The sequence below is a fragment of the Botryllus schlosseri genome, chromosome 15 (genome assembly GCF_051294905.1).
Source record: "Botryllus schlosseri isolate E-star chromosome 15, Bs_hap1, whole genome shotgun sequence".
Lineage (NCBI taxonomy): Eukaryota > Metazoa > Chordata > Ascidiacea > Stolidobranchia > Styelidae > Botryllus > Botryllus schlosseri.
Genome location: NC_137250.1, coordinates 873,781 through 990,293, shown reverse-complemented (window position 1 = coordinate 990,293; position 116,513 = coordinate 873,781). Strand labels below are relative to the sequence as shown.

Below are 116,513 nucleotides of genomic sequence, written 5' to 3'. Positions count from 1 at the left end.
TGATTTACATTACCAGAGCTATCGGAATACAAAAGTATATGGAAGACAATTCCACGATAATAACATCAGGGTAACGCATTGCTGCAGACAGAATACGTGATCGCTCTGTCCCATCAAAATTTCCGTGGCAAAAGATTTCAGTCGAGCAACACCGAGTGAAGAGAATCTCTGACAGATTGTGTGTTGACGTGGATATTTTTCTATTTACTCATAGAGACAGATCCAACCAGTTTGTACAGCAAGGTTCGCCAACTCAATACCAGTCTCAAGGCAACATCGAGACGAAATAAGTCACACATAGTTACCACAAAAGAACTAGTATTTTATTGAAGGAATACAATTACAACAAAGAATATCGGGATCATGAATATCATTTTATTCTACAGTATGAGCTGCGTACGTTACCTGACAACAGTTTGCATAACAGTACTATCTGAAAGAGATCTCTTAATCTTGTGGGAATCCCTAAGTGGTTTTTTAAGACTCTCAGTCTAGGTAGTATTAGGCTTACCATACGTCCTCTTTTAGGAGGATTAATTTGTCCTCTTTTTTGAAAGTGTCCTCGGAGGACGCCCGTTTGTCCTCTTTTTTGAGATTTTGTCCTCTTTTTTGAAAATTTAGGCAGATTAAGAGCAAATTGAGAGTGATATGCCGTATATTAGCGCAGAAGTGAAACTCCGGCGGGTATTTCGGAGTGAAAAACGGTGAATTTAGCTCTGAGCGAAAAGATGACCTTTTTTTTTTTTTTTTTAGTCATCCACCTGGCATTTTTTAGTCATCCACCTGGCAATGTGGAGAGAAAAAGGGGTTTTTTGAGCTATGGGCGGAAAAGATGAGAATTCTACTCCGGTTTTGCAAGTTGCAAATTTCTGAAAAAGTGTCCTCTTTTTTGATTTCAGAAATATGGTAAGCCTAGGTAGTATCCGCGCCATCGCATGCAAGCCAAGATACCCCACCCGTTCATATCAGCTGATTCTGTCTCGATTAAATGCTGCTACCATCGCCGAAGCTGTTTCAGCTCGTGAGACAGGCCACCCCTGGGTTTTTCCACCCAGATCTGGGGTTTTCGAGCATCCCCTGGGTTCATCAGAGTGTTCGTCAGGTCAATTTTACGCTCGAAAATCAATTATTAGACCAGTAAGATCAAAATGTCGTGAAATGTACGTCCTTCAGTTCGAGTTCGCCATTGTCGATGGATTCAGCTGTTATTGTAACGGGAGAGTCTTGAGAGACTGTTTACATTCGATAGTTTCACTACTAAAATGAGATGCCTTGCGATGCGATGGAGCTTCATTGAATGCTGACTGTTAGGCACTTGGCTGCAATCATGTATGTCTTCATCTTTGCAAACTAAAGATTGAATGAGCATATAGGAGTCAATATTGTTAGGCCTATGCCGTTTTGGGTATGCTACATCAAGATAGGCTATCATGTCCAAATAAGTTTCATGCAGCATTAATGCCAATAAAAGAACACAGTAAATTAATATGTACCGGTACTGTGTCTGAGAAAATGAGAATACTGAAATCCATGTATTCTACATTTTGTAGCCTAATAATCAATATTCCCTCTAATTTTTGACGAGTCTGCGCACACTCACCAACTTACTGCGCAGAGCCTTGGACAACAGTGCGTAACGACAAAAAAAATGGTCCTTACTTTAGATTTTTTGTGCGCAACTTGAATTTTCTGTGCGCAGAGACCGTGTAAGCACTGCGCACGTGCGAAGCTTAGAGGGAACATTGCTAATAATCTATTATTTCCAGATCAAGTGAATTTCAGTGAAAACGTTTCAATGTCCACAAACGTAAAAACTGTTGAATATGCATAGGCTACACCGGTATAGCCATGCATCTGTTCGCGACAATAAGAAGCCAAGAACTACGTTCTTTACAGTTCCAAGCTGAACTTCTTACAAGATATTAGCATAAACTAATATTAAATCACCTTATATATACGCGGCTTCCTTACATTCCAATGGCGTGGTATTCAGAAACGCCGGCGAATAACCGTCAGGGGAGCAAAATGTGGCTGGTTCTAATCTTGGCCAGTCATACACTACTGGCGCCAGAGCGCTGGAAATCGTCTATAGCAACCTAACTATTAGAGATCTATCGACTACTCGGGACCTATCATTTGGAATGCATTGTACCACCACATATCAGTGAATTGCCTTACAATAGATTTAAAAAAAGCCCTACTTGATCACCTCTTGTCGTTACACTAACACTGTTGCCCTACCTCGCCCAGACATTGCTTCATTGATCATTTGCTACCATCGTTTAATTTTTCTTCTATTTTATTTTCTTCAACTACTGTAACCTTTTTTACAGCCAGACTGTTTAGAGTCAAGTGCACTTGTTTGATGCTGGTGTGATCAGACTAGATGACCTTCACGGTCTTATCGATCATTCCTATCTAATACCGAATACTGTGCAAGCATATTTTCTGTACCACCATCACTGCCGTGTGTCATGTATTTTGGTTGGATGAAAATAAAGACTCTCTCTCTCTCTCTCTGATTCTGAACAGCTCACAATTTTTGACGACGGATATCAATCGGATGCTTTAATTACTTCATTGGTTCAGTCTATTTTTATGGTTTCAAAACACCACCAGACTGCGATACCATGAAAGGATAGGAATATGTAGAAACGACCTGTAGCAGTCTTTTGAAATAGGACTTCAACAAAATCAATAGCCTGAAAAAATTGACCCAGTGAAAATATAATCAGAGGTGGTCAGTAACGAAGTACTTCTACTTTTTCGAAGTACTCAAGTAGTTTTCCTCTACTTCTGGTACTTACTCAAGTAGATCTGATTTTCGCTACTTCTACTTCGTAATTTTTTGTGATCTACTTACTTACTTTTCGCTATTTTCAGTTTGTCAAGTAGAAGTAGTTTAATCCTCCAATCAGGAAGATAGCCTGAGGAATTTCGGGGCTGTTTTCAAGGAGTATCAACATTTAATTTTCATAAAAGTTGGGTAAAGCCTAGGATTTTCGTCGCGCTCCGCGCTCAGTGGATACGGAGTAACCAGCGTGATTTCACGAATGTTTCGGTGAATATAATTCAGGTAGCGGGTTGGCGTGGTTTCCTTCACACCGCATTGTCGCCCTTTGCCCATATGAAACATTTCATCACAGTGTATATATGGCTCATCATAATGTTTGAAACTGATGTTTAGCAATCTAGCATTTCCCTATCATATTGTAATCTAGCAGTCCATGGCGTATCCTAATCTGGAAAAGTGGAATCCGACTTTCTCAGTTTTAGAGCTGTTTAAGCATACCACCTTTGAAACTTTCTGGACTAATGACATATGGAATGCATTTTCCGCTTTTATATAGTATTTATATTTCACTTTCAATTCCCAGTATCATATATTTTGAGTTATAATTTATATCAGTTGTTTTGTCTGGATAACATACATGTTGAAGTATAAAAGCAAGTGTAGTAATGCCTTTAATTTCTGGAAATAAAGCTACACAATATGGCATTTTTACGGTCCACCATATTTTTTATTTACGTTTACTAATCGCGCAAAGTGTTTACACCGTATTCCATACAACTTCTCCGTATTGCTCCTCGACTAAACTACAGGCCTTGTAATATGGGGAATGGCGTCATACCATGCTATTTTCTAAAACGTGCTGTTCGAGAAAACAGTGGATTAGCATCACATTTTCATATCAATACTATCATTTTCCTCCCATGATGTGGACGAATACTTATGCTATCGAAAATTGGATACCTGTTGGTATGCATCAATATGAATCAAGCTCGTCACCTATCGCATAGCTCAATTTGCACCTTTTTACAATCCATGTGAACAAATTAGCATCGTTTTCATAACTACTTACTTACTTGAGTACTTTTAAAGTCAGTAAATTCTACTTCTACTTCAAGTAGTTTTAGGTTGCTCATGGAAGAAGTACTTCTACTTGTACTTGAGTAGATTTTTTCGTCGCTACTTCTACTTCTACTTGAGTAGATTTCTTGACTACTTTGACCACCTCTGGACATAACCACAGCCAAGATGGCCGATAAAAATTCAAAAACTAGATTTTTTTCAAGTTTTAAAAATAGAGACCTTCAAAATTTTAAAACTGGACATAAGCTATATACTTAGATACCACTGCGAAATTTCGCAGCACATCGTGAAAGCATAGACGTGATATGTTTGGAGTAATTACTGTTGTACCGCGACGCCGAAACCCTTCTCATGCTTATGTAGGGTTACCATACGTCCGATTTTAAGAGGATTTGTCCTCTTTTTTTACTTTTTTGAAAAGTCCTCGGAGAACGCCCACACCCACATGTCCTCTTTTCTTGAGAATTTTGTATAAATATAGGGTAAAATTGGAGCGAGATACAGTAAATCGGCACTGAAGTAACGCCCCGGTGGCTTATTTTGGGAGCTAGACCGGAAAATTGACCTTTTTTTCCTTAGTCAACCAACGGATAATGTGAAAGATAAACTATATATCGGTAGCTGAGCCGAACAGTGGACTTTTTTTAGTCAACCGACCACGAAGTGGGAAAAATTTAGCCTTTCTTCATGATTTTCCTCCGGCTGCAATTTGAAAATTTTGAAAAAGTGTCTTCCTTTCAGATTTCCAAAATATGGCAACCCTATGCTTATGGGAATGCACTGTAATAAACACTGAACTTGATTTTTGCGAATTCGGTATAATTCTAATTATAGCCTAATTTGTAAAGAACTGTGTAGCTTGGAAAAAGCTGTGTAGCTCTAATTCTATTCTAATTTGGAAAAATGCGTAGCTCATCTGATTCTAATTCCTAATTTAATTTGGAAAGCTGAAAATTTTCTAGTTGTCCAAGTCTGGAAGCGGTTGGTCTCGAAATGAATGAGTCCCACAGGCCCGGACTAATCGCTCGTTGCACACCCCTACAATATAGTTCATCCCAACTGTCTTGGACCATGATTTCCAGAAAAATCAGTTGGACAAATCTTCATGAATTCGAACCAAAAATCGGCTGATTCTCATGATTAGTCAATATCTTTATATTCCTCTCACCAATAACAAACACAACATGTAAATTGGTATGGATTGTTAATCAAGTTACATTTTTGCGTGTCTCATCGCTTATTGGCTACAGTACTCAACCCAGTGAGCTTGGATATGTAAAAAACACAGGAATTTTTGCAATAATTTCAGATAGCTCCGGAACCGTGTCGACCCAAAATTAAACTGCTCGCGGCCAAGTTTCCTATAATTTTTCGCGAGTTTGCGCGCACTCACCAACTCACTTGGCCAACAGTGCGTATAACGGAGGGATATCTCGAGTATGCATGTATCAAAGTAAGCCAACGTAGTTTGTGTCAACAGGATTTTGTGTACCATTCAAAAATAGTACATTCAGCATTCGCCTCGATTCTTCGAATTTTCATGCCGTTGACGTCACATTTGGTGATACAATTGTTGGTATGCAATGTTGTTTCAAATTAACAACGACTTGCTGACGATTATCCCTGACGAATGCCAGTCAAAAATATTCGGGTTGATTTCAATATCAATATATATGTTCAATTAGCACATCGAAGAGTATCTTCACATGGTGTATTACAATACTACGGTGTCAGTGCAAGTATTTATTTTGTAAAACAACATACCAAAATGCGGCCAATTTCTACAAAACAAAAATCTACTGCATTGTAATCTTCCATGATTCATGCGATGCAGTCCGTTGAAAAAGCCAACAGTTCAAAGCCAGAATCTCCATCCGACCCAAGTTCTCGCCAGCAAATTGGGATCGCTTGCTAACTCAAGCAAGCAATCGACTTGATCATCAACAGACAAACCGTGGGTCTTGAATCTTTCCAATCGCGACGAACCAGACATGCCTTCAGCGGCTTTTCTGTAAGCCTCCATGTACGATGTTATGTTAGAGTTGCTGAGCAGTTGCTCTCTACAAAAATCGGGATAGGTTAAGGATGGTCACTAGGGTTGCTCAAAAATCACTTATTTCTTCGAATGTTACTGGCTATTTTATAAATTTGTTGGGTTGGCTAAATAAAAATGTTGCACAGCAAATTTGGCTCAATTATAACTAGAAGCAAAGATATAAGAGATGGAAAATTTTAATGTTAATATAAAACAGTAACTTTTGTTTAAATTGTACTGGCTAACCCATGAAATTGCTAAGTCGTCTACAAAAATGATGCAAAACAAATTCGACTCAATTCAACTCAAGCTCACTGGGCATGTTATAACTACCCAACAACGGCGTTGTGGTTTCACTCTAGTCACCATTAGGAACAAGTCTCTCTGACCTTGACACCCAATATCGAGAAGGCACAAAAGCGCACACTGAGTTCAGAGAGTTATGAAGAAATGAACGGATAAGTACTTATTTACTGAAGCGATACACCAATGCGAAACCATTATATGCGGGTTGCAGGATAAACGGAGAATATAATAGTTGCATGACGTAATATGTATGTAATATACTATTATGCATTCAGCCTTGATAATAAAGTATTCAATGAAAAACAATGGTATGGATATTGTGGCAGGGTTGTAATGACTTGAGTCCTGATTTTTCGAGTCAATTTGTTTAGGCTATTGACTCGACTGGTACTCGAGTCATTGTGCACGACTCAACAAAGTCTCGAGACTAGGACGGCCAAGAAGGATATTTCATTGTAACTTCAAAAAATAGTAAGGTCACCACATGATTGGTATTTCGTCTATCAACCTGATACTTGGGAAAATAGGGCCAGAAACTGCTAGGACAAAGGGAAATTACAATATTATGAATGCGAGCCATTCTATATCACTCGAGCAGAGGTGAAAAAGTGGTTTGAACCGGATTGAACTCAAAACTGAACAGTGACTTGGACTCTGGCTCGACCCTCTACCCACTTACTTGGACTCGATTAAGTGGTGAATTGAAAATGACTCGACTTGACTCAAGTCAAAACTATAACAATGAGATTGACTTGTGACCCTTAATCTTGTGACTTGGTTACAACCCTGTATTGTGGGCACAGCTTGGTATCATTGGACTGGTCCGGCCCGCGAGCGTTTTAAAGGTTTGAATTTGACCTGCAACTCAAGTTGAGTTCGACACCGCTGATGTTCATAGTAATTTGAAGGCACTAGTAACCAGACTAGGTGGTAAAGACGGTTTGAAATTGAAGCACATACCTTATCAGCGAGACCGGGTTGTCACCACGTAATTTCGCGTCGACCTGTCCGATTTTCTTTGTGGGATACCATCCCAGATCTGTGTCTGACACAGAGCTTTGCTTTGCGGACCGGTTGGAAAAGGTGTCTTGCTGGCGAGACAGCTTGCTAGCTTGTTTCTGCGTAAACAAAAATAGAAATTCTACTTGGTATGGTAGAGTATGTACATTTACATGGATTTAAATGCAGAGTTGCTGTTGTTATGTAAAGTAGTCTAACAACAATACAAAGCCGAAATTTTGTGATTTACAAGAAAGGATGCTGCTATTTGTCCAACTATGATACGACCAATCGAGGATTACTCTTTTCCACAGTGAAAAATAGTATCTAAACTATCATTCTCCTCATTGCTAAGGAGTGTATCACTTCACTATTGAGAAATCATCTGTCACTATTCAACTAGAATTATTAGAATTATTACTCGATTCAGATTTGAGTAATGGAATCATTGTGCTCAGTGCTAATAACAAGTAATCAATATTTTACGATGTTTCCAAGTCATTAAAATATGTTGCTATATTAATCCTACTTGCATTACGTCAGAGCAGCAGTGCGTCGACATAACTTACGATCCAATCGACGGAAGGCTCCTTTAAAAAGATATCCAACATGGTGACAATATTCTCCCTCCTCTTCCGAAGAGCGTGCAAGCAATACAGCATGGCTTGTCGTAGCGACCCTTCCGTGATAGGATGAGGAGACACGACGTTGCAGATCTGCCTCGTCAGTCGAAACGGTAACATTTCCGGCACTGGCAGCAGCTGAAAAAGGAAAGGCAGTATTCAACACAAGCGGAGAAAGTACAAGAACTTTTTTATAGTGTCAAACAACGTAGCCTTATCATAACTCGGCAAAATAGCCCCTGTATCACACCAACTGCATGGTTTCGAAAATCTCACTCATTTATAGTGTTGTCGTCATACTGCGTCAGTAAAACATATCTGCAATTTTCTGTTAAGTCACAATATGGTAGTAGGACGCAGGGATGTAACCAAGTAACAAGGTTGCCAGTCACAAGTCAATAGCACTTATTTTTAGTTTGGACTCGAGTCATTTTCAATTAATCACCGAGTCAAGTCCATGTCAGCTAGTAGAGGATAGAGTCCAAGTCATAGTATTTTGACTCGAGTCCGGGTCCAAGTCATCGCGTTCACTTTTCAGTTTTTAGTTCAAGCCGGTTCAACCCACTTTTTCCAACTCTGTTCATGTGAGTCACTCGAGCCATGTGAGTCACTCGAGCCATGTGAGTCATGTTCAAGTGCATGTCGAGTCATTTAACGCATTTGAAAAAAATGACTCGAGTCAAGTTGAGTCATCAAAAAATCTTGACTCTAGTCGAGTCATGACTCGAGTCATTACAACCGTGGTAGGGCATCTGAGAACTATATTCTGCAACTGACAGACTGGGAATACTGATCTATTTCTTATAACTTACATGTGTCCAGATGCAGCCATTCTAGTTTATGCCATGTCCAATTAGGTTTGGTTAAAAATAACTTTTTTTCTCAGGATTCCGGAGATTCGCTGATTAAATTGTTGGGTTGCCTTGAAAACGCTGAACACCAAATTTGGCTTGATTCCAACTGGTGGATGTAAACGTACAGGAGTTTGAAAGTTTTCAATGTAACAGTTGGTGACGATTACCCCTGACGAGTGTCAGCCGAGAATATTCGGGTTCATTTCAATATGAATATATACTACTCAATTGTATATCAAAGCAATTATTTTGTATACAACACACTGACCTCTGTAGCAGAACCGAACGCGTGTCCAAAATCGATGCCGATCACAGAAGCTGTTTTCTCCGATATCAAGCAATTCGACGCGTGCCTGTCTCCGATTCCCATGATCCAATGAGCAGCACACAGCGTGCCGTATTGTGAAACGAATTTCCTTCTCAGAGTAACAAATGCTTCGGGACTCCCACACAATCTCATCAACGCTTCTCTATATGAAAAAAGCGATACATTTTTGATTTAGCAAAAATATTCACATTTCACTGAAGATCCCAAGAAAGGGTTAATCTGCCTACATAAACGCTGCAAACAAATCTGGCCAGACTCCAACCTTTAGGTTATTAGATTAGGAAGTTTGAATTTGAAAAATATCATTTACGGCGGGAAATTCTATCATTTGGCTATGCCGCAAAATGTGTGAACGGGAAGTAATGCTTATTTACATGTTTCGATCTTCATCATTGCCAGAAATAGAGAGGTATTGCTATATATTTGAAATCACTTTGACACTAATTCTATTGAAAAAAGTGTAAAGTCACAGCCACATCGTGATTGTCAATTTCACCAAAGAAATATTACCAGTAGGCCAAGGTGGTTGTCTGATTAGACTATTCTAGGATGTTTCGACACCCTCCTATGTTTTCATTATATTGCAATCTAGTGGTGATGCACAATAGGACTCTTCAAAAACCACTTTTTTTCGAGAATCCAGGGATTCACTGATTAAATTGTTAGGTTACTAAAATAAAAGTGCTGCACACCAATTTCAGCTCGATTCCAACTGGTAGAAGCCAATTCGGAGTCAATTTATATCTTTGAATAAGTTGCCCGAAAGAACGATGTAAAATTTGAAAAATATTTTCAATTCAAAAACAAATAAATTTACAAATTTCAATGGGCTCTGCGTCGGTTTCTACTGGTTGCAATTGAGCCGAATTTGATGTGCAGCGTTGCAGCGCAGGTGAATCCATCCATTCGAAAAAAATTATTTTCGAACAAACCCTAATGCACAATTAAGAAGGTCTCATTAAAAAAAAGTGATCTTGACTCAGGCACAGTTCCGATATAACTCACCTCAAAGTGCACGCGGGTATCTGCGCCACAGTTTGCTGGTAATTCGCCACTGCGTCTTTATGCCTGGCTTGTTTCATCATGGTCCCGTACTGGTGCACTGGAGCACGTCGAGAGTTTCCAGATCCAGACGCGTATCTGGACAACCACGTTACGTACTTTTTGTAGGCCGATGTGAGGCATTCTTGTCTGCAAAAGACACATTTATAGTTAGCTGTTAGATTTGGCCAATTTTATGGAGAGATCTCCGATACCAGTCAAATTCTATTGTATTGGTAGAGTTGGGAAACTAAATAATTTTGAGCTTCTCCCAATTTGCTTAAAATTAGAATTATAGCTACACGGGTATTTTCTAAATTAGATTAGAGTTATAGCCTCAAAGTTTCTCCAAAATAGATTAGAATTATAAGAACATCTACACAGTTTTTTCAAATATTAGATTAGATTAGAATTATAGCTACAAAGTTTTTCAAAAATAGATTGGAATTATAAGTATAGTAAAGCAACACAGTTTTTTCAAAATTAGATTATAATTCAAATTATAGCTACGCAGTTTTTCTAAAATAGATTGGAATTATAAGTATAGCTACAGTTTTTTTGAAATAAGCTTAGAATTAAAATTACAGCTACAGCGTTATTTTTCAAATTAGATTAGAATTAGAATTACAGCTACAGTTTTTGTGAATTAGATAAAAATTAGAACTATAGCTACCCAGTATTTTCCAAATAAGATTTAATTCTAATTATAGCTACACAGATTATTCCGAATTAGATTAGAATTAGAATGACTGAGTTATCAAAAACTTGGAAATTGAATTCAATTCAGAACTAGTAAGAATTAAAACCAAAATGAAGTTTAGTTCATATCAAGTCAGATCCCATTCTCATTAACACGTGAAAGGCAAATGTGTGTGCACCAAGCTTGGCTCGTTTTGGATGATACAGCAGCAATTTCAGAAAATCCAGGAATTATATTAGAATTATCTAATTGTCCCATTGGCCATCAGCAAACTTAAAAAGCACAGAAAACAATTGTAGATGTTCTCCTATGATTTTTCTTCTCATTTTGTTAATACCATAATCATAAATTGTAGTAAAGCATCTGAAATCAGTATTGAATATCTGGCATGTCCTACTGATTTTTTCTGGTGAGTTCTTTCGTAATCATGTCCTGAATAGTGAGCGTGTCTTCGACCCATTCCACCAAACCCAGTCTACTGGTCACAGGAACTACCTGGAAATGACATGAAGCCGATTACCAAAGCATGGTTAGTGACTAAGTAGTTATGCTTTGTTGTAGTACTCAAGCAGGGAAGTAAAGTCTATCCTGGAATGAGCTATCACTTGAGTAAAATTACAAAACAGGTAGGAGATGGGAGATGATAGGGTGCCAAAACGACTTGGATTAGTCTTGTAATCAGACACCCACCTGGGCATAGAGCAGTGCTTTACAACCTTTCTCAGAGCCATCCGCACTAATATTTTTGAGAAAATTTCATCTGCACAAATCAGCCGAACTTATTACACAAAATAAGGAGAGTTGACAATTTTTTATGAAATTTCCAACAATTAGGTCATCATGGTTTCTGCTGAATATTTCCGGCATTTTCCGACCAGTTAGGCCCAATGTCATGCTCAAAAGTTGCCCACATTAGGCCATCAATTGCCTCATGAAGACAACTCTTTTTTGCGAATAATTACGGATGGGATTTCGTACTTGTACATACTTAGATGGCCATGTCTTTCTATCCGGTTTTGAAACGGGCTTTTAATTATGTAATAATAGTGCGTAAATATTAATTCAATACAGCTGGTACTAGAACAAATTATTGTAAAAGCTGAAATTGGCCGTGTGTTAGGAAGCCATTGATATTACTATCCTATCATGTTAATTTGTGATATTCCACATCATAAAAAGTAAAATATAGCCCCTATTTTTATCTGCACTGAAATTATTTTCCTCCTACCATCACACTGGTTGAAAAGCACTGCAGCAGTTGTACTGGATTTAATAAAGGATATCATAAAAAGAAGTGATGGAAATAAATGCGGTATGTCTGGTAATCTTGAAGCCTGACCAGTATTCATTCAATAGTTATTGACTGGATTTCGACTTGAATATAGACAGTAGACACTAGACATGCTCGACGACTGTCGGGTAGCCGCCTACAAAGCCAACAACACGAATGTGTTACTTGATAGGTCTCGATTTTGAGATTTCTTTCGAAGCAAGCGGGGTCGTTCTTCAATGCCATGTTAAGTGTGTTGAAAAGCTGTTGGATGCGTTGATCTTGGCGCAGGTCTTCATTGCCTGGCAACAGGAAATAGGCAATCCTTATCTACTAGTACATCAAAGGCGATTTATTACCGTGCACTACATTACATTTGTCATAAGACACACACTGGAAAGGGGTGAATATTTTGCATCATGAAATTTACGTTGCTTGAACGCAATGTCTTGATTTACCTTGTGTAGTTTTGTGAGTCATTTTCGTGTACTGAAATTATACGCTTCTAGCCACTAAGATAGTTTCGTTGTTATATTCCGTTGCATACAACATTATGTAGTAATGACATTTCTGTGAAGCAGTGATCAACGCTCAGCATTGTCACAAAGAGCAATGAAATAAGTATGGTCGAAATAATACAAAAATTATCTTTACCTTGATGTCGAACGGGCATTATATTCTTCATGGTTGCATAAAAGGTACATATTTAAACTTTTCACGTTTTTCACAGGGTTGTAACCAAGTAACAAGGTTTCGAGTCACAAGTCAATCTCACTTTTACAGTTTTGACTCGAGTACCAGTCGAGTCAATACAAAAAACGGACTCGAGTCAAGTTATGGCTTGAGTCAGTACAACCCTGGTTGTTAGTGACACCCGAATAGTTGATTTGAATCTAAGCATATTACTGCCGAGAAGAATTCACTCGCACTACAAAGTTCTCCTGTAGCATTGTCAGAAAAACCAGAAATTAGATTTGAATTACAATGAGAGCCTCGAAACATTTCACAAATTAGATAAGTATTAGATTACAGGCATTTTGGTCTAATTAATCTAATTACACAAGAATTGTGCAGTATCACAAGTCTTATCTCAAAGTCTACGGAATCGTACAATTTACAAAATCCGTGACTAACACAGATCATAGACAACTACGAATTGACGATTAACTCAATACTACCACTAACCTTTCACCATGTACGGATATCTCTTCCAATCGGAGCCCTTGATGACAATCTTCTTTGGTTGCTGTAACGAAGTCAGCACCAAGACTTTGCTCTCGAACCCGACAATTTTCGCGTGGTACGCCGGCAATGGTTTTCCAGACTCCTTATATTGTCCTGTGAAATACAGATGGAGTCAACCCACTAGCAACAACTGTGACTGTTTTCCCATAATTCACATATACCGGTATAATAATGATTAATTCCAAATTTCACGATGGCTCACATCAAAACATTCACAATTCGACTACGTTGTATGAATTTTAACCTCTATAGGGTAAATTCCTCCTGGGTTAGCAACCATGACATTGACTGAAAGCGCATCAGGTATGTGGTACATAGCCTACATGTGTGGATAACGAGAAAATTGTCTGTTTTTCAGAATTCGAACAGAATTAGAATTATAGCTACCTCATTTTTTTTCCAAATTAAATTAAAATTAGAATGACAGAATTCGCAAAAACTTGACAATTGAATTCAAATTCTGAATTAGAAAGAATACAACAAAATTAGGCCTTCTTCTTATCAAATCGAAGTTGATTCTGATCAACACAAGAATGGCAAATGTCTGTGCATGACGCTTGGCTTGTTTCGTACTATATAGTTCACCTGTAGCATTTTTAGGAAAAGCAGATTTTAGATTGAGATGAAAACGAGAGTATAAAACGTTTCATATATTACATTTGGATTTGATTATCAGCGTTTCGCTCTCATTTGTCATATGATACAGCTACAATTATCTAGTTTACAGAGTCTGCTCACCAGGTATTTCCAGGGCACTGTCATTCATAGTCGCATCAAAGTCTGCAAGCCATCGGCTATATTCTTTCAAACACGTCGGTCGCTTATCTTTAACGAATTCTTTCATCTTCTCAAGGATCGGGGCGTTACGCGAAAATTTCTTCTCGTCCAAAAGAGCCGGGCCTCCCGTCTGTCCGCCAAATGCCTTGCTGACATCGTCACGGAATTTCTGGAATCGAACAAAACTGACTGCCTGAGACTGATTGCCAGACTAGTGGTTCCAAACTGCCAGACTGCGTAATATGTTTCAAGTGCTTCAACTTCGCGGCATAACATATTCATATTGTAATGAACTGAATATTTTCGGCTGGCACTCGTCAGTGGCAATCGTCAGTAGGGCTGGGCACAAAGATTGGAGTACTCGAATCTGAATCAAGTATAATTTTTAATGATTCGAGTCGAGTAGTAAAAGACGATTTTTCGAGTACTGAAATTATACGCTCCTCGCCACTGAAAGTTAATTTATCAACGAGAATTAGAGTTTCGATACTGATTTTCACTGCTGAAGCCTTGAAACCTGATTTTTCATATTGTAGCATACGAAATATATTGCACAAAGCTAGGAACATTACTGTAAATACCACATTTCCGAAGTCATGATCATCACACAGCATTGTCACCAAGTCCTATGAAATCGGTATGGTCGAAAAAATACCAAACTATGTTTAAAGTGATGGATAACAGGCATTATATTCTTTGTGGTAGCATAAAAGGTACATATTTGAACTTTGACATATTACATTCTTTTATAACGTCATAATGACTGATACTCGATTACTCGACTCGACTCGAAGCATATTACGTGATTCAGAATCGAATCACTCAGGTACTCGATTTTGCCCAGCCCTAATCGTCAGCAACGCAGTGCTGGTGACGTCATATTTTGTGTTACGATTGTTGATATACGCTGTTTTTTTGAATTCTCTACGAGTTGCTGACGATTACCTCTGACGAGTGCCAGCCGAAAATATTCAGGTTCATTTAAATTTGAATATACTATTCTATTGTATACTATTCAAATAGGTTTTAGCTTTATTCTCAGTTGTGAAATCCAAGAGCTTGACTATTAATTAGAAAAATATTAGTAATAATAGTAAATAATGTAAAAGATAGATTACTCAGTCCTGGTTTCGACAATGTAGAAAAGGTTATATGTTTACTTGGGTATCACGAGCAATTGATTACCAACTATGACAATAGTACCAAAAATATTTTGCTAAGCAAAATCTTACCTGTGCGAATTTTCCAAAAATAGTGTTGGTCGATATGACCTGACTGGAGAACAACTCGTCGTACATATTCTGATAGCTGGTGAATAGTTTGGATTGCATATTTTTTTCGCAGTTTCTCAACGTAATCGTGGACGCGTCGTACCAACTCTGGAAATAATTGGCTAGTCAGATCGGAATTTCCGATGATACAGCCAGGCTTGCACAAACTACCAACGTAGTTAGTTACAGTCAATTAATTGCGGTTTTCTCGAGTAGTTTTAGTTCTAGTTGCGAATGTTCAAAAATGAGTAATTCTAGTTCTAGCTGTGGGATTCGAAAAATGAGTAGTGGTAGTTTTAGTTCTAGTTGTGGATTTTGAAAAGTGAGCAGTCCTAGTTCAAGTTGCGAGTTCAAAAATTAGTAGTTGTAATTCTAGTTCTGATTGTGCATTTTGAAAAGTGATTCGTTCTAGTTTAAGTTGTGCATTTGAAAAATGAGTAGTTTTACTTCTAGTTACGAGAGTTCAACAATGAGTAGTTCTAGTTGTAGTTCTAATTGCGCATTTAGATAAGTGAGTAAATCTAGTTGTAGTTGTGCATTTTGAAAAGTGAATACTTCTAGTTCTAGTTGCGAGTTTTGAAAAATGAGTAGTTCTAGTCCTAGTTGCAGTTGCGTATTTTGAAAAGTGAGTAGTTGTAGTTGTGCATTTGAAAATCCAGAGGTTTGTGCAAGTCTCGCTACAGCATGAAATAATCAGATAACTCACTTTGAAAACATGTAACGGATTTCCAAGGTGGGTGAGATTTTTTATGAAAGTATCAACGATAGGCAGCTCACCATTCAGTTCCGATAACAGTCTGTAACAAGAAATAATTAGCCAGGTACAGCCAGTAAAATTTGAAGTAAAGAGTTCCTTTTAAACAACCTTACCGTGCATTAATATCAATAAATTCAGTAGAGAGCAAAATACCTTTTCACAAACTTCTTGTTTCTCTTTCCCAAATCTGTCTTCTCAAAGTGATACTGCGACACGCTGGTCTTCAACGGGTAGACCACGGCTTGCGGATATTGCTTGCTCAGTTTTTCCACGATGCAATGAACGGCGTCGGACTCTGGCTTGTCGAGAATGGCGACCATCTGACTGATCCATTTCAAAAAGAGCCACGCCGGTACTTCCTCGGCCTGAACAAGAATGGATACGATCATCTTGCCAGCTAGGGTCACTTAAAAAGGTAGGGCCTGTGGTGTGGGAGAGTGCGGGGCCTACAGTGGGAACTGATTCTTACAGTCTTACACTTGCAAATGTTGCAAATGCCGCAAATGTTTGGCTAAATAATATATGATGCTGAACCTAACGGCATGTAACATCGATAAAACAAGTTTCTCGGGCGACCGATCACTGATGTCCCACATATTTTTGGCAAAGCATGTATTTAACAGAATTTTAGTTGTGCAAAATGAAACACCCGCGTTTTTCTCGTGCATAATGTCATTTATGGTTTGTACAAAAATGTTAAAATCAATATCAAATCTTGAAGGTAACTAATTTTGTAGCACTAGTAGAAAAGTATTCAATTATGAAGTCTGGAAATTTAGTTTTGTCCAGGAGCTGCATTCTCTTAGTAGTTAAAGGGGATGGGGGCTTTCTAAATTGCCAGACGTGTCTTGACAACTGATGCAAAACCATGAACACACCGACACAAATAGGTACAATTTCCTAAAATATATTCAGTAACCGTGATGCATGCTATATTGCCCAATTGCCGTGACAATTCCACTCATAAAAGTGTGGAATGGAAGTAGTTTTGCCAAAAAACTATTAGGTAGAAATGGAAGGAATCTAAATTCGACAACCAATCGAGGTTACACCCTTCTACGGTGTAAAATAGTGTCTAAACTATTATTTCCATTGATAAATTAACCCTTAGTATCTAGCAACGTTTAAAAAATCACCTCCCATTACTCGATTTGAATCATTGCGACAAGTAGCCTACCCGATTAGGATTGGTGTGGTCGAATAATTGTAACGTGACCAACCCTTCTGATAACCTACGCCAGGGGTCACCAACCCGGTGCCCGCGGGTACTAGATAAGTAGCCCGCGAGCCCATTCTAAAAATAGGTGGAATAGCATCATTTACCAATATTCGTCAGATTATTACCAGTGAGCTTTTGAATACATAGATTGATTGATTCAGCTGTTCTTGCTTAAAACACACTAACATGTAGGCCTAACTTACATATATAAACACTTAAAATATCTTCAATTACAATTAGTAATATATAGATGTATGCGATAGAATCACCAGAAATTCAAGATACGGCGCAGTGCCTATACAAGCGACATGACGGAATGCCGTCCACGGTCTTCTTGAAATGGTGGGGGTTCCGGTACGCTAGCTCGACGACCAGGACAATGCCAAAGTAGTAAACAATATTACTATTCGGAGTCAGATAGCCGTGAAGTACTAGCAGATTTTCAATATCTGTATACCCATTACGTATTGCATCTTTCGGCACAGCTTGTTTCTGTCACACTCAACGCAGTTTAATATACAATGTTTCTAACTTTCCGTAATCGTTGCTGCTGTACGGTATAATGAAATCTTGTCATTTCTGGATGCTGAACACTTGAAGATTGAAATTGTATCACAGCAAAATGACCCCCACCTCAGACTGCAGCAAACGTTTGGTGCATTGTTGATACGGAAAAGTACAGTGGTGTATGCGCAGCAGCTATAAAGGTTGCAAGCGTCTATGGTTCAACTCATCGTTGTATATCAGCTTTTTTCGACATGAACTTCATCAAAAACAAACACAAAACACGCTTAATTAATGCACATCTGGAGCACTCACTAGGAATTGCAATGTCAAGTTAAATACCAGAGTACAGCACACTAGTTGATATCATACAATGCCAGGCTTCCCACTGACTGCTATAGAAACAGATAACATGATGTCCAGTCCTGCCCAGTGCTATGAATATCAAAGCGGAAATTCAGTGTGGTACGGGTAAACGGCGGGAGTAGTTTAGAGTAGCCCGCCGCTTCAATCATTACGCAAAAGTAGCCCTCGGTTGCAAAAAGGTTGGTGAACCCTGACCTACGCTCTTCAACAGACAATCATTACCTTGCTCTTGAAAAATTCTTTGACGTCGGGAAATTTCTCCACCAATTTCAACAACCGCGGAAATTTGATGATCGCCTCTTCGCTGGTTTCATATTTTCCCCCGTACTGCATCGCCAGTAGATTGTACCATATCACATCTTTGGCGTAAACCGCGAGATCCTCACTTTCCATGCACTCCGGACGATCTACACAACACAATTACAATATACAACTGAATAGTAAATTCATATTGAAATGAAGCCAAATATTTTTCGGCTCACTCTCGTCAGGGGTAATCGTCGGACACTAGTACAGAATTGGAAATAACACTGTATTTGAATTTTCATGCCTGGGTCAGTACATTTCAGGTGCTCCATGCCATATACCCACCTTCTCGAAACGTCATGAAAATTGGCATGCTTACAGAGCTTTGATTTCTGATTTCAGAAATCCAAATTTCATCAAAAACGGTCGACTAGAACCGAAGGTATGATCGTCCAAAAATTGCCATTTTTGTGATCGCTCAAGCGGAAAAAATGGCAGAAATATATACATGTAACTTAAATTTGCCATAATTCGATCAAATTAAGGCTGTTGAGGGCGAAACTTTCACACTTGGTCATTTACAGCACACTTAATGCATTTTCACGTTCTTTGACACCTGGGGCTGCCTAGCTTGACCTTTGAACCCATGCTTTTATTTATAACTTTTGAAGGCACTCATGCATGACGTCAGTTTTAATTGCAGATATCTCATGACTAACAGGTGGTATCATCAAGTGTAAGATATCATTGGAAAGCTCTTGGAAAGCACTTTCAAAATCAACAATAAAATTAGTGGATATTTCATCATCACATTAACAAAAATTTGTGGTAGACAAGTGTTGAAAAAATTGTGAATTTCGAAATATCCAATATCCAGTAATATTATTGTTGAATTTGATAGTCCTTGTCAAGACCTTTCCAATGACACCTTACACTTGATGACACCACCTCTTAGCCAAAATATATTTGCAATTAAAAATGACGTCACGTGTGAGCGATTTTTGAAGACATGAACAGAATCATGGGGTTGAAGGTCAGACTATGCAACCCCAGGTGTCGAAGAAGATGACAAAGTATCAAGTATGATGTAAATGAACAAGTGTGAAAGTGTCACCCTCAATGACCCTAATTTGACCAAAATATAGCAAATTTAAATTGCATGTGTAAATTTCTGACGTTTTTTCCGTTTGAGCGAGCACAAAAACAGCAATTTTTGAACGTCCACATCTTCGGCTATACTTGACCGATTTTTATAAAATTTGTTTTTCTGATATCAGAAAGAAAAGTTTTCCAGGCTTACCCAATCTCATGAAAATCTGAGATTGTGGGGGCACATTTTAAATTTTTCTGGAGCACCTGACATAATCTTACCCGCCTGCGACATGATAGTTGGTGATGCAATTGTTTATATGCACAAAGTTCTTTTCAATTCTCTACTAATTCCTGACAATTACCCTATCTTTTTTGAATACAAATATAGTGTTCAATTGTATACCCAATTGTCCAGTCAAAGCCAATTCGGGAACTATATTTCCAACCTATTTTGGAAAAAAATGTGTAGCTATCATAAAATCATTCTAATTCTAGTCTAATTTGTAAAAACTGAAAATTTTCTAATGAACATGAACGTCTCCATGAGTATCTAGAATCACAATATTGCAAAAATCTCATAAAAACTGTAATTGCGATTGTAGTACCTCGTTTCTGGATGATACGGTCGCATAGTTTAGCAAACGTAACAAACATTTTCACAGAATTGTCGCAGACAGCATATGTTGAGTCAGATTCTCCGAGAGATTTCTTCATGATGTCATATCCAGCCATTTGGATTTTCTCTTCGATTCCACCTTGATGATATATAAATTTATTGAATATGAATCACATAAAACTGAAAAGCCTGCATTTCGATCCGTTATGACCTGAGACAGTCGCAGTAGTGATTGTTGGTAAGCGAATATAAGTAATGTCAAAAATTTCTACTCAGTTACAACTACAAGTAGATCCATAACAATCTTAGTTGTTGATCTCTGGTCTTGGGAAGATATGGCTTATTTCCTTTCAGATGATAATTGAAAAATATATGTATTTTATGAAATGTAATTTTACTTTAATCTCTGAAATATTTCTTTGCTCACATTTTAATTCTAATCTAATTTCCGGTTTTCCTGAAATGCTACGGTACAACGGTACAACGGTATCGTACGAAACGAACCAAGCTTGCTGTAGAGACATTTTCCATTTTCATGCTAAAGAACGGCTCTCTTATTTAGTTAAAAACTGTATTGCTATCATTTCAATTCTAATCTAATATGGAAAAAGTGAAAACTTTGGAAGACAGAAGATAAGATTTTGAAAACTCACTAGCATCTGAGCACTCTGCCATGCCAAACAACATTTCAACCGCAGTAGACTCAAGGTTGTTGTGCTCGAGTAAATCCATAGCGAGATGGTAGCTTCTCCCCAGTAACGAATGCACGAGATAATAGTCGGATTGTCTGGAATGGAGCACGATGGTTAACTGAATGTTTATGTAGGCCGATTATTAGCCTACATTTTTCCTACATCTTACTAAACTTGCTCTGAAAATTGATAATTTTGACATCAGGAAATTTTCTTTTGTCAAAATTTTGACATATGACCAATTCAAGTCGTTAACTTTCATGCTGGTGACGTCATATTTGGTGTCACGATTGTTGATGTACGCTGTTCTTTCCAAATCTCTAGTAGTTGCTGACGATTATCCCTGACAAATGTCAGCCTAATATATTCGGGTCCATTTCAATATGAATATGCTATTCAATTGTATATTGAAGTTCTGTACCTCTAAGAAGCTCTTCAAACCTTTAAAAAATGGGGCAAAATATTTATATTTAGAACAGATTACCTTTCCTGCAGATGGCTGCTTTGAGATGCTTTCTTGAAGCATCCGTACGATTCTGAAATGGCCCGAGCGGCCTTGCTCAAGTGACTCTGTTTTTTATTGAGCACCATGTGGTGATTGGCGAAACTCAAAGAATATTTCCCGATGCTTAGTGAATGCTTCAGTGAGGCGACGGATTCGCCGTCTGCTCCCATACTGACCGACTCTAGAATCTGCAAATAAAAACGTAGCTGCTATTTTTGCCACAAATCATTCCAGGACGCTTGTAGCAGACTTGGAAAACCAGATGATTCCAGACGCCAAATTGAGCTCATTAGAGTACTATCCCAGCGTCTAATTCTAATTCTAAGCACTGGTAATTTGAAAATGATACAGAGGAATTGTATCGTGCAAAACGAGGCTAGCTTCATGCACAATGTACAGTCTTTTGCCTTTCTGATTTGATACGAACTGAATTTGATTTTGTGTTGTATTTCTTTAGAAATTCGGCATTTATCTTGATTAGTAAGTTTTTTTTCGAAATCAATCATTTTAATGCTGATCTAATTTGGAGAATCAAAAATTTTCTAGTAGTTCAACATGCATCCCGAACAAATTTACGATTACACTTTCAATACCGGGAAGGCGTCTTCGTTCAGAAGCTTCCTGGCTTTGAAAAAACATTTTTCCTTGCAGGCTTGATCCACGCTTTTGGCGATCATGTCGATTTTCACTTCCGCTACCAGTTTGCTGGCTTCACAAGATTCGGACGATTGCGCGATTCTGCCGAAGAGTTGATCCAGAAAGTAGGACCTTAAACAAGAGAACCAACCGTTGACCACAGCATAAAATTGAATAATAGATTGATGCTGGAATAAAACCGAATATTTTCGGTTGACGCTGATCAGGGGTAATCGTCAGCAACTACTAAAGAATTGAAAAGAACACAGCTTATAACAACATACGTAACGCAAAATAATATTTCCAATTGTGTGCATGTAAACAAAGTATGCAACAGGGTTGTAACCAAGTCACAAGGTTCCGAGTCACAAGTCAATCTCACTTTAATAGTTTTGACTCGAGTCATTTTCAATTCACCACCAAGTCAAGTACCAGTCCAAGTCAGTAAGCAGAGGGTCGAGTCCGAGTCATAGTGATTTGACTCGCGTCCAAGTCCAAGCCAATCTCACTTTAATAGTTTTGACCCGAGTCATTTTCAACTCACCACCGAGTCAAGTACCAGTCCAAGTCAGCAAGCAGAGGGTCGAGTCCGAGCCATAGTGATCTGACTCGTGTCCGAGTCCAAGTCACTATGTCCACTGCTCAGTTTTCAGTCCAACTCACTTTTTTCAACTCTGCCCAAGTTATATAGAATGGCTGGCATTCAAAATAAAGTAATTTTCCACGGACTGAAGAGTTTCTGGCTCTAATTTTCAAGTATCAGGACTGATAGACGAAATACCAATCCTGTGGTAACTTTACTATTATTAAATGTGACAATGAAATGTCTTTCTTGGCCGTCCTAGTCTCGAGTCATATGACTTGGTTAGAGTCATGCACAGTGACTCGAGTACAAGTCAAGTCAATACAAAAATTGACACAAGTCAAATCGAGTCACCAAAAAATCGTGACTCGAGTCATTACAAACCTGGCATACAGAACGCCAAATTCTTTTGAAATCTCTACTCGTTGTTACTAGTTCAGGTGTATATTGAAGTTCTGTGTCTCCATCTCTTCACGGCATAAAATAACTGGTCAAGTTATAGTGCAACCAATGGTAAACAAAACGGGCCTTCGGTCCGGGTTTTCACCCTAAAAATCATACCGTACATATTTCATTTCTCACATTTTTCCTTTCGGTGGTAAGTCCTCAGACATGAAATCAAGTCATTTGAAATTTTTGTGTACGAAACCATCAAGTTTTAACCCAAGCATCTTGCATTAAATTGCGATGTCTGCGACTGAAGTTTCTCAACCATGCAAGGTCTTTATAAAGCTAAAACTTATCGACACTATTTGCAAGATATGCTGATGCGCAATTTCACAAATTGTAAGTAAAATAATACGTAAAAGATACATTTAAGATGTTTTCTATCCAACCCAGCAGCGCATGATGCACATTATATGATGTGACAAGTTATATGCCATAACTGCATGAAAAACCAAATTCAAGAGGTACTACAATACGGTATACCTCGACACTATCATATCTTCCCATTCTTCTAGAGAGCTAAAGTCGGCGTGCGGATAACGATGGCCCCATTGCCGGCAAACTTCTCTCAACGCGGACAACGAAAGTCTGCCGGAATCTAGAAAGACTTTGGTCAAATAAATTAGCGTCAGAAGGCACAGCATGTACTCACCGTTGCGCACCAGATGCAAATAATCTGAAAGATCCGTGACGCGTAAAAGTCGAGTCATGCATTTGTTCTGCTCTTTAGACTTCCATTCTCTGCCGACAAATTCTAGCGCCTTATCCACGTAGAAGAGGGATTGGCCAAAGTCTCCCTGCACAAAAAATAACTGTGACATAACTGGTTTGTGGTGCGTATTTTGATTTCATCACAGTATCTATAACATTGATATTAGTGATGAAAATATTTATATTTCACGTTTACAGTTGCTATAATATTACAGAATACTTCAAGGTAAGTTGTTTCCATTGTTACAATCATACTGGGATAACCGGATAACTCTACCGGTAGTAGTTTCATTAGACTAATTGAAGAGAAATATCGATAATATAATACTAATCACTGTAATCTATTTCAAAGAAAAAACCGGTAGATGTAATTCTAATTCTAATCTAATATAAAAAAAATATGTGGCTATAATTCTAGTTCTGATCTAATCTGAATGAAACTTGTAGCTATAATTCAAATTATAATCGAATTTGGAAAAAAAATGTGTAGCAATAATTCTAATTATAATGTAACTTGAAGAAAACTGTGTAGGTATAATGGTAATTCTAATTTAATTTGGAAAAAATTGTGTGGCTATAATTCTTATGCTAATCTAATTTGAAAAACATTATGTGGCTATAATTCTAACTCTAATCTAATTTTGAAAAAAAATTGAGTGGCTAAAATTCTAGTTCTAGTCTAATTTGAAAAAAAAAATTTAATTCTAATCTAGTAGTAAAAATGAATTTAATCAATGTGCTGTATCCAGAATCACCTTGAGAGCTTGCACGAGCGCCATTTCATAAGAAAACTGTTTTTCGACGATTCTCTTATGGACATCGCTACGATATAAGGAGTGCTCGAAAAACTGCCAAATCTCATCCGCGGCATCCACATTTCCTCGTAGCATCAGATGCGACTTGGCGTGAAGAGACGGAGATAAGAATCGCTCCTGAAAATTTCAAAATTCAACAACAGAAATTTTCAAGTGAGTCGTTCCTACGCAATCAGATAATTAAATCAATTACGCGATAGTTTGAAACATTCGGAAAAAAGCTTTTTGCACAGGCCCAATGCACTTATATGCTACATTTCAGGCGAAATGATCGATCGGTCAATAAACTAATGTATAATACTACATACTCTTTGGCAGAATTAGGATAGTGAAAATATAACTATGAATCGTTTTGAAGGCACCAGGCAATCATGTTTTACAAACCTGGTATTCCGATTTATCCCAAGTGTTATTGAGTGACCCATCGACTTGCTTTATGCAGAAATGATCAACGTCCCCCCACCTGGAAAGAAATTGATTGATTAAAATGATTGATTCTGAATTTCCGGAAAAATGTGTAACTATTCTGATTTGGAGAAACTGAAAATGTTCTAGTCCAACCCTGCGCCACACGCCTTGGCTGTCAATGGTATATCTTTCATACCGTAATGATGTCATACTAATTGATAACCTATACTCGATTCGAAGCCCATTACTCGATTTTGCGAGCTATAGTCCCGAGAGCACCGCTAACATATAATAAATGGAAAGTTCGACTAATTAGACAGGAAGCCCTTACTGCGACAGTTGTCCAAGACAATTCAGCAAACAATCTTCCCACAATGTCTTCTCCACTTCATTCGTTTCTTCGTTAACGGTTTCCGTCAGAGCCTGTGTTTGTGAAAGAGAGTAAGAACGTTGAACTGTTGGCTAAAAGTAGCTGTGATTATGGCTGTGATTAAGGATTGGCGCACAATGACGGTGCATGGCTGGCATTTACATATGTGGTAGATGGCATATATGAAAACTCAGTATCCAAAAGGTCAAAAAACAGTTTAGTGACATCATAACTACGGTTGGTCAAAATGAGCCCCGGAGTGATTAAAATTTGAATCCAGCATTCTAGTATCACTGATCATGATGTCACAACGCTATGAAAGATGTCGAAAGTTCAAATATGTACATTTTATGTGACCATGCACATTTCATTGCACTTTGTGGCAATGCTGTGGGCTAACCACGACTTCACAGATATGTCATTTCCTCAAATGTGTGTTGCTCTGTAATGCATGTTTTGTATGCAGCGATACAACCAATTGAGGTTTCAAGGCGTCAATAATTGAATACAGTTTCAAAACGCTAATTTTTCGTGACAAATTAACTATTAGTGGCAAGAATTGTATAATTTCAGCACCGTACTCAAATTTGCAAATATAAATGAGTTAGTTGAGAGTAATAGCAAAATTATTCAAGGCATGCCTGGCACAACATATACTACTAATTGTAACCATTGTTTGGGAAAATAATGTTTCAACCTTCCAAAAATTTATCTTCGCAATATGCAGTTTGAGGAGGCCTGATCTATTTCATTATATCGTTGACCCCGCATCAAAGATTATTCCCAGACCATCAAGTTAACATAAGATTTGCTGATGCGATTAGTCTGTCTTTCACATACTTTCCGATACATCTTGAGAGCTTCGGCGTGTTGTCCGTCCGACTCCAGTTGCACGACCTCGTTGATCAGATTCTTGGCGATGGAAGGCATTGAAAATATGCCGCGAAGAATATCGAATTCTTTGCTGTACAATCTTCAATACAGAATATCAAACTTGAATAAATAGGCATGGGTTATATTAAATGTCGGATGAATATCAGAAGCCAGTATCAGGCGTTCCCTGGAGGACAAGACATACACTCAACCAGGGTTGCGATGACTCGAGTCATGACTGGACTCGAATCGGACTCGAGTCTTCATTTTTCGTTGACTTGACTAGAATAAATTTTTATAATCACTTGACTTGTACTCAAGTCATTGCGCAAGACCAGACTTGTATCAACTACACACTTAGTTAGTTGGCGGTCAGCTAACTAACGGTTTTTTGAGTAGCTTTAGTTCTAGTTGTAATTGCAGATTTTAAAAATTGAGTTCTTCTGGTTCTGGTTCTGGTTGTGGATATTGAAAAGTGAGTAGATCTAATTCGGAATCAAAACATAGGCCTGCTTATTATCTCACTCTGAACAGTTTCTGGGACTATTTTTCAATTATCGGTCCTGATATAGGAGTAATCCTGGTACGAAATTTTTTGATTTGAAACAAAAAATTGTATCAACGGCCGCAAAGTCTTTCATTACTTATTATATAGATTACTTATTATATTACTTATATATATAATTGTTGTGAATCATTTTTTTTCATAAAACCTGACAATTTCATGGAGTAGCCAGTAAAATTGATTAGGTAAATTCAAAACTTTCACTTTTTCTAACAATGCTTCTATATTTTGGAATTGAGCCGAAATTGGTGTTCAGCGTTTTTTTAGACAACCTATCAATTTTATCAAGTCACCAGTAAAATTTGAAAAAAGTTATTTTTGAACACCCCTAGCGTAAGAGCTGACAGTTGCAGATATCAAATCAATTTAAGATAAGTGTGGCACGAGCCCATAAATTCGAGACAAACAGTCTTTACACTATTACCAAAGTGAATAGTCGCGACCCAAAACTAACTATTACCGTGCTAGCTCCATCCATTCGCTGATTTCCGAATCGCATAATTGCGTCGATTGTTCGCAAAATTTCGGTCGCTTCGATCTCGGCTCGCTGATTTCCTTGCTGATCATCAGTTGCTCTTCTATGATACGAATCCCTGCCAAAAAAACGCACAACTCAACTAGTAACCCAAGTAGTGGTAGTAACTCCAGAGGTTATAATCTGAGTAAATACTTCAAGTCATAGAAATGCGTTTTTGAAGGCTACATTCAAATTCAAAACACCAATTCGTTATCCAAGTGGATATGTTTTCAGGCTACTTTCACTTCTATTCGACAGATATCCATTCAAAACTACTTGGTTTGAAGGTTTCGATTTTGAAAGGTAGTTTTGAAACACGTCACACGCGACCCCTTTAGTGAATCTAGTTTTTTAAACTACTCACCTTTGTACTTTTAATGATTACATTCTACTTGTAACTGAGAAGAAGTTTACAGGGTTGCTTCACATCTACTTGAGTAGCAACACTGATTAATTTGAATTGAAATAATTTCGGTACCTAAATCGATTTGCCCGGATTTCTTTGCAGCTTGCGATATCACAGAAGCGTCCACCGTTATCAATTCCACGTTGTCCAAGATCACGGTCAGTATGCAAGCCACAAACATGGAGCTGTGCTGTTTCGAATTGGTCAGAATATTACCGAGCACGTCAGACATGTCTGCCATGAATTTCTAAAAGCAATAACATTGGAATAAAAATCTGCATCAAGTCACAAATAAACTTATCTTCAGATATAATAATAGATAATTATCAGTGAAAAAGGTATTTTGGGCTGACAGTGGTCAGGGGTAATCTTTAACAACTAGCAGAGAGTTGGAAAGAACATTGTATAGCAACAATCCCACTGCCAAATATGGATATTATGGAAAATTTTGTGATATGATTGTTGATATACAATGTTCTTTCCAATTCTCTACTAGTTGCTGACGGTTACGCCTGACGAGTGTCAGCCGAAAATATTCGGGTTCATTTCAATATGAATATATTATTCAATTGTATATTGAAGCTCTGTACCTCCTACAGTGTTTTCAAATATGTGATGGTGAAGAGACTTTTGTAGTTGTGTTGCTTTTGTGGCAATTTCTGTTTTAATCTTTGTCATAAACTTCGCGTGGACATGATATTATTCATGATGATAATATGGCAATTTGTATCAACACATAACACCATCACACGTGAGAAAAAGAAAATTAGCGCACTTCAGAGGTGTCAAATTCAACTTGGGCAGCGGGTCAGACGAGTTAAATGATTCCAAAATTTTACCTCCAATTCCATACCTTGTTTTTCACAGGAATGCTACATTATCAAACCTGTACATAATAGTATATTAAGGATCATAAAAGCTCAATTCTAGTAGCACCTTTATTCGCAAAAAAAGGAATTGGCCAATTGAAAACAGGTCTAAACTGCGAAAAACAGTGGCAGGAACGACGGCATAAGATCGTATATTACTATGTTACTATGTTAATATGAGGTTAACCCTGCGTATGAGTTTTGAGGAATACAGGAGGCCTTACTGTAAACGCGGATGCTGTAATTTGGTTCATTATTATTAAATCAACATTCAGGTTGTTGTGTTGGGTGCAATGATTCGAGAACTCAAATCTGTATTGAGGGCAATTCTAATGATTTGAGTTGAGCAGTTGTATAGGCCTATGAAGTAGGCTTCAAGCTGTAAAAGGTCAAACGATAAGTTCACCGACAGTGCAAACATCTACGATACAAACGAAATCTAACAATGCAAAATGGTGAATGATAAAAAAATAAAACGCTTAGATCCTTGCGAAAGAAAATGTAAAGCGAAGTTTGAAAGATTTGAAGTTTAAAATGATTGATCTTACCAGATTCTTTTCCTCTTTCTGTTGCCCAATAACGGCGTTCATCAAGTTTGACATGAGAGACTTCAAAAACTCAGAGCTTCGCTGTGTCAACGCCGTCAGTGGAATGATAATGTCCTGATGGGATATTTTGATGTCGGGCATTTCACCAGTGCGATACGTACGGTACAGTTGGAAATGGTGACGAGAAAATCCACCCAGAAAATCCTGCGCATAGAATAGTTGATCGATAAGAAAATACTAGTATTTTTTCAGAGTAATTGGCAACAAGTAGTAGAGAATTGAAAAGACTTTGTGTATCAAAACCTGTATCACGAAATATGACATCACAACTGTAAAAATTAGAATAATCAAGAGAACAGACAGCAGAAGCACATATGTTCTTTTCAATTCTCATCTAGTTGCTGACGATTGCACTTGACGAGTGTCAGCCGAGAATATCAAGGTTCATTTCCATATCAATATGAATATACTATTCGATTGTATGTTGAAGTTCTGTTCCTCCAAGAGTCATATTTTGCAATACGATTGTTGATAGACAATGTTCTTTCCAATTTTCTACTTGTTGCTGACGATTACCCCTGACGAGCGTCAGCCGAAAATATTTGGGTCCATTACAATATGAATATACTATTTAATAGTATATTGAAGTTCTGTACCCACAAGAAGCTCTTATTCAATGGTATGTTCAAGTTCCCTATCTTCAAGAGTGTCTTTCCTAGAGCACTTCCACCACTTACTCAAGTAGATAAGTATAAGATTACTTAGGCTATTATGTCAATGGTAGCGTATTTCTTTTATTTTCAAATACAAAACAGGATATTAAACCTCTGTGTCTGCAGACTTCTTTTTTCCTCTGTTCAAATATTCGTCTTGAGCCGCGATTTCCTTCAGAAAATGTTTCCTACGGTCTTTCACGCGGAACGTCCCTGACAATGATAAATTTCCGCTCAGCGTGGCAAGCTATTCACTAAATGGTGAGCAACTATGTATTCAAGTAGGTTTTGAATTACTTGAATTAGTTACTTGCAAGCGGTTATGATTTTAGGTTATTACCACTTCGACTAGATTTTTGAGATAAAAGCAGGCAAAAAAGACCGATTTTTTACTTACATGTAAATCACATCTTTTACTTTTACATAGGGTTGTAATGATGCGGGTCATGACATGACTTGCAATTTTTTGGTGACTCGACTTGAAACGAGTCATTTTGTAAAATAACGTAAATGACTCGACTGGAGGCAATTTACCTATTGACTCGACTTGTACTCGAGTCATCGCCCATGACTCGAACAATTCATATGACTCTAGACTAGGAAGGCCAAGACAGACACTTGATTGTAACTTCAAAGAATAGCAAAGTCACCACATGATTGCTATTTCGTGTATCAGTCCTGATACTTGGAAAACAGGCCCAGAAACAGTTGAGACTGAGGAAAACTACGTTATTATAAATAAGTACTGATAGCAGATGTTATAGACAATAATAAGATAACTCAAAACTGAACAGTGAACTTAATGACTTGAACTTGGACTCGACCCTCTACTCAATGACTTGACTTGGTGATGAATTAAAAATGACTCAACTTGAATCGAGTCAAAACTATAAAAGTGAGATTGACTTGTGACTCCGAACCTTGTGACTTCGTTACAACCCTGCTTTCACTTCTACTTATCAATTTTCACTTTTTAGGCAAAGCTAAGCCTAGAATACTTGTTTACTTCCATGAAAAACGTAACTTCAACTTCTACTTGATTATAAACGCTGACTACTTTGTAACTACTCTGCGCAGCGGTCCATCCGGCCTGATATGCAGTGTGGGGTTTTCTACTTTCATTATTTTGCCAATTACGTTTTAATTTTAGTGAAATTGGTTTCAGGGTGGATTCTGATCATTATAATTTTCAAAAAGTGTACTTGGATTTTGAATTTTGTCATTTTCCGTCTCTACATGAAAAAAATTTTGTCTGCTGTAGAGATTAACACTTTGAGCGTTAGCGGGCCACAATCTTATTCATCATGACGTTTAGGTAGAGTCTGACAGCTAGAAAAATGTCAGGTTTCCCAAATTGGATTAGAATTAAAATGAGTGAATTCCCAAAAACGTGAATCAATCCGAATTAGAAATAAATACAACGAAAACCAAATTCATTCCAATCGAATCTAGTAGGATTAATTGTCCAACACTTTGCTCTAATCAGTCAAATTCGACAACTAGAATTATCTAGTGGTCCTAGTCTGCACTTGGGTAGTGTAAGTAATTAGTTTGCTGTCAAAGACATGTGATATTTAACAAAACTGTATCGTAAATTGTCAAGCAAGTTTACCTGTCGATGCGTCACCGGCTGCATGAACTGACTCTGGACTCGATACAGAATCTCCGTACGTCTCCCCCGTCATCCAATTAAACGTACCTGAAATAGATTTGAAAAATTCATCCTCTATTAGTTTCACGAAAATCATCTAGGCGGGAGTCCGGCAACCTTGAGAACACAAAAAGCTATTTCAGTCACACTTAGCACATACAAACTAAAAATGTAGTTAGTTGATGGTCATCAAACTACCGGTCTTTTGATTAGTTCCAGTTCTAGTTGCGCAGTAAAACATGTTAGTTACTGAACGACTTGCCATTGCTAGATCAGAGTCGTCACTGCTAAAAGTGGGGTAGCAAGGGGTGGGTTTGGTGTCGAAACCCCTCCTGTTTCAAACTGGTCACTCCGTCCTTTTGAAATAGGCCTGCTTATCTATCTCCAATATTTTTAACACATCAACAATTCAGTAATTCGTATTATCACTACGGCGGTTGTGATTTTGACACGTGAAAATACTTTAAAATTTTGTCAAAATTGTAGCGTTAGGTCAAAAAATTGTCAAAATTGTTTACGAAGTCAAAAATTTTTTGAAACCTGCATTTCGTTTATATTGTAGATGTTTGCACTGTCGGTGAACTTGTCATTTGACGTTTTAAAGCTTGTAGCCTACTTTATAGGCCTACCATTGTAGGCGGCTCATTGTCTGCTCATTGTGAATCATAAACAGTCAGTGTACAGCAGTGTATGCACAACTTCGGTGTTGCCAGCCAACAACGGCTGCTGTTGAATGTTCCTTCTCCATTCATGGCAACTTACTTAGTGAGGACAGACGCTTCCTATCCGAGAATGTAGGAAAGTATCTTTCGTTGCACTACAACAAATATTAATTATTTATACCACAATGTGTGATGCAACTAATGGAATTCTTCATAGGTTCAGATTTCGTTAAAATTAAGCATTTTATGTCAAAATTTGTCACTTTTCAAGTCAAAAAGTTCTTTCAGGCCAGAATACTTTGTAAGGGCAGACAGTTCCAACCAGAAAGGAAGATAAATAGTACAATTCTAACATTATGATGGGAAAACAACTAATTTACATACATAAGGTCAATATTTTGTCAAAGTTAAGTTGTTTACGATCAAAAAATGTTAAAATTTTGATTTTTTAGGTCAAAGTCTTCTGTTTTTTAGGTAAAAAAATGTTCTAGTGCGTTCAAAATACAGAGAAGATAATAACACTCGTTTGTATGCACAAAAGCAATGCTTGCTCGTAATTTTCAGCTAAAACACAACGCCATGCTATGAATTGCGGAATTGCAAATGAGCTAAGTAATATTGGAGAGAGAACCAGCATTTCAAAAATAGACGCTTTCGGTCCCAATCCCCCCAGTGACAGGCCTATAGCTCTTCACGAATATACTCTAGCCTAAATTGTGGTAAAGTATATGGAATGGTATCGTAAATCATATTGTTACCAGCACTCGTTCCAGGAATCGCAGCCTCACGTTTAACAGAGACGCTCGGTTGCAAAGAATAATCTGTTGACAATGACGATAGCCCTTCCAGTTTTTCACGAGACGTGCTGTCAGCATCCAGGTATTGCGATAGCGATAATACCTACAATTTGAAGAGACTCGTTACAGCACACAGCTTCAATATACAATTGGATAGTATATTGATATTGAAGTAAACCTGAATATTTTTGGCTGACACTCGTCAGGGGTAATTATCAGCAACTAGAAGAGAATTGGAAACATTGTATGCCAACAATCGTATCACCGAATATGGTGGTCATATTAGTCATACAGCTGATAAAATACAATGTTCTTATCAATTCTCTACTAGTTGCTGACGATTACCCCTGATGAGTGTCAGTCGAAAATATTCGGGTTTATTTCTGTATCAATATGTTATTATATCGAATACCTAGAATAGAAATGACTCCTATTTTTGGAATACAAATTGTACTTCCGGGGCACTGCGATCAAATATGATGTGGTCTGAAATCGGAGATAAAATTGCGAAAGAATTTTTGGCGGCAATCATTCTATTCAGAGAGCCACAGCATTCGAACTGCAGCTGAAAAAGAACTTGAAAAATGCATTTTGTCAGTTAAAACTGTTTCCACAGTAGGAGCCTGGATGTCTTAACAGTTATAAAATAAAATTGCTTCATACGATTTACTCCACGTTAGAAAATCACAAATTAACTTAAAATCGACAATCGTTTTGCAAATTTAGAGGTATCGTGAGCCCCCTATTGATAACCTGTACAGTATTAAATCACTAAATGTATACAACCCTACCTCGTATTGGCCCTCCGATATGGTGTTGGGGAATATATCTTGCGTGAATTTAGGACTTCCGGAGCAAGATCTCATGAGCAGATCACAGCAGCTTGTGAGATATCCGACTTCGTCCGCGTCAGGCGAATACAAGTCTTGTAAAAGCGACAACAGCTTGCCGGCAAGAGTGTTCGCTGCGCTGCCGGCTCGGTTCACGTTTTCAGACCAGAAATTCATCACTTGAAGCCTGTCGGATGAGGAATGTCGACTCAAGAACAGAGAAAAGGTCGTCAATAACGAAGGCAGACTTGTACAAAGTACTGGATGTTCAAAATGCGCGACTAGTACTGGAAATATTCACTAGAACTCCTCACTTTTCAAAGCTCACAACTAGAACTAGAACTACTCAGTTTTAAAATTCGCAATTACAACTTGAACTACTCATTTTTCAAATCTCGTAACTTCAATTAGAATTACCAACCTATAAAAGCCTCAACTACAAATAGAACTAGATATGCCGACCATTGAAAAACCTCACCTAGAACTAGAGCTACTCACCCTTCAAACTAGAACATTTTGGAAGCACAATATACGTAGCTTTGAAAGTACATTTAGGGTTAGATAATTTTAAATTGGTTGAAAAAATAACATTTCAAAACTTTACTGGCAACACAATGCAATTGTTAAGTTGTCTAAAAATACGATGCATAACAAATGTGGCTCTAATCCAATCACTAGAAGCTAAGTTATTGCTGTTCAAAATTTTGTATTGGAAATCATAGTATTTAGGTGGGTCGTTCCATAAATTAATTAAAGAATTTGCCACCGTAAATACATCCAGACATATAATACAAAAACAAAATCTCCATTCTCCATACATTCCGTTGAAATATATGTTGCAAAAAAATCCGAAACCGTGTCGTTTAGTGTATGATTCCATATCAGTTACTAGAATTCAGCCTAAAAAATTGATCAATAATAAATTATCGATGATATTGCTTACCTCAAAGGTTCTTCAGAGTCTCCGAGACCGTGAATTAATATCAATCTTGCATTTTCAATGTTCTCCTCGGAACGTTGACTGGATTTCAACCTGCGATTCAATTCGTTATTGAAATTACTTTTGCATTTTCGAACACAAAATATCATACTTATGTTGAAATCCGAATATCTTCATCGCGATGGAGTACATCTCCTGAACAAACACAAGTTTGTGACATAAGACAGTAATTCAGATGTCAGTGAATACTGATCATTGGTCAGTCAAAGAATGAAAATGGCCACAGATTAGGTTGTTATTTATATATTCACTCGTGCTTGTGTCAGAAACCAGCTATACAGCATGTAGAGCGGCTAGGATTACCTGTCGACAACTTGAGTTGGGATGTTTCAAGATATATTGATGGATTGCAGGAAGGAAGAAATTGACGGTAGCGTTATGATGATCAGGGTTGCGACTTTGTTCCTTCACGGATTTAATCGAGACGTCCAATATCTTACTCAGAAGCTTTATACAGGACAATTGTAGAGGGTCATTGCTGTAAAATAGGAGTAGCTTTCGATTGGAAAAATATCTGTGATAGTATCTTTAAAAAGTCATATCTTCCGAATAAAAATCGCCAAGTATTACGGACATTGCGTGCAATATGAGGTCCTTCTATATTGTAGGCACATAATCTCACAACCTGATATCACGTAAGACGGACATTACCCCAATAATTCCTCGTTTTCAGTCATGCAGTGTGCGGCGGCACTCCCAGATCATACACTGCCTTGAAAATCAGCAATTTGACCTAATATTGATCATTTCACACGATATGCCATAGGAACATTACTTTAAATGTATCATTCAATCACAGGTGAGTCACAAATAGTAAAATATGAATTGAAACAAAACAATATTGCAACAAAACTCAAAGTATAACACATATATGGCCACCCCATTAAGTAAATGTCAATGACAACATATAAATTCATACCGGTGCTGTAGCATGTCTAGAAATTTTTTAGCTTTCAACTCCACAATGATCGCGTCTAAATCATTCATGCAGGCTCGGATGGTTTCGATGCACAACCTTTTCATTTCAACCGACGGAACCTACAAATCGAGGTACATGATTTGACGATAAAGCCGCAAATTCAAGCAAAGCTACCTTAGGCAAAAAATACAAGATGTCTTCCACAAATGGTTCGGCGGCTTGCGGATAATGCTTTGCGACTTTAGAGATGCAATGGAGGAAGGTGCCCATGCTTTGTGGGTTGGCTTGTGCTGACTTGGCTACGTTTCGTAGAGCAGATTTTGCCTGTGAAAAAATGTAGGTAAGGAAACTGCGCATTAGGGCTGTTCAAAAATAACATTATTGTCAACCAAAATAAAAACGCTACACACCAAATTTGGCTCGATGCCAACTAATAGATGTGAACGCAGTTTGAAAATTTTGAATTTATTACAAAATAATTGAAAAAAAATTCAAAGTTTACCGTCAAGCCCATAGAATGGTCGAGTTTTCCACAAACTAGAAAACATGTATCGCCATTTGGTGGGAATCCTGATACTGGAGTTCTGTTCTGCGATGTTTTTGCAGCCATTGCTAGCTCAGAGTCAACACTATTAACAATGAAGCAGCCAGGGGTGGGTTTTTGGGGTCAAAGAACCTTCTATTTCAAACTTGTACCGCAGTTCATGTGAAAAAACAATCCTATTCCGATAAAATGAAATTTAATGAGATGCTTCAAAATTGAATATATCAAATTGCCCTTTATTTAGTTAGTTGCAGAGTTATAAAGGTCGTTAATTCTAGTTCTGGTTCTAGTTGTACATAGTACATATTCTACATAAAAATGGCAAAAAGTCTAGGCACAATAATTCCAGCCCAGAACTTACCAGTTCATGGATCTCTCCTTCAGTTTCGCTTTGAAATTGCGCGAGATAACGTAACGTCATTCCGATAATTGATGACGAAACATCCATGATACTCTTGCTTTTATGCAGGACGAAACCAAAAATTCTAAGATGCACCATGAAAGTATATTTGATATCCGATAGCTAAAATGAATCGCACACGAGAATATATTGATGGCTATTGGAATAGAAATCGCATTGCAAGGCGATAGTCTAGATTCAACTAGGGATGGGATATTTGTCTCAATTTTTGTCATAATACAAACGCCCACAGTTATGATTGAACATTTGGTGCAAACTTGGACAATTAGATAATTCTCGTTGTCAAATTAGATCAATTATATCAAAATGCTGGCAGTCTAATTCTAATCTATCGCTCGAAGACGCCCACGACCGCCCACGCTGGAGACGCTTGATAAGGGCCCAAAACTGATATCTTGATGTTCCTTTGTTTCCTGTTTTCTTTTGCCCTTTTATTTAATTGAAAGCCGATATATATATAATCTAATCTGTCAAATGTTGCTACGATGTTATTATATTTCTAATCTAATTTCTGCTATTCCTGAAAACGCTACAGGATAACAGTATTGTGCGGAACGATCCAAGCTCGGTGCACAGATATTTGAACTCTGGGTTTAGTTTAATTCTAATTCGGTAATTCAATTCTAGTATAATTTGGAATTTTATTCTGTATTTTCAGATAAAAGGTACATATTTTAACTTAATGAGTACAATTTAGAATGCTTGAAACGGAACGACATTAGAGTTGACACCAATAATCAAATTCTCTTTCACGTAGAATAAAACGGAACAATTAAATGTGGCACCTTTTAAAATATTCCATTCTATCCACCTCGATCGAAGGGCGATACGGAGATATCCCATTCGAGAGCAGAGAAGCCAGTAAATGCTGACTGTACAGTACGTTAGAAGAATCGGTCCCCGGCCTAAAAAACATCCACAATCACAATCCGCTGACACCCAATTTAACTTGACACACACCGATTTGAATAATGGAATATGAAATCCGTGTCGACGTCTGTGATTTTTGTTTTGAGACATTTCACGGTGGCCTTGAACAATCGCAAGTTTCTCTTGAAAGCGGCCTGATTGCTGTCGGGGCAATGTTGCATCAAAACTTCCACCAACGCGCGGATGTGGATTTTTTCTTCCGCATTATCCTGCAATAGTACAAACGCGGTATGATAAACCAAACTAGGGCAATTTTATGAAAATTTACAATCAACACCCCAGGTGTCGTTTGGGGGTGAACCCATGCGATTGGGAACATATTCTAACACACAAAAAGAGCAAATTTCATTTCAATTCACATTCATGATGACTTTACATCAGTATGAAGGATGGTATAGTTCAAATATGTACCTTTTATGCTGCCACATAGAATATAATACTAGTTCTACATCACGTCAAAGAGAATTTGTTATTATTTTTCGACCATAACCCTATTTCAATGCACTTTGTGACAATGCTGTGGGACAATCATGACTTGAGATGTATATTTCCGCTAACGTGTATAGCTTTGTAATGCATGTTTCTTGTGCTGTGACACGGACCATTCGAGCTTTAAAGGCTTCAACAGTGGGAAATAGTATCAGTACTATCATTTTCCTTGATAAATTAACTCTTCGTGTCAAGGAGCGTTTCATTTCAATATTCGCAAAAATCATTTGTCATCCCTCTATCCCTCTTCCACTGTACAAGATTTACCTGTGTCAATTTCTCCTGCTTCCAGCACAGCATAGTGACTAGGGCGTCTTCCACAAACTGGTCGATTTTATGCCAATTTCCACGCTCCACTTTCATATATTGCACAACCACTTTGGTCACTGGCACCAGCAATTGTGAACCGTAGCATTCGAACACGCTGCTGCAATTTACGATCAGTTTCACAATAAAGAGTTTCACGTTCATGGGCGCATCGGACGTCATGCGTTGCACCAGTGTGCCGATCCATTTCGGTAGTGACTGAATGCTGGTGGTGCCAGGCTGGTATGCGGGAAATCCTGAATGGATAAGGTTGCTTAAGAATTATTCTTTATTAAAATTCTACCGGCAATTCGATAATGCTGACGAGTTGGCTAAAAAAACGATGTACACTCAATTTGACTCAGTTTCAACCGGCAAAAGCGAAGTTATTGGAGTACAAAATTTCGGTTTTGAAAAAATAGCATTTACATAGTTGGGAAATTCTAATCCTAGATCTACCAGCGTCAATATTATTACTGTCATTCCGCGAGGCAGATCCTTGTTTCATTTGAAAGCCTTAGAATCAACAATCATCCAATTGACCAAGCCTATTTAATGTAGACAAAAAGATTTTCGGTACAACTTACAAATTTCCCATTAGTGCGTTCGAATTCGTGTTTGTTATTGTTTAGTTTCAAATTGCTATGTTACTATAGTACCGTACAGTTCAAAGTTGGTTATTGTTGCCATTGTTACATGGCGGACTTCATGGTATGTAATTTCTGATTGTTGCGTCATACTTTGCCTTCTGGTTTTGCTTTTCATTCTGCTTAAATCCCTTTAACTCTTGAAAAGAGGCACCCGAAAAGTGTCTGAGTTGAATAAATATTTTACTGCCATGGATGTTGTATTGAAAGCTATATTCAAGTTCTGTACCACGAACCAACTATTTAAATATTATCATGTGACATCCAGCATTTTGAACAGCATAACTTTGCTTGTGCCGGTTGGAATTGATCCAAATTTGCTGAGCATCGTTCTATCATGGGCAACTTAATAACTTTATGGACGTGCTAGTGAAATTTTAGGAAATAAATGTTTTTTATCGAATAGCCAGTAAAATATGAAGAAAAAAACTCAATTTTACCAAGCCTAATGTTCAGATTTTCATATATACACTCTCCAGTAGTATTTCCATGAAATAAGATTAGAATTAATTCGAGAGAATAAAAACATTTCACAAATTAGATTAGAACTATACTGCCGGCATCAACTTCTAGTTACTCTAATGAAACATCAAGAATTCTCTAACTTCCCGAGTCTGATTTGAACATAAAATGAAATCTGTCGAACCAATGTTGTTTTCCTTCATGTAGAAAATGGCTTTCGTCAAGTTTTTCATGCATTCGTGCTCGTTCATTTTATCGTTTCGAAAATTTACGTCGATATCTGAAATGCAAATAAATTACAATGCGAGACAGATCGCTTTCAAACTAGGTCGTTCCGAACGAATTCCACCTAAAAGGGTCATTTAAAACAGTGGTAGCCGGTAATGAAATACACAAGTAAATACAAACTACTTGACAGGGTTGTAACAAGTCACAAGGCTCTGAGTCACAAATCGAGTCATTTTCAATTCAACATCGAATCAGGTCAAAGTTCAAGTCAGGGAGCAACGGATCGAGCCCGAGTCATAATGTTAAGACTAGAGTCCGAGTACAAGTGTTGACTGTTACGTATTTGGTTCGAGTTCAGTTAAACTCAATTCTGTGAAACTCTTGGGTAATATCAAAGGCTCGGACCCATATTATACTCATTTTCTCACTATCAACAGATCAATTGTTTATTCCAACAGATAAATGACAGTTTCTGGGCCTATTTTTCAATTATCGGTCCTGATATAGACTTCAACCAAGTCATAAGAGTCGTATGATTTGGTTGAGTCATGCGCAATGACTCGAGTACAAGTCAATTCGGTACACAAATTGACTCGAATAAAGTCGAGCCCACGAAGAATTGTGACTCGAGTCGAGTCATGACTCGATACCCTCAAAGCATACCCTAAAACCATGCTTTGAGATCCAATCCACTTACCAGCCGATTTGCCAGATGTTGTGTAATTGGTGGCAAGCTCGTTGAAATCAAAACGTCCGGCATCATATTTGAAACTGCTAATCGATGATAATGTGGCCTCGTAGCTTGCGTTTTCTGTCTGAAACGAGACAATACAAATTCACTAATTAAATTATTAGGTTGCCTAAATAACACCAAATTTGGCCCAAATCCAACCAGTAGAAGCAGAGCCAATTTAAATAGTTTAATTTATTACAAAATAATGGAAAAACTTTCAAATTTCTCTCTCGACCCCATGAAATTGTAAAGTTGCCCACAAGAAAGACGCGTAACCATTTTTGCTCACTTGCCACCGGTAGAAGCGAGGTTTTGCGGTTGAAAGTTTTGGATTCGCAAAAAATAGCTTGGACGGTAGGTGAATTCCTGAATTATTCATGAAAAACTTGAATAACTTCGAGTCTACGGGTTGGAATTGTGTCAAACTGCATTGTTTTTGTCGACAATTCATCAATTACATGGGGTTGACAGTAGAATTTCAAATTTTTTTTAAATTTAAATTTAATTTAATGAAAAGTCAATTGTCTCCACGTCGGCTTCTACTGGTTGGAATTGAGCCAAATTTGACGTGCGGCGATTTTTTAGGCATCCTAACAATTTAATCAGTGAATCCCCGGAATCGGGAAGAAAAGGGTGTTTTTGACCAATTCGCGTGGGGGATTATTATTTCCCAACGGGTAAAATTGAAGTCATAAATGTATGAAAGATATGGACAGTTCAAATGTGTTCCTTTTATGCGACCACAAACAATATATCACCGGTTCTACATCAAAGTTTATGCAGACAAAAACAATTACTTGATAATTTCCAAATTCCAAATTAGTTCTATATGTTCGTAAGATTTAGGTGTCGTATTAATTGTCATAGTTACTGTATTCGTAAAGCATAGCTCAAAACTTTTTTGCTGCCCTTATTACGGTTTGACATATTGGTTTTATTCAGATGGTGAATGACGTCATAGTAAACGAATTGCCGTTATAGTTATACAGCCTGTGTTTTTGCTATTAGCATCAACAATTTAAGGTATTTGCAGTTTTTTTTTCGAAATTCACAGCTAGTTTCTAGAGCCTGTCACAATCCCAGGCACAATTTGCAAGCAGACTCTAAAATATCAAGTATGCTTTAGAGCAGTAGTTCTCAACCGCCGGTCCGCGACGACTTTTCTGCCGGTCCGCGAGGTATATTAGGATTTCATACCTTAATTTCAAGATGCGAGATGTTGAAGGCTTGTCCATTGGTAAAATAAATAGAACGTCAATTTTTAAACTGTTGCAGAACTTCGTGAGGTAATGTTAGGCCCGGAAACATGTTTGATTTGACTTCGAAATGCGGTCGTGAATAGCAAAAAGGTTAGCCACCCCTGCTCTAGTATCATACTTCCAGAAAAACGGCTGCATACATTTCATTTGAGGTTGATTTCAATTTTTAAGGTCCACCGATCCGCCAGATATCTTTTAGAAATTTTACCGGTCCGCGAGGTGAAAAAGGTGGAGTACCAATGTATTAGATAGTCCGACTTGTGCGAATAATTATCGAGACGACAGATTTCGCGTCGTTGCGAGGGGCTGTTCATGCTTCCATTTGTGTGCCTTGGAGTCGACTTTTATCAAATCACACCAACCCAAATTCTGTCAACAAATGGAGTTCATGTACTACCTGAAAATAGAACAATGAACGCTCTCTCGTTTGAATTTTCATGCTGGTGACGTCATATTTAGTGATACGATTGGTGATATAGGCCTACAATGTTCTTTCCAATTCTCTACTAGTTGCTGACGATTACCCCTGACGAGTGTCAGCCGAAAATTTTCGGGTTTATTTCGATATTAATATACCATTGAATGAAATATAAATATACTATAGTTAGAGAAAATACAACATATGGTTATCGTGGTGAGATATAAGAAAAAGTGTAATCGAGTCGCTGCAGTAATTAGGATTTTGGTACACATTTTATCAATTCTTTAAATGCGTTTCTGGAGCATCTTGCGAGCCGCACAAAACGGTGTTGCGGGCTGCATGTGGCCCGCGGGCCGTAGTTTGCCCACCCCTGCTCTAGGACCATATAATTGCAAAAAACGGTTGCATACTTTACATTCGGGCTTCATTTCAATTTTCAAAGTGCTCCAGTCCGCCAGACCTTTTTTTAAATTTTACCGGTCCGCGAGTTGAAAAAGGTTGACAACCACTGCTTTGGAGCAGCGGTGTTTGACTAAAGATCTCCGGGCATCAAGGCAATAAAGTCAACTTATACCGCGGAAGCTAGGAACTAGGAATAGCAAATACCTTGATACTGTCTCCTTGTCGAGCTGATATGCCGCCGATGGATTGATCGTACGACGAATGCAAAGGAAAATAGTATTCTCTACATTCGTCCACGATATTCCCGAAAAGCAAATCCTTCTTCTTGGGGTTGTGTGAGAACAGGAAAGCTTCGAACCATTTCACTTGAGATTGCGTGCAAGTGACGGCTGCGATCAAGGCGTTGAACACGGAGCAATGGAAAAGACGCAGTTGTTCGCCGAGCAATTTTTTTTCGAGAGTCACGTCTTGGGATTTGTCTCTGAAAATAGGAGAAAGTCGCAAAACAAAGACGCAGATCATTTATTAATTGCATCGTAATTGATGTTACGGTGTTGCTGGCAGACTTGTACAACTAGATGATTCTAATTGTGTAATTAGATTAATTAGAGCGAAAAGTCGGTGATCTAATTTGCGATATGTTTCTATGCACTCATTTTAATTCTAATCCAGGGGTTCTCAAAGGGTGGGCCATGGCCCACTGGTGGGCCACAGAGCATTTTGAGGTGGGCCACAGAGCTATTTAGAATATTTCAGAATTAATGTAAGTTTAGTTATATTTTTTATGTTATTCGCTAAAAATATATTCGTATTATCTAATTATACGTAGGCTACATAGCTACAAAGCTTTCCATCCGACCCTGATTAGACGTATTAGTGGCACGTATGAAGTCAGCATGTACAAATCGATAACGTTAGGGAGAAACGGTGGCTTTTCTACTGGCTATGACAACCTACGGCTAGCAGCAACTAAAATAATTTCAAGCGTATAATAACTGGAAGATAATGCTGAAGTAACCAAGTATTCCGGTAGAGTCATATGCCGTATGCTGTTGAAAGGGGTATGCAATGAACTCGCAATGAAGTGAAATTGATGTACAGATTTACTGTACTTCGGCAGGCCGTATTATTGTAAGCTAAAATAGCCATAATTGCAAATGATTAGCAACTTCTGGCGAAGGTATACTGCACCACCTCAACGAATATGAATGGATTGAGGATTTATCGGAGCGTATTAATCTTTGAAGTCGGTTTAAAATGTCCGGCCTGGAAATCATTGTACATAATGAAAGAGTCACAGGAATTGATTGTATCATTGGATTGAATATTCTGACATCGCAACTTCAGTTGTTTTGGTACAAGACATACAAAGTACATAATGCATATTGAAAAATCTTTCTTCACTTCTCTGTAGTACCCCATCCACCAATGAATTGTTCGATACTGGCCCAGAATGATTATAATATTCCCTACAATAGTATCACCAAAGTCCCAATCAGACAGTGCGGGGATCTGACCATTGTGTTTCGCAACGCGAATGGAGCAGCGGACTAAAATAATTTACTTAGGAGTTATAGCTTATGATCTACCAGGGCCGTAACTACAGCACCCACACCCCCAATTGCGGAACTCGAAGGGGCCAATGATTATGTCGTTGGTCGTTTATTGGAGGATATTTATTCAACTTGATTTTTTTTTTCGCGCTTCGGGCGATTTCATATCCCGAGAAATTGAGATTTAAAAATCATCAGCTAGAGAAAAATGCGCATATCTGAGAGACATAGCCATATTGGCGCTGTCCATGGCCATGCATTGAACAGGATTATGACTCTAAGATATCAGGTGGGCCACAGCACATTTTTAAACCGGTAAATGGGCCACGGCCAAGAAAGGGCTGAGAACCCCTGTTCTAATCTAATTACTGTTTTCCTGAAAATTAGACACGAGAGCTGTATCGTGTGAAACGGCCTACCGCGGGGGCAGCTTTTTCATTCATTTTTCAAGATTCAGGTGATTCACTGAATAAATTGTCAGGTTACCCTAAAAAAACGCTGCACACCAAATTCGGTTCAATTCTAACAAGTATAAACCACCGGAGATCCAATTTAAATTTTTTATTTATTATGAAAAATGATTTAAAAAATTCAAATTTACTTGTCAACCCCATGAAATTGTTGAGTTGTTTTCAAAAACGATCCAAAACCAATTTAACGCAATTCCAACCCTTAGAAGCGGAGTTATTTGACTTTTTCATTCATATTTCCGGGATTACCCACTGTCGAAGCTATTTTTGAAAATCCAGCACTTTCAACAATTTCATTGGGTTGGCAGAAAAATTTGAGATTTTTTTCCAATTTCCATAATAAATTAAAAATTTCAATTAGGCTAGCTCTGCGGCGGCTTGTACTTGTTAGAATAGAACCAAATTCGGTGTGCAGCGATTTTTATGGTAGCCTGACAATTTAATCAGTGAATCACGAGAATCCGGAAAAAGGGTTATTTTTGAACAACCCGAATGTACGAACATTCGTCATTCTCGTATTTCTCAGAATCAACTCTGATATGACATGAGATGAACTCGATTTTTGTTGCATTTTTTAATTCAATTTCCAAGTGTTTCCACCAGCAAATTCTCGTATTGAATCCGTTAAATTCGATACAAACCTTAAAATGAGCGACATGAAATTCTTGAGGAATTTGGTCGATCCTTGCCCGGACTGCGACGCGGCGAAAGAATCCACCAATGGCGAAGACTCTGCAGTGAAAATTTCACGGGAGAGAGAATTAAACATGAGCTCGCAGAGATTGTACGACGAGGACTTGATCGGCAGCTTATATTTCCACGTGTCAAAAGGCACCTGAAAACGAAATATTTCTGCCAATGTCCGCGGCCTTCTCTTCACATTTAGTCTATATCTCTCCAAGCCATTGCAAGTTTGACCAAACATTTAACCTGTAAGTTGATAAAATTCATCGAATTTTTGTTCAGTTCAGTATATTAAACAGTTCACCAGATAAAAACACTACAAGATTGTTTCTGGATCAACAGAATTAAAAAAATTACTGTTTTCAACTTTTCATTAATACTATACTGATATAAAATAGGGTTGAGTAGTCTATGCGGCAGCCCGCTTACTGAAATTATGTATTTATCAGGGTTGTAATGACTCGAGTCGGACTATTTCCTAAAAATGAAGAATGACTCGACTCGAGTCAAGTTGTGTATTGACTCGACTTGTACTCGAGTCATTGCGCATGACTCGGACCAAGTCGTATGACTCGAGACTGGGTCTACCGAGACAGGCATTTCATTGTAATTTCGAAGAATAGTTAAGTTATCACACTGTTATTATTTGCTTTGATTTGTCGCAGGTAGCACATCCTTTTGCGTTGCAGGCATCAGAGATTTCGTCATGAAGATTATCTGAGGTTCTACTTGTGAAAAACAATGGCTCACTGACGATTTAATTTGTTTTTCAAACCTGTTGGACACTTTCCCAATCCAAGGAAGATGCAAATAAACAGGACATTTTCTAGGTCCAAACGGTTTAACTTTTCTGAAATCTTTGAGTTTACGATCTATGGTCATTTTAATGATATGATCAGGATAACCATTTGACTGAAAGATTGACCGAATATTCTCCAATTCAGAATCAAGTTTGACTTTACTACAAATCATCAGAGCCCTGTGTACCAGAGTTCTTATCAAATTTACTTTACGTTTTACTGGACAGAAAGAATCCCACGAAATGTATTGCCCACTGAATGTAGGCTTACGGTAAACTGATGTAACAAAATTAGCACCCGTCTTTTCCACTACAACATCAAGGAATGCCAATGAATTATTAACCTCTTTTTCCATGGTGAATTTCAGTGATGGGTGAAGACCATTCAATTTGCTCAGAAACAAATCACACTGGGATTCATTTTCAAATATGGCGAAGGTGTCATCAACATATCTTTGATACATTAATGGTCGATCAATATCTTCGAATAACCGTTTTTCGTAATACCCCACAAAAATGTTAGCCAGAATGGGACCAAGCGGCGATCCCATTGCAACACCATCGATCTGTGTATATATGGTGTTATTGAAACTGAATTCGACATCACAAGTGATCAATCGCATTAATTTAACAAAAGAAGACCTTGAGAATGGAGGAGATGGAAGGACACCACCATAGAGTTCATTGGCACAAATCTCTATAGTCTCTTGAACTGGCACGTTCGTGAATAAACTAGATATATCAAACGAACACATAGAGATTTCGGACTCATTGAGATCAACATTTCGAATGGTATCAGCAAATGTGAACGAGTCACGAATGCAGTTACCACCATAGAACAAACTCACCGGCTCAAGATATCTCGCAATCCACTTCGCGACTTTGTGATACGCTGATCCAACCATCGAAAGTATCGGACGTAAGGGTACATTCGATTTATGGGTCTTCGGAAGACCATACATACGTGGTCGAATGGAGCCAGTGGGTCTGATGTCGTCGTATTCAGCAGAAGAGATTTTTCCCGCCTTCTTGAGGGTCAATAGTAGACGCTGAATACGAGCTTCTATCTTGGAGGTGTTGTCATTGTCACACGCAGGGCCAAGGATTTCAAATTTAGACTTGTCGCCGAGAATTAAATCCATTTTAGAAATGTAGTCACACTTATTCAAAATGACTACACCAGATCCTTTATCAGGTTTGGTTATGTGAATTGACTTATTGGATTTCAGGGATCTGATGCTCCTGTAGCAATCGGACGTCATCGTGAAATCACTTCTGTCGATTGGAGTTCCACAAAAACCATGCGCTAAGCTACTTAGTTTGGCTTTAAGGGCCAGTGAGAAAATTGTGGCCCTTAAAGCCAAACTAAGTAGCTTAGCGCATGGTTTTTGTGGAACTCCAATCAAGCGTGAGGAAGTCTTTGCTGAATTTGAGGTATTACTTGGACAATTGTCACATCATCACCAGAAATTTGATGATGAAAGCAGAGCAAAAGAACACAGTGAGAAAATTGTGGCCCTTAAAGCCAAACTAAGTAGCTTAGCGCATGGTTTTTGTGGAACTCCAATCGACAGAAGTGATTTCACGATGACGTCCGATTGCTACAGGAGCATCAGATCCCTGAAATCCAATAAGTCAATTCACATAACCAAACCTGATAAAGGATCTGGTGTAGTCATTTTGAATAAGTGTGACTACATTTCTAAAATGGATTTAATTCTCGGCGACAAGTCTAAATTTGAAATCCTTGGCCCTGCGTGTGACAATGACAACACCTCCAAGATAGAAGCTCGTATTCAGCGTCTACTATTGACCCTCAAGAAGGCGGGAAAAATCTCTTCTGCTGAATACGACGACATCAGACCCACTGGCTCCATTCGACCACGTATGTATGGTCTTCCGAAGACCCATAAATCGAATGTACCCTTACGTCCGATACTTTCGATGGTTGGATCAGCGTATCACAAAGTCGCGAAGTGGATTGCGAGATATCTTGAGCCGGTGAGTTTGTTCTATGGTGGTAACTGCATTCGTGACTCGTTCACATTTGCTGATACCATTCGAAATGTTGATCTCAATGAGTCCGAAATCTCTATGTGTTCGTTTGATATATCTAGTTTATTCACGAACGTGCCAGTTCAAGAGACTATAGAGATTTGTGCCAATGAACTCTATGGTGGTGTCCTTCCATCTCCTCCATTCTCAAGGTCTTCTTTTGTTAAATTAATGCGATTGATCACTTGTGATGTCGAATTCAGTTTCAATAACACCATATATACACAGATCGATGGTGTTGCAATGGGATCGCCGCTTGGTCCCATTCTGGCTAACATTTTTGTGGGGTATTACGAAAAACGGTTATTCGAAGATATTGATCGACCATTAATGTATCAAAGATATGTTGATGACACCTTCGCCATATTTGAAAATGAATCCCAGTGTGATTTGTTTCTGAGCAAATTGAATGGTCTTCACCCATCACTGAAATTCACCATGGAAAAAGAGGTTAATAATTCATTGGCATTCCTTGATGTTGTAGTGGAAAAGACGGGTGCTAATTTTGTTACATCAGTTTACCGTAAGCCTACATTCAGTGGGCAATACATTTCGTGGGATTCTTTCTGTCCAGTAAAACGTAAAGTAAATTTGATAAGAACTCTGGTACACAGGGCTCTGATGATTTGTAGTAAAGTCAAACTTGATTCTGAATTGGAGAATATTCGGTCAATCTTTCAGTCAAATGGTTATCCTGATCATATCATTAAAATGACCATAGATCGTAAACTCAAAGATTTCAGAAAAGTTAAACCGTTTGGACCTAGAAAATGTCCTGTTTATTTGCATCTTCCTTGGATTGGGAAAGTGTCCAACAGGTTTGAAAAACAAATTAAATCGTCAGTGAGCCATTGTTTTTCACAAGTAGAACCTCAGATAATCTTCATGACGAAATCTCTGATGCCTGCAACGCAAAAGGATGTGCTACCTGCGACAAATCAAAGCAACATAATATATGAATACACGTGCCGATGTGACAGTCGGTATGTAGGTCGCACGTCTCAGCGCTTGCAGCAAAGAATTCGCCAGCATGTCCCACGGCAAATTAGAGTAAATAATGTTTCTCCAACTCCTTCATCGCAGTCTGTTGACACACTGCGTGATTATGATCAAGTTACTGCTTGTAATTCGGCTATTGGACAGCATCTCTTATCCCATCCAGAATGTGCTGATCATTACAATGACAGTCAATTTTCTATACTTGCTCGTGGCCGTTCTCTTTTTCATTTAAAGGTCCTGGAATCTACGATCATAAAGCTACGAAAGCCGATTCTCTGTCGCCAGAAGGAACGCCTCTACACTCTTGGAATATTTCATTAATGTTATATGTCGTGTTTTCGGTTATTTATAACCGAATATGTACTCGTTAACGTTTGTTGTGTACCGTTACTACCGTATCTAGCCCGTCTACTAGTTGTTTGTTTTTGTTATTATTACGTCATACAGACAAAATATTTCTTACATTTCGAATTTGATTCACCCCATCACTAACGTTCGCTACTGATGAGAGTTAGTCGAAAAGCTTTTAGCGAATAAATTAACAATATGAAGTTATTGTTTCGCGTTATTCTGAAGTTCTGTACCACAAATCACTTGTTATTATTTGGTCTATCAGTAATGGTACTGGACAATGCTACCAGGAACTGTTAAAAATGAGGAAAGGTAGTGTATTAATAATGCGAAACATTCGATATTGCCGATCAGCGTTGCAAAAAGTGGATTTCACATGGCATTAACTCATTAACTGAACAGACAACACAATGACTTGGACTCGGACTCGAGTCAAAACACTACGGCTCGGACTCCACACTCTAATCCATGACTTGGACTCGGACTTGACTCGGTGGTGAATAGAAAATGACTCGACATGACTCGACTCAAAACTATAAAAGTGAGATTGACTTGTGACTCGGAACCTAGTGACTTGGTTACAACACTCGTATTTATCAATATAGATGCTGCTACGTATCCAATCTCATGACAGCTATACTATATAATCAGGGCAATTTTTGGACATTTTTGGAACAGTCTGTCATTACGAAGTAGTTGGGCCTGAGAAAACTTTATTGACTAGGAACTGACAAATTTTACTGTGAAAAAACTTCATTCTAACTAAATCTGGACCTATGAATAATTCCAGTAGTTACATCATGCATTATGGTAGAATTACTTAAAATTTGTTGTAGTACAACTAAAGATACTTTCCTACATTTCCGGGTAGAATGTGTCTGTGCTTACTAAGTAGCTTGTCAAGAATGGAGCAAGAACGTTTAACACTGAAGTTGTGTGTACGTACACTGCTGGTGTCACAACATGTTGCTTCATTCTAACAATGGTGTCTACATCACAATTTTTCATCATGCGCTTCTTGGTTTAAGGGGGGAGACCACCCCTCGCATTGCAAAATCAGTGAAATGCCTATAAATTAAAAACTAATTGAGCTATTTATCTGAAATTTGGGCACAAGGTGTTTTAGTTGACATTCTAATTTTGACAAAAATTTGGCATTATATGGTCGACGTTGTTTTGATTTTTATCTAATTTTGTGATTTTTCCGACTAATTTCTAGGAAAAATTTTCAAATCAACATTATTCAATAAATTGGTCCCTCAATGCTCTTTAGGGATTAGATCTAGTGCACCGGCCAGTACATTTTTTAGCCCTACGAGGGAGAACATATAAAAGAAAAAAAAATTGAAAAAATTGAAAAAATGGCATTTTTTGACTTCAACGAACAATTGGGAATGGACCCCTTCCCAACACCCTGAAAAAAAAGTATTGTCTGGTTCAGCATCCCAAGATATGTCAATTTTCAAATTTTCAAGTTGAATGGATGATTTTTTCTGCCCCAAAAATGGTTACTAGTACTCATACTTACACAAAATCAAAATTTCAAGGAAAAGCCATTTTAATCTCCCAACACATAAATGTAACAGTTATACTTTGAAAACTTCAATTTTAACTTAGTTTGCACACTGAAACGCCCCAGAAGGATATGTTTTACTTCGGCATTTTCAACTTTTATGGTTTTGAAAGCGTTATCCATTGTTGCACTGATCTGAGCGAGTTGATTTCCATTCTTAGAAATCCATTTTTCTCTCATGAATTCACACGATTTTCTATGGTTGCTCCGGTAAAACGTGAGTGGCTAGAACCAAAATCCAATGCGCTGCTTGTTTCTTGCTTGTATGTGTTCTGTGTCATGTCATGCCCAATAGCATAGATTGAGACTGTGTGATATGTAAAGGTCCAATTTGTAGTCTCATAGTTTTCAATCCCACCCAGTCACCAAACCCTGTCTCTAAGTACACACGAACCACAAGCTACAAAGTAACGAGCTCTGCATATGGTTTGTTTACATCTGTTGCAACGTATCATTGATTAAACCATAGATATCACAAATAATGCTAGATCGTCATGATCAAGCCTTGGCACCAGGGTCCCGGGATATTGGTCGTTGTTGCGCGGTGAGTTGATAATTAGGGGGTGCGGTGACTGGATTGGATCGTAAAAGGTTAAATTTGACACACTTAGGCTTATCCAATCATTACACAACTTGGGCAGATGAAAAATAACATCTAATAGTACAAATATCAACAAAAAGATCTTTTTGCATTTTTTTCGTTTTCAGGGGTAGTCTCCCCCCATAAAACCAATTTCCATTGTCAGCATGACTTGCTCCAGTTACGATATTGCGGTAAGTTGAGCATAACAACATGCCAACCTTTTTGTACAACGGTAGACCGATAAATTGGGCTACAATCTGTAAAATATCAACAATAAAAGTTCGACGACAGTGCGAACATCTACATTACGAACGAACTTCAGGTTGCAAAGAAATTTTGACTTTGACTTTGAACAATTTTGACATTTTTTACCTAACGCTACAATTTTGACAAAATTTTGACTTTTTTGGACAAGAAAAATCACTCTAAATATGATACGCAATCAGAATCTCAAATCATGTACTACTCGTGAATTCCAAATATGGCGGAGTAGTTCTGGCATGCACACAACGACTCAAATATTTTCACAGGCAAACAAACCTTTTTCAAATCTTCCCCGAGAAATCCCATGATATCCCCGATATGTGCCACAAAAAATTTCTCCACGCATTGCACGCTGCATTGTGATAGCAGCGGTATCAGTACGCTGTCCGCCATTCGGCACCTGACAATAACCGGGTGTGGACCGGTGGCAAATGTCATATAGACACGGTCGTTGATCAGATACTGTACGTCTTCTGGGACACTGGAAATAAAATAATAGTATATATCAGTCTTCATCCGGAATTGAATGCTGGAAATTAAGAATGGTTGTCCAGCAGTATGATATTAATAATGATTACGGTCGGATTGTCTGCATCATATCCACCTGCAGTTAAAACGACAAAGGCGTTTGTTACATGTTATGAAACTCACCTCTGAAGACACCATTTCAATACCACGTCGAACTCATCATATAAAATATGCTTCTCTTCTCTACAGAACACAGATGCCAACACCACCATGATCTGAAACCAGAGTTGATCGGTTAGAAGATTTACAGCTTTCACAAACTCGATAACTATTATCATGAGTGAATTCACGAAAAAAATGTTAGGAAATCCCAAATTACCAAGAAAGACAACAAAGCATGAGAATGGCAAATGCATATCAACTAGCGCAGTTAAAAACAAAACTTTTTTCCAATCTTGCTCACTAGGCAATCAAATCGTCAGGTTCCCTAAAAAACGATGCACACCAAATTTGAATCCATTACAAACGGCAATCGCAAAGATTTTACAGTTTTAAAATATTCAAATTATTATAATATACTAGAGCAGCTTCTTGGAGGTACAGAACTTCAATACACAAATACACCAGCCAAGGCTGTGTCAACAAAAAGAGTCCGTGCACCATCTAAAAATAGTACATTGAACGCTTTCGTATTCGAAACTTCATGTTGGTGTCTTGATATTTTGTGATACGATTGTTTATATACAATGTTCTTTCCAATTCTCTGCTAGTTGCTGACGATTACCCCTGACGAGTGTCAGTGTCAAAATATTAGGGTTCATTTCAATATCAATATACTATTCAATTATAATATATTAAAAACCAAATTTGACTCAATTCCAACTGGTAGAGGCGAATTATTGCAGTTGGAAATTTTGGACTTGAAAAATAGCATTGACGTGAGGTAATCTCAGAATTATCAACAAAAAACTCGTATAACTTTGCTTTTACCTATTCGAATTGAGCCAAATTTGTTTTGCACCGTTTTTGTACACGACGTATCAATTTCATTGGGTTGTCAGTAAAATTTGAAATTTTTTTTGAAATAAATTGAAAATTTTAAAACCATAAAAGCTTCGCGATTACCAGGTGGAATGGATTAAAATTTGGTTCAATGCAAAGTATTTTTAGGGAACCTGACTATTTAACCCTTACGAGGTGGGGCCATATTTTGCAGAATTGACCTTCACTTTTCAAATTCTCATCGTGACCCGACCAAGACTTGAATCTGGGCCGTTCTAGTTTAAAAGTGGACGGAGTATAGCCCTCTACCGATTCCACCCTTGATCGACGCCGCATGACCTGTCTAGGGTTTTTTAATAAGTTCAAATAAACAAACTTTTTCTCCAAAAAAAACTCTCTATCCCTCAATTTTTAAGGCCTGACCCTCAGGATGGCGTCAGAGAGACAAAAGTGATGCTTCAGTGCGTAGCCACGGTTGCCTGGTTTCAAACAAGCCGTCAGCCATGTTTGTAAACCACAGTTCGTCAGATATCGAAGAATGGAATCTACATATAAAATTTACAGATGGGCGTGGTCAGTGAGTGGTCATCAAGGTCAAGTTCATGATCAAGACTGAATCGGACCCCAACCTTCAGGTTTCCATTTGCAGGCATAGTAAACCAGTTTGAACTTGATACCGTACATGTCGACTTCTGATGTTCTGGCAGATTTTCCGACAATATTTCCCATTCGGAAAATATCTGGAAATTTCAGGTGAAGAATTTTTCATTTTTTTGGCAAACTAAAATTTTTGAGTAAGGTACCACATGCATTGGAAAAGTTTCAGCTTTTCAAAAAAACGCAGTACCCGATGTCTAGGGCGTGTCAACATGGAGAAATCGGTGTCGGAGACATGCCATATAATACATGATACACCCATTTGTAAGGGTTAATCGCCCAGCAAGGAAGATTTGGAGTTGTTTTTTATCAGTACTAATGTACTTGTATCTTGGCCCGTTTTGCACTACATAGTCCTCCTGTACTGTAGCATTGTCCGGAAACCACAAATTGGGTTTGAATGAAAATGATAGCAAGGAAACATTTCACATATTAGACTAGAATTAGATAACGGCATTTCACGGAGTATAAACTGGACAATTACAATGATCCAATTGTCAAAGTATGTCAGAATCCATTCCAAGTCAGAGATTTTCTTACGAACACCAAAACAGGCACCACTCACGTCGGGAGATCCCGTTTTTTGTAAAGCCTGCAGCATTTTTCTGATCGCGGTCACGTAATCGTCGTACTTTTGCGATCCCGGTTCGAATTCGCTCGATTTCGACGGGAAATGAAGCGAACAAAATTCTTGTAAAACATCCTTGAAATTGTGCGTTGATTTTGTGTCTTCGAAACTTACAAAGCAGTGTAGGACTGATAACATCTGAACAGAAACAATAAATTAACAATTCATTTTGACCCAGATTTAACCAGATAATAGGTGCAAACCTCATTCTTGATGTATAACGGCTGCGTCTTTGAAGTCAGATTGGATGCAAAAATGTTGAATATCGTTTCTCGATTGGGATAACTGCCATCGGAAATCTGATAATATAAACCCGATATTTCATGATTTTTTACAATTTGTGTTACCAAAGACCTTGTCTCATTTTTTCCAGTGAAGTAATTGTCATTCAATAGCTTCAATAATCAGAGATGGTGAAAGGTAGTCATCGTTGATACTGAGTAAAAGTAATGGCTCAACCGAGCGAGATAGTGTAATGGTTATGCGTCCGGCTTCTCGAGCGGTAGGTCGTAGGTTCGATCCCCGGCCGGGTCATACCAAAGACTCGAAAAATGGTATCCGCAGCTATCCTGCTAGGTGCTCAGCAATCACGGATAGCATGGAGGAGAAAAAACACGGGGGCGCAGACTAGATGACCTCATGGGGCCGTATCGCAACTCCGTCGCCAAAGCATCTCGATGGTGCAGGCGAGAAAGAATATCATATCTCTCTCTCTTATACTCTATTACTTGTAGAAGCAGCGATTTTCAAGATGTATCCAAACCAGGGTTGTAACCAAGTCACAAGGTTCTGAGTCACGAGTCAATCTCACTTTGATAGTTTTGACTCGAGTCAAGTCGAGTCATTTTCAATTCACTGCCGAGGCCAAGTTAGTGAGTAGAGGGTCGGATTTGAGTCATAGTGTTTTTACTCGAGTCTGTGTCATAAGACTTAGTTACCGTAATGCAGACCCTATTTCACACAGCATTATGACAATTTCAGTCATAAATGTCACGAAAATCAAACTATTTTCTAACTGACCTCTGTGAATAATAGTCTTATTTAGTGAAAATTGCTCATGAAATACACCATGCATTGGTACCTTTGGGTGCAGAGACACGAGTTTTGAGAACAGAATCAATCCTGGAGAAACCGTATGATTATATGTTTCCCGTGAGATCAGTTCCTCCAGCAATTCCATCCAGTGCGAGAAAACGCTTTCAACAAAGTTTGACGCGTGCCGAGCTCGCGATTCCCTGAAAAGATATCTCACTTACAAACAACGTCGGTTTGGGAAATATGAAAATACTGCCGACAAAATATTTTGATAAAACTGCCTTATCCTGATTAAAGTGTAACACATTCGAAACTCCATTCACAAGAATTAATTACGGAATTGACATTGAAAACTGATCAAAAAACGGCTCGAGATAACAGATTCTCTTTCAAAAACTAAAAAAATGTGACGAGCAATCTGACACTCATATTTTAATGCACTGTAAACTAACAAAATGAGGATCATCACTTCAAAAAAAACAGTCAAAATCCTGAAGGTGCAACAGAATTTCGTTCAAAAATTGTAAAAAATGTGATGCATGATCATGCACATTTGCACAGTCTGTACAGTTTGTGAAGTTTTTGGACAAAAATCTTTTGTACTGGTTTTTATCGTATTTTAAAGCAACGGCCCTACCCAATTTTTGAACGAAAATTTGAATTTGCCAACTTACTTGACTCATTTACAAGTCTATAATTATTACCGTCATGGATTATGCTAGTAATTCATAAGTCGTTTATGAAAGTCGGAGTGCCACTCCTAAATATTAACCCCAATAACAACTGGACAGAGTAAATTCAACACAAAAGCTTCCTCAGATAAAAATATTTGACGAAAATTGAAAATGAACAAACCTGTCATCCGCCAAATAATCCAGAACATTGCTCAAAACCAAGGCGCCGGTGTCAAGTTTGCAATGTTGGGCCAGCGAGACAACACATTGCTGTGGCCGCAAACAGAATTCTTCACAGAGCTGAAATGTCAAAGACATCAAAATTAGAGTCCGACTGTTGATAGGGTCGTTGATATTATCGAGACGATTTCACATGGAAAGAAATGTTGATCTAGTTCTAGTTGCAAGTTTTGAAAAGCGAGTGCTTCTAATTGCAGTTCTAGTTACGGGTTGTGAAAACTGAGTAGTTCTGCTTTTAGTTCTAGTTGCGATATTTGAAAAGTGGTGTAGGAAAGTTATTAGTTCCTGTCCTAGTCGCACTTTTTGAAGAGTGATTAGTTCCGGTTCTAGTTCTGGTTACGAGTGTTGAAAACTGAGTAGTTCTGATTCTAGTCCTAGTTGCTAGCTTTCAAAAGTGATTAGTTCTAGTTCTAGTTTCGATTTTTCAAAACTGATTAGTTCTAGTTACAGATACGAGCTTTGAAAACTGAGTACGAGTAGTTCTAATTCTAGTTGAGAGTGTTGAAAAGGAAGTAGCTATCGCTTTTATCGGTATAAGCTACCTCTGTCTTGTATCTCGCAAAGAACAAATCGCCTTTCGTAGACACCAATCTCTCTCCGTTTTCGTTGAACACAGCGGACTTGTCAGAAATCACGTTGACCGGCTCTTTACTTTCGAATCCTACAAAAACAGAATTAATGCACTACCCAATTTTCCTGGATGAAAGTAGCTGTCTTGTTTATGTTAGTCATTAGCACTGGTTAGATTCTGAATCGAGCAATAGTATGGATGGTGTGGAAAGTTCAAATATGTGTCATTTCTGCTGCCACAAAGAACATAATGCCGTTTCTATATTACATTAAAGGTTATTTGGTATTTTTTTCAACCAAACTGAGTACACTAGTTTTAGTTCTAGTTGAGAGTTTTCAAACGTGAGTAGTTCTAGTTTTGACTTTAGTTCTAGACGCAAGATTTGAAAAGTGAATCCTTCTAGTTTCGACTTTAGAAAAGCGAGTAGTTCTAGTTCTAGTTGCTAGTTTTGAAAAGTAAGTAGTTTTAGTTCTAGTTACAATTCTAGTGTTGACTTTTGAAACATAGGTAGTCCCAGTTCTAGTTACGAGTTTTGAGAAGCGAGTAGTTCTGATTGTAGTTCTAGAGTCAACTTTTGAAAAGAGGTAGATCAAGTAGCAGTTCCAGTTGCGTAATTTGGAAAGCCAGTAGTTGGTACAAGTACTGCTACATATATTGTAGTACTACCATAACTGAATTACGCAACTGGAACTGCTGTGATGTGATGAGCAAACCTATTTTGGACGCAAGTTTCATCAAACGGAAGGCCTCTTTCTGCTGTAGCGTTTCGGTATCAGACAAGATCAATTGCGAGTCAAGATTTGTCGACAAAAACGTGGACGATACATGTTCCAGTGTAGACACGGCGATGGCACGTAGTTTTTCTTCCTACACAGAGATAGAAAGTAAATTTTGCAAAATAAAAAACACAGACTCACACATACTGTCAGTTCAGGAACCACATCTTGGCAGATCCCAGCTTCCATAAGAATCTCGTAAGCCCATAAAAGCTTGTCCGTCTCGGCACTGTTGAATCCCTCGATGCATTTCACAGGGTTGGAAAAGATTCTAAAAGCAATCAAAGTAAGCGGTGATTTACGGAAAATGAGTGCAAAAATCAATTATTGTATCTGTTGCCCGATTGATATAGGAAATACCGGCAAAACTGATAAACCCAATATATCAGGCCGATATTTAAAAGATTAAGCTTAAGGCACATTTACAAAACTTCAGAGCATTTATTTGAACAGCTTTTTGCCTACTCTCACTATATCCAAGTACCGCAGTTATGATTTAAATTACTTCTCCTACGTTTTCCTTGATGGGAAATCACTACTTGCAGTTAAAAAGAAATTTATGACATTACTAAAGTAAGGTTTAGCCTGTTTTGATTTTAAAAACTTCTACCAGGGTTGTAATGACTCGAGTCATGACTCTTTTTTGATGACTCGACTTGCCTCGAGTCATTTCGCTAAAAATGGAAAATGACTCATCTCGATCTATTTACGTATTGACTCGACTTGTACTCGAGTCAGTGCACACGACTCGCACCAAGTCATATGACTCGAAAAATTATATGACTATTCAAGTCTCGTATATCAGGACTCATAATTGCAAAACAGGCCCAGAAACGGTCTCGATCTTTTTAAAAAAACATGCTAAGGTGTGAAAAATTAGTGTATTATTAATCCGGGACTTCGATCTCATTCAAACGTTTCACAGAAGACAGTTGAACCACTTGAAATCAATACTGAACAGTGAATACTATGGCTCGGACTCAAACTAAGTCTTAACACTATGACTCGGACTCGACCCATTGCTCCCTGACTTGCACTTGACTCGGTGGTGGATTAAAAATGACTCGGCTTGACTCGAGTCAACACTATAAAAGTCAAATTGACTTGACTTGGTTACAACTATGTCTTCAATTGCTGATACCAAAATTAATTTCTTTCAATATATCGACTTGATATTATCGTTCACGCTCTATTAATATCATACTCATGGCCTTCCGAACGAGTAGAAAGACGAGAAAAACACATCCCCTTGAAATTGGACTGCTTCCATTTACGACATAACGCCGTGATTAACGTTGACAGCCTCTGCGAATATCCGTTGTCGTAATCAAGTCCGACCGAGAGTGGATCAATCAGGCAGGACGCCAACAGATTGAGAAATGAAGATGTTATCTGAAAAGATGGACATATCACATTACACATTCTGCAGGCGAACATTTACAATTTCTTAAATAGTCTTTCAGATTCAGAAGTATTCCTACAAAAATTTGATATAGCAACAAACAATAAAAGCAAACCGCTGCTCCCACTGATAATAATATAGTTAAAGACCAATTGAAATCTCAATTTGACCTAAAAATCAGTGCTGCTAAGTTACATTCAATCAAATACCGACGGCATTAAATTTGAGGGTTCATTACGGCATTCGATTTCAATCTGCACAGCGAGCTTGGCTCGTTTCGGAAGATACCGTTCTCCTGTAGGATTTTCACGAAAACCAGAAATTCGATCAGAGTTACAATCAGAGCATAGAAAGATTTCACAAATTAGATCACTGACAACTAGAATTATGTAGCTGTCCTGGGGTAATTGTCAACAATTGATAGAAAATTGGAACGAACATTGTACATCAACGATTGTATCAACGTGTATGACGTCACTGGCATGAAATTTCAAATAATTGAGGCCAACAGATGTCTTACTATTCTATTTTTAGATTATACACAAACTCGTTCTGTTGGCGCAAACAAGGATGGCACTCACATATTCTTCTCTGATATATTGCGGCTGCATCAGCAAATTCCACAATTCCAAAATCCTCACAACCAAGATAGATTTCAAGTCATTCAAAATGTCGACATCACGTTGCTGCACGTCTTCTAGAACAAGAAATATTGCGGTGAGGTAAATGACAAAATAACAAAACCGTCAAAACTATTACCTGAATTGGCCGCAAGAGCAAACGCATTGGATGCGATCACGTTGATGAAATGATCAACACATTCCAGAAGATTTGCAGTTACCCCTAGGAGAAAGGAAAAGAGTATTAGCTAAAACAATTATTATGAAGAGCTTCTTGTAAGTATACAACTTCAACATACAATTGAATAGTAGGCCTATATTGTATTGAAATAAACCTGAATATTTTCGACTGACACTCGTGACGAGTAATTGTCAGCAACTAGTAGTAAACTGGAAAGAACATTTTGCGATACGACTGTTGATATAGAATGTACTTTTCAATTTTCTACTAGTTGCTGACGAGTATCCCTAATGAGTATCAGTCGAAAATATGCGGGTTTATGTCAATATGAATATATTATTCAATAGCACAACAAAAAATCAGATTTAAGATGAAATTCGCAGAAAATATACTTCTTCTAACAGTAATAATAACATGAATTTATACAAACAAAACCTGGGCGTGAATAAAATGCAAATTTGTTAGGCTCATTGTGGCCAGACTTGGATTAACTACTGGATTTTCAAAATGCCCAACTACAACTACAACTACAACTACTCCCTTTCCAAGACTCGTAATTAGAAGCAGAACTAGAACTATTCACTCTTCAGAACTCACAACTAGAACTAGAACTCAAACTAACTAGCTTTCGAAATCCGTAACTACCTAAGACAGGGTCACCATACGTCATCTTTTAAGAGGATTTGTTCTCTTTTTCCATTTTTTGAAAGTGTCCTCAGAGGACGCCCAAATGTCCTCTTTTTTCAGAATTCTGTTTAAACGTAGGGTAAAATTCGAGTGAGATACTGTAAATTAGCACTGAAGCAACGCTCCGGCGGCTATTTCGGGAGCTTAGCCGGAAAGATGACTTTTTTTTTAGTCAACCGACCACGAAGTGGGAAAAATTTACCATTTTTTCGGGATTTTCATCCGGTATTGCAAGTCTGAGAATTTTGAAAAAGTGTCCTCTTTTCAGATTTCCAAAATATGGTAACCCGAAACTAAGAGAAACATAACTAACTAAACTAAATTGTGAATAAATTTATTTGTTTATATTTTATCAGAATTTGATCAGCATTCCACACGAGCTTCAGTACAAGTTTGAAATGGGAGGGTTTCGAACCCAAACCCTCGGCCTGACTACGCCGCTGTTAGCAGTGTTGACTTTAAGCTAGCAATGGCTTCAATACATCACACAACAACTAGAATTAGAACTACCCAATTTTCAAAATGCGCAACTAGAATTAGAACCACCCAATTTTTAAAATGCGCAACTAGAACGAGAACTGAAATTACTCTAAAAAACAGTAGTTAGTTGGCCAACAACCAACCAGATTGGTAGTTTGTACAAGTCTGATTTTGCATCAAATATCAGAAATGTAACAACAATCTATAAGGTACAATGTCAGTGTAAAATAATGCAATGGTTGAGAGAAGTGATATTACAGTGTTCAAGAGCCATGGTTACAAGATAGCGGAAATGGGAGATAACTATATCACACTCACCCTTTACCAGTTGATCAGACGTCAGAAGGTCATTTTCACATGACCAATAATAGCAGTCAAGACTAGCCATTAGCTGATCCAAACAACGTTGAGCGTAGGTCAGATCTCTCTGATTTTGTACAGCCGCAACTGATAGCTTCATAATATCACGGCTTTTGCCGTCAAACCTGGTCGAAAAAACGAATAGAACGAATAAGTCTTTTATAATCAGAGTCAGTAATAAAGATCTCGATTTAGTGTGAATGCAAATGAGTAATTCTCATCATGGACAAACAAAGCTTCAGTATACAATTGAACAATATTTTCATATGGAAATAGGCCAGAATATATTTTACCGACACTTGTTAGGGTTAATCGTTAGCAACTAGTAGAGCATTGAAAACAACATTGTATATCCAGTCTTGTCACCAAATTTGAGGTCACAGGCGTAGGATATTCGAATGATCCAGGCGAACAGATTACCCAAGCTCAGTGGAAATCGAAAGCGACTGTCTATTCTTTCATTTATGTTCTTTGGAGCCGACTTTTCATCAAAATCCTTCAACTAAAATCGTGCCAACAGATGGAGTTTGTGTGTCATGTAGAATAGGACATTGAATATCGGTTCGCCTCAATTATTCGAATTTTGTGCCTGTGGAGTAGGGCTGTTCAAAAAATAACTTTTCCTTCAGATTTCACTGGCTACTTGATAAAATTGTTAGGTTCGTTAAGAAAATGCTGCACATCAACTTTGGCTAAATTCCAAGCAGTAGAAGCGATATTCTTGCAGTAGAAAGTTATGAATTTATTTAAAAATGAAAAAATAAAATTTCGAAATTTTCCTGTAAACCGCATAAAATTGTCAGGCTGTCATTAGCGATAAAGCACGCCAAATTTGACTCAATTCCAACCAGTAGAAGCGAAGTTATTGCAGTAGAAAAATTTGGATTTGAATAAAATAGTATTTACGGTGACTAGCTCGCATCATTATTTATCATAAAATCATGTAATTAGATATTTTTTACTGCAATAACTTTGCTTCTAGTTGTTGGAATTGAGTCAAATTTGGTTTTTATGGGGTTTACAGAAAAATTTCAAAATTTTTCATTTTTTATTAATTAATGATTAATTCAAAACTTTCCACTGCAAGAATCTCGCTTCTACTGGTTGGAATTGAGCCAAAGTTGATGTGCAGCGTTTTTTTAACCAACCTAACAATTTCATCAAGTAGCCAGTAAAATCTGAAGGAAGGGTTTATTTTTGAACAGCGCTACTGTGGAGTCATATTTTGGTGATACCATTGTTGGTATACAAAGTTGTTTCAAATTCTCTACTAGTCGCAGACGATTACCGCTGAAGAGTGTCAGCCAAAAATATTCTCCCACATTTCAACAATCATATACTATTCAATTGTAAAATTCTCATCAATTCAATATCATGCTGCTTCACTAGATTTTGAGCAATGAATGAAGATTACAGAGAATAGATTTCTTCCGATCCCACAGCGTCAATGCGATTTTGCATCCATTGCGAAAACGATGTGACAGCGGGCAATAGCGACGAAAATTGGAGAGTCAGTCGCATGCATAATTCGCGGCATTCTGAAAAGTGCAGATGAGATTTTGTGAAGACGGAATCATTATTTGATGAATATTCGACTGGGAACAATGATTTTAGTGCTGAAATCTGAATCAGGTATTAAATCTAATGATTCGATTCGAGAAGTGAAAATATTGATATTACCAATGAGAATCGTAGTTTTGATGCTTTTTCTTACCATGGAAGCCTTGAAACTTCAATGGGTTGTATTGCAGCATTCAAAACAAGCTGTACAAAGCTATTTACGTTAGTGAAAATGATATTTCTATGAATTTGTGGTGAATCCACTAGCATTGTCACAACGTGAAATGAAATAGGTCGAAAAAATACAAAATTCTCTTCAATGAGATCTAGAACTGGCACTACATCCTTTGTGGTCGCATAAAAGGTACATATTGGGGCTTTCCACATATTTCATACCGTCATGACATCAAAACGACTCAAAGCCCAAAACTCATTCAGCATCAAATTACTATTTACTCGATTGCCCAGCCATAATTATAACGAATTATATTACTGAAAAGATGAATATCGATTCACATAATGCAGCCACACAATCCAAACAGGACATGCAAGTTCTCCTTGTTAAGAGTAGGCCTAGCTGCAGAAACTGGTAGCAGTCAGGGATTTTGCCAGTAAACAAATCATAATTACCTGTTTGTGAGCGTGGAAATTGTTTGAAAAGCCAATCGATGGCAGACACTAGACAAGTCGGACACCCGCTCTGGTCTGAGGCAGATAGGCGTGCCTTATTGTCGATTACTAGCATTCCTTTGTTGGAAATTACAATGTTTTCAATAAGACGAATAGCCTGCAAAACAAAGTAAAGTTCAATGAAAGGTGGCTTTTTGTTCGGTGGTGTCTATATTGAGTGAAAGCACCCGGGGTTGTAATGACTCGAGTCATGACTCGACAAGTACAAGTACGAGTCATTGTGCATGAATCGAACCAGTCATATGACTCGAGATTAGGACGGCCTAGAAAGACATTTCATTGTAACTTCGAAAAATAGTAAAGTCACCACATTATTGGTGATTCGTCTATCAGTCCTGATACTTCGAAAACAGAGCAAAAAACTGTTAGGACTAAGGAAAATTACGATATCATGAATTGAAAAAAGTGGGTTGAACTCAAAATTGAACTGTGAAAATAATGACTAGGACTCGGACTCGAGTCAAAACACTATGACTCGCACTCGACCCTCTACCAGCTGACTTGAACTGTGACTTGACTCGGTGGTGAAATGAAAATGACTCGACTTGAAGTCAAAACTATAAAATTAAAATCGACTTGCGACTCGAAACCTTGCGACTTGGTTACAACCCTGCTCAGAACCAATGAGCCATGCTTGCTCGCAAACGTTACACAGTCTATTCCCTAGATAGCCTGTGACCAGACTTTGCTATTCCAAGTAGTTTATTTTCGAGTATACCTTAAAACGAATGCTAAGTAAGGTGTTCCATTCAAAAAAGATTGTACGTTAACACTACAATTGATGACAAAAACTCAAAGAACTCCCGGGATTGATACATTGTCATAGAGATTGCACCCAGTGTACTAACCTGGATGCATGTCTTTTTTGTTCCAACCGAATCCATGTCTGCAGTAGAAAGTACAAGACTACACACAAACGCTTCCAGCATTCGGAAAATATATTTGTCTACAAGCTTTGGATTTTCACTGCAGTGCAAAGGTGATAAATTATAAGCGCTGTGTTATTTGGAAATGGGCCGAAAATTAAGTTCAGTCCATATCGAATCATAATTCATTTTCGCAAGTATGAGAAAGGCAAATGTCTGAACAGCAAGCTTGGTTCGTTTCGAACGATACAGTTCTCATGTGGTGTTTCAGGAAAACCAAAAAATAGATTAGAATTATAATGAGAGGATGGTAACATTTTAGAAATAAGATAACCAGTAGGGTTGTCCATAATTTGGAAAATCTTACAAATGCTCCGTTGTAATGTCTTATTCTATGGATTATTGATAGAAATCAACAATGGGCCAAAAAGAAGCTCGCAGGAAAGCCGTTAAGGATTTTCTGCAAAGCGTTTGAAAGTAGCTGCCTAAGAATGGGCGAGTCACCGACCACATAACGGCGAGAAGACTAGTAATCTCGAAACCACGGCTCTTGATTGGCTTATAGGCTATGCTTCAATGATCACGACAACAACAGCTTGCTGATTAGATGATCAAGGAGTCTGCTACCAGCAGCGATTCTGAAAGCGCATTGTAGGTAGGTTGACAGATAATAATTTAGGATTAATTCAGGGCATGTTGAAGTACGAAATACAAGATGAACAAACAACAGCTGATTTACTATAAGGTATAAAGCATGACAGCTTTATTGTGAAGGAAAGCGCTGTGCTACATGCCTTACTTTCATCGAGGGAAAGCAAAGTCGTGTATGCAAGTGGCAAACGAATTCCTTGTTTCAGACGGGATCCATCATCCTTGAATACAAATATATAAAGCTTAACAACGACACTATAATTTGTGTGAACTTATTGGGGTCAGGTTGTACTAAATAGTTGAAGTTTTGAATGTTCTTGGGAACGGATCATTTTAAAGATTTTCCAAATTATGGACACCCCTAGTTAGTAAACTAATGAAGGCCTGCCTCGTGCATTTTATCATTACCCCCAAAAAGGAGCACACCCGAACACCTACAACATTTCAATATCCAAGCATCCCAACACATGCCCCTACATATCATCACAATATATACCGTAATGAATATCTCCCAAAAAAAGGAAGCGTACCCAACAATCTTTTGAATTTCCTTGAATCCCACCGCCGCACCCATTCTCAGGTTGCTTTTTGGATGTTTGGCGAACGTGCATAATTTCTCAAATACTTGTTCGCAACAGTCCGCGGTAGGACTGGATTGACCGCCTTGCTTTGACATCCAGGTCAGGTACTCGGCCAGGCATCTCGCACAAAACGCTCTCAGAAATTCATCACTCTCATCCACTAATCCGCCCTTTGTGAGAAGATATATCGCAAATATTAGGCACAAATGAACTGTTGCTTGGTAAAAAATTGTAATAAAATATTATCATAGATCATGAGCTTCTCCTATTGCGGCTTCATTTTTATGCATATTTATCTGCACAATCTCAATCTCACGGTAATAAAAATGTATAGTATACTGAATGTACATTGTATACTGATGACTAGGACCATGTCATGTGACTTGGATGGCCGAGAACGACATTTCATTGTAATTTCAGAGAATAGTAAAGTTACCACACTATTGGTATTTCGTCTATTAGTACTGGTACTTGAAAATGCGATCAGAAACTGCTAAAAGTGAGGAAAATTAGTATATTATGAATATGAAGCATTCGATATCACCAAGGAAAGTTCTAAAAAGTGGGTTTAACAAGACTTTAACTCGGAACTAAATAGTGAAAACAATGACTTGGACTCTTACCCGAATCACTATCATACATACACTGGTCTTGGGACTTGGTCACGTTGGTAGATTAAAAATAACTCGACTTGACTCGAGTCAAAACTATTAAAGTGAGATTGACTTGTGACTTGGTTACAACCCTGGATGGAAGCTATGGGCATAGTGATTAGTCATAGTTCGTCTCGTACAAAAGATTTTACGAATACATTGCGAGCAGTCATGAAAAATAGCAAGTTTTGAATGATAAAATACAACTGATGAGGCCCGACCCATACAGAAAACCCTTTCATTTCTTTCAAGTTTCAAACAAACTTGAAATAACATTTAGTGTTTAGTTGCAAATCAATATATTTGTTTGTACTATAATATGGTGTGCTAAAAGAACGAGTCAAGTTGCTGAAATTCGCACTGCATATACTTAAAAAATGAAAATTCATCTTAAGACTATTGCATACCATAATAGCGTCCAAGAGCATCCTAGCCACCGCATTAGGCGTGCTTGCAAACAAATGAATGATCTGCATCACCAACGGTTCGAACAGGGACCTCGTCACCTAAAGAAAGATGTCAGCTTCATATTGGTGAAGATTAGATAACACAGCATAACCACCGACCGGTTCTGAGTCGCAGCCAGCTTTGAGAAGTTCCGGGATCAAATATTCGTAGGGTTTCATCATGGAAGGCTTGATATCGTTCATCCCCAGCTGGTAAGTTTGTCCTACGACATAAACCGCTATGGAATGTAGAACTTCGGACGCCGTCAGTTTTGTCTGCCGTTCTGAAGATTCTCTCGCAAGCACAGACACTTCGGACAGTACTTTACCTGCAAAAATTGACCAAGAACGGATAAATTTGACCTAAAACTCTCAATTAGGAATGAGCAAAATCTGGTGCACCCAGGTCATTCAATGCTGAATCAAGTATTCAAGTATCACTGATTATGAAGTGACAACAAATTTTGGTTTAAAAGAATTAGTATTTATGGTGGCAAATTCAATATTTATTTATTAGATCTACCCACCATAAATACTAGGATTGGAAATCTTGAACAGCAATATCTTCGCTTCTACTGGTTGGAATTGAGCCAAATTTGTTGGTACCGTATTAGTTTTTTCAGTTAATCTGACTATTTCATTGGGTTGCCAGTAAAATTTGAAAGAATTCTGAGTTTATTGTTATTAAATAAATGAACAGTTTCTTGAAGGTACAGAACTTCAGTATACAATTGAACAATATAATCATATTTAAATGAACCCGAATATTTTCGGCTGACACTCGTCAGGGGCTATCGTCAGCAACTAGTAGAGAATTCAAAAGAACAGCGTATATCAACAATCATAACACAAAATATGACATCACCAGCATTCGACATTCCGTGCTGGTGACGTCATATTTTGTGTTATGATTGTTGATATACGCTGTTCTTTTGAATTCTCTACTAGTTGCTGACGATTACCCCTGACGAGTGTCAGCTGAAAATATTCGGGTTCATTTCAATATGAATATACTACTCAATTATTAAATAAATCTAAGACTTTTTTCATATAAAGCAATGCTTCTGTAATTTGTAATTGAGACAAAATTGGTGTGCAACGTTTTTTGAACAGCCTTATGATCAGGATATAATACCAGCGGTACTTGAAAAATTTCAAATATTCATAAAGCCACTAATTGAAAACTTCCCGAAGTAAAACACCTACCAGGTTAAATTATAACTTCAATTTTCAATAAAGTCTATTCTACTCACCCAAAGATAAGCTCATGTCAACTCCAGGCAACGGGACTTGATACAGCAGCTGACAGTCTGAGTCGGCCTTTTCAAGTTGAGCTTTCTGTATTGCTGCGTCCTCTTTGATGACAGGCATCGAGAAGCCGCCGATGCTACCAAGAAATCTCGTAACACATTTCCGAAACTGTAACAAATTTAATACCATTTCAAACAGTTCAACCGGGCTATTGAATTAACAGATCATCATTTCAACATAGTCGTACTCATGTACTGTTACAAGGCAGTAACTTCTATAGCTTTTGACATGAATATATGTAACTTGATGTAGAAATAATGAAGAAATAATACAAATGGAAATAATGAGCAATTTGTATGACATAAATACTGGTTTGTGCAAGTTCACACAAGACGCATCAAAGTCACTAAAACAGTGGAAATTCATATATTATGTAACCTCAGTGATGGTGTTTTCGCCTGAAACAGATCTTTCGGAGAGAGCAGACTTGAATTTCTGTTGTGCGCTTCCTGAATCTATGAGCGTAAGTAAGAAAATTAATTACAAAAAAATTCATCATTTTCAAATTAGATTATAATTACAACGGAATTCGCGAAATCTTGGAAATTGAATTCAATTCCGAATGAAAAAGAAATACCACAAAATCAAGTTCACTTTATATCACATCAAGAGTTCTCATAAACACGAGAATGGCAAATGTCGGCACACAAGGCTTGGCTAGTTTTTCGGAATACTAGGGCTGTTATTCAATAGAATTGTTCGGTTTGCTAGAAAAAACTCTGCACACAAGATTTTGCTCAATTCCAATTTATCATTTTGTAAAAATAGTACTTGAGGTAGGAAATTATTTGATTGTTATTTATAGAACTGCCAATCGTAAATACTATTATTTCAAATCCGAATTTTTCAATTCCAATAACTTCGCTTCGCTTCGCTTGGAATTGAGTGAAATTTCATATAAACCGTTTTTTAGACAACTTAACAATATCATGGGCTTGCCAGTAGAATTTGTGAAAAAATAAAATTTCATAAATCTATTAGCTCCGCTTTTACCGGTTGAAAATAAGCCAAATTTAATGTGCAGTGTTATTTTACCCATGAACTAACAATTGTATCAAATAGCCAGTAAAATTTGAAGACAAAATTTATCTTTGAACCCTACGTAGGTACAGTATACATGATACAGTTCTCATGTAGCATTTTCAGGTAAACCAGAAATCAAATTCTCAAGGAAATATTTCACAAATTAAACAATAGCTGTCCAAGTCTGCCCATACCTCCCGACAGATACAAAGCAAGTTGAGACAGCACTGGTCTGAAACACGTTGGCAGCTTTGATTTATCAGAACTGGTCCACCTTTCCAATGCATCCAGGCCTGCAGTCGCCAAAGTTAATTCTCCCAGTCCTCTTTGTAAAGCCATCTGAACAGAGTGGACTACAATTTTGAATGTGCACTTACTGGTCGTCGGTTCGAAAGTTAGTTACAAAGTGCCGACACAAGGGATTTGGCGTATAGTCTTACAATAGTTTTCAGGTCACAATTGTCAGGGCCCAGGGGTAATCGTCAGCAACTAGTAGAGCCAAAGGACATAAATTCTTCCATTGGCAAATATTTGTTCGATAATCCAGTTCGCAATTATAGAGACAACAGATTACATGTTGTCGGGAGAGGCCGTTCACACTTTCATTTCCGTGCCTTGGAGTCGACTTTTATCAAAATACGCCAACCAATTCTGTGCCAACAAAGGCAGTTTGTGTACCATCTACAAATAGTACATTTAGCTTAAGCTCTCTCTTTGCCCTGATTATTAGAAATTTCATGCCTGTGATATTATATTTTGTGATGCGATTGTTTATATCCAATGTTGTTTCCAATTCTTTACTAGTTGCTGATGATTACCCCTGGCAAGTGTCAGCCGAAAATATTTGGGTTCATTTCAATATTAATATATTATTCAATTGCAGTAGAGAATTGGAAACACCATTGTATATCAGCAATCGTTTCACGAAATATGTCGTCACCGGCATAAAATTTTGAATAATCGAATCAAACAGATGTCTTTTGTAATCGAAAGTACTATGTTTTAGATTATATACAAACTCCTCTGTTGGCATCATCTTGTATAATACAAAGTGTTGCAATGAAGTTAGAGGATGGTTATCTCATGTGCCACATACTGCCTGTCCAGCGACCGACTAGCATAATCACCTGAAGCGGTTTGACCAGAGCTTCCAGATTTTCTTCAGCAATGAACTTGGGAAGAGACAAAATAAACATGAGCGCAGAGTCCACATTGTCGGCATTCGATTCGCTCAGACTGGCCACAATCTGAAAGAAAATATGGCAAGAACATCGATTAGTAGATTAAGTCTGGTATAACCTACACGCGAGGTTCTAAACGGCCAAAGATACCACAATTTTATATCCCAATTACAAAATGCTAGAGGTAGAACGCTTTCCCGTTAATTACAGAAATGAAAAAAAAACAATTGAATTGATTTCAAAATTTGGAAATTATTTTTCTGCATCGTAATAGAGAGATCACGGTCTACTCTAATACGAAGCCTACGTCAGTGACGTCACAATAGTTAAGGGTTGTACCAAGCTATTTCAAAGTAGCTTAGGACTTGTTTGAGACCAGCTCTATACAGACTTGGACAATAGATAATTCTAGTTGTCTAATTATAGTAATCACAACTCATTCAAATCTCATTTGTGAAATGTTTCTAAGCTCTAATTTTAATTTTAATCTAATTGCTGACTTTCCTGGAAATGGTACAGGAGATCTGTATAGTGCCAAAAGAGCCAAGCTTCAAAGCTATCAAAATCAAGTTTATGGTTTTTTACGGGGCTTCTTGCAGACACTTCAATAGAACTACGTAAAACACGTCTAATATCAAGAAGGCAGCATTAAATTTCTCATTAGATGCTTTTGAGTCGCATGCACTTGTCGTAATTACATTTTCGGTTGATTTTTATTCTGGAATAATATATTCAATTGCATACTGAAGTTATTTACCTCCAAAAGTCCGTTACGATTTAGATCAGGGGTCACCAACCTGGTGCCCGCGGGCCCCAGGTAGCCCGCGAGGACCAGATGAGTAGCCCGCGTGACTGCTTTAAAAATAGATCGAAAAGTAGCATTTACCAATATCAGTCTGATTATTACCAGTGAGCTTTTAAATATATAGATTGATTGATTGATTTAGCTATTCTTCTTTAAATCACACCAACACGTAACTTGCAAATTACAATACATATATACAAACACATGAAACGATGATATCAATTATCCTCAATTACAATTATGATATATACCAACATTTAATAGAAATAGAATCATAAGATATCGAAGACGTAGAATACGGCGCACTGTCCTTACAGGCGACATGACAAAATGCCATCCACGGTCTGTTTGAAATGGCGGGGGTTCCGTTATGGTTGCTCGACGTCCAGGACAATGCCGAAGTAGTAAACAACATTATTATTCAGTAGCAGATAGAGGTGAAGCACTAGCAGATTTTCCATATCTTTATGCCCGCCACGTATTGTATCTTTTGACACAGCTTGTCTCTCTTACACTCAACGCAGTTTAGTACCATATTTCCAACTTTCTGTAATCGATGCTGCTGTCAGGTATAATGAAATCTGTCATGTCTGAATGCAGCTGGAGATTGAAATTGTAAAACAGCAAAATGACGCCCGCAAGGCTGCAGCAAACTTTTGGTGCTTTGTTGACACGGAAAAGTACAGTGGTGTATGCGCAGTGCGCAGCAGCTATGAAGGTTGCAAGTGTGTTTGGTTCAACTTATCGTTGTGAATCAGCCTTCACGGACATGAACTTCATAAAAAACAAACGCAGAACACGCCTTACTAATGAACATCTGGAACACTCACTCAGAGTTGCAGTGTCAAGTTACATACCAGAGTACAGCGCACTAGTTGATAGCATGCAATGATAGGCCTTCCACTGACTGATATAGAAACAGATAACATGATGTCCAGTCTAAGGAATGACATGATTTATTTTAAGATTTGAGCAGACTCTTATTGTATAATTCATATAAACATGGTGCGAAGTAATTCCTGATTTCTTAATAAGTTTTGGTGGCTAGCTAGTTGAAATAAGATGTTTTGATTTAAAAGTTTTGTCGCAGTGTGGTTCCTGACCAGTGCTATGAATATCACAGTGCAAATTCAGTCTGGATGGGTAAACGGCGGGAGTAAATCGTAGCCCGTCGCTTCAATCAGTACCCAAAAGTAGCCCTTGGACGCAGAAAGGTTGGTGACCCCTGATTTAGATTCTTTAAAGTTTTGAATACGACACAGTACGTTTTTGTCCTCGGATGTTTTTGCAACATCTACCATGACTCATGCTATAGTATCTATACATACGAATGATCTGTGCATATGCCGCTGGTAAGGAAAGTGCAGATGTAGCCTAGTAAGACTTTCTAAGTCTTGCACCAACCCTTCCTGTTATCCCAGAGCACCAAGCCCTGGATACCAGTCTTCCCAATTAGGTCTTTGGCCTGATCCAGCCGGGGATTAAACCCACGACCTACCGATCAAGAAGCCGGACGCTTAGGCTCAACCATCACGATATCTTGAAATTTAAACGGTCCCCGAGCTTTACAAGTTGAGAACTGCTGCCTTATGTTACCTCGGGTATGTGCTTGTTGATAAGTTTGCGGCAGCGTCCCATATCGGCTAAATGTCCTCCTAAGAAGTATGGCGTCCCATCAACGTCCATGTGCGCCTCAACAGAGAGACTAAAATAATCCAGGTCAACGCATGCCTTCATTAAAACAGTCAGCAGATCATAGTTTCCAGGAGATGATTCGGAGCTGAATGATAATAGAATTCATGTTTGTTGACTGACCACAAGGGCTGGGGAATATTGAGCACAGGAGTACTTCGATACTAAATTGAGGATTATACGTCAAGTCGGCTTTTCCAGTATCTCTCATTATGCCTAGCGTAACCTACTAATCGATTCAGAATTGAATCACTCAGGCATTCAATTTTGACCAGCGCAATCACTGATCAGATTTGTAACAGAACAGTAAGCTGCCAATTGCTACTACACTTTCCAATTGCTTACCTTGATGAAGCAGTCAGTAACGTCCTGAAAATGGAATCGACCGAGTCAAAGACCGCATGCCGACAATTTTGTCGCATTTCCTTCACCACGTCGGGAAGGAATCTCTTCAAGAAGCTGGCTAGAGCTTTGTATAAGTCACTGGACGTTGCTTCTTTCAAATCAAACAATTCCAAGACGTGATGTTGACAAGCACCATCTTCAGTCTAATAAAGTAGAAAGTTGTAATATGATAGTTGGTAATATATCTGTAAATGATTGCAAGTGCATTCGACACTTGGCGGACCCCAATCCTAACCCTAACCAAGCCCTAGACTTGAATTAATTTGACCTTAACCTACCCTAACCTTAACCACGACCAGGGTTGTAACCAAGTCACAGAGCTCTGAGTCATAAGTTAATCTCATTTTCATGGTTTTGACTCGAGTCAAGTTGAGTCATTTTCAATTCACCATCGAGTCAAGTCCGAGTCCAAGTCATCGAGCAGAGGTTGGAGTCCGAGTCATGGTATTGTGACTCGAGTCCGAGTCCAACTCATAGTGTTGACTGCTCACTTTCCAGTTAAAGTCTTGTTAAACCTACTTTTACAACTCTGTTTGGTGATTATAATGGTTCGCATTTATAATATACTAATTCTCCTTACTTTTAACAGTTTCTGGTTGGATTTTCGAGTACCAGTAACAATAGGGTGGTTACTTTACTGTTCTTAGAAATTACAATGAAATGTCGGTCTTGACCGTCTGACTCTCGAGTCATATGACTTGGTTTGAGTCATGCGCAATGACTCGAGTCCAAGTCGAGTCAATACACAGACTGACTCGGTTGAGTCGAGTCGAGTCATTTCCGTATTTTGAGAAAATGACTCAAGTCGAGTCATCAGAAAATCGTGACTCGAGTCTGACTCGAGTCGAGTCATTACTCGAATCATTACAACCCTGACTATGACCTAAATATATTTTTACATACATACATATCAAGTGCTAAGTGAAGAAATTCAACATGTGGAATTCACCAATTCATGCTAACATTAAGTGAATTTAATATTACATTAATATTATTAATAACGTGGTTATATTTCTAAAGCGAAATTCATCAACTGCCCTGTAACATATATCTTTATCTGCTTTGGTAATTTCCTGCCAAACATGTTTATAGTCAAACTAGGTATAACCATATTCTATTCACATACTGATGCACACTATATTATTCATACAATTATTATATTTCATTTTGGTTATAGGTATTGAATGGAATTGATTACATGCGTATTGTGTATAATAGGATGGTTATGAAAAACTATTTTTCAAATTTTACTGGCTACTTGATAAAATTGTTAGGTCACCTAGAAAAACGCTGCACACCAATTTTGACTTAATTCCAACCAGTGGAAGTGAAGTCATTATAGTAGAAAATGTTGGGTTTATTCAATAAAAATAAATATAAAAATTTCTCAAATTTTACTGGCTACACCATATAATTTAAAGGTTGTCTGAAAAAAAAGATGCACAGCAAATTTGTCTCAATTCCAACCCGGAGAAGCGAAGTTCAGGATTTCAAATCATAGTGTTTATGGTGGGTAGAAACATAATAAATAATAAAAGAATTTGCCACCATAAATACTATTTTTTCCAAATCCCAAATCTATTATTCCAATAACTTTGCTCCCACGGGTTGAAATTGAGCAAAAATTGATGTACAGCTTTTTTTTAAGTAACTTAATATTCTATCAATTAGCCAGTAAAATTAGAAAAAAAAGTTTTTTGAACAGTCCTAGTGTATATATCTGTAATTACAATATCTAAACAGGTACTTTCCAACTCCTGAGAAAAAAATGGTACAGGAAGGAACAAATATAATGTAGTAAATATATTGTGAAGAGACCCAAGGGACAAGCTAAACAATTGATGAAAATAACTGATTCCATTGCATACATAAGCCTTGATCTTCTTCATCATTTTGTGCAGAGATTGCAAAATTTTTTCAAGAATCAATCTTCTCGTCTTAAAGTAATCGCTTTCGCCACAGGTGTCCACAAATCCCGAAGACTGAAACGGTACGATTGGTTTACGATAAAATGACCACAAAATTCACACAATCGGACACCATACCACTGAGCCTTGGCGTGTCAATAGAATTCCTTTCCAAAGACTGACAAACTTCCATTTCGCCTTGACTGTCCTAGAGTCACTGTGGATGTCCCGCAATTCATCTGCAGTCTTTTTAGAGTTTTGACTGTATCTCAGTTTGCTGAAGACATCATTAATCAATCCTTGGAAAACTGAAAAAAAAAATATAATTTGGAACACGTCCCACTGTATTAAATGAAAAGAGTAAAAGTAAGTAATCTTGCCTAGAAGGAGTACTCGAGTAATTAGTTTCCAAAAGTAGATTTGGTCTAGTCATGCATGATGCCATGACTAGGCATAATACCATGATACAAAGAATATTCAACGCAATTCTTATGACTAGAGCAAGTTTTTGTTGCACTAAAACCGCGAGAAAGTTGGACTTCATTTTAACAAAAGTTGCAGTACAAAGTTGCATCTATATATTTTTTTTAATTATTAGGGCATAAGATACCCAAAAGGGGTATAACCCAAGAGTTTAGGATTTCCAGGGTGTCTGCTTGTTCCACTTCTTTCTTCGCTATTCAATCGATCATGCATACATTTTTATGTTCTTTCCGTTTGAAACCTATACGCCAGCATTTCGCAGTCAGCTCCTGCAGAGCTGACAAATTTGGTACTTTCCCATTGCACAGACTGTCTGGCGAGACCAGAGAAAATTACATTGACCGCCGGTGTGCAGCAAGAAAGTACAATTGAATAGCAAGAAAATAATGCAATACTGGAATAATTTTCCCCAAAAAGCCAAACAGCAGAGCGATAACTCACCACTCCGCTTCTCTGCGCAATATTTGGGAAAAGTTGCGGTAAAAATTTGCATGGAAAACGGTAAAAAGTCGCGAAAAGTTGCAATATAAAATTCCCCCAAATACCTGAATCAAATTATACTACATAACTGCCAAAAAAGTTGCAACAGTTGCAAAAAAAGCCCTACATATGACGATTTCACTCATAAAATTGATTCAAGCTTATTATGAAACGACTTTCTACTATGTAACATCCCATAGATCAGACCTGGGCAAAGTGCGGCGGTGCGGCCCGCGAAGCAATTCTGTGCGGCCCGCGAAAGGTTGCTTGGAATTCATAAGATTAAACCTGCTTTTTGAATGTTGATGCGTGGACTAAAACCATAGGCTGTATCAACTAAACAGGAAATTTGTTTACTTTGAAGCCTGTTCATTAATATGGCCCGATTACGCTGCCTATACGCACCTCGCATGCTGCGTCATCCGGATTCAAAATAAAGGCAATGTGGCAAAGTGTGAATAACAATTCAATTCACAAGAAATCACTCTTTCCAAATAGTTTGGGTCAAACCTTTGTTGCCATTGTCAAATTATGCATTATACGGTACGTGTTTCAAATTGCTATGTGAGGCGTTTCCAAATCCCTAATTCGTAAAACAAGTCAATCAGTGCTCGCGATTACTATATGACTCATCATAACAATCACCCATAAAGGATGAACGGGCATGTCAAAAAGAGAAAGCTGAAAGCTGAAACTCAAAGGTTTAGAGCACTAAATATTTGTAGGCCATACTAGCTGGAACTAGGGGTAAACCCGTCCTTTTGGTTTTTGTGGAGCATGTCGCCGAGATTAAGGATTTTAATTGTGACAAAAACACGAAGCACTCGGTCAATGGAGGGTGAATTTCAGTAAAACTGCAAACTTCGCTCTCAACATCAAGGCTATTTGAGCTGCAGTCTGCTCGGAATGCAGCGACCAAGACAGCTCTGTACTATCCTGCATATACATTTCAGTGCAGTGGTTCTCGAACTGGTGAGGGGCGTGAGAGCATCTGAAGGGAAAGCCGAAATTAAGCCAATTTTTTTCGCGCTCTGCGCGAGTTAACCCCAGCTTATAGTGTAGTTATTGCTCTGTGTATTGTCCGACTTTGATATTACAGAATTTTCCCCATCAACAACCATAACCTTCCATGCTAGCAAACTATCCGTTGGGATTGCTGACATTCTGGTTTTTATTATGTTGCGATATCATGATGCGTAGGTTGGGCGCCAAATTTTTCACTATCGTATAGGGGGCGTTCGTAAACAGTTCGAGAACCACTGTTCTAGTTTGTTGATAGAAGAATGTGGATAGGGGTTTTAAGAGAGGTAAAAATGCATCATGTTTAACACTTTTCGAATGATTAAAGCAAAAAGATATTTTTTCGATTAACCGCCACTTTCTCATTACCTAACATCAGCACATTCACTGAGCAGCATTTATTAACGATGTCATTTAGATATAAAATTAAAATACGCTGGATAACATAGCTAAATATTTTCACTCGGCCCGCCAACGTGTTTTCTACTTCTCATTTGGCCCGCGGAGGAAAATAATTGCTTACCCCTGCCATAGATAGAAAGTTAGTAGGTTTACCTAAAAATCTGTTCAAGCTCAGTGAGAAAAGTAATTAGGCCTAGTTTGCTCCACAGACTGTTTGTGAGCCTCGATGACCGATAAGCCATACTGCCTGCTTCACATTCATTCTGGTAACACCTACCGAATTCGGACACAAATTTCTCCTGATAATCCGGGCTGAGAGAGAGCGACGTCACGAGAGAGACCAAAGACAGGCAGCAGTCTTTCTGATACTTGTCATGCAGCATTCGGAAACCTCCCATCGCGTGCAGGGAGAGTTGGAGCAATTGCCTGATTTCAACCATAAACACAAGATTTAGTCACTACGCAGGCTCGAAAGTCGAGGTATTTTCTTATCCACAACATGACCATCGACAATCAGGGTTACAGCTGGATATGTCAAATTTACGGCGTTTACAATTGATTTGAAGCAGTGGTTCTTGACCTTAACGCTAAACAACAAGCCCTCGGCAAACCCCAAATTTTTAGCTTAATTAGAAAAACAAAAACCACCACAATACTAACCTAACCTACTAATCTAACTACACAATGTAATGGTCTCGATAGGAGCATTATCACAAATCATATGTATGACGAGTTGAGCATATACACTGTATGTTGAGCTCTAGTAAAGCCCTAGGGCAGTGGTTCCCAACCTTTTTGTCCTAATTACCCACTGTTGATTTATTCCGATCCTTCATTCCCCACCTAAAATCTCTGCATCCATATCTACCCGTTGAAGTGCTACCTCCAATAAAATTTTGCAAGACTTTGCTTAGTAAATAGTACGTGCTATTGGTGATTGTTAAGAACCCTGGAATTGATCAGCACACACTAAAATTAACGCAGCGTTGAACTGATAACCGTATACGCACCTCCGTAATTATATGTATCTACCCCGGCGCGCAACCAACAGAAAAATAGGAGGGGTTTGAAAATTTTCCAAATGTTGCGGAGTAGCATTAATTTACATACATAAATGCCGAATAATACACGGGCCAGATAAACTTCCTGATGTTGACGAACTCATGCGTGCGATATATATACATAAGCCACCGTGAACTATATATATATATATATATATCGGCTTTCAATTAAATAAAAGGGCAAAAGAAAACAGGAAACAAATGAACATCAAGATAATCAGTTTTTGGCCCTTATTAAGCGCCTCCAGCGTGGGCGGTCGTGGCGTCTTCGAGCGATAGCCCGCGTTGCGCTAGCTCGGTCTCTATTGTTGAGCGCCATGTGGTTCTATTCCAGCCACATCTGCGCCATGGCTCCGTCGGAATGTGGTTGATGATGGCGGCGGCTGGTTGATCGTCTTGATGCCGCACTAGATGACCGATTAAGCGTAAGCGTCGTTCAGCAGCCAGCAAACGGCATGGGACTGTTTTTGTGAGTTTGCGCAGAGCATTGGTGGATATGTGCTCCGGGTGGTGGATGCCGAGTGCATAGCGGAGGAGTGCATCGTAGTTGGCGTTGAGTGTCTTAGCCAGCTTTTCTGTCAGCGTGAGTGCTTCTATTCCGTAGAGAAGAACCTGCTCGACAGTGGCACGGAAGATGCGGGTCTTGAGCTGGGTTGAGGCACTTGAATGGAAGAGGCTAAGTAGCCGTCTTGCTGCGCCCCAGGCCTTTGCTCGCCTCGCCTTGAGCGCTTTTCCAGAGTCAGCGACGTCAATACCGAGGTATACAAAACTTGTTACATACTTGAGATCGATATCTCCCAGTTGAATTGGTGTCGCGTTCTCCGGTAGAGCTGGTATGGCCAGAACCTCAGTCTTCTTAGCGTTGATCTGGAGGCCAACAAGAGCGGCGGCGGCCTCTAGCTGGTTAATGAGACGCTGTGCCGATGCGGTGTTCGGGGCAAGCAGGGCTAGGTCGTCTGCGTAGGCAAGAATACCTACGTGGATTGCCTACACTTTCGCACAATACTAAAAGAACTTGAAATAACATAAACATGTAATTTCATTTGTATGTGCTATCAATTAGCGAGTCCACGATCTCTGTTGAATACGTGTTCAGCAATATAACCTCTTATTACAACGAATCAGAATTTTTCCATCACTACGTTTCGTGACCGATGATGGTGTACAAATGAATAAAAACATTTCTGGAGATCGCGTGTGATTCTCGCTAATTGGAGGCACTGATAATATGAATCGCTGAATTGCAAATGAGCTACGGAATATTCGGCCGGCATTTCAAAACGACATTTAATAAAGGAGAATATTACTGTAAACATTTTTTCAAAAGTGAGCCTATTCCCCACCAGAAATCCCGAAATTCCCCACCAGTGGGGAATTCCCCACCGCTTGGGAACCACTGCCCTAGGGACTGGCTCAGGAAACCCCGGTTAAGATTCAATAGTGAAGGAGGGTTAGGGCATCGCAGGAGCATTCATGACCCTTACCGCCAACACTAATCTTCCGATACCCCAACCTCACCCTAATCTCTAACTTTACCTCACCCACCCAACGCAACCACAATAGTACAACCACAATTTTACAAAACCCCAACCACGCATCCCTAAACAAATTATTAATTATACGTCGCTGGAAAACGAAACAGTTTTATGTCCATTTTTGGAAATTTCAACTTTGACCATATAAGTTTGACACAAACCAGTTTTACTTTCAATTAACCTTGGAAATTCAAGTTCATATGTCCACTTCACTAAAAATTCATGCTACTTAGGAACTTGGCACCCGGTTAAATCGAAAGATCTATGTTCAAATAGTGACAGAAGAAAAAATTCAAAAATACAAAAAGTTGACATGAGCCAGTTTGGTTTTTCAGTGACGATTAAGTCCCACTGATTGGTGATGGTCATGTTGTTTGAAAACATACTGCACGAATGATTCGCTGATGATTGCTACGTCTTGATCGCTGTTATCTGGCGACGTCACGGTAGCTCCTAGAACTTCTCGCATGATGGTCGCCAGCGAAAATAAAAAGCTAGACATCTGGTTGAGTTGGTCCAATCGCACTTGAAATTGCTTTTCTCTCGCTCTAGAACAGCATAACGATTCGTTACACACGAAAACGCAAACAATCTGTGTCGCACTCAACCTGAGACAGGCTTTCGATGTTTTTGACATCATCACCATGAGCATTTTGGGAAGATATTGGTTGTCCGTGTATTTCCGGCATAGTTTCGCGAACAATCCGTAACCTTGTATGGCGATTGATATGTGCTTGCTGCTCGCCGACGTAGATTCCAGGATACTTTGAAATTCCGTCACGAAATACTGCAACAAAATTTCACGATGTTCAGTAGTGCTAACCAGAATTGGACTAATAAAAAATGATCAGTTTATCCAAATCAGATTAGAATTAGAATGATAGCTACACAGCCATTTGCAAATTAGATTAGAAATAGAACTAATGAATTGGAAATGGAGCAAAATTTCAAACCCGGAAGAACTACAACAGAAGTCAAGTTCACTTTATAACAAATCAGAGTTGACTATCAAAAGCATGGGAACGGCAAATGTCTGTACAGCAAGCTTGGCTTGTTTCGCACGATACAATTCTCCTGTAGCATTTCAGGACTACCAAAATTAGGTGTGAATTAAAATTAGAGCATGGAAACATTTCACAGTGAATCAGATTAATGGCATTTTGCTCGACCTCTTCTATTTATATATGGAATTATGCAGCTGTCCAAATCTGATGATAATAAACGGATAAACCAAGAAGCTCAAGCAAGTCCGAAAGAGATGTTTCACAATTGATAAGGATATGCTTCTATTTTTAATGCTTCGTTTTATTTCAAGGTTACTCTCTGTTACACTTGAATATTTTTCAAAGCAACATAGTACCGTATATCAAAATACCTCCACTTTGACAGTTTCTTATCAATTAATTCATGTTATTTTCACGAGAAAACAGCCACTAGCACAGTGCAGTAGATGCCAAATATAACAGTTTATTGCCATCTGATAATAATAAATGAAAATAATTCATCAAAAAAATAAATGGTCTGTTTCTAAGCAGATGTACGTTAGCTCCTAAGTAAGATACAGTTCACCAATTATTTTGGCCAATTTTTTTATTTACTCTTCAAGGAATATTTGGATGTGTAAGACAAGACATCAATCGGTATTTCATATCACAGCAAGGCTCTTCCATATTTAAAATGCAAGTAATTTGTTTCAATATCATTTTTACATATAGTAACACGGTGTTAAATTGTAATGGATTACTTTGTGTTATTTTTTGGCAATTTCAATCGAATCTTGTCTAATACGCAGGAAATTTTAACTAGTCGGTGATTCAAGCAACTTATTTTACAGTCTACGGCAATGGTGGACAACCTGCGGGCGTAGAAGGAAATTTGTGCGGCTGTCGACACGTAATTCAATTAATATCTGCTGGCGGCCTTCAAGATGCAAATTTAGTTTACGAATTGAATCCCGAATTTTTGAGAGATTTGAATTTATCTTGAAATCATCTTCACGCTACGTGCGAACCGATGCGACTTCCCCTTTCGATTTTAATATAGTGTTCGATATTCATTGATGAAACTGAAAAAATTTCCATACTTTGCGCGACCATAACGGATGCCAGTTACTATTCATAACACGGCCAATCAAAATTTTAGCGCTTATAGTAAACCAATATTAAAAATATATTAGTGCGGAGTTCACCGGAAATGGACATGGACTGTTTAACATGGGTATTTGGTGTCCAGTTTGTTCATTACGGCTATGTCATGAAATGTGGCCATAGGCTACATCAGTAATCAAAACGGCCGTGAATAGCAAAAAGGGTGGCTGCCGCTAGTCTAAGAGGAGTTTTAATATTAGTGGATCAATGTGAAATATAACATGCAGAAGATTTAAGAGTTGTAACTCACGGTGTAAATTTCTTTCGACACATCTGCATCCACCTGATCCCCAACTATCTCCACAATCTGATAGGAATTATACAAGAGAGAACAATTATTTGATCTACACCAATTGGATAATCAGTCAAACAAAGATAAACAAACCTGTTTCAAAAAGGACTGGATCGCGACGTGGGCTTCTTGCTTCACCTTTGCGTTGGAGCTTTGAAACCATTTCTTGAGAAGGTCGTAAATCATCACGTACTTGGTAATGATGAGTTGACCGAACAAACCGACATGATGTTGAATCAACTTGAGTCCGGCTTTAGCAAAAGGAAGGAGGACCGATTACGTCAGGCATGAGGTCACAGTGATTTGAATACTCCGATCTTAATCAAGCATTAATTCTAATGACTCGAGTCGATTAGTGTGACATGAATTTTTCGTGTGCGGAAACTATACACTCCATGATCCTAATAATTATTTAATCAACGAGAATTCCGATTCCGATGCTAGTTTCCATTTTTATAAACGGATTAATCTATATGCATTACGTTTGTTCAAATATAACTTTTTTTATTGGCTAGTAGATAAATTGTAAGATTGGCTCAAAACGCTGTACATCAAATTTGGCTCAATTCCAACCTGTAGAAGTGTAGCTTGAAGAGTAAATTATTTTATATCTTATTGGCTACCCCCTGAAATAGTTAGTATCTATATAAAGGTGATGCAAGACAAATTTGTCATAACTCCAACCCAGAGAAGCGAACTTATTGAAGCTGAAAACTTTGGATTTGATAAAACCAACAATTTTATCAAGTAGCCTTGCCAGTAAAATTTGGTTAGAGGTCACAGTTGCAGACAAGAGATTCCAAGTAGTTTGGACAAAGTACAATCAAATTATACAAACAAATGAACGATTGAAAACAAGTTCTCTGAAAAATCATAAAAAATTAATGGAATAATTTTGATAGCAAGGAGAGGATGCTTTTTGTAGAATCATGATTTCTACGGCAAGAAAAAAGTCTTCAAAATTCACGTGCCTAAGGGAATGGCGTAGCGCGTAAGATCTTGTTTTGGATTCAGACTCATCAAAGTGTACTTGAATATTTCTTCGACCTGGTCAGAATTGTTCAACGTACAGCTGAAGAGCACGCATCTTAAACCTTTCAAACATCCCTCGATGAGTTTGAGGTCGGAATTGCCTCGGAACTGCGAAAAATGATTTATTGGTCTTGTTATTATGTAAAATACCAGCAGTTGTCGCAAACATTTTAACCGTAAAATATGAAATCAGAAGGAGTAGTCAATCACGTCAATGATAGATGGAAAATCAGAGATTCTTATGTACAGCTAGTACTGACCTCTCTCCGAAGATCCTGCAAACATATCATTAGAATTCGCTCGTGTTGGTCGGACCTTTCATCTGGATATTGCTGACACAGTAAGCCGAGGAGATGGTAGCATTTGCACTTCACTGAATCATGATTATAGAATATTGAAATATTCAATCTTAATTTCAGCATTTAACAATACCATGTATAAGATGTCACGAAAATTGCCAATATTTTTTACCTTTAATGGCCGACACCGATATTTCTGTCAAAGTGTAATATTGACTCAATAACCGAACTGATAATAGGCAGGGCTCAAAGTTCCTAGTCTAGTTATCCCCGAATTATGTAATACATAACCGGTTTTGAATAATAAGCCTACCAGAGAATTCAACAGCCGTACAAAGTTCTTTTGAAATCTCTACTACTTGCTGACGATTACCCACAAAAAGTATCAGCCGAGAATATCCGTGTATCTTTCAATATGAATATAATACTCGGCTATACACTGAATTTCTATAACTCCCAGATTCTCATTAAATATATTCAATCCATTGCGAGTATATTTTGTAATTGCCTTGTGCGAGGAATGCTAGGATATGAAATCAATTTTACCTGACGAACTGGATTTAGACTTTTTGTTCAGTTCTTCTTGACACATTTTTCGAAGACGAATGCACTCTGTACTGCCCAAGAGTGTTTCTTTCACAATCTGGTATCAATCACCCACAAAATTCAATGAGCCAGTTTCAAACAATAGGCATAATTTTTTAGCAAAGTTTACCGATAATAAAATGTCCAGCAGCTTTCCTTTCGACGCAGAAGCCTTAAAACCTGGAAAGATTTCGAATATAGTCGAGCAAAGAACAGGCACGTGACTTGAAATGGATCCGCTTAACAAATCCATAGTATCAAGAAGAAGAGTCAAGCCATCGTTGACGCACTTGTTCAACTGAAATTCAGAATTGGCTGGTTAAGAACTGATTGATTTGTCAAGTGAACTCTATGCTTTACCTGCGGTACGTTGTAAATAATTTTGATGAAATTCAGGAGGCTTTGCGGATCGGCGAAAATGAGTGATGCACACAATTCTGAAGATGAAATATTTCAGTCAATGAAATGGTAGCTAAATAGCCTACTTCGAAACTGTATCAATAGAGGTAACCTACAGAAGTGGTCAGTGAGGAGTACTTCTACTCTTTTGAACTACTTGAGTAGGCTTTGCCTGTTTGCACTACTTACTCAAGTGGTTATGTTTTTAGACTACTCCTGCCCACAGTTTTCAAAGAAAACTACTTACTTTCTAGCCTACATTTCGGATTCTTGCAAGTGGAAAGTAATGTTAGGATAAGTTTGCATCAAGTGTAGAATTGTAATAAGAACCGGGTGAAATAGTCAGTATATCACAGTAGTCAGTAACTGAGTATAGGCCTGCTTTGGAAGATTGTACCGATTCATATTGAAATAATATGACCATGAACAATATCAATTCAATTTATTATTAACAATTTCATCAATCAAACGACTTGGAGTAGTCTTCGAAATCAGACACCCACCTGGGCCTAGGCGATGCACACTGAGTGAAAATTAAAAGAAGACAATATAAAAGGACAGACGACAAAAGAGGTAGCACGTGTCAGTAGGCGAGATCAATATGTCAGGTAGTGGTCCGGTAAACTCAAGGGCTGACTAGTATTGATTCAGTAGAAATTGTTTGCATTTCGGCTTGAACGTGGACATCTGACGAGATACTGTTCCGCACTGCAGGTCCGGCTTATTTGATAGAGCGATGATCTTTAACGTCGACCACATCATTGTTGAACTACGCGCACTATTGCACTTATATTTGATGCTGAGGTGAAGAGGTTATTGATATTTTTGGGTCAGTGACCCAAGTAAAACTGATACCGTACATAAACTTGGCAATTTCTAGTTTCCGCATATCTTATATGTGTAGGGCCACGAATTTTTTGAGCAGTGATTTGTTGGACGCACATACTGCCCCCTGTGGGGCCCTGGCTATGATATGGAGGACAGGATGCTGTAGTTTTTGCACTGGTTTCAGTGCGCTAACACTGGCAGCCCTCAACTTGTAACTTTGATTGGAATGATCATTTGGAGAGTGCCGGAAGAACCCAATATATTATTCAAACGTATATTGAAGTTCTGTACGTCCCAGCTCTTCAAGAATGTACCGATTTCTCTAGCCATTATTTATTTTGTGTTAGTCGCGAAAATACATCTTGCAATCTCAAAAGTTGCCACTTCCGAATAACTGCTATAAGTAGCCACTTACATTTACTATTTCCACTCGAATTAGTTCTGACATGTCTTGGATATTGCTACTTTTACTTATAGCCTACATGAGCAGCAATGTTACCTACTTTGAGCAACTCTGTTGAGCGTAGCCTACACGCGAGAGACGCAATTAGGCTATTCAGTGAATCACGTAATATGGACTACGGGTTGTTTTGGAAGGATTGTAGGCTGTTGCTATACCAATCCTGTGTAGGTACACATGTTAAGGTAAAAGATATGGCTGCCCTGCCCCGCAATGTATGAAAGAAGAATTTGTGGGGGCAGACTTGAAAATCAAAAAAAATCCATGTGTCATTCCGCTTGAATAAAAAAATATCATTGCTGAATGTACTGTGAAGGTGTATGGTTGATATCAAATTGGATTTTCAAATTGGACTTCAATGCCGCTCAAATTAGCCAGTTCATAGAATGACAGGTTGCCAACCTTACTATCCCTCACCCACCGTAAATACTATTATTCCAAATCAAAAATTTTATGAACAAAAAAATCAACTTTTCAACTGTAATATCTTCACTTCGAAATTTACTAATTTCCGTTTTCAACAGCATCAAATGATATCTCCAATATTCTTTCTACTTGCATCCATTTGTCGAACTGTACTTGCAATTTGGGTGAATTTTGATCATCGAGAGCATGCCAGTCCGCAAGATTTGAAGTATTACCCGTTCTCAGGGTCAAAAAGGTTAAGACCCACTGGTTTAGAATGCAACAGAAAGAAACAAAGTAGGCTATCAATCAAACCATTGAAGTCCCTAATAGCATATCAAGCATGCATGACCGCTGCGAACTTACTGTGCGCCTACTCCATATTAATTTACGTTTCACGTATCGTTGCACCCAAGTCACGAATGAACTCACGATACGCCACTTTAGCGTTGTAGTTCAAGCGCAGTTTTACATCGGAAATGAGGTATGAGACTGCCTAAAACGGCCATGATAATTAATCAGCAGCTTTTATGTTGACTGCAGTGTCACATAAATTGAGATTAGCGTAATGAAATTTGCAAAATTCAAGGCATCAACCTGATTCCGACTTGGACGCGGTATTCAGTTCTGCGATCAGATTCTTGATATCCGAAATAACTTTACACGCTTCATTGCCGTCTCTCCTTTCTACCAAAGCATGAAGTTCAGAAAGCGACTTCCGTAAGGACTCGGACATTATCTACATTTCTGAGAAAAGCAACAGTTCCGACATTGGCTCGGAAGATAATTTGACTCAGGTGACCAGTCCTATCATTTATAATTTTTCACCAAATCAAAACAATCAGGAACCACACTCCCCTGACCGTAACTATTACCTCAAAGAGAACCAACCAAATAGTAATGGAAGGAAGACCACATTATTATATTCATTTAATCAACGACGACTCAATGCACAAGAAAATAAGAGTGTTAGTATTGTGTATGAATGTCGAGACATTTCTGTTATTTGAAATAGCACCTGCAGATCCCACAACAAAAACTCTGTGATGCACTGAAACTAACAAAAATAACGCCAAATTCATTAGATCGAGATTCATCAAAACAATTGTGCAAATAGCGTGAAGAAAAATGAACAATTAGAAAACACTACGGTATAAAATTCCTACAAATGGCAATACAGAAATAATACTGATTATCAAGACGCGATAGAACCATTGTATCAAAAGATTGTCCAGTCATTATCGACATCAAATACAGCAAGTGACGGTGCTAATTCATATTTTATACCTTGTTTCGATATTACCGAGGTTACAGAAATTATGTGCCCTTACTGGGAATCAGTAATTCAATTCAAACAATTATATGAGGAATGCCAATTCAATTGCAACGAGTGAGAAAATAGATTGTCCACACTGGAAAAATTCATTTCTATCAGACTATCTTCATGGATCTCAGTGAAAAATGATCTGCGAATATATAAAAGTACACAAATCAACACATTTCATTTATGATGATTGATTATTACCATTATTATTGTTTGTAGAAACGAAAATGATTTTGCAGGATGATAACTTGAAGATGATATAAATCAAGAAAAAATTATGCATGTCAAGGAGAATATCGTTGTCAATTAAGGTAAAGCATTTAATTATCACTAAAATCAATGCAAATTTCCGAAACTTCAAGTCCAAAATTAGAAAATTGATGGTAAAGAAAAGATGAAGTTCTTTCAAAACCACACCATCATAAAATAACAGGCAAGTGACTAGGAGCTTATAAGAAGTACCAAATCTCTATATAGTTCATTGTCACTTGATGAAATACGGCCATGGTATTTATAAAAAAATTACAATGAAAATGCGAGCACGGAAACATTTCACAAATTAGATTAGAATCAGATTACCGGCGCAATTTTAGAATTATCTAGTTGTCAAAGGCTGGTACTGACAGTGATGCAATATACAAGACACGATGATATCGCGAAGAAATGAACATAGTAGACTGCCGAAACAATATTGGGATGAGCTGGTAAATTTAGTATACAAAATAATCAAGAGGAAAAATATTGTGATTGCTGTCTCATAAATCTGATTAACTTTAAAACTAGGCCTACAAATATTTCACTTGCACATTTGCACAAGTACATTATGCAAAAAAGCACCAAAATATAGAAAGATCAGGCTCACTATTGCGGCACTGCCGTAATTGCAACTAGTTGATTGTGTGGATGACAGCTAATCCTAAATATGAAGAAACTTTGAGAGCAGTGTTTAACATTGACTGACAAGTAAAATAGAAGGATGAGCAATAACAGCAAAGAATCATTTCATTGGGGTAGGCAGACCTCGACCGAAACGGATCTGTCTTGATTTTGGATCAGGCATGCGTCAGTACTAAAGTGTCCTTAACTTGGCTTGTATGTTAATGGTTTTGTTTATCATACAATAATTACTGCCATATAAATTGTAATATGAGACATTGCTAGCAAATGGGTATATGAATGTGACGTCTGACGTACTAGTAATATTGTAACATTGGTGCAAAATACTAAACATGGCAAACACAGCATTGAAAAACCTATTGGATGTAAGTATTGATTAGAAACGATGATTTGAGTACTCCAGCATGAACAAGTATTAATTCTCATGATTCGGGTAGAGTAGTGAGAAATTACACGCTCCTTGCTACTAAGATTTAATTTATCAATGAGAATTATAGTTTCGATACTGTTTTACACTCTAGAAGTGCAATGTAGTGCAATGAAATAAGTGCAGTCGAAAAATACCAAAATAATCTTCAATGTGATGTAGAACTCTTCGTGATTGCAAAAAATGTACATCATTCATACTGTTGTGACACAATAATGACCGATCCTTGAATACTCGACTAGAAGCTTAGCGCTGGATTGAGAATTAAATCACTGAGGTATTCGATAGCCTTGCCCAAACTCAATCCTGCGTTTCCTTTTGTTGAGTCAAATCCAGAATATGAACACGATCGGACACTTCTGCTGTGACGGCGTGCGAATCATTCAATCCAATCAGATCTTGTCGGTTGTCTATGCTTTCATCATTGATTTCAGTGCCAAATTCCTTGCGAGAGGGGGCGTACAGGGACAGGACAAGAAACAAATACATATTCCAAAGACCGTAAACCCCAGTAAAAAACGCAGAGCTCACTTCTACTTTGTGATCGCCGTGTCCCAAAAGGCCGTCGTATTTTTGGTACAGGATGTAAAAGATGATAGTCAGAGCTGCCGTGCCCATGGATAACGCCATCAACAATGTGAATCGGCAGGCATCAGTTTTAATGCTTTTACCGCGTTTGGAAACAGCTTGCACACTTTTCTGCTCGATAGATATAATCAAAGCTTTGATCACCATGTACAGTAAAGTAAGGAAGTAAAGACATCCGGAGATACTAGCAACTATCAACAATGCCATTGCAAAGTTGTGATGGGTCCAAACGGTAGCACACGGATTAACCAACTGCATACCGCGTTCCGCAATATCAAACACTGACAACGCAACCATAATAGACGAAATCGATCCTAACTTCCACTTGTAGGACGACAGTATATTACGATTTGGTCGGTCCATTATATGTTCCCCGACAAAAATAATCCAAAAGCTCAACAAAACAGCGTAAAACAAACCTTGTCTCAAATCAGTGAAAAACAGCATCCAAGGGGCTTCAAAAAATATGGACACGAGCTCTAGTGGTAGATTCAAAAATATCATAGATATGCCTAGAGCAAAAATAGCCTTTTCAAGAAGCAATGGTTTCCTATCGAGAAGTAAAATACGTCTCCAAAACCAAACCACCGGGAAACACATAATCATTGTGAGTGCAGATTTTAAGCACATCCACACTTTGGTGAAACCACCGGTTTGACGGATAGCAACCACCGCTAGTTCATGAATATGACCGATTCTGTTATATTCCTTACCATTTTTACGCACGGGTAATCGGATGTTCACGAGGTAATACTTGTGTGGCACAGAGCCTAGTTGGAATAGATGCAATACGTCACAATCATATTGAATGCCCTCGTAATCATTATTGTTCTGTGGAGGGTGGAAGGTGCATTCTAGATGACGTTCTTCTTGGCACGAGGCTAATATATGCCAAGCTTTTGGATCATTTCTAGCTGCGCGATTGGGGTTGTTACTGTAGTATAATTTTACATCCAGTAACATTGTAGAATTGGGATTGTATTGATTCTGCTCCTTATAAGTAATATCTACATGCAGCAAACCGAGCAGGTACTGGAACCACGGTGACATTTGATGATTCGCCCTCGGAATATTCACGATCAGAACCAAATCCTCCGCATCATGGTTTTTTGTATCCTCATATAAGTCGTTGACTTGTTTTTTGCATGAACTTTTCGTGACTGGTCCGTTCTTTTCGTCAGTAATGCAATTAGTCATGATGTTCACTTGAGCCGTTGAAGGTGCGGGAGCTATGAGGCCTCCGATTAAGAAGAACATGACTTGGACTAACAACAACGCAACGACTAGAAGAACCATTTTACGGGTAGACAACATCTCTATCACTGCACCTGCCATGATGCACCTTATAGATACAACGCTGAAATTTCAACAAAAATATGAAACAGCAATAAATATAAAAGTTCAAAGTATGCAATGGAACTGTATAGTGCAGACCTGGACAGTAGGGTGGAGTGAAACATGTAAAATTTTGAATTTTAAAACGGACACTCGATGTGTGGTGCCAAATATCAAAAATATAATTTCTATCGTAATTTTGGGCTTGTGCACCCTCTAGTGGTTGTGCAATTTTACCGAACGAGCGAAAAATAGCTAATTTCGCTATGAATTGATGACCGCTTACACTAGAAAGCTGATTTTGGTCTTAAAAGATGCAGAAGCAACAAGTATCCATCTCACTTCCATAGAACTTCGTCTTAAAAATTAACCGAAAAAAAGTTACAGCCAAATTATTAATTTGTAGACCATTTTTAGGTATAATTAGGCACTGAAGCAGTGGGTACGATGCAAAAAGCGTGTGGTGATTGATCTTATGACTTACAACTCCATATTGAAAACACAAGAAAATCAATTATATATTGAAAAAAGAAACATTTCGAAGACGGTTTCACTACCGGAGGATATGACTGCACAAACTTCAAAATCTTGTTTCGTATCAAAGGATTTCATATCCTTTCGAAACTTCAGTTTTTGTTTGATGAGACCATCCCTATTTTTAAATCCGGGCTGATGGACAGACTTTTTTTGGTCACCGCTTTGAAGTGTCTTTCCACTGCCTGGTTGTGGCAAGGATGATTGAGCCTGGTGATGACCTTAGATTTTCCAGCTTGAGATCTGACCAGTTTTTGATTGCTTGTGACTGTTCCATATCTTTCAGATTCAAGTTGATAATTTGGTGTAATGAGATGGCCTTGATGTTTATAATTGGCATTTTGAACAATCTAATGCTAGTGTCAATGTTGTTTTTAGGTTTTGGTTCATTAACATAATGTCCTTCAAAGTCGCTAATTGGAATCTAGTGTTCTTGTCAACTGCAAGTCTTCTGAGGCCTTCATCATCATCACCGAGCATTCCCAGCAAAACATTTTCCGGATGTGCAAAATATGCATTTCGTTGTAGCACAGATATTGTAAGGTTATGAATTCGTTCATCAGAAGCTTTGTGACATGGGAAACTATGTTGTAGCAATTTTTAGCAAGGTTAACAAGATTACAACTATGCGCAGACCAAACTCGGAACACTAGATTCCAATTGGCAACTTTGAAGGAGTATATTATGTTAATGAACCGAAACCTAAAAACAACATTGACACCAGCATCAGATTGTTCAAAATCCCAATTATAAGCATCAAGGCCAAACCATTTCAACAAATTGCCAACTTGAATCTAAAAGATATGGAACAGCAAGCCACCAGCAATCAAAAACTTGACAGATCTCAAGCTGGAAAATCTAAGGTCATCACCAGGCTCAATCACCCTTGCCACAACCAGGCAGTGGAAAGACAGGTGAAGGTGAAAGTGGTGACTGAAGCATATGCCCATGTGTCGGGATTTAGACGTAGAGATGGTCTCGTCAGACAAAAACTGAAGTCTCGAGAGCAGATGAAATCCTTCATTACGAAACAAGATATCAAAGTTTGTACAGCCTAATATAATACTCTGGTAGTGAAACCATCTTCATAATATTTTTATCAATATAGAATTGATGTTTTTGTGTTTTCGATATGGATTTGCAATTTATGTGCTTTCAATATGGAGTTGTCAGTCATAAGATCAATCACTAATTCACTACACGCTTTCGGCATCGTACCCACTGCTTCAGTGCACAATTTGACCGAAAAACGGTCTAAAAATAGGTAATTTACCTGTAACTTTTTTTCTGTTCATTTTCAAGAAAAAGTTCTGTGGAAGGGTGATAGAAACTTATTGATTCTGCATCTTTTAGGCCCAAAACCAGCTTTCTAGTGTAAGCGGTTATCAATATATAGCAAAGTTAGCGTTTTTTGGCTCGTTCGGTGAAATTTCACGACCACCAGAGGGTGCACAAGCCCAAAATTATTATAGAAATTATTTTTTAGATATTTGGCACCACATATCAGGTGTCCGTTTTGAAATCCAAAATTTTCCATTTTTCACTCCACCCTATTGGGCAGAGTGCGGCCAGCAGAGGTTTCCTGAGCAGCCAGCAAAAAACTGCTTGGAATTCAAAACATGAAACCTATACTTTTGAATGTTGCTGCGCGGAATAAAATCACAATCTGTATATAAACTGAACCGTGAATTCATTTACTTTGAAACCTGTTCATTAATATGCCGCACATCGCAACCTATTTATATACCTCACACACGTCAGCCAGATTAAAAATGAAGCAAATTTAGCATGCCGTAACAAACAAGTTTGGTTCAAACCTACTTTGTTGCCATTGTTGTCACATTACGCAGTACACAGCCAATGCTTACGTGATGTTGCGTGATACATTTCCAAGCACCTAGTTCTTAAAACAAGTCATTCAGTGCTCGTGATTACCATGATTAGGGCTGGGCACAATGATTCGAGTACTCGAATCTGAATCGAGTATTAATTTTAATGCTTCGAGTCGAGTAGTAAAAGACGATTTTTTCGAGTACTGAAATTATACGCTTCTCACCCCTGAAAGTTAATTTATCAACGAGAATTAGAGCTTCGATACTAATTTTCACCGTTGAAGCCTTGAAACTTTGCTTGGTGGTATCGTAGCATACGAAACATATAGTACAGAGCTACGAAGGTTACTGGTCGTAGCATATTTCCGAAGTCATGATGATCCCACAACATTGTCACCAAGTGGAATGAAATCGGTATGGTCGAAAAAATACCAAAGTATCTTTATGAGATGGATAACAGGCATTATATTATTTGTGGTGGCATAAAAGGTACATATTTGAGCATTAACGTATTAAACTCTGTTATGACGTCATAATGAGTGATACTCGATTACTCGACTCGAAGCATATTGCGTGATTCAGAATCGAATCTCTCAGGTACTCGATTTTGCCCAGCCCTAACCATGATACAAGTCATCATCACTCATAAAGGATTAAGGCATGACAAAAAAGAAAGCCGAATGCTGAAATTCGAAGGTTTGGAGCACAAAATATTTGTTCACCGGAGTCAGGATTAAACCCATCCTTCTAGTTTGTGCCAAGTAGGTCGAGGGTCTAGAGCAGGGGTGGGCAATTATTTTCCTTCGCGGGCCAAATGAGAAAAATAAATACGTTGGCGGGCCGAGTGAAAAATTTAGCCATATTCTCCAGCGTATTTTAATTTTATTTCTAAATTATATTGTTAATAAATGCTGCTCAGTGAATGTGTTGATATTAGCTAATGAGAAAGTGACGGTTAATTAAAATATATCTATTAGCTGTCATGATTTCAAACAGTGTTAAACTTGATGCATTTTAGCTCTCTTTAAACCCCTCCCTATCCACGTTCTTCTATTAGGACTTTAAAACAGTGGTTCTCAAGCTTTTTAGGCACGCCTCCCTTTATGATAGTGAACAATTTCGCGCCCACTTATCATGATACCACAAAATATTGAAAAGTGCAACCAGAATGCTAGCAATCCCACCAGATAGTTTGATTGCATGGAGAAATACGGCTGTAAATGAGAGAATTGTGAAATATCAAAGTCGGACAATACATAGAGCGACAACTATAAGCTGGGGGTATATCGCGTAGAGCGCAAAAAAATTATTCAATGACCTTTGGCTTCGCGCCACCCATTTGATGCTTTCACGTCTCCCAGTTCGAGAACCACTGCACTGAAATGTATATGCAATAGTACAAAGCCTAATTTCTTGGTCGCTGCCTTCCGAGCAGTGTGCAGGTTAAATAGCCTTCATGTTGAGCGAATCTTGCAGTTTTTCTGAACTTCGCCCTCCCTTGACAGAGTGTTTTGTGCTTTGTCATAAGACCGACTTTAATTAAAATTCTTAATCTCGGCGACATGATCGGCAAAAACTGAAAGGATGGGTTTACCCCTGACTCGAGTATGCGAATAGTTAGTGCTCTAAATTCTAAACCTAAATCTTCTTTAAATTTCAGTTTTCGGCTTTCTTTTTTTTGGCATGCCCGTTAATCCTTTAAGGGTGATAGTGATAGATGTGATGAGTCATATAGATCGCGAGCACAGATTGACTTGTTTTACGAATTAGGAATTTGGAAACATATCACGTACAATGCGTAATGTGACAATATCAACAAGGAAGGTTTGAATTAAACTATATGGAAAGAGAAATTTCTTGTGACTTCAATTGCTACTCATACTTTGTCACATTGCCTTTATTTTGAATCTGGATTACGCATGCCAGATACATAGGCAGCGTAATCTCGGCATATTATTGAGCAGGCTTCAAAGTAAACGAATTTCCCGTTCATTTGATACAGCCAATGGTTTTAGTCATTCAAAAAGCAAGTTTTATGTTTTGCATTCCAAGCAACCTTTCGTGGACCGCACAGAATAGCTTCGCGGGCCGCATTTGGCCTGCGGGCCGCACTTTGCCCAGGTCTGGTCTAGAGATACTAGGTCAAGGGAGGGCGAATTTCAGAAGAACTGCAAGCTTCGCTCAACAACAAGGCTAATTCATCAAGCTGCACTGTGCACACTGATCGGAAGGTAGAAATCAAGATAATAAGCTTTGTAGTAGGTATCCCAAATAGGCCTACATTTTAAAACATGGGGTCTTGTCAACTTTCTTATCCACACCATATTCATTATTTAGTACCTTATTATACAACCCATAGGCACCAAACTTACGTACATATAAACCAAGCATACGTACTAATGAGCTCTAATATGTTCCGCTGGCACCAATCGGGGATAATCGTTGACAGCAATGGATGAAAACTGAATTCGGGGGACGAACTTACAATTCGAAAAAATCCATGTGGCATTCCACTTGAATAAAAACATATCATTGCAAAATGTAGACTACTGTGAAAGTATATGGTTGATTTTAAAATTGGACTTCAATGGCACTCAAATAAGCCAGTTTATAGAATGCCGGGTTGCCAAACTTACAATTCTTCACCTACCGTAAATAGCCTAATGTTAGCCTATTACAAATCAAAAATTTCCAAACCAAAAAATTCATTTTCAAATATAATTAAATCTTTTTAACTGTTGCATTAGCCCTTTCCACATTCAAAATCTTCCAATTTTTGTTTCAACTGCATTAAATGAAGAATCCAATACTTCCTTTCTACTTGCATGTACATTTGTCCTACCATAGCGTACTTGCAATTTCAGTCAATTTTGATGATCGAAACTTCGCCAGTCCGCAACATTTCGAGTATTACCAGTCAGCAAGGTCAAAAAGGTTGAGAACCACAGGTTCGCGACCCACTTTTCATCCCAATTTCATAGCGGGACCCACCAGACGCCCTTTTGCGACTAACGTTTAAACCACTGCCCCTGGGTGCCAGTTTTTATGTTTTCAATGCGTTACAGTTATTTGGTTGCGTCTACCGTGAATATTTTCCCGAATTGCCGTGAATAATTTCCTGTGAATAATTTCCCATTGCATATACCATAGGCTACTATTAATTTTTGCCGACAGCAATATTTGGAGACAGTTATTCAGGCACCTATAGAGCCAATGGAAAATTCGGCATATTATTACAGAAGGTCTCGATCCTTTTCGGCCGAGGTCTTCTCACTGTCCATCTTTCTGGCAGCACATTTCACGGAGTCGCATTTTAGCCGACACTTCATATGTCTTGGTATGTCGTGAGGGGGTAATGGCCGACACCGGAAGGACTATTTCTATTAATCATGTGTAGGCCTAGGCCTATTATCATATTAGGGGGGTGGGTAGCCCTATTAAAGCCAAGACATCGAACGATGTCAAATCGTGCGCGGCGCAAAGAAAATTTGAAAGAAGTTCAATAACTCCCCAAAGACCAACGGTTATATCGGGCGCACCAGTCCTGTTGGAGATGCGACTGATTACACAAGCGATTATATCTTGCGCACATGGCCTCTTGTGTAAGCGATTGTTTAGGCCTGTCGTTGACGCGATGAATCAACAAGGATTGCCGCGCACGCTTGTAGCAATCAGCGACCTAATTTCGCTAGTGTACAAACGGCAAACCAACTAAGCAAGAGATCGCGTGCTCTGCAGACGACTTTCGTGAATTAGAAACACGCTTTCCGTTAATTGGAAACACGCTTCTCTATTTGGCAGCGCGTTACACTCTATAATATGAATTACGGGCCCAATGGCTAGAGGTGATGCGCGATTTAAACAAACATGAAGAAATTTGTGATTTCAAGTTTTTGATCGAGGGATTTTTTTTCAAGGCTTGCTGTACCCATGTTATACGCACCCCCCATCGGTAAAATTTTGCGCATTATACATGGAAAATTACGGTACTCCATATTTTATGTTGATTCATGAGATGATTTTGGTCCCTCTTTAAGCTCGATGCATCGATTGGGGGTTGGGGTGCGGCAGTTAAGGTCCTGCATGAAACAGATCGATTACAGACATGAAAGGCTCATCTAGGCTCCTCGACGTCCGATCTGCTTAAGCAATGTTTTAAAAAAGTCTGAAAATGGACCGTATTCCAAGTCGGCAGATGCGCAATCATAATAAAGAACATCGGCCTGGTATAAATGACCATTGTAGTAGAAAAACACTATGAATACCACAAACAAAAACAGTCGAGAAAGCGCGTATCGAATCAGCAATTCGTCTATTACGTCGAACACGAAGTAGGTATATATGAGGACTGAGGAGCTTGCGTTGCGGCAATTGTTTGCTGATTATAATGACCAATCGGGCTGGATCGCTGCATTTCGCAATCAACGTTCACAAAGACTTGGGAGGAAAGAATGAATTTCAATCTCACGCATACACAGTAACGCGCTGTCGGATTTCACGCTCGGCACGGCAACGTTGCTTGTGGCGCTCATGACGCAAAACAATTTAATTTGGAGGACGAGAATGTGTGATTGCGCTTCTAAACTTGAGAATATGAAGTGTTTGGAATATTTGGAAAATTGAATACGTAAGTATTACCGTACATTCAAATCGTATTCGAGACCCACCTGAAATAGCTTCGCGACCCACCGGTTGAGAAGCACTGAACTAGGCTATCAGACAAACCACTGAAGTCCCTAATAGCATATCAAGCATGCATGACCGCTGTGACCTTACTGTGCGCCTACTCCATATTAATTTATGTTTCAGGTATTGTTGCACTTGAGTCACGAATGAACACATGATACGCCACTTTAGCGTTGTAGTTCAAGTGAAGTGTTACAATCGGAAATGAGGTATGAGACTGCCCAAAACGGCCCACAAATCATGATAATTATTCAGAAGCTTTTATGTTGACTGCAGTGTCATATAAATTGAGATTAGAGTAATGAAATTTGCAAAATTAAGGCATCAACCTGATTCCGACTTGGATGCGGTATTCAGTTCTGAGATCAGATTCTTGATATCCGAAATAACTTTATACGCTTCATTGCCGTCTCTCCTTTCTACCAAAGCATGAAGTTCAGAAAGCGACTTCCGTAAGGACTCAGACATTATCTACATTTCTGAGAAAAGCAACGGTTGCGACATAATGGCTCGGAAGATGATTTGATTCAGGTGACCAGTCCCATCATTTATAATTTTTCACCAAATCAAAACAATCAGGAACCACAATCCCCTGACCGTAACTATTACCTCAAAGAGAACCAACCAAATCGTAATGGAAGGAAGACCACATTATTATAATCATTTATTCCAGGACGACTCAATGCACAAGAAAATAAGAGTGTTAGTATTGTGTATGAATGTCGAGACATTTCTGTTATTTGAAATAGCACCTGCAGATCCCACAACAAAAACTCAGTGATGCACTGAAACTAACAAAAATAACGCCAAATTCATTAGATCGAGATTCATCAAAACAATTGTGCAAATAGTGTGAAGAAAAATGAACAATTACAAAACACTATAAAATTCAATACAGAAATGGTACTGATTATCAAGACGCGATAGAACCTTCGTATCAAAAGATTGTCCAGTGATTGTCAACATCAGGTACAGCAAGTGACAGTGCTAATTCCTATTTTATACCTTGTTTTGATACTACCGATGTTACAGAAATTGTGTGCCCTTACTGGAAATCAGTAATTCAATTCAAGCAATTATACGAGGAATGCCAATTCAATTGCAAGGGGTGAAAAAAGAGATTGTCTTCACTTGAAAAATTCATTTTTATCAGACTTGATGGATCTCAGTGAAAAATGATTGTGAATATATAAAAGTACACAAATCAACACATTTCATTTATGATAATTGAGTATTCCCATTATCATTATTTGTAGAAATGAAAATGATTTTGTAGGATGATAGCTTGAAGATGATATGAATCGAGAAAAAATTATGACATGGCAAGGAGAATATCCTTGTCAATTAAGTTATAAGGCATTTCCTTGTCACTACAATCACTGCAAATTTCCGAAACTTCAAGTCCAAAATTAGAAAATTGATAGTTACGAACAGATGAAGTTCTTTCAAAAATGCACGATCATAAAATTACAGGCAGGTGACTAGGCGTTTACAAGAAGTACCAAATCTCTACATACCGTAGTTCATAGTCACTTCATGAAATACGGTCATGGTAGTTATAGAAAAAAACATTAACGCTTGTATTTCATGAGCACATGACACACAAATGTAGGCTACTGATCACAGAGTTGGACATTGAAAAAATTTCACCCAAGTTAGATTACAATTAGAGTTATAGCTCTGCAGTTATTTTTCCAAATTTGATTAGAATTAATTTATTGAATTCACAAAAACTTGGAAATTGAATTAAATTTTAAATTGAATATGCCATATAAATATATATACAACAAAAATCAAGTTCAGTTCATATCAAATCAGAGTTCGTATCCATAAGTATGAGGATAGCAAATGTCTGTAAGCTGAGCTTGGCTAATTTTGCACGATAGGCTACAGTTCTGCGGCATTTTGTGGAAAACCAGAAATTAGATTACAATGAAAATGCAAGCATAGAAACATTTCGCAAATTAGATTAGAATCAGATTACAGGCACAATTTTAGAATGATCTAGTTGTCAATGGCTGGTACCGTACTGATAGTGGTGCAATATACAAGACACAATGACATCACGATGAAATGAACATAGTAGAATGCCGAACAATATTGGGACGAGCTGGTAAATTTAGTATACAAAATAATCGAGAGGTAAAATATTGTGATCGCTGTCTCATAAATCTGATCAACATTAAAACTAGGCCTACAAATATTTCACTTGCACCAAGTAGGCTACATTATGCAAAAAAGAAGCAAAATATAGAATGATCAGGCTCAATATTGCGGCATTGCGGAAATTGCAACTAATTGATTGCGTGAATAACAGCTAATCCTAAAAATGAAAAAAACTCTAAGAGAGCAGTTTTTGACATTGACTGACTATTAAAATAGCAGAATAACCAATAACAACAATGAATCATTACATTGGGGTGAGCATACCTTTACCGAGATGGGTTCGTCTTGATTTTGGATCAGGCATGCGTAGGTAGGCTACTAAAGTCCCCATAACTTAACTTATATGCAAATGGTGTTGCTAATCATTGAATAATTACTGCCATATGAATTTTAATATGAGACGTTACAAATGCATATATATGAGTATTATGTACTAGTAATGTTGTAGTGCAAAATACTAAACCTAACAAAAACAGCATTGAAAGAAACTATTGGATGCATGTAGCGATTAGGGCTGGAAACGATGATTTGAGTAGCCTACTCCAGTGTGAACAAGCATTAATTCTCATGATTCGAGTAGAGTGGCAAGAAATTATACAGTCCTCGCTACTAAGAGTTAATTTATCAACTAGAATTATAGTTTCGATACTATTCCACACCATAGAATGCTTAAATTTCAATTGGCTGTATCGCAGCATACGAATCATGCGGTACAAAGCTACTCACATGAGTGAAAATAAAATTTCTGTGTGAAGACATGATCTACCCACAGCAGTGCCAAAAAGAGCAACGAAATAGGCACAGTCGAAAAAATACCAAAATATTCTTTACTGTGATGCAGAGCTGCCATTATATTGTTTGTGGTCGCGAAAAAGGTACATCTGACGCAATAATGACCGATGTTTGAATACTCGACTCAAAGCTTAGTGCTCGATTGAGCATCAAATCACTCAGGTATGCCTACGTGATATTGCCCCTCCCTAGTGTTGATGCAATCAAACTCAATCCTGCATTTCTTTTTGCTGAGTCAAATCCAGAATATGAGCATGATCCGACACTTCTGTCGTGACGGCATGCGAATCATTCAATTCAATCAGTTCTTGTCGGTTGTCTATGCTTTCATCATTGATTTCAGTACCAAATTCTTTGTGAGAGGGGGCGTAAAGGGACAGGACCAGAAACAAATACATATTCCAAAGACCGTAAACCCCAGTAAAAAACGCAGAGCTCACTGATACTTTGTGATCGCCGTGTTCCAAAAGGCCGTCGTATTTTTGGGACAGGATGTAAAAGATTATAGTCAGAGCTGCCGTTCCCATAGATAACGCCATCAACAATCTGAATCGGCGGGCAACAGTCTTAATACTTTTACCGCGTTTGGAAACAGCTTGCACACTTTTCTGCTTGATGGATATGATACGCAAAACTTTGATCACCATGTACAGTAAAGTAAGGAAGTAAAGACATCCGGATATGCTAGCAACTATCAACAATGCCATTGCAAAGTTGTGATGGGTCCAAACAGTGGCACAAGGATTGACCAACTGCATACCACGTTCCGCAATATCAAACACTAACAACGCAACCATAATAGACGAAATCGATCCTAACTGCCATTTGTAGGACGACAGTTTATTACGATTCGGCCGGTCCATTATATGTTCACCGACAAAAATAATCCAAAAGCTCAACAAAACAGCGTAAAACAGACCTTGTCTTAAATCCGTGAAAAACAGCATCCAAGGGGCTTCGAAAAATATGGAGACGAGCTCGAGCGGAAGATTCAAAAATATCATACATACCCCTAGAGCAAAAATAGCCTTTTCAAGAAGCAATGGTTTCCTATCGAGAAGTAAAATGCGTCTCCAAAACCAAACCACCGGGAAACACATAATCACTGTAAGTGCAGATTTAAGGCACATCCACACTTTGGTGAAACCACCGGTTTGACGGATAGCAACCACAGATAGTTCTTGAGTATGACCGATTCTGTTGTATTCTTTACCATTTCTACGTACGGGTAATCGGATGTTCACGAGATAATACTTATGTGGCACAGAGCCTAGTTGGAATAGATGCAATACGTCACAATCATATTGAATACCCTCGTAATCATTATTGTTCTCTGGAGGGTGAAAGGTGCATTCTAGATGACGTTCTTCTTGGCACGAGGCTAATATATTCCAAGCTTTTGGATCATTTCTTGCTGCGCGATCGGGGTTGTTACTGTAGTATAATTTTACATCCAGTAACATTGTAGAATTGGGATTGTATTGATTCTGCTCCTTATAAGTAATATCTACATGCAGCAAACCGAGCAGGTACTGGAACCACGGTAACATTTGATGATTCCCCCTCGGAATATTCACGATCAGAACCAAATCCTCCGCATCATGGTTTTTTGTATCCTCATATAAGTCGTTTACTTGTTTTTTGCATGAACTTTTCGTGACTGGTCCGTTCTTTTCGTCAGTAATGCAATTAGTCATGATGTTCACTTGAGCCGTAGAAGGTGCGGGAGCTATGAGGCCTCCAATTAAGAAGAACATGACTTGGACTAACAACAACGCAACGACTAGAAGAACCATTTTACGGGTAGACAACATCTCTATCACTGCACCTGCCATGATGCACCTTATAGATACAACGCTGAAATTTCAACAAAAATATGAGACAGCAATAAATATAAAAGTTCAATGTATGTAAGTAAGCCAGATTAAAAATAAAGCAATTGTAGCATGCCATAACAAAAAAGTCACTCATTCCATATAGTTTGGTTCAAACCTTCTTTGTTGCCATTGTCTTATTACGCATTACACGACCAATAATGCTTGAAATTGTTACCGATACGTGCAGTGGTGGCCCTACGAACGGGGGGGCCTGGGCGAGACTTACCGGGGGGGGGCCCTCATAAGCATCTAACCGTAACTTCTGGGGGGCGGAGCCCCCCTTTCCCATCTCTTATTATTATCTATCTTTTACCATGGTAAGGTGCTGGATTCGGTCATGTCTATTATTGCATGAGTGCAAGGATAGACTACATCAGAACTAAGAAATTCTACCGCATGCGGAGACGTGATGATTGTCGGGATACGGGACTTTTCTAACAAATGCAGAGATTTGGTGATGGTCAAGACTGGAATCACTGGTTGTTTTCGGCAATAAGTTGCGCGTGACAGAAGGGTTTCTTCCATAGAATAATTAAGGAATTAAACCGAAAGTTGCGCGTGACATTTGCCATACCAATTCCACTCTGGGTGATGGTTGACACATCTGTACGGAATCATATTCTTGCTTGAGTTGCTTGGTACACGGATTTCCATGTTTATTCGTTATTATCCTTGATAAAAGCGCATCATCCAAATAGGGGGGGAGGCCTTCGACCAGGGGGGGCCCCGGGTGACCGCCCACCTCGCCCACCCCAAAAGCCACCACTAATGGGTGCGTGATACATTTCCTGATTTCCAAACAACTTATTCTTAAAACAAGTCAATCAGTGCTCGTGATTACTATATAATATGAGTCATCATCACTCATAAAGGATGAGGGCATGTGAAAAAAAAAAGAAAGCTGAATATGCTGAAATTCAAAGAAGGTTTGGAGCACAAAATATTTGTTTACTGGAGTCAGGGGTAAACCCGTCCTTTTAGTTTGTTCCAAGCTGCCAACAAATAGGTCGTCGTGTACAAGGAGTATAATTCAAGTCGTTCTAGTTATGATGACACAAACACAAACAAATAAGATACTAGGTCAAGGAAGGGTGAATTTCAGAAGAACTGATGCAAGCTTCGCTCAACAACAAGGCGATTTCATCAAGCTGCAAATGCAATGCGCACACACCAGAGATGAGCGGATTGTCCTAATCCAATCCAAATCCGAACCTTCAAATCCAAATCCTAATCCATAAATTTTTCATATTCAAGTCCATGTCCAAACCTAATCCGATTCCAACTGGAAATTCAGAAAAAATACTAATTTATGCAATGGAGGGACGCGAAAATTTTCTTTCACAACCAACGATTCACTTGATTCAAGATAACTTAGTAACCATAATTACATTAATAACTGATCTGAATAAAGTTTGTCGCCATTCGCCACACGACATTTCAATCTCCCCGAAAATAGGTAAATCCAATCCAAATCCTAATCCGTTCTGAAAAAAATGTATATCCCAAATCCAATCCAAATCCGACAAAATTTCACAAATCCTGTTTTTTCAAAACCTAATCCCCATCCATATCTCTGGTAGATATAGTTTGGAATTCTCGCCACGCTAACCCCAACCAAATACTGTACTAATAATCATGTAGATCGCTGCAGTATTGATCACCTGCAGCTGGGATATTTTATGGGTGCTCCTATATTATAAATTATTTTGCGAGTATTTACTTCAAACTTGCATGTGCCTCATGCCAATGTACCGGAAATGAGATGATATCCTTATGGAACAGGGGCGGGCAACTTCTCCAGCAGTCGGCGGGCCGGAAATTGGAAAATTAGGTACTTGGCGGGCCGGATTGCTGAATGGATAAATTATTCGCCCATGTACACAAGGAATAAATCGTATTTAATGAATGTATTTTATCGACAGCAATGTCACTTCAAAGCCATTTCTCGCCGATAATGACCTGACAAAGTGAGGAGGGTTGGTGCGATGACATGCAAAATAAGGTCAAATACATGCAAAATAAGGTCAGTCGCGACATGCAAAATAAGGTCAGTCACATGCAAAATAAGGTCAGTCGCGACATGCAAAATAAGGTCAGTCCGCGCATTAATCCAAATCTATACTTCAACTCCAAATCCAAATCTTTTTCTTATGAAAACGAAATTCAAAATGTATTTCCTGTATAGTAGCCTACTTTCAACAGTGAAATTCCTTATCTATATCCTAAGTCTTAAGATGTTTCAATCAAAAGATAATCATGATTATCTTGATTACGAAGTCAGTCGCATGTAGAATATTATTATTAGTCGGCGCGTAAATCCAAATCCATATTTTAATTAAAAATCCAAGTCTTTCTCTTATGAAAAATAAATTTAAAATAGCTTTCCTATATAGTAATTTCATGATTGAGATTCCTCATCTATATCCTAAAGGTGAAGGGTGCGTTCTAGGTGCGGTTTCGTGCCAAAAGTTTTCGAGTCTGATACTGAAAACACCTCACTACGAACGAAAGGCCTGTTTTCACTACCACTACGAACGGCAAGTGTTTTGGCAATTATTTTGAGGAACTGGTCACTTGGAACGGAGACGTGATTTTGACAACCGTGATTGCCAAACCGGCGTCGAAGCTATGTCGTTCGTAGTGCCGGCCGTGTTCCATGTGTGCGCTATTATAGAGACTGTAGTCAGACAGTATAGTTATAGTACTATAGTGTATTGGCGTTCTGTAGATAATAGTTATGGTAGGTTTTGATAGTCGGTGATATACAGATGGCTTGCTTGGTTATAGTAACGTTCTCAACTTTTTTACAGTAATTGAGTATTTACAATATGTGTGATTCGAAATTAAGCAATAAGTACCGGTAGTCAAAATCAATGCACGACAGAATCAGCATCCGTATATGTATGCGGCAATTGACATCCTGAGAGGAAGAACATCACGTTGTAAGAAGATTAATTGTGACACCGAGAATAAATGCCTGACAGAACAGTGTGTCTGTTCTAACAAGGTGAGCAAAATGTAAGCTATCAGAGGTGTTGCAGTAAAATTCTTGGTAATGTCCCTATCAGAAGCAATTGCTGCCAAGTGCCTTCCTAATAAATTGTCATTGAACAGTTATGAATTTAAATTGACTATAGAGTCACTGATCTGAAATGATTTATATCGTTCTTGCTCTAGCAGGCCTACTGATAATAAATTTTCAAAAATCCTCCGTCTGGCCAGTCTACTGTAAAATATTATCCTATTTATTCCAGAAACACAGCTCAGCAAGAATGGTTGTTGAACAAAGTTTTGGTCCCTCTGGCTATTGATCTTTAGAAGATGTGACGCTAGTCCGACCAACACAAGGCTGACAATTCTCCATACCAAGAGACCTGATTCAAGATCTGGACGCAGTTGATGTAGGCGGCGGCAACCACTTGGAAGAGATGCTGAAACTCGTTTAAATTTGGATACTGATGTAGCTGCAACGCTAGGTTTACATACGTTGCTTTAGTTGCCAATTTTCAAATCTCAATTGTCAATTTTTACAAATGAAACCTCACATCCTGTTTTGTGCGTGATGCTAAACATCATTGCGTCATCAGTATCTTTTACTCGTGAGACAAAATGGTAAAAAATCGGTTCGCTGAAAGATATGCTTTTTATTGAGCAGTTGTTGAAGAAGAACGTTTTCAGTATAGCATCATATAGGGTTCCATCATATTCGAGGATAGCTGCAACGAGGCTGTAAAAAAGGTACCGGTGGTAACTGGTAAGTATGACGACAAACAGGAAATTACTGTGCACCGTCCTTGACTCATGCCGTAATATATCTGTTGCAGAACGTCCCGAGGCATGTGCAGTGCTGTAGTGTGCGCCGACTGCTGCCTAGAATTATACAAGTGGTCAAGAGTTATTGTCAAAGTAAAACTCAGTTTGTCATGGCTAATTAAAATAACTGATTGCGACGAGTTTTAATAGCACGACAATGGTTGTCGTGCTTGCATATTGTCGTGCTTGCATCAGTATCTCCATCATCTTGGCACTTACTAATTGATTGAAAACTAGTTTAACATTTCCAATTATCTTAAAAAGAATCTTCATGCGTGATGACTTCAAATAACCACTGACTGATATAAGCCTATACTCTTTCATTACTTAAAAAGTCATCCAACAATCTGGGCTTCCATATATATATTGATTTGCGGGAAACTGAGCTGCTAGCTAGAAAATGTCACCATTCTTTCGAATTGATGTAATCATACGTCGTATCTCAGGTTTGGACCAAGCTTTTACCAGCTGCATCACTTCCATTTCGCTCCAAATTGTACCCCTTGACATCTTTACACTGGTATAGCCTATTTTCAAATGTGTGAAATTAAAACACTCTCTGCAAAACATATATCATTACTATATAAACTATAGGGTACTCCAGGATATACGGTGTAGGCCTATCCCTTCCTACAAACCACCATATGTAATGCATAGCATATACACTTTTTGCCATGACAAATCCACTCAATAGAACCATTATTCAATAACTGCCACCTCCATGACCAACATTGCTAATGTCGACACGCTCCTGCCACCTGAAACAGGTAGTTTCGCGTCAGCAACAAGCACGAAAACACACGTTCGTAGTAGCTTGCTAGCACGAAATTAATTTCGCGTTTCGCGCCACTACGAACGTCCTCCGTAGTCGAGCGAGACCCACTACGAACGATTGGGTTTTCGAGACCATCGGCGCGAAAACTACTAGTCGGAACGGGGTAATTTTGAAACCACTACCGAAATCACGTTCACTTCGAACGGTCGTGTTTTCGCGACTGGTTTTGAAATCATTTCGAAAACGTCACCTAGAACGCACCCTACAAAACATAATCAGACGATTATTTCGATTACGGGGTGATTAGTCGCATCTAGAATATTAACAGTCCGTGTATAAATCCAAATATTTACTTCAAATCCGACTTTTTTCTTGTGCCACTGACCTTATAGTCCGCAATCTGCATGTGGCGACTGACCGTATTTCGCATGCATCTGACCTTATTTTGCATGCGAATGACCTTATTTTACATGCGACTGACCTTATTTTGCATGTGGCTGACCTTATTCTGCATGACGCGACTGACCTTATTTTGCATGTCGCGACTGACCTTATTTTGCATGTGACTGACCTTATTTTGCATGTGACTGACCTTATTTTGCATGTGACTGACCTTATTTTGCATATGACGTACTGACCTTATTTTGCATGTCGCGACTGACCTTATTTTGCATGCGACTGACCTTATTTTGCATGTGACTGACCTTATTTTGCATGTGACTGACCTTATTTTGCATGTCGCGACTGACCTTATTTTGCATGTGACTGACCTTATTTTGCATGTGACTGACCTTATTTTGCATGTCGCGACTGACCTTATTTTGCATGCGACTGACCTTATTTTGCATGTGACTGACCTTATTTTGCATGTCGCGACTGACCTTATTTTGCATGCGACTGACCTTATTTTGCATGTGACTGACCTTATTTTGCATGTCGCGACTGACCTTATTTTGCATGCGACTGACCTTATTTTGCATGTGACTGACCTTATTTTGCATGTCGCGACTGACCTTATTTTGCATGTGACTGACCTTATTTTGCATGTGACTGACCTTATTTTGCATGTCGCGACTGACCTTATTTTGCATGCGACTGACCTTATTTTGCATGCGACTGACCTTATTTTGCATGTGACTGACCTTATTTTGCATGTGACTGACCTTATTTTGCATGTGACTGACCTTATTTTGCATGAGACTGACCTTATTCTGCATGTCGCGACTGACCTTATTTTGCATGTGACTGACCTTATTCTGCGTGTAGCGACTTATTGCGACCTTATTTTACATATCACGAAGACCTATAAATTCAGGGACTGGTATATTATTATCATTATTATAACTCACAACACAACAGTGATGTTTATAGCCTGATTAGGGCTTTGTGCTCCACGACATCACATTTTATCACACAGTTTAATGCATTTCTTCATGAGCTGATGGGCAGTCTCTGTATCTTCAAGGCTTTCATCGGTTCGTTATTTTCGACTCATAGCTTATAGCTCGATCCACTGTCATATCTGGGCCTTTTAAGTCACCGCAATTGCAGTGAGGTCGGTGATGAGGAGCCCATAGGCTATAGCCTATCTTTATGCGTGAATTGCGTTGAACGAGTAGCATATGCGTATATCTTCCAGTGTTGGGATCAAGTCACTACCTTCGAGTCCCGAGTCATTTCGAGTCATGGCACATTTTGACTCGAGTCAAGTCAAGTCAATCGATTTTCGAAGATGACTCGAGTCAAGTCAAGTCACTCGTTTTTTGGAGGTGACTGGAGTCAAGTCGAGTGAAGTCAAGTCAAGTCATACGAAAAAGTTGACTCGAGTCTGACTCGGGTCAATTCATGACTCGAGTGATCCCAATACTGACATCTTCTTTAAATTAAATTACCAAATCCAGGGATATTTAGATATCCCTAAGCAACTTATAGGACACATTCCAGAGGACTTTTTGGATATTGATCATACAAAATGTACAATTGAACTCTGAAAAAGTCTGCATTATATAGATCGTCGGCTGTTATAAGGAAAAGACAAAATTGGACCGTAACGTGTTTCGACAAACCTTCAACACAATCGTTCCTATTATCAATTCATTTTTCTGACACCTCCGTGTATACTTACGAGCTTTAAAAGCGTCGTAACTGCAAAGTTTCTTAGTCACAATTGATCTGCGTAATCCAGAATCAAAATAATGTCAATGTAGCAAATTAAGCCTGATAATTATTGTCACCAGAAGTCACCAAACCTTCCTTATCACCATAATTGCAAAGTTCAATTCGTACAACGTGTCGTTCCGAGAAATATCCGACTTTAATTAAATATATAATATTATAGTAGGCCTATGGCTAAATTATTATAGAAGTACTTGAAGTCAATGCCATTTCGGGAATCTAGTCTGGCCATTATTGTTTATTATTGCCAATACGTTAGACCACAGCGATAACGTAATTATTAGGGCCACTCAGTTAACAGAAATATGCCTCGACTAGAACAATATTTCAAAATTTATACTCAAAATGGAAAAAAATCAAAGAGGCTCATGCCGATCTAAATACCCTTGATTTCGGAAAAGAACTGCTTGAGCTCAGAAACTACACGAAGAAGCGATTCGACAAAAACGATGGGAAACAAATTATGGAGCTACAACGACAAGACATTTCGCCAGTGCTGTATGCAAAACTGCAGAAGTGTCAACCCTCATCAGTGTCTGTGAAATCATTTTACGTCCAAATCGTAACTTCAGAGACTCTAACATTCCACACTAGGATGAAACTGTACTACAACAGTGGGTTAAAATAAAAATGGATGTGTATTACTGTTATGTTGCGTATGTTTTACTCCGTAATTCCGTGAGTAAAAATACGCAATTTTCACATAAAGTCATATAAAGTCATATTTTCCAAAAATTAAAGTCATATTATTGATTTTTTAAGGTCATATAAAAATGGCCCTAGTAAAAATGAATGACTGTTTGATTTTTCAAGTGGAATATGATCTCTTCTGACATTAATCGTATCTCCGTGTCATTGCCAAGGCCCCAAAAAGGTCCTGTGCAACTTGCGAATCGCTCACTCGACCTTTAAATTCGTTTGCAATGAGAGAAACGAGTTTTAAGTAGTTATTTATAGTATGTATTAGTTTATACTGAGATCGCCATCGTGTATTTTTCATTTTTATATCCTTTGATATAAATTTCTAGCCTAATAAATTTATTTTTATCCGCTCAAGACACACAATGCAGTATGCAATACATATGACACACCCGATATAATGAACGGATAGAAGATTGCTGAAACGATATGCCCTGGCCCAATGCCTGATATAAAACTGTTCGCTATATATCTTTTGACGCTTCTCCTTGCTCTCTTTATTCACTTTATATTTTGTATAACTTTGTATTCGTCATTCACAACGTCTTTTTTCAAAAGGACGCTGTATATGAATACTGACGTAACATCATGTCTGCGATGAGGAGCCTGGACATCAATTTACATTATACAGTGACCGTCCGGCCGAAGATGACAGCGGTCTCAAACCACCTCTTCAACTTACAATCCATGCATAAGAAGCAAACAATTCAGATTTTCTGGCGCCGGCAGTAAAGACATAATGACGTGACGATATACATCCTGAATCAAGCATTTTTTTAGTAATGGCTGGAAGAGCCCACCGCTGTAACTTTGCTCCCGGTCTTCCCCTATATTTGGATATGAAATTTAAATCATAATGTAGGCATGCAATTTGCAGAGAAGCAAAATAGGATTTTGATTTTAAAATGACCAAAGGAAACAAATCGAACGTTTCAATTTTCAGTCACATGCAAAATAAGGTCAGTCGCGACATGCAAAATAAGGTCAGTCACATGCAAAATAAGGTCAGTCACATGCAAAATAAGGTCAGTCGCGACATGCAAAATAAGGTCAGTCACATGCAAAATAAGGTCAGTCGCGACATGCAAAATAAGGTCAGTCACATGCAAAATAAGGTCAGTCACATGCAAAATAAGGTCAGTCGCGACATGCAAAATAAGGTCAGTCACATGCAAAATAAGGTCAGTCACATGCAAAATAAGGTCAGTCACATGCAAAATAAGGTCAGTCGCATGCAAAATAAGGTCAGTCACATGCAAAATAAGGTCAGTCGCGACATGCAGAATAAGGTCAGTCTCATGCAAAATAAGGTCAGTCACATGCAAAATAAGGTCAGTCACATGCAAAATAAGGTCAGTCACATGCAAAATAAGGTCAGTCACATGCAAAATAAGGTCAGTCGCATGCAAAATAAGGTCAGTCGCATGCAAAATAAGGTCAGTCGCGAAATGCAAAATAAGGTCAGTCACATGCAAAATAAGGTCAGTCACATGCAAAATAAGGTCAGTCGCATGCAAAATAAGGTCAGTCGCGACATGCAAAATAAGGTCAGTCACATGCAAAATAAGGTCAGTCACATGCAAAATAAGGTCAGGCACATGTAAAATAAGGTCAGTCGCATGCAAAATAAGGTCAGTCGCATGCGAAATACGGTCAGTCGCCACATGCAGATTGCAGACTGTAAGGTCAGTGGCACAAGAAAAAAGTCGGATTTGAAGTAAGTATTTGGATTTATACACGGACTGTTAATATTCTAGATGCGACTAATCACCCCGTAATCGTAATAATCGTCTGATCATGTTTTATTTAAACATCTTCACCTTTAGGATATAGATGAGGAATCTCAATCATGAAATTACTATATAGGAAAGATATTTTAAATTTATTTTTCATAAGAGAAAGAAATATGAATTTGGATTTACGCGCCGACTGATAATAATATTTCACATGCGACTGACTTCGTAATCAAGATAATCATGGTTATCTTTTGATTGAAACATCCTAAGACTTAGGATATAGATAAGGAATTTCACTGTTGAACGTAGGCTACTATACAGGAAAGATATTTTGAATTTCGTTTTCATAAGAAAAAGAGTTGGATTTGGAATTGAAATATAGATCTGGATTTATGCGCGGACTGACCTTATTTTGCATGTCGCGACTGACCTTATTTTGCATGTGACTGACCTTATTTTGCATGTCGCGACTGACCTTATTTTGCATGTTTTTGACCTTATTTTGCATGTCATCGCACCAACCCTGTAGGACAAAGTTGATTTGAGAATAGCATTGTCATACAGGCGCCGCCGTGTCTGCTTCTCTCTGATCAAATAACTCACGGTGCAATCCAGAATTAGGATTTCGAAGCGTTTGATAAGCCCGGTACCCAAAATTTACCAAGAATCAATTCATTACGGTTCAGCACATCGTAAATGACGATAATCAAGTATTCTCGTTTCGACGAACTTACGCGTAGGCTCCACTCTCGCACGCTGCACAGTGCGCACACCTATATTATAACATACAGTCACTGAAATTTGACGTTTAGGCAAGTAGGGGGGAATCTTGTCAGACTGGGGCCGCGGGCCACATTATTATGTGAGACGGGAAACTGTCCGCGGGCCGGAAAAAATCTTGTTGCGGGCCGCATCCGGCCCGCGGGCCGTATGTTGCCAGTCCCTTTTATGGACAGTCCTAGATAACAATCTGCTCACTATCTCATTTTGCTCGCGGAAGCTGTAGAGTAGACGTACACGGCACCTCACCACCGTGAACTAAACCTCACCAAAACAGACTCTGTAAAACTATTACCAGGAATTAGATTCGCACCATGGCCAGTTTAAGCAATAATGACATCCGAAATATCAATAATATAGGTGCTATAAAAGGTCCTATACTTATGATATTGAAGTATTTGAAAGTATGGAATATATATCAAGTATGATATGGAACAATGTTGGTATGGTATGGAAAATTGCAAGTATGGTATGGAGAGAGTAAGGCAAGTATGGAGTATGGAAAATTCTCGTTCCATACCATACCATACCATGCCCTGATTATTATTGGGCGGTCCTACGTTTTAAAACAGGCCTCGCTCAGCTCTACCGGTAAATCTGATTACGTGAGCAGAGAGAGGATCAAAATTGATAGCAATATATATGTAATTCCCGATCATATTGCCCGATTCAATCATGAATTACTGAAATTTTTCGCGCTTCGCGCGTCTGGGCCGGAAAAGCTGTCTCACCAAACGGACACCCAATGGAGATGTCAAATATCGTCAAAAATCGGCTAGCCAAAGGGGGGTTTAGGTTTAGGTTTATCACCCCATGGGGGGCCCAAGGCCAACGTTTTGGGGGGGCTGACGAAGTGCTGTTACGGCCCTGCGTACTCGTAGTTCCCGAGTTCGGACGGCAAATGCAAGCTCGAGGGGTGAAACAGCAATTCTCTGACGGTAATACTCCACCGAATCAATAAATCCGTAGTATGATATTGCCAATATGTTTGGAGGCGTTGGCGTAACATGTGTCGCGGATATTTTACAGGCACACGCGAACACAACTGATTGTCTGCAGCGAAATTAGTCATCTTCGAGCGATAAGTGCGTGGTGAGCTCGTGATCTATATGTACGTTACAGACTGGGAAAACCTTTGGTTCGCCAACAGATCGATTCAAGTTGTACATCGTGTACACTGTACAGCATACAAAATGAACATGTCGCGAAAAATTGCCTATCATTCACAGGTACCGGAACGATTACGCTTGACCAGACGTGAAGCAGTAATAGAACCCATCATAAATACATTGTTTGGTTGGTACTGTCTGTTTTTATGAAGACGCTAGAACGCGGTAAAGGTATGGGACAGCAACAGTTGTTGCTTGCACCACCAGGTACGTAATACCGCAAGTTAACACGTTGATGCGAGCCAAATTGAGAATCAGTTATTTCTTTAATTACTTATTATATTCATGTTACTTTATTTAAGTTTATCTATGTCGGGTCGCCCAGTACACACTGCTACAACACGACATTCTTTCTGGTTCATGATATGACTCGAAATGACACGCATATTTATAATCATAACAGACCATTTCTCGTCACTGTCTGTGTCGACAATAAAGCAAAAGGGGGTCAAGTACAATGGTATGAGACAGACAACAAGCGTCACTTTGGACAGATTCGCCGAACGTATTGACACCTAAAACACGCACCAAGACCTCACGGATCAAGAGAAAACTTTACTGACGTCACGAGCGGTAATTATTCTTATGAACCACCGTACACGAAATTTAATCAACCGCGGAACGACCAGCGAAGGAACAAATACTATACTGACGTCATGCTTGACGGATAATTATATCCAAGCCCCGTCGTGTTTACACGTAATGGGATTGATCAGCCCACCGCGGAACGACAAGTCAAGACAGGGGAACTATACCGATTCGTCGGCGTGCATACTATTGAAGTCAAAAGTCCATCCATTGTTGTTCGCGGGAAAACATAAAAATTACTAATAAATTCACAAGTTTCGTGTCCTTGTCCAGAGGTCAAGCGAGGCAGATAAAATCAGGAGGCGAGTGGAAAAGTACAAGTATAATTACTAATCAATTCACAAGATCATGTCTGAACAGAGTACAAAAGGTCAATCGAGATATATATTCTTAGTTTATTCTTTTTCTCTCTAGCGTTAACTATTCCCCTTTTTTGATTGCCGCACACAGGGTCATGAAAGTATTGCTGCAAAAAATGAGAATCGGGTAATTCTTTAATTATTTATTATACTGATCATCGTTGTTTGTTTATTATAATTCTTGCATGCGCACATTCCGCCCATTTATTATACTACTAATGTTTCGGGAAACATGTGACTCAGTGGGCTGTGTGCGCTGCCAAAATGATTGTTGACGATATAACTTTGAAATACAATATTCGCAGAACGTTGGCCAAAACGTTCGACATTGATGTGTGCACTGTTCAGGCACCGGAATGACCGTCGCGAATAGTCCAACGCCCACAGCTTGAGCCCCACGACTCAAATGAGACGCACAGAGGAAATAATGAGTCCCGTGTCGAAATGCGAATTTGGAATCGTGTTCGTCTCACGAAAGGATATATATTGTTTTAATTTCGTCTGATACGTGTAAGCCAGTGATTCCCAACTTATTCGTCTCGTGGACCCTTGGCCTGTATTTGAGCTACCCCCCACCCCCCACCCCCCACCCCACCATGAAAAAGTTGCCCGTGACTAAGCGGGGTGACTAAGACGCATAACCATTTTTTGACTGAGCAATATATGGCCAAACATAATCAGATATGTCCGTACTATCGAATACGGACCGCACTATACACACTTTGGTAAAGTATCGATAAATTTGACCTGTTTTTATAACCGGTAGGGTCGCCACTGACAACAAAAAATCGACAAGTTCGCTTACTATGGCCTTGAGTTGAATCGATGGATTCGGTATGTTTTTCAGGTTAGCTCATATGTTGACTGAACAAGGGAAACACCAGCGGCCTTATGCTGAATTTGGCATGACCTTTTCCTGCTTCGTAGCAATTTGGTTGAGAGGCTGTCACGGACCCAACGTTTTTACGCCTGCTCATTTCAACTGATCAGATTTAGCCTTATTATTAGCTAAAACTATATGTGCAATATAATTTAGATAAATTTATCAATGATTTATTGTCGACTCACTCGACTGCACTGCACCTTTTTTCACTGCGTAATAAAAATGCTGCCTTCCCCACATCTTATTCTGCTGTAGACTAGACAGCAGGAGCCTGACACTGCTGTT

General features: G+C 38.4%; 2 protein-coding genes, 2 long non-coding RNA genes and 1 pseudogene across 8 annotated transcripts; 1 reads left to right on the top strand and 4 right to left on the bottom strand.

The window, feature by feature from the left end:
- Positions 1–5,604: 5,604 nt before the first annotated feature.
- LOC145456834 (DNA-dependent protein kinase catalytic subunit-like) lies at positions 5,605–98,884 on the bottom strand. 3 transcript variants are annotated; one of them, XM_080334958.1, is made up of 81 exons: positions 98,746–98,884; positions 85,062–85,138; positions 84,832–84,999; positions 84,663–84,759; positions 84,078–84,190; positions 83,757–83,925; positions 82,879–83,036; positions 82,744–82,800; positions 80,955–81,133; positions 80,733–80,894; positions 78,028–78,176; positions 75,504–75,673; positions 75,327–75,440; positions 73,399–73,601; positions 72,958–73,141; positions 70,503–70,622; positions 69,570–69,714; positions 68,731–68,807; positions 68,295–68,460; positions 67,162–67,370; positions 67,003–67,101; positions 65,892–66,112; positions 64,693–64,810; positions 63,785–63,941; positions 63,009–63,132; positions 61,553–61,719; positions 60,026–60,109; positions 59,848–59,963; positions 59,069–59,256; positions 58,012–58,135; positions 57,802–57,955; positions 57,060–57,178; positions 56,459–56,577; positions 55,650–55,803; positions 54,772–54,867; positions 54,506–54,706; positions 52,465–52,556; positions 52,090–52,294; positions 45,147–45,340; positions 42,687–42,963; positions 40,365–40,482; positions 39,624–39,719; positions 38,292–38,587; positions 37,566–37,744; positions 37,391–37,510; positions 36,546–36,669; positions 35,815–35,964; positions 35,641–35,759; positions 35,025–35,199; positions 34,813–34,856; positions 34,665–34,754; positions 33,683–33,908; positions 32,853–32,994; positions 31,394–31,480; positions 29,894–29,994; positions 29,069–29,272; positions 27,724–27,898; positions 27,189–27,321; positions 26,131–26,263; positions 25,252–25,343; positions 24,897–24,975; positions 24,453–24,629; positions 23,639–23,783; positions 23,470–23,584; positions 21,914–22,088; positions 21,300–21,508; positions 20,777–20,910; positions 20,113–20,262; positions 18,392–18,576; positions 16,234–16,445; positions 16,030–16,120; positions 15,285–15,431; positions 14,014–14,221; positions 13,216–13,368; positions 12,217–12,332; positions 11,158–11,255; positions 10,025–10,210; positions 8,960–9,161; positions 7,784–7,975; positions 7,176–7,333; positions 5,605–5,934 (listed from the first exon to the last, which is right to left on the bottom strand). In XM_080334958.1, the coding sequence occupies exons 1-81, from the start codon at positions 98,882–98,884 to the stop codon at positions 5,730–5,732; spliced, it is 12,006 nt and encodes a 4,001-aa protein (XP_080191084.1). In that variant the 3' UTR covers positions 5,605–5,729. The 3 variants fall into 3 exon arrangements, with proteins under 3 accessions (XP_080191084.1, XP_080191083.1, XP_080191085.1); XM_080334957.1 differs by lacking the exon at positions 98,746–98,884 and adding an exon at positions 87,391–87,529; XM_080334959.1 differs by lacking the exon at positions 98,746–98,884 and adding an exon at positions 87,391–87,529 and having other exon boundaries at positions 59,848–59,960.
- On the bottom strand, positions 87,538–91,486 carry LOC145456843 (protein wntless homolog pseudogene; annotated as a pseudogene). Its single transcript, XR_013920718.1, has one exon. The product of XR_013920718.1 is annotated as a protein wntless homolog pseudogene (transcript).
- A 179-nt stretch (positions 98,885–99,063) lies between the features above and the next one.
- On the bottom strand, positions 99,064–104,405 carry LOC145456842 (protein wntless homolog). Its single transcript, XM_080334969.1, has one exon. The coding sequence runs from the start codon at positions 103,207–103,209 to the stop codon at positions 101,584–101,586; it is 1,626 nt and encodes a 541-aa protein (XP_080191095.1). The 5' UTR covers positions 103,210–104,405; the 3' UTR covers positions 99,064–101,583.
- Positions 104,406–105,433: 1,028 nt separating this feature from the next.
- LOC145456853 (uncharacterized) lies at positions 105,434–106,801 on the top strand. The gene is made up of 2 exons (XR_013920720.1): positions 105,434–106,258; positions 106,506–106,801. It is a non-coding gene; the product is annotated as an uncharacterized LOC145456853 (long non-coding RNA).
- A 74-nt stretch (positions 106,802–106,875) lies between these two features.
- LOC145456854 (uncharacterized) lies at positions 106,876–107,891 on the bottom strand. Of its 2 annotated transcripts, XR_013920722.1 has the most exons (3): positions 107,499–107,891; positions 107,034–107,121; positions 106,876–106,978 (listed from the first exon to the last, which is right to left on the bottom strand). It is a non-coding gene; the product is annotated as an uncharacterized LOC145456854 (long non-coding RNA). The 2 variants fall into 2 exon arrangements; XR_013920721.1 differs by having other exon boundaries at positions 106,876–107,121.
- Between the last annotated feature and the right edge of the window lie 8,622 nt (positions 107,892–116,513).

Bases quoted from the DNA above. Each gene is read 5' to 3' on its own strand.
- LOC145456834 (XM_080334958.1), bottom strand. From the start codon at position 98,884: ATGTCTGAGTCCTTACGGAAGTCGCTTTCTGAACTTCATGCTTTGGTA. The intron at 75,441-75,503 runs GTATGGTGTCCG...GTACCGTTTCAG, and splicing joins TGACACGCCAAGGCTCAGTG to TCTTCGGGATTTGTGGACAC. The intron at 31,481-32,852 runs GTAACAATATGA...AATCTATTTCAG, and splicing joins GATTCCTGGAACGAGTGCTG to GTACGTTTAATTGGATGACG.
- LOC145456842 (XM_080334969.1), bottom strand. From the start codon at position 103,209: ATGGCAGGTGCAGTGATAGAGATGTTGTCTACCCGTAAAATGGTTCTT.